We start from the raw sequence: 144,179 nt of genomic DNA, 5'->3' as shown, positions 1-144,179 counted from the left end.
TCCAATCCAGTCCAAATTCGACGTCGAGATGCTTGTATCGTATCAAACTCCTGTAGTATATGATATCCAGATTTAGCTAATTACATATAAATAAATTAGCTAAATCTAATCCTCGAAAAACTAATATAAATCCAGATCCAATTATAAACCCTAATTGGATCATTTAAACTCCTCAATCGACTTTAACTAATCCATATGAATTAGAACTTGCAACAAGCATAATCCATCACAATAATCAATCCAACCATGATCTACATCTAAGATCAAAACCTACATTTAACTATTCAATCACACTAAGCATGTATCAACTAGTGATATACTAACCATCTAGTAATCCATATCATCTTCAATTCCACATACCTAATTCATCAACAATACAAAACCAATTTCCAGAACAACCAGAGCACCTTACCTCTTTCTCCCCACTAGTCGGAGGTGATGAGCGATCGGGCGAAGGAAAACTCCAGCGAACAGTATCGTGGTGGCTGGAATCTTACTCATCTTCTACCTTGGGACACATAACTCCCAAATCAACACCACTCCAACAAGATCAAGTCCAAAATCCACAACTACGTATGGTACTTACCTCCAAAATCGCTGCTAGAGTGAATTTGTGCTCCTCGCCGTCAGCTAGAGAAGAGATCAAAGAATCGCAGACAGTGCTAGGATAGTAGGATCAGTAGAGAGCTCAATACTCCCTCTTCCGGCCAAACTCACTGGCACAAAGGGGCAGCGATCCGAGAGGGCGGCTGAAGGTGATCGGAAGAAGAGGAGCCGACAGGGGTTTGGAACTAGGGCACAGGTAATGGAGCGACATCCCTGACCTGACCCCGTGACCTCTAGCGATGACGATGACATGGAGGTAACGGCGCTAGGGCACCGCTGGAGGGAGAGCCGCAGTGGATAGGCGCTGCTCCGTTCGCCTCATGTGGTGGCGGCGCCTAGATGCGGCTCGAGAAAGAGCAGATGAAGAGGCCGGTGCTAGGTATGAGGAGGGAAATCGACTCGGGAGGAAGAATGGGAAGGGAAAGGGAGATCCTCAGCTGGATCGGGAGAGAATAGGTGAAGGATCGAGAAGAAGGAAGAGAGATCGGCGAGGGAGAAGTAGGGAACCGCACGGTAGGAGAAATGGGGAAAAGGAAATAAAGAAAAATAAAAGGAAAATAAAAAGGAAAATCAACATTTCCTCACATAAATGGGGTAGCCTAAACAGGCTTTCCTAGACCCCATTTTAATCCCCGTAAACTTAGTCCTACGAGCTCCGAAAAATTCCCGAAAAATATCCAAAAATTTCGGAAAAATCCCTTATCATTATTCGCTAATTTTTCAGTATTTTACACGAGTGGATAGGGTTATGACAACTGTGCACTCTGCTATCACTACTCCTGATGAGTGACCTAATAAACAGGATATTGTCGGAGTACACCTATCCTCCTACCCCAAATCATAAGTGGGGGAGCTCAATGCTCTCATCTCCCTGAGCCAGTCCAGAGGAGGGATCCCTGCCGACTACCACGCTGCGTCACACTACCCATGAGCGGACCAACGAAGCCAAACAGAGCAAATCTGTTTGTCGACTACCACACTGCGTCACCACTACCCATGACTGGACCAGCGGAGCCTAACAGAGCATAAATGCCACACACCCTACTTGATATACCACTAACCCATGAGTGGTTGTGTGTGCATATCCATGTAACTGGCGATGTGCTCAACAATAATGGAGCTGCCAATCGCTAACATGCAATCATGCGAGATGATGCATGACACTAAACATGAAGATCCAGACCATATCTACCTCCATAAAACATGTACCAAAATATGTGGATTAAATAATATGATCTAGGTACACAGGTCAAGTATGATATCTAACAGTCTGGTATATCATAAGACATGACATGCCACTACCTCTATAACATAAAGAATAAATAGGGGCATGAATGTTAAACAAGTAACAAACAAAACAGGCTCGGAAACAAATAGTGACATACCGATGTAGATATAAACATAATTATTACTACTTGTTAAACATCTACTAAGCATATCAACATGACATATCAAAAGATATAAGTCAAGATACCCGCCTCAAAAAGTGGTGATCGTATCCGAAATATACCCCACGTCGAGATGTCGTCTCGAATCAAAGTCCTACAATGTATGATATACAGATTTAGCTAATTACATAAATTAATTAGTTAAATCAAATCTCCAACTAAATCTAATTCATCGATCAACTAGGGTTAGCTCCATTACTCTAAACATCCCACCATTTGGACCAAATGATTTGATAAGGGAACCATAGCATTAACCCATTTAATCATCACATTAGGTAAGGTTAAACATAAAAATCATTTCCAAACCTACCCCAAGTCAGAGGCTTCCCTATTGACTCACGGCTGGAACAATCTGCGGTGGGAACAATGACCAGACCCGTTAAAGCCCTGACCTCCAACACAATTCCTCTAAATTAACATCCAAATTAATTAGATCTAATACACAAATCCTCTACTAAGGTTAAACTCATTACCTCTATGGTGGCAATAGAGCTCGGTGTGTAAGAGTAGTGGGTACTGGTGGCCGCTGGAAATGTCGACTACTCCTATGATCCAATGATGTTAGCTACAAACTATCGGCAATGGGATGGTCGGAACCGAAGGAAACCACTGCCTTCCAAAAATAATCTCAAGTCAACACCACACAGAGGGTTAATACCCAAATCAAAAATCTAGGACAGAACACCTACCTACCAGTTCATGTCGGAGCAACTGAATACCCTCCACGACCACAGATCGGGAACTAGGGCACAACGAACAAAGAATTCAGACGCTCAGCTATCTTCGATTTGTGGCGTCGGCGCTGCTCCGTGCGTGAAGAGGGCGACACCTAGGGCTCTCTCTCTCTCTCGGTCGTGGCTGTCATCGTGTGTGTGTGGTGGTCAGCAGCGGTGCACAGAGAGATTGGGAGAGGAAGAAAAGGGGCGGCGAGGATGGCTAGGGCACGACGTCGCTGAAGTAACCCAGTTCGATGGTCGGATGCGACGACAAGAGATAGATCTAGGGCACGGCTCGATGCTGCTTGGCACGAAGAGATGAACGGATCGGAGGGGAAGGAGGCGTCGGAAAGGGATTCGGCTTGAGGATTCCCCTTGGCCGAGGGGAAGATGATCGGGCTCGAGGACGATGAGAGGGCTTCGGCGTCACAGGAGCAAAGGGGAAGAGGAAGAGGAAGGGGAAGGGGATCGGGCTCAAGGAGGAAGAAGGAGAAGAAAAGAAGAGTTGGGCACGGCGTCGGGTGAGGGGAGAAGAAAAAGAAAAAGAAAAGGAAAAGGAAAACTAAAACTTTTCCTCGTTCAATGGGGTGGCCTAAACAGGTTTTTCCGTGGCCTAATAATTGCCTCCGTTAAATTCGTCATACGTGCTCCGAAAAATTACCAGAAATTTTTTTAAAATTTCTGAAAATTTCGTTAAGGTTATTCCTCTATTTAACCTTATTATTTAATTAATATTACCGTATTTTACACTGGGTGGAGGGATGCACCACTCTGTGGATCATTGGTGGTAGACAATGATGAAATTGCAGTGGAGAAAGAAGAGCACCCACCATCATAACAGGCATGACGGTATATTTAGCATGGAAGCCTAGATGATTAAGGAAGATGATACATGATTTAGTTCAGATCTAGGAATTATTGTGCCATGGAATAGAATGACAACAGATTGCCAAGATAGGAAGTAGCTTATGAGGCAGAACATGAAGCCTGTTAAGTGGATGGTAATGGAAGAATGCACTCTAGATTTCTTTTTTGGCGTCAGGGAGTACAAACAACGTTAACGCTTTACAAGGCTCACAGTTTGTTTCCATAAATCAGAAAATTATTTTATCCAGGAATTCAAAAAATACCAGTAGCAACTTGCTTTAAGAAATCTCTGTGCTTCTACTAAGAAGTCCCCTTAAACCATACATGTGCGCTCTTTGTTTATACTGAATCCACAAGTAGCAAAATTCTGGACACATCAAGAATTAACTCTCACTACCAATCCGAAGAAGGATAATATTATCTAGACTAGCGTGCAAGTGGATTCAAAAGTGAAGAAGGCTCTTGAATTTACAAACCATACAATTCAATTCCCTTATGGAGCTTGCCTTGTTATGAAACACAATTTGGCAAACACAATTTTAAGGGCACATCTCTCTCATATTGACATCAATTTTGGGTTTATCAAATCAAGTAAATCATACATGAGACACTCAAGTGACGAGTTTTGTTGAGCATACTCTCTCCTCAAAAACACTGTTGAAAAGTGTCCAACATATTGGTTAATCCCCCAAAGTTGTGGCCAGTGTGTAGCCAATGTCAAGCTTTCTCCCATAGAGGTTCAGTTACGAAACAAGTGAAGAAAAGATGATCTGTTGTCTCATCTGCTTGTTAGTACAATGGACATATCTTGCCGTCTACATACACCAATCTATCCTTGGTGTGTATTTTATCATTTGCAAGGTGCCACATGACAAACTATAGGTTCAACATGACATACTACTTCCATACAACCGTTGTCCACACCTTCCTATTACTTATTGTACGACTGTAAGTGCATGGTTTTATCACAAGTAATAAAAAATATCAATCCCATAGGGGTTGGGTTAAGCACTAGTGACTTACACGATGAATTCTCTAAACGATCGAAATGTTATAAATTTATTCACTAAAAGAGAGAGAGGAGTAGAGAGAAGACAATTAAGAAAGAAGATTGATTTGAGGAAGTTGGTCAAAAGATATGTTTTAGGAATTCAGTTTCATTATGATGCTAATTAATATATTATGGATTGTCCATCTCCCTTCCTTTATCCCTATGCATATGTAGGAAATCTAACTAAATATTGGCACTCCCTTGCGATGGTCGTATTAGAGTGTTAGCTGTAAGTACCACGAGTTAGTTTTGATGTAATTAATCAAGTTAAGTTAGGCTCTACTTTTTTATGCTTTGTATCTAAGTGTACAGGGACATAAGAACACAAGAAGTTAAGTGGAAGATGTAATTAGCGAAAAGGATGACACGTGAAACAAGTCAACGGACTTGGTGTATCCGAGGAATGAGGTACTACGAAAGAGTACACCGGCAGACGAGAAGGACGTGGGTGTCGCTTTAGAGAGATGAGAAGCCAGGGAGGAAGACTACTTGAGGAGAAAGTCGGAGTTGGATTCAGGTAAGCTCAACTCTAGACAGCTGGAAGATCACCTAAGTGACCGGACAAGTCAACTTGAGTTGACTCTATCTAGGCACCTGGACCAAGTCCAGGTGCCCAGATTGCAGCACCCATATTAGGTCCAAATGCTCAGGATGTCTCGACCAAGTCAACAACCTGTTGCAAAGAGGATCAAAGCTGGAATCCACGTTAGCAGACTCCAGCGCCCGGACCAGATCCATGCGCTTGGAAGCCGATAAGTCATTGACGAAGAGTCGTTGAGGAGTGGATTGAGGCGACCACATCTAAGTGCCTGGACCGGGTCCATGCTCCTAGATCAGGTCAAGGCTCTTGGATCACGTCTAGGCACCTGGAAGTTGCCACACAACCAACTGTTGGTGCAGTAAGCATCCGACGATCGAACCTCAGTTTTGATAATGACAAAGGGATTCAAAGTTAAGATTCCTTGTTATCTAACGTGGTTAAATAAGGTTTCAGGGAAGTCCTAACTGCGGTTAGGTAGGGGAAAATCCTAAGGGGAGGTAACCTTAGGTCCTAGGGGGTGGTAATCCTAGGTGAAGGAAAATCCTAAGGGGGGGGGGGGTTAACCTTAGGTCCTAGGGGGCGGTAACCCTAGGTGAAGGAAAATCCTAAGAGGGGGTAACCTTATGTCCTAGGGGGCGGTAACCCTAGGTGGAGGAAAACCCTAAGGGGCGGCAACCTTAGGTCCTAGGGGGCGGTAACCCTAGGTGGAGAAAAACCCTAGGGGGAGGTAACCCTAGGTCCTAGGGGGTGGTAACCCTAGGTGGAAAGTCCAGTCGGTCTGGAGGACAGGACTGACATCAGGTAAATCTCCTGAGTGGAGTAGGTGAGGACGCGTTCCCCGTAGAGGGAACAGTAGGCGTCGGGTCGACCTAGGGTTTCCGGTCGGGAATCTAAAGTCAGACTCGGACAGTCCGGAGACTGTCATTATCACAACTATTATGCTTTATGTGCTAACTTTGTGCTGCAGGGTATATTTGGGATTAATGTATCTTGCAGGGACCAAAGTGCAAAGATTAACCTCGGATGAACAGTGTCCGAGGCGCCTCCATGGAGCTTGGAGGCGCCTCGGGTGCAAAACCTGAGCTGACTGCGAAGCAAGCTTCAAGGCGCCTTGGATAGGTTGAAGGCGCCTTGAACAAGTTGATGAAGGCGCCTTGGAGAGGTTGGAGGCGCCTTGAACAGGATAGAATTCGACCAGGTCAGTTCTGATCCACGCGGGTGATGCGGCCAGCCTGGAGGCTCCTTGGAGGGGTTTAAGGCGCCTTGAACACCCCTTATAAAAGGGGTTCGAGCAGCAGCAAGTGACAACGAAAGAAAAAGCTTCCTCGTGCTGTGTTCTACTCAAGTATTGCTTCTGAAGTGCTGCGACAACCACCCGACGACCCGGAGCTCCGAATCTTCATTTCTTAATTGTCGTCGGTATAATTAATTCTTGTCAATTATTGTACTTTAGTTTGTAATAATTATACGAGCTTATAGTTGTTGCCCACGGAAAGCGATCAAGGATCGCGGGCCTTCGAGTAGGAGTCGATCAAGGACCCTCCAAAATTGTTTTCAAAAAATCCATTTTCATCTTTTTACCATTGATTGGAATTAGTGAAATATCGTGTTTTCAAAAATTTGTAGTAATATTCTTTTTTAATATTTTAATAATATTTTATTATTTTCTCTCGAAATTCCTGAATTACTATTTTTATTTCTTTCCCACACTACTAATCCAAGACCAAGTCTTGGAACAAGTTTTATTGTGTTTATTTTGCGAGATTCCTTCTAATGACCTACGAAGATGGGTACAACTCCACATGCCTACCACTGCTGTTTGACGAGAACTTCAGATACTGGAAAGACTAAGTGGAGCATCAATTAAAGACCGAAGCAGAAATATGGACCATAGTCCATATTGGATTCACTCTCCCCACCAAAGAAGGTGCACCCATCACCTGTGACAAGTGGGATGCACAAACAATAAGGACATTCGAGGCAAATGCAAAAGCAACTTACATTCTCCTATGCGGACTAACAAATTCAGATCTTGATCGAGTTGGAAAGTTCAATAATGCTAAGGAGATTTGGAAGAAAGTGCTCAAGCTTTATGAGATCCCTTCAGAGTTAGAAGATCGAATAGAACCTGAGTCCGAATTTGAAATTGAATCCTCAGAGTCAACCTCCGAACCAGACTCAGAAAAATCAGAGCAAACCGATATCATAGCATTAATGGCCAAAGACGAGATATCTGAATCTGAGTCAGAATTTGAAATGCCAACAGTCAAGGGGGAGGATCCTATCACAGATCTAAAAGGTAAAATTGTAAATTTAAATTGTAAATCTCTCATAATCTGTTTTAAGTGTAGGGAGAGAGGGCACTATAGAAACGAATGCCCCACTTGTAAGACTTGACCGGCACAATTGGAGGAGAAGGAGAAAATGATCAGGAGAGGGAAGAAATACATTAAATGCTCCAAATACAAACTAATGGGTCACTACAAAAGACAATGCCCAGAAAGAAGACCCAAGGATTCAGAGGGAGAAATCAAGGTTAGTACATTTACATTATATGAAAATCCAGTTTTTGCAACACATGATTGCACTAGTTTAACTAATCTTGCTTGCTCTAGTATAGATTTCTCTTCAAAATTAGATATGCATGCTAATAATGTAATGAATAAAATTAATTCAAATAAAAATAAGAAATTAACTCTTAGAAAATTAGAAATACAAAATAATATTTTAAAAGATAAAATTGATAAATTAGAGAAGATTGTTAATAATTTAGTCAAATCACAAAATCTAGACTTGAGTTATAAGTCTAAAGTAAAACTTAAACAGTACAAACCAAGCTATAATCAAGTACCTTTTATTTACCAAACTTAATTTAAATAAAACGTAAATCAATAACATAGGAGGAGGCTCCAGAATAGCTAGCACCTCCGAAATTAATCCACCCGATAAGGGTAAACAAGAGTAGACTACCCGACAGGGTAATTAAGGTTAGAAAAAATAGGCTAGGTTTAACTTGACCCACGGTACTGGTGAAGTTTTTGGATGATAGTACGTTAGGGAAGCTTGGGCATCGCATGTCTAGGAAGATATTGCTTCGACCTGGTGCATTTGGCCAAGTGGAACTGACCGAAGCTACCCTTAAATGGATCCTAACTAGTTAGACCAGGGTTTAGTATTAAGTTCAATGGGTAGGACTATTTGGAAAACCTCGAAGGCATGGTTACTTTAATGAATTCCTTGTGACTCACCATAGCTCAGAAGTTTATCCAAAAAATGCTTACTTGTTGAACCCAAAGCTAAACCTGAATCTAACACAAAGTTAAACCAAACCCTTAAATTGAACCACAATTCATCTCACAAAAATTATAGGATTCCCTGATTAAAAATTTAGATTGGGTGAGATGACTAAGTAATTAAAATCAAACTGATAATTAATTCAAATTCAAATTAATTTCAAAGTTATTTTAAAACTTAATTTCAAAATCTTTTTAAAAAAAACTTAATTTCAAAATCTTTTTTTAAGAAAAAAAACTTTTTCAAAATCTTTTTAAAAATTAATTTCAAAATTATTTAAAAATATTTTCAAAATCAATTTCAAAATTATTTAAAAAATTCTTTAAAAATTATTTAAAAATCTTTTCAAAATCAATTTCAAAATTATTTAAAAAATCTTTTCAAAATTAATTTCAAAATTATTTAAAAAATCTTTTCAAAATTATTTAAAAATCTTTTCAAAATCAATTTCAAAATTATTTAAAAATATTTTCAAAATTAATTTCAAAATTATTTAAAAAATCTTTTCAAAATTAATTTCAAAATTATTTAAAAATCTTTTCAAAATTATTTAAAAAATTCTTTAAAAATCTTTTCAAAATCAATTTCAAAATTATTTAAAAAATCTTTTCAAAATTATTTAAAAATCTTTTCAAAATTTATTTCAAAATTATTTAAAAATCTTTTCAAAATTATTTTCAAAAATCATTTTAAATCTTTTAAAACTTAATTTCAACAATTATTTGAAAAATTATTTTAAATCTTTTGAAAATCAATTTCAAAATAAGTTGAAAAATCATTTGAAAAATCCCTTGAAAAATTAATTTCAAAATTATTTCAAAATTTCTTAAAAAATCATTTGAAAAATTACTTGAAATACCCTTTGAAAAAATTAATTTCAAAACCCTTTTCAGAAGTTATTAAATTCTTTGAAATTCTCAACTCAATTAATGTTAAATCTTCAAAATAATTAAATGGTCACTTATTTGGAATTCGAACTTACATTTTACATCAATTGCAAAGACAACTCCATCTCACGCTCACTCATATGCCAAACATGCTTGTTAATCTAAAATGAGTGAGATGGAAAGTTTGGAAAATAATTTTTTTTCTTCTCATACTTGAACCAAAGAATTAATTAAGGCATTAATTAAGGGGGAGAGATATCGAGTTGGTTTTAAAATTAGTTTTTCTTTAAAATAAAATTTTTGACTTGACCTCAAAATTAAAAACTATTTTTGGCATATCTTCGAAAATTCAAGTTATTTTTAACTCAGCTTTAAAATTAAAATTATTTATGACTTGACTTTTAAATTATAACTCCTCTAGAAGCTAAATGTTTTCAAAGCTAAGTAATTAATTAAGTTTTCTCTAACTAAACTTAGTTAAATTATTTTCTAAACTTAGCTACTTGGCAAGATATTTTCTCAACGCAATCATTTTTTGAAAACATAGCTAAGTATTTTTCAAATTTAGCTAAATATTTTTTTTCTTTTTTCATAAACATTTAGCTAAGTACTTTTTAAAGTGTTTTAATGAAAAAAAAATTTTAGCTAAGTGTCTCTCAAAGCAATTGTTTTCAAATACTAAGTTCTGCTGAAAATGCTAAGTATTTTCTAAAGCATTCTCAAAATTTCATCAAAACAGTTTTTTTTTTAAAACTAAATCTTTTTAAGGTTAAATACTTAACAAAACTATTATCTTCATAAGTTTAGCTAAGTTCTTGATAAAAGTATTTTAAAAAGTAAAAATCTTAGCTAAATTAAGTCTTGATCAATTTTTTTTCTAAACTCCCTCTTTAAAAACTAAGAATTTAAAGTGTTTTGATATCACAAAAATTTGCTAAGTTACTTTTTAAAAAACAAAATAATTTTATCTCAGCTAAAAGTATCTCTCAAACTAAAGGAAGAATTTTGCTTTCAAAATTATGATAACATTTTTATTTCACCTAGCTAAAAGTCTTACAAGAAAAACTAAGTGTTTATCAAAAGTATGCTTAACCCTCTATTTTTCTCTTTGAAAGATGAGATAAAAAATTATCTTTGAAAGTTAAGCTAAGGCCTAGATTTTCTTCACTCTCTTGGGAATTTTGATATATGGCAAAGGGGGAGAGAAGGAAGAAATTCAAAGAAAAGAAATTTTCTTTGTGAATGTGCCTATGTTTTATGCCTGTGCTTATTTATGCTTATCATTATTATATTTTTTTACTTAACTTTGAATTTCGGTTGCCATAATCAAAAAGGGAGAGATTGTTGGTGCAGTAAGCATCCGACGATCAAACCTCAGTTTTGATAATGGCAAAGGGATTCAAAGTTAAGATTCCTTGTTATCTAACGTGGTTAAATAAGGTTTCAGGAAAGTCCTAACTGCGGTTAGGCAGGGAAAAATCCTAAGGGGAGGTAACCTTAGGTCCTAGGGGGTGGTAACCCTAAGTGAAGGAAAATCCTAAGGGGGGATAACCTTAGGTCCTAGGGGGCGGTAACCCTAGGTGAAGGAAAATCCTAAGGGGGGGTAACCTTAGGTCCTAGGGGGTGGTAACCCTAGGTGGAGGAAAACCCTAAGGGGCGGCAACCTTATGTCCTAGGGGGCGGTAACCCTAGGTCCTAGGGGGTGGTAACCCTAGGCGGAAAGTCCAGTCGGTCTGGAGGACCGGACTAGCATCAGGTAAATCTCCTGAGTGGTGTAGGTGAGGACGCGTTCTCCGTAGAGGGAACAGTAGGCGTCGGGTCGACCTAGGGTTTCCGGTCGGAAATCTGAAGTCAGACTCGGACAGTCCGGAGACTGTCATTATCACAACTATTATGCTTTATGTGCTAACTTTGTGCTGCAGGGTATATTTGGGATTAATGTATCTTGCAGGGACCAAAGTGCAAAGATTAACCTCGGATGAACAGTGTCCGAGGCGCCTCCATGGAGCTTGGAGGCGCCTCGGGTGCAAAACCTGAGCTGGCTGCGAAGCAAGCTTCAAGGCACCTTGGATAGGCTGAAGGCACCTTGGAGAGGTTGGAGGCGCCTTGAACAGGATAGAATTCGACCAGGTCAGTTCTGATCCACGCGGGTGATGCGGCCAGCCTGGAGGCGCCTTGGAGGGGTTTAAGGCGCCTTGAACACCCCTTATAAGAGGGGTTCGAGCAGCAGCAAGTGACAACGAAAGAAAAAGCTTCCTCGTGCTGTGTTCTGCTCAAGTATTGCTTCTGAAGTGCTGCGACAACCACCCGATGACCCGGAGCTCCGAATCTTCATTTCTTAATTGTCGTCGGTATAATTAATTCTTGTCAATTATTGTACTTTAGTTTGTAATAATTATACGAGCTTATAGTTGTTGCCAACGGAAAGCGATCAAGGATTGCGGGCCTTCGAGTAGGAGTCGATCAAGGCTCCGAACGAAGTAAATCCTCCTATCTCTGTGTGTTTGTTTTCTTTATTCCGCTGCGTTTTTACTCGAGTGTTTTACGATTCGAAAAATGAATTAGCCGCGAGCGCTATTCACCCCCCCCCCCTCTAGCGCGTCTCGATCCAACACCAACGATATAAAGTGTTCTCAGCACTATAAAAGGAGAGGATGCCCTCTAGCTCAAAGACAACACTTGCATTCGATTTCTAAGTCCGTTACGCTATTTTCTGAGTTGTTAATCACTATACGAGTCTTCTCCGCCTCCAACCTTATCAAAGAAGGAGATTCTTGCTAGTGCTTACTTCTGCCTTAGATTAGTAATCTCCTCGATTGTGAACCAAGGAAATTGGTAGTCTTATATTTCTTTTTATGCATTTGTTTTATTTTAATTTACAATTGTGTGTTAACTAAAACCCAAATATTAAGAAGGTACAACCTTCTATTGTAGGCAATTTACTCTCTCTTGTTGGTTAACGAAGATCAAACAATTGGTATCAGAGTAAGGACACTTTAGAAGGACTAACTTCCACTTGAAGTAAAGAAAATGATGGTCAGAACAAGCATCTATCCGCTAAAATTTGAGAGGGAGTTCACCGTCTTTAAGCAAAAAATGGAGGTATTTTTAAAAATATATTTTGAAATTTTGTTAACTATTAAATATGATTTTAAAGCGCCAAAAAATGAGAATGAAATAGAACTAGAAGAATTCTTATAGAACAAGAAGTAGCAGAATGAGTTCATGGTGAATGAGAAGGTCGAGTTCCATCTCCTGAGTGTATTGCCACCTCAGGAGGTCAACTGGGTAGACACCTATGACTCTATAAAAGAGCTCTGGGAAAAATACCTAGAGTTTCATGAAGGGATCTTCAAAGTCAAGTTCACAAGACAGGACTTGCTCTGGAATCAACTAACGAATCTCCAGATGAAAGGAGAGTCGGTCGCTCTGTTGGACCCCGTGGTAGTTTTGATGTAATCAACCAAGTTGGTTAGGTCCTGCTGTATTTGATCCCTGTGTCTGAGTGTGCAGGAGCTTAGGAACACAGGAAGTCGAGCGGAAGACGCAGCTAGCGAGAAGGACGGCACGGGAAGGGAGCCGACGGGCTCGGTGCGTCCGACGGACGAGAGAGCTACGGAAGAGTACTCCGGTGGGCGTGAAGAGCGTGCGGGTCGTTCGAGGGACGTTAAGCCGGGACGGAAGGCTGCTCGAGGAGAAGGCCGGGAATTGGGTTCGGGTGAGCCCTATTCCGGTTGGCCGCAATCACCAAAAAGAACGGAGCTTCGGAAGCTAAAGCGAAGAAGAAAAGGAGTCAAAAGAGGCCGGAAATTACTGTAGCAGGAAGTTACTGTAGCAAAAATTACTGTAGCAGAAATTACTGTAGCAGGAACCTTGAAGGCGCCTTAAACACATTGAAGGTGCCTTGAATGGATTGTTTAAGGCACCTTGAGCAGGCCAGTTTGACCGTTTGCACTGCGGATAAAGTTTTATCCGCAGATTGAGTTGGAGGCGCCTTGAACCCTGTTGGAGGCGCCTTGGACTCTTGGGATAAGATTTCCAGGGCCTATATAAAGGCCCCTAGAGCTAGGAATTCAACAACAACTCAAGCAATCAACTGTGTAGTGTTTCCTAGCAATAGTTCTGAGCAATTAGAGTGTAAAAGGCTTCTCCGCCTTCAGAGAAGGAGAATTTTTCTACTGTGCTTTTTCTACTGCCCTAGATTAACAACCTTCTTGGTTGTAACCAGGTTAAAATCCTGATCTTCTCTGTATTTCTTTATTTAGTTTTTATTGCTTTATTAATTTATCACTATTGCACTAATTGAGTTGAAAGTACGAGGAGGGTATAGTTTAATTTTTGTTTTCAGCAATTCACCCCCCTCTTACCGGCCTCCGCTGCACCAACACGCTCAACTACACGTCAAATGGAAGGAGTTGATCACCAAACTCAAAAATCTTAGAGAAATGGTAACAAACAGAGACTCCTTAAGGTATGCTCTTAATGCTTTCCCAATGACCCTAGATTGGACATCAATAATCGACTCCTACTATATCTCAAAGGATCTAAAGGTAAGTACATTTAAAAACTTATTTTTTACATTAGAACTGAGGAGATCAGTGGCCGACTAGAAGGGGGTTGAATAGCTAGGTCACCCCCAACTTAGATTCTTCTCTACAAAAGATTAGTGCGTAGCGGAAATACGAAAACTAAAACAATGAAAGTAAACAAGAATACAAACGCTAACACGATTCCTTTACGTGGTTTAGAGATTGCTTGCTCCTACTCCACGGCGTGTCCTTGAGGTAGACGAACCCTTGATCCTTTGATGAATCAGTCCCCGGCAATCTCTGGCTAAATCTTACTCCTTCTCGGTGGAGTACAACCTCTCACAAAGCTCTCTTCCTCTTACAAGATGGAACTTAGGTTTGGAGAGGAAGAGTGGACTTGGAAGCTTTGGGCAATGACAAGGAGTGAATCAAAAAGCATCAGTAACCTCCTTCATGCCCCAAAGCTTTCTATAGATAAGAGGAGAGAGTTGATCAACAAATCAACTCATCTTGACACCAGGCGACTGACACTTCCATCAGTCGACTGGTGTTACCGTTAGAGGTAGCCAACGACTACTTCTCAGTGCCAACAGCTACTTACCAGTCGATTGGTAAAAGTACCAGTTGACTGGTCAGTGCTGGCTAAGCGAACAGAATGCTTCTATTCGCTCCCAGTCGACTGCAACTTTCAGCAGTCGACTGGTCCCGGTTACACACTCACACTCATCCTCTCCGGAGTCACCCTTGAAGCCCTCTTCCTCGACCTTCGTCCCTCATATGCATTTGAGCCTGCGACTCCTCTCTGTGTTATCCTTCACGTTGCCTTGAAGTCCGCTTCCTTTGGCTTCACTCCGTTGCTCCTCGTCCGCGGTCCCTCGGATGCACCATCCTTCACCGATCTGATGGACCCAAGCCATAGGATGAGCTTCCTAAGCTTAGCCGCACCAAGCTCCTTATGTGTGTTTCACCCAGTCTTGCATGACTCAAACACATATCAAAATAATATGAAAGTCTAACTTAAACTCTTTGGCATACATATCAAAACCATGATCGTACCAATCAAACTTGGGTTGATTGCATCAATAATCTCCCCCTTTTTGATCTGTGGCAATATGTTTAAGTTAGACACAAATAATAACTTTGAAAATTACAAGAAATATGTAAACATGAAGCATAAAACCCAAGCTCCCCCTTAACATATGCTCTCAACCTTAATTTTCAAAGTTTTACACACAATTAGGTTTTTAACTTAAACCTTCCCATTTCTCCCCCTTTGACACCATCAAAAATTGTACCAAACAAGTATAGATACCAAGGTATCAATGTGGACTTAAAAATACTCAAAACTACTTCTAAAAGTGCTGGAAAACAACTACTAGTCGATTGATAACTGTTGCAGTCGACTGCACAAACCAATTCAAATTTCAGCATTCTGAAGCCAACTTCAGAAATGCATAAAAAATTCCAGAAAATTAAAAAAATCATGAAATTTTGAAGATATATTTATTATAATGTTATTTAACAAGGAAAAATATATTTTCATGAAAATTCATCATATTTTTGAAGTTTTGATAAAAACTCAAACACCTTGAAAATCACTCAAGTTTGTATCAATTTAAAAACTTGTTTTGAATTCATATATTTCAAAATAGCTATACCACAGTAAGTAAAACATAGAATTATTTTCAAAACATTTAAAATATCTAACTATGATCTATGGGCAAAATGTCCATTAATTAAACATTTGATTTTCTCATAGTTGGCCTATGATCACTAAAGATTGATACATTTCATAACTCATCAAAATACCATAAGCATAAGTGAAATATTTATATCATCCTATCATCTCACATCTATGTTTAGAAAATAATGCAAGTCTTGTGAGATGAAATAAAGGTAACCTCTACTTAGCCCCCCTTTATCATGAATTTCTATCAAGGCTAAGCGCTCCCCCTTAAGGTCTCAAGTCAACCATTTTTCAAAGATTTGAATTATGATTTCTATGGTTGACTAACCCAAAATCTTCTAACCTTTGAGGATTGATTTTTGGTACCCAATAGAGATTCTTCTTAATTGGGTTTACCAAATACTCCTTAGGAATCAATTTCCTATCTATGATCTTTGTCTTGGGTTGCCCCCTAGCAATCAGACAATGATAGACTTTTTCATTATTAGATTCCTTATACCCTAAACCCTTTTTGTTGAAACTTGCCCTTTGGCTCCCAATTATCATGTTTAGCGTTTTGGATCCAATTTTAAATTTTCTAAGGGCATTGGTAAGGTATTCTACATTTTCCCTTAAAGCCTTATTTTCTTCTAATAAACATGAATCATTTGAAATTGTAGAAGAAGCATGCATATCATTGTCCTTAGAAGTCATGAATTCTAATTTTTCTTAAAACATGCAAATATCATGTTTCAAAGACTTATTTTTCCTTTTAGCCTTAAACAAATCCTCATTTGTACTTTTAATAATCTTAATTAAAACATGAGGAGGAAGATTGTATACCTCACTTATCGAGACGTCCGAATCCGATGTTTGACCTCCCCCTTCACTTGAGCTCCATTCTTCATCTTCACTTGAGCTCCTTCCTTCTTCTTGTTCGGATGCGATGGAGACTAGATCGTCAATTCCCATTAGAGCAAAATGGGACACATGGTGCTCTTCTTCCTCCTATGATGATGGATCATCCCATGTTACTTTTAGGTTTTTGACCTTCTTCCCCTTTTCTTTTGACTTCCTCTTCTCTTCCTTCTTCCTTTCTTCTTTCTTCTTCAAGAGAGGGCATTCATCCCTCATGTGACCTTCTTCTTGGCAATTGTAGCAAATAACTCTCCTTGTCCTACTTTTGTTTCTTGAGCTTTTCCTAGCATGAGATTTGCTAGTTGAAAATCTTTTAAATGCCCTTCTGATTTTCCTTACAATATACGTCTCTTGATCGCTATCCATTAAAGCGCTTGATTCTTCGGAGTCAGAGGATGGTGGGGATGAAGATTTCTTCTTCTTACCCTTTCCCTTGTTTGCCACAAGGGCTACTCCTCTTGATCTATGGGCTTCTCCATCTAGCCCTTCAACTCTAGTTTCGTGGAGCTCTATTGTTGAGAAGAATTCATGTCACGCCCTAAGAAAGTCCCTATCCGAAGAAATTTCGGCAGCACCTCCCCTGTACGGCGTACAATCTGAAACTTTCTACATACACAATATACATCAGCCACATGCGGCTGGAATATATACACAACCACACAGTTATATATATATCATCAGCCCACTCAGCTGGAACAAAACCAACAATCACGGAAAATGACAAAAACCAAATACAAACCAAAACACAAAAATTGCTAGCCGGCTAGGCTTACACAACCAACAACCAATACAAAATACCACATAACAACATCAACACTCCAAAAACAAAATCGGAGTACAGAGCTAAACAAACTGATACATAAACAAACAAAAACATAAGTGAAACTGATAAGTCTTCTGATGTGATGTGGGGACCAACAGGCAGGATACTCCAAGCGACTCCATAAACAATCTGGTACCTGAAAAATATAGAGTCCACGGGGGTGAGTTCAACAACTCAGCGAATATCAATAGACATGCCTAGTAAGATATATCTAACAGCAATAAACATGGAATATAGCTTCCTAATCATATATATATAGGAAAGATGCAAAACTGAAAGGTAACTGAGGAAGCTGTACTCACCAGGAACTCCTATCCAGAACAAAAGGGTCATCAAACCGAAAGTGTCCTAAATCCTGTATGCATGTCAAACATATGCATCCAACCAAAATGCAGCAAACAAATACAGCAAACACAATCACAAGAAATAAATGCATCAATGTGTATGATGTCAATGATGCGTCCTGGTCACCCCTGACGCTAGTCAGTTATCTCACATATAAATGGTGAGACCGAGTGGGTAGGGCTGTGACAACCGTGCACTCTGTTGTCACTGCTCCTGATGAGTGACCGAGTGGACGGGATGCTGTCGGAGTACACCTATCCTCCTACCCCAAATCATAAATGGGGGAGCGCAATGCTCTCATCTCCCGGTACACGATGACGGGGAGGAATCTCTGCTGGCTATCACGCTGCGTCACACTACCCATGAGCGAACCAACGGAGCCAAACAAAGTCCCTGCTTCAACACACTCTGCCTGAATCGACCACTAACCCATGAGTGGTGGTGTGTGTAGATCCATGTAACTGGCGATGTGCTCAACAATAATGGAATCGACTATCGCACAGCATGCAATCATGATGCATGACAATATCCTGATCATCATAGAAAAATCTATATATATATATATATATATATAATATGGGTACCACAATATCAGTAAGTCAAATTCATGGATCCAGGGTATACTGGTCCTCTATGGTATAACAACCTAGATCCTAAACATATCCCCCTCCATAACATATGTACCAACAATATGCACAGATCAAAGAAAAAGGGTCTAGGTACACAAATCAGATATGATATACAAATAGAGGTACACAAGTCAGGTATGGTATAAAAACCTAGGTATCAGATAATCTAGATACACATGCCAGAAAATAAAATCCAGAACCTAGTCCTAACCTCGGTAAGGTATGGTATGTCACTTACTCTAGGAACTAAGGTACTCATGGCAATAATCATGAAACATAAACATGGATACATAACAAACGACCAACAGATCATGCTATGGGTATCAAACCGTGACATACCAAGGCAAACATGATCATTGCTTGCAGCTATAAAATACTATGATATCCAATAGACAATATCATAAAGATAAGTCAAGAGGTACCCGCCTCCGATAGTAAGGATCCTATCTAGTCCAAATCTGACGTCAAGATACTCGTCTCGCATCCAATGTCCTGTATCACCAATGTATACATTTTATTTAGCTACATATATATCACATAGCTAAAGGAATTTCTTATTTACCAGAACCCTAATTCGTTCCACCATACAATTTGATTTAGGTCTAAATCTTAATCAACTTAAACTCTTCCAAATACAACCTAATACCAGAGTAAATTTATACACCTTACCTCTACCTCAGACCTAATTCAATATTTAGATCAATAACAACTCAACACGAAACTTACCCAAATTCTGATGCCTCAGTGCTACTCCAATCTTGAGGAATCTACTGCCAAATTTCTGGTCGCAGCATCCTGGAATTACTGATCCCTAAATCAAATACCCAAAATCAACACTGATTGGATCCTATAACCCAAATTTAGATTGAAAGAACACTACAACCAGTGATCAAATACAATCTAAGCAAAATCCCTAAATCCAAACTCTCCAGTTGTTACCTTGTTTAAACCATATGTTCACTGCTGGTGTCGATCTGACCAGATCCAAATTTGTGTTGGCAACCTACCCTTCGTCGGAGACTAAATAGACAATGGCTGAGAGATCGGCAGCAAATCTGTGCCGATGAGGGAACGAACAGAGATCCAATGGAAAAGGAAAGGATGGTCGGTCGATGAATGTCCGATCAGAGAGCTACTAGACTCAGATGATGGTGAGTCGGCGTCGACGCCACGTCAAGAGGTAGGCAGTGGCTAGGGCACCGGCAACAGATCCACTCGGGTGCTTGGCTCCTGTCCCCGACCCGAAGAAGCGAAGACTCGGGTGTGATACTCAGACGCCGGCGGTGATGAAGACGCGAGGAAGGAAGAAGAAGGGTGTGTCGGCTCTGGGAAAGAAGAAGGAACCATTGGCGTCTCAAGAGGGTGAGAGAGCCGCGGGTCGCTAGGGCACAGGCATCGGCACTGACTTCCTGTAGCCGGTGATCGGCGCGCAGCTCGGCAAAGTGGCGGAGTAAGGTGGCACCGTCGGGTGGAGGACGAAGAGCTCGGAAGGATTGAGGAGGAAAATCGACGCCGGAGAGGAAGGAAATAAATAAAAAGAAAAAGGAAAAGAAAAATAACTTTTCCTCACTTAAAAGGGGTAGCCTAAACAGGTTTTTTCCCGACCCCATTTCTATCCCCGTAAACTCGCTCATACGAGCTCCGAAAAATTCCAGAAAAATTTCTAAAAATTCCTGAAAATTACCTTATCATTATTCGCCATTTTTTCGATATTTTACATTCTCCCCCACTAATAAAAATTTGGTCCCCAAATTTCGTTATCTACCATCAGCAAATACTAACAACATATAAGGAGTATAAATGCTGAACCGTAAATTAAATCACATACCTCAAGTGAAAATATGAGGATATCTAGTCGGATCGTATCCTCGAGCTCCCAGGTAGCCTCCTCGTCCGTATGATGATGTCATCCGACTTAAACCAGCCGAATAGTCTTGTTCCGCAACTGACGCTCTTTCCGGTCCAGAATCCGTACCGAAATCTCCTCATAAGTGACGTCAGGCTGAACTGGAACTGAGATATCTGTCAGCACATGCGTCGGGTCATGTACGTATCTCCTCAGCATAGATACGTGGAATACATCGTGAACTCATGTCAGGGACGGTGGTAATGCCAACTAGTAAGCTACTGCTCCAATCCTTTCCAAGATATGGAAAGATCCAATGTATCGCGGAGTCAGCTTACCTCTGAGGCCAAATCTCTTCACCTCTCTCGTGGGTGAGACTCTCAGGAATACATGGTCGCCAATATGGAACCCAAACTCACAATCAGTCATGTGATTATATTCTAAATCAGTTCTAGTTCAGCTTTAGTTTAACTCAGCTATATTTCAGTTCAGTTCTTTCTTATTGATACTCATGATAGTTTATGATTTGCTTTGTATGCCATGTTTAGTGTTCATGTTCAGAGATTTCAGTATGCCATGTTTTAACAAGTTTAACATATGTTTGATAGCATGTTTTTAAAAGCATAAATGCATCGTATGCATGTTTTAGTGAGGTAAATGGTTTCTTACTAAGCGAAAGCTTATAGATACTTTCTTTTCCTTATACTGCAGATAAAGGTAAAGGAAAGATGGACTAGCGGAGGCTGGAGGACAATGCTACGAAGATGTGTGTGGGCTGGAACTTGGAATGAAGATCTTAGGGACTTAACAAATTGTTTTAAGCATTAGAACTTTTCGGTGTTTTAGTATTTTGCACTTTAGTATGTTAATGGTCATGAATTAGTTAACCATGCACTCTATTATGCTTAGAACATTTCCTTTATGACGTTAGAATGTTATTTATCACTGGTAGAGTGTTTCCTAGTCATTTTAGAACTTGTAATGTGATTGAGGCACGAAACAGTGCTGAAATCAGAGCTTAACTGCAAAATCAGAAACCTCAATCGATCGGTGGATCGATTGGGGGTTCCCAATCGATCAGCTGATCGATTGGGCAATCTGTTCCGCAAACAGTAGGCTTCTGGATCGATCAGCCGATCGATCCGGCAATTTCTGTCGCGAACAGAAGGCTCTGGGATCGATCACTGGATCGATTGGCCAATCCGGATCGATCAGCTGATCGATCCAGAATATCGTCCCGAGCACAGTAGCGTGCTGGATCGATCCAACCTATGTCCCGCATACAGTAGCCAGCTGAATCGATCACTGGATCGATCCGACTATTCCAATCGATCGGTGGATCGATTGGGAGGTCTGATAACAGCGGGAAAATGTTTAAGTTCAGTTCCTTGACCATGGGGAAGGTAAAACATGTTATGAATAGTCAGTTTACACCCCTTAGCATATATAGAACTGTTTACACCCCTTAGCATGTATAGAACCAAGAAATGTTAGTAGTTTAGCAAAATTTCAGTTAGTACAGCTTCCGCACCTAGATCTAATGGTGGTCAGGGAATAGTTTAGCACAGCATAATGTGACGATCAGCCTCACAGCCTAGTTAGTAGAAGGTGGGTCGTTACAATCGAGGCTAAAAGATCAAGACGAAAGTGAGTTCGAATCCGAGTCCGAATCCGGAGAGCTATCCTCAGAGCCAAATCTTGGAGAACAAGACCAAATCAACTTCATCGCACTAGTGGCTAAGGAGGAGGCTAATGGATCCGAACTCGAGTCAGAACATGTGTCCAAACCCGAACCTAAGTCCAACCAAATGCTCGAGCCTGAATCCAAAATGACAATGGTCAAGGGGGAGAATCCTAATGAGGATTCAAAAGGTAATCTTGTAAATACAAAGTTTAAAGAACACATAACATGTTTTAATTGTAGTGAAAAGGGACACTACAAAAATAAATGTCCAAAGAATCGATCTGCACAACCGGAGGCAAAGGAGGAATTGATGTTCAAAGTCCGGATAAAGAAAGACCAGATAGAATGCTTAAAATGTAAAAGGATGGGGCACTACAAATCTCAGTGCCTGGAAAGAAGATCCAAGGATTCAGGGGGAGCAATTAAGGTAAAACAATTTATTTTACATGAAAAATTATATGCTTTAAATCCTTCTTGTTTGAATTGTACAATGAATTTAAAAAAGGTTGAAAATCCTACATTACTTAACAAAACTAATTTAATTAATAAAAACTTAATTAATTTAAATGTAACTAAAATTGATCAATTCAACCCAAACATTAATCAAGACCTAGATTTAGTTAATCAAAATTCATTTACTCAAGATAATTTATATTTAAATCAAAATAATAATTATCTAAAATTAACTAACAATAAACATAACTTAACTAAAAATTTAGAAAAAAAAATAAGAAACTAAACTATAAATTAAATACAAAATCAAATTTTAGAAAACTAGAAAAACAAAATAATGATTTGAAAAATAAAATTAATAAATTAGAAAACACTATTAATAATTTTATCAACTTACAAAATCTAGATTTAAGTTATAAATCAAAACCAAATCTAAAACAAAACTTCCATAAACCTAATTATAATCATGTACCCTTTAATTATGAAACTAATCAATATTAATAATAACAAAAAATAATAATAATAATAATAATAATAATAATAAAATACTAAACAATAATAAATAAAAACAATAATAATAATAAAATAATAATAAAATAATAATAATAATAAAAATAAAATAATAATAAAATAATAATAATAATAATAATAATAATAATAATAATAATAATAATAATAATAATAATAATAATAATACAACAACAATAATAATATGACTTGTTTGAATTGATTGACTTTTCATGATCATGCATATTTATCTGTTATATATCATGTCATGCATCTTCTCTTTATGCTGTTAGTTTAGAACGGTTAATTATAGAAGGTTTACCAACCCCTAACAACATAGCATCAGAATGGATTGGGATGATAGTACGTCAAGAAAATTTTGTCGAATGCATGTCTAGGTTGAATCTTGTGTATTCTACCTTGTGCACTAGACTTAGTGGATATGACCAAAGCTACCCTAGTCAAACATGGGCTAGTTAGACGAAAACCTAGTATTAAGTTTTTTAGGCAAGACTATTTTGGAAAGTATTCAGCAAGTGGTCCACCGTTGATACACAAGAATGTCATATGTCTCACCACTGAACTGAAAACTTATCCTTAGGAAACCTGCTTGATTAACCCAAAGCTAAGTTTGAATCTAACATGGGTTTAATAACCTTTTTCAAATTTAACTAAAAACTTAATTAAAATTATTTTGAAACTTTAAATCAAATATTAAACCTAATTATGGAAACCCAATTTAATTTAAATGTAAAATAAAATGTAAAAACATAACTTAAAATCTAAAATTAATTACAACTTTAAATTAATCAAAATTTAATTCAAACTTCATTAAAACTCAAATTAAATTAATAAAATTAAAATAAACTTAATTTAAACTAAACTTAAACTTGAATTAACTAAGTATACTTTACAAAACAAACTAAAACAACTTTAAAATAAAATAAAATAAATTATTAATTGATTAATCCTAATCAATAACTAATTTACCTTAATAGACATAATTAATCTTTAATGACTTTAATCAATAAATAAATTAATTTAACTTTTATTAAATCAATAATTAATAACTTTAACTTAATTAAATTAATCATTAACTTTACAATTTAACTTAATACACTTAATTAATTCTTAATAAATTTCAACTTGAAATCTTTTCGACGCATAGGGTGTATTTAACCCTCCTCGCAGGATTAGGGATTTAGTTGAGCACCTCTAGATGGGCCAGACACGTTTCCTCCTTTCAGTTGGAGATTCTAGACGTTGTCGGGTGCCTAGAGGTGATCTCCCTATTAGAGAGGAGAGTTGAAGCACACTAAGTTCTCGATAAAATGTTTAGCTCAGTAAAAATGCTGCAATTTTTAATAGCTCAGTAGATGCAATAGAAGCATTTAAATAGTTTAGTTAGTCTTGCTACAGCTTATATGGGACTACGGTCCAATGGGTGGGCACCCACAGTCGCCTCTAGGTTCAGATAACCTAGTAAAAGCAAGATAAATTAATTAGCTATGATTCAGTATTTTATTTTCAGTAAGGGCACTGTACAGGATTAGATATCCATTGGGCTGAGCTCCCATAGTCGGTCCCTAGGTTTAGATAACCTAGTAAACCTTACTAAATTCGGGATTTGCAACCCCGGGTCTAGTTAAGGATACACGCATAGCATGTACAGTTGTCGGGCCCATTAGCAGCATGATTATGTATTTTAATCTATTATGATATTAGTTTTCCAAACTCACAATCAGTCATGTGATTATATTCTAAATCAGTTCTAGTTCAGCTTTAGTTTAACTCAGCTATATTTCAGTTCAGTTCTTTCTTATTGATACTCATGATAGTTTATGATTTGCTTTGTATGCCATGTTTAGTGTTCATGTTCATAGATTTCAGTATGCCATGTTTTAACAAGTTTAACATATGTTTGATAGCATGTTTTTAAAAGCATAAATGCATCGTATGCATGTTTTAGTGAGGTAGATGGTTTCTTACTAAGCGAAAGCTTATAGATACTTTCTTTTCCTTATACTGCAGATAAAGGTAAAGGAAAGATGGACTAGCGGAGGCTGGAGGGCAATGCTACGAAGATGTGTGTGGGCTGGAACTTGGAATGAAGATCTTAGGGACTTAACAAATTGTTTTAAGCATTAGAACTTTTCGGTGTTTTAGTATTTTGCACTTTAGTATGTTAATGGTCATGAATTAATTAACCGTGCACTCTATTATGCTTAGAACATTTCCTTTATGACGTTAGAATGTTATTTATCACTGGTAGAGTGTTTCCTAGTCATTTTAGAACTTGTAATGTGATTGAGGCACGAAACAGAGCTGAAATCAAAGCTTAACTACAAAATCAGAAACATCAATCGATCGGTGGATCGATTGGGGGTTCCTAATCGATCAGCTGATCGATTGGGCAATCTGTTCCGCGAACAATAGGCTTCTGGATCGATCAGCCGATCGATCCGGCAATTTCTGTCGCGAACAGAAGGCTCTGGGATCGATCACTGGATCGATTGGCCAATCCGGATCGATTAGCCGATCGATCCAGAATATCATCCCGAGCACAGTAGCGTGCTGGATCGATCACTGGATCGATCCAACCTATGTCCCGCATACAGTAGCCGGCTGAATCGATCACTGGATCGATCCGACTATTCCAATCGATTTGTGGATCGATTGGGAGGTCTGATAACAGCGGGAAAATGTTTAAGTTCAGTTCCTTGACCATAGGGAAGGTAAAACATGTTATGAATAGTCAGTTTACACCCCTTAGCATGTATAGAACTGTTTACACCCCTTAGCATGTATAGAACCAAGAAATGTTAGTAGTTTAGCAAAATTTCAGTTAGTACAGCTTCCGCACCTAGATCTAATGGTGGTCAGGGAATAGTTTAGCACAGCATAATGTGACGATCAGCCTCACAGCCTAGTTAGTAGAAGGCGGGTCGTTACAGAGTGGTATCAGAGTAGTTTCCATACTTCCTACACACACATCAGCATTGAACCTGCAGCTTCCAAGTAAGAAACGTCTCTCACCTTATTATGTTCTTTCTTTCATGTTTATAGATACTGTAGCATGTTGATTGATGATAGTACCTAACATGATAGTGACAGTAGTTATATAAACATGATTGCCTTAGTTATGTATATCCTCTATGTCTTTAGAAATGGCACGAGGACGCCCAACTAGAAGGGCACCAGCTACTGAGCCCCAGCACGAGGCAGGCAGTTCAGTGCCTCCCCCAGACCTTACAGCATTAGTGGCTCAGTTACAGCAGCAGCTAGCTGAACAGCAACAGGAAATAGCCACCTTAAAGGCTAGTCAGCAGAACACTCCCACTGTCACCCCGGAGCCTAACTTAGCGACACCAGTGGTTTTAGAGGTTCCACCAGTCCAGCCTACGACACCAGTAGCCCCAGCAGTAGGAACGCAGAGAGAAGCCTATCTGATCCAGTGGTAGAGAGTCAAGCCAGAGAATTTCTCAGGCGGCAGTGAACCATGGGATGCACAGGCATGGTTCAAAACACTGGAAAGTATGATGGAGCTTCTGGACTGGCCAGAACACGAGAAGGTGAAGTGCGTCTCCTTCTGTCTGACAGGAGATGCACGCTTGTGGTGGGAGAGAATCAGAGTGAAGCGCTTAGTGAACCAGATGACATGGGCTGACTTCAAGAAGGAATTCTTTGAGGAGTTCTTTCACATGCGGGTCACCAACCGCCACTACGACGAGTTCACTGAGTTTCGTCAGGGCAACCTATCAGTTGAGGAAGCCGTGAAGAAATTCAATAGATTGGCTCGTCTATGCCCTGAATTAGTCAGCACATAAAGGGAACGAGTCCGGTTGATGCTCAAGATGCTGAGGCCGGAAATAGCGATGAACGTGGCTGGTGGTGTTCATAGGCCACAAACCACCGAGGAGCTAGTGAGCAGCGCTCTAATCACTGAGCATTACCAGAATAGCATCAAGCAGCAGAAGCAAGTCCTCTCAGAAGCTAAAGGTCAAGGAGGCTCAGGTACTCAGAAACAGCAGGGCCACAACTCTCATGGCTCTAACTGGAAAGGAAACTCCAGCAACAAGCGCAAGCCAGGGAGTTACCCAAAGGGAGGACCAGCTAGTAAATAGCCCAGTTATCTAAAGTGTGCTACTTGTGGGAAATTCCATCCTGGAGTTTGTCGTAAGGGCACACGAAGATGCTTTGAATGCGGACAGGAAGGGCACATGACCAAGCAGTGTCCGAACAAGGCCAGCTTTCCTCCACCACAGCCGATCCAGTATGAAGCCAAGCCAGCATAGTTGCATCAGATGCAGGCCGCTTTAGCAAATGCCTCGACAGTTGTCACAGGTCAGATTAGTATTTTACAGCAAAGTACAACTGTCTTATTCGATACTGGGGCAACCCATTCATATATATCCAGGGCATTTGCGGAGAAGTTAGCAATACCTCCAGAGGTACTCAGTAGTTAGTTTCTGATGACGTTACCTTCAGGAGAAATTATGGCATCCACGCACTGGCTCAGAGCAGTGCCAGTCATTATAGCAGACAGAGAACTCTTTTGTGGCCTGATAGTGCAAAATATGACTGACTACGATGTTATCTTTGGTATGGACTTCCTGATCAGATACGGTGCTTCCATAGAGTGTCGTAAACAGAAAGTCATATTCCAACCTGAAGCAGAAGTGCAGTTTGAGAACCCAAGAGAAAGGCCAAGAAGTTTCTCTCAGCTATGAAGGCACAGAGGTTAATGGATTCAGGATGTACGGGATTTTTAGCACATGTAGTCAGTACCAATCAGGGCAAGGACCAACAGCTAGCAGAGGTCTGAGTCGTATGTGACTACCCAGCAGTCTTCCTTGAGGAGTTACCAGGTCTAGCACCAGACAGGGAGATTGAATTTGAGATAGAACTCATTCCCGGTACAAATCCTATTTCCAAAGCGCCGTACCGCATGGCTCCAGCAGAACTAAAAGAACTTCATGAGCAACTACAGGAGCTGCTTGACAAAGGCTTCATACGCCCTAGTCACTCACCATGGGGAGCGCCTGTATTGTTCGTGAAGAAGAAGGACGGGAGCATGAGCCTGTGTATAGATTATCGGGCACTGAATCAAGTCACGATCAAGAACAGGTATCCTCTTCCCAGAATAGATGACCTGTTTGATCAGCTAAAGGGAGCAGCAGTGTTCTCTAAAATAGACCTCAGATCAGGTTATCATCAGGTGAAAGTCAAGGAAGGGGATATACCCAAGACAGCATTCAGGACTAGATTCGGACATTACGAGTTCGTAGTCATGCCCTTCGGCGTGACAAATGCTCCAGCTACTTTCATGGACCTCATGAACAGGGTATTCAGAGAATACTTAGATAAGTTCGTTATCGTATTCATCGATGACATTCTTATTTATTCAGGAACTCAGGAAGAACACGCAAAGCACCTGAGAATAGTACTGCAGACCCTTCAGCAGAATCAGCTGTACGCCAAGTTCACAAAATGTGAATTTTGGTTAAATCAGGTGTCCTTCCTGGGTCACATCATTTCAAAGGATGGTATCATGGTAGACCCCAGTAAGATAGAAGCTGTGAGCAACTGGAAAAGACCCAAGAACGCTAGTGAGATTAGAAGCTTTCTGGGATTAGCAGGTCATTACAGGAAATTTGCAGAGGACTTCTCCAGGATAGCCTTCCTATTGAGAGCTCTTACCAGAAAGAACAAAAAATTTAAGTGGACAGAGGACTACGAGAACAGTTTCAGCGAGCTGAAAAGAAGATTGACCAGTGCACCTATTCTAGCTCTACCAGAGAACACAGACAGCTTCGACATTTATAGTGATGCCTCTAAGTTGGGACTAGGAGCAGTGCTGATGCAAAATGGCAAGGTGATCGCCTACGCCTCCAGACAACTCAAGGATTATGAGAGGAATTACCCCACTCATGACCTTGAGCTTGCAGCAGTAGTGTTCGCTCTCAAGATTTGGAGACATTACTTGTATGGAGCTCAGTGTAGAGTGTATACAGATCATCAGAGTCTGAAGTACTTCTTCACTCAGAAGGATCTGAATATGCGACAGCGCAGATGGCTAGAGCTAATCAAAGACTACGATATAGACATCCTCTACCACCCAGGAAAAGCAAATAGGGTAGCAGACACCCTTAGCAGAAAGTCCAGTGCTGCCCTATTATCTCTAGCAGCCATGTCACCGCCCCTACAGAAAGAGATCACAGATTTAGGTCTTGAACTCATAGTCGGACAGCTCTCTGCCATGACATTAGAGTCTACATTGCTTGGTGACATCCAGACAGCTCAGGAGCAGGATCTTGAAATTCAGAGAATCAAGCAAGGTTTAGCAGAATCAGAAAGTGGAGAGTTCAGAATATCAGATAGCGGGGTGTTGTATTTTGGTGACAGGCTATGTGTTCCGGATCAGGAGGAACTACAGAGGAAAATCCTAGACGAGGCTCACAAGACTCCCTATGTGATACATCCTGGCTCCACCAAAATGTATCAGGACTTGAAGAAACGTTTTTGGTGGCCTGGGATGAAGAGAGACATCGCTCGATATGTCAGCACCTGCCTAACCTATAAGAGGGTTAAGGCAGAACACCAGAGACCAGCAGGAGTCTTGCAGCCCATCCAGATCCCAGAATGGAAGTGGGAAGACATTTCTATGGATTTTATAGTGGGATTACCCAGAACCACGAACGGTTTTGATACCATCTGGGTAATAGTCGACAGATTGACTAAATCAGCCCACTTCTTAGCTATCAGGATATCCTACTCCATGGAACAGCTAGCACAGTTGTATCTCAAGGAGATCGTTAGATTACATGGAGTCCCACGAACCATTATTTCAAACAGGGACAGTAGGTTCACCTCACACTTCTGGGAGTGTGTACAGTCAGCTTTGGGCACAAAGTTAAAGTTCAGCACAGCCTTCCATCCTCAGACAGATGGACAGACAGAGCGAGTAAATCGGGTACTCGAAGATATGCTTCGAGCATGTGCCCTAGATTTCAAAGGAAGTTGGTGCAAATATCTGAGTCTAGCAGAATTTGCATACAACAACAGCTATCAGGCCACCATCGGTATGGCACCTTATGAGGCTCTCTATGGGCGGAGGTGTAGATCTCCAATCTGCTGGTATGAGAGTGGTGAACAGAAAGAGCTAGAACTTCAGACAGATCTAGTGGCAGATACCACAGCAGCTATACAGCGGATCCGCCAGAGGATAGAGATAGCTCAGAGCCGCCAGTAAAGCTATGCTGATATACGGCGCAGACCTTTAGAGTTTTCAGTTGGGGATTCAGTGTTCCTTAGAGTAGCTCCCATGAAGGGAGTAATGCGTTTTGGAAAGAAGGGCAAGCTAAGTCCCAGATATGTGGGACCATACCTTATCAGCAGAAGAGTGGGCAAGGTAGCATATGAGCTAGAGCTACCCCAGGAAATGTCAGCTGTCCATAATGTATTTCATGTCTCTATGCTGAAGAAGCATATCCCAGATGTCACCCAGGTGATTGAGCCCCAGTCGGTACAGATCCGCGAAGATCTCAGCTATGACAGTCGGCCTATTCAGATAATAGACCGAGCAGTTAAGAAATTGCGGAACAAGGAAGTACCATTAGTCAAGGTTATTTGGCACAGTCACACAGCAGAAGAGGCAACTTGGGAGACAGAAGCTAGCATGAGACGGAAGTACCCAGAATTATTCTAAGTTCGAGGATGAACTTTTTATAAGGTATGGGAGATTGTAACGCCCGAAAATTCTCAAAACTATTTTAGAAATATTCTATGATTTTTCTAGAATTTTAGGATATTTTTACAGAATTTTTAGAGTAGCGGAAGTAGCAAAAACAAATAGAAAACGAAAACGGCCTAAGCGGGAATTGAACCCGAGACCTATGGTTTACGGATAATTCTAGTAACCAGTTGAACCCAGCAGGGCCGTGCTGAAAGGAAAGGGAGACAATTTTATTTAAGTTAGAGTTGGGCCGAAATTACCACTTAATATAAATAGGAAATTATTAAGTGGGGTTTTATTTTGGATCGGGATTCCTTCTCCTCAAACCCTCACCGACGCCACCTCTCCCTCTCCTCCCTCTCTCGGCGCCAACCACTAGCAAGGCTAGGGTTCCGTGCCAAGGGTCCCAAGGGCACATTCCGACGACGACTTCGACACGAGGACGCTCCCCTCCGCGAGAGGAACGTGTAGATGCGAGAAGATCGTCGAAAGAATCATCTCCTCCGGAGATCTAGCGATTAGATTTGTAAGAAATCTAGCACAGGAGGTAAGAAACCCCTCACCTGCAGTATAAGTAGCTTTTCATACGATTCTATGTTTTTAAATTAGTTATATGCAGACTTTTCGACGCATAGGGTGTATTTAACCCTCCTCGCAGGATTAGGCATTTAGTTGAGCACCTCTAGATGGGCCAGACAAGTTTCCTCCTTTCAGTTGGAGATTCTAGACGTTGTTGGGTGCCTAGAGGTGATCTCCCTATTAGAGAGGAGAGTTGAAGCACACTAAGTGCTCGATAAAATGTTTAGCTCAGTAAAAATGCTGCAGTAGATATTTTTAATAGCTCAGTAGATGCAATATAAGCATTTAAATAGTTTAGTTAGTCTTGCTACAGCTTATATGGGACTACGGTCCAAAGGGTGGGCACCCACAGTCGCCTCTACGTTCAGATAACCTAGTAAAAGCAAGATAAATTAATTAGCTATGATTCAGTATTTTATTTTCAGTAGGGGCACTGTACAGGATTAGATATCCATTGGGCTGGGCTCCCATAGTCGGTCCCTAGGTTTAGATAACCTAGTAAACCTTACTAAATTCGGGATTTGCAACCCCGGTCTAGTTAAGGATGCGCGCACAGCATGTACAGTTGCCGGGCCCATTAGCAGCATGATTATGTATTTTAATCTATTATGATATTAGTTTTCCAAACTCACAATCAGTCATGTGATTATATTCTAAATCAGTTCTAGTTCAGCTTTAGTTTAACTCAGCTATATTTCAATTCAGTTCTTTCTTATTGATACTCATGATAGTTTATGATTTGCTTTGTATGTCATGTTTAGTGTTCATGTTCAGAGATTTCAGTATGCCATATTTTAACAAGTTTAACATATGTTTGATAGCATGTTTTTAAAAGCATAAATGCATCGTATGCATGTTTTAGTGAGGTAGATGGTTTCTTACTAAGAGAAAGCTTATAGATACTTTCTTTTCCTTATACTGCAGATAAAGGTAAAGGAAAGATAGACTAGCGGAGGCTGGAGGGCAATGCTACGAAGATGTGTGTGGGCTGGAACTTGGAATGAAGATCTTAGGGACTTAACAAATTGTTTTAAGCATTAGAACTTTTCGGTGTTTTAGTATTTTGCACTTTAGTATGTTAATGGTCATGAATTAGTTAACCATGCACTCTATTATGCTTAGAACATTTCCTTTATGACGTTAGAATGTTATTTATCACTGGTAGAGTGTTTCCTAGTCATTTTAGAACTTGTAATGTGATTGAGGCACGAAACAGTGCTGAAATCAGAGCTTAACTGCAAAATCAGAAACCTCAATCGATCGGTGGATCGATTGGGGGTTCCCAATCGATCAGCTGATCGATTGGGCAATCTGTTCCACGAACAGTAGGCTTCTGGATCGATCAGCCGATCGATCCGGCAATTTCTGTCGCGAACAGAAGGCTCTGGGATCGATCACTGGATCGATTGGCCAATCCGGATCGATCAGCCGATCGATCCAGAATATCGTCCCGAGCACAGTAGCGTGCTGGATCGATCACTGGATCGATCCAACCTATGTCCCGCATACAGTAGCCGGCTGAATCGATCACTGGATCGATCCGACTATTCCAATCGATCGGTGGATCGATTGGGAGGTCTGATAACAGCGGGAAAATGTTTAAGTTCAGTTCCTTGACCATGGGGAAGGTAAAACATGTTATGAATAGTCAGTTTACACCCCTTAGCATATATAGAACTGTTTACACCCCTTAGCATGTATAGAACCAAGAAATGTTAGTAGTTTAGCAAAATTTCAGTTAGTACAGCTTCCGCACCTAGATCTAATGGTGGTCAGGGAATAGTTTAGCACAGCATAATGTGACGATCAGCCTCACAGCCTAGTTAGTAGAAGGTGGGTCGTTACAATCGAGGCTAGAAGATCAAGACGAAAGTGAGTTCGAATCTGAGTCCGAATCCGGAGAGCTATCCTCAGAGCCAAATCTAGGAGAACAAGACCAAATCAACTTCATCGCACTAGTGGCTAAGGAGGAGGCTGATGGATCCGAACTCGAGTCAGAACATGTGTCCAAACCCGAACCTAAGTCCAACCAAATGCTCGAGCCTGAATCCAAAATGACAATGGTCAAGGGGGAGAATCCTAATGAGGATTCAAAAGGTAATCTTGTAAATACAAAGTTTAAAGAACACATAACATGTTTTAATTGTAGTGAAAAGGGACACTACAAAAATAAATGTCCAAAGAATCGATCTGCACAACCGGAGGCAAAGGAGGAATTGATGTTCAAAGTCCGGATAAAGAAAGACCAGATAGAATGCTTAAAATGTAAAAGGATGGGGCACTACAAATCTCAGTGCCTGGAAAGAAGATCCAAGGATTCAGGGGGAGCAATTAAGGTAAAACAATTTATTTTACATGAAAAATTGTATGCTTTAAATCCTTCTTGTTTGAATTGTACTATGAATTTAAAAAAGGTTGAAAATCCTACATTACTTAACAAAACTAATTTAATTAATAAAAACTTAATTAATTTAAATGTAACTAAAATTGATCAATTCAACCCAAACATTAATCAAGACCTAGATTTAGTTAATCAAAATTCATTTACTCAAGATAATTTATATTTAAATCAAAATAATAATTATCTAAAATTAACTAACAATAAACATAACTTAACTAAAAATTTAGAAAAAAAAAATAAGAAACTAAACTATAAATTAAATACAAAATCAAATTTTAGAAAACTAGAAAAACAAAATAATGATTTGAAAAATAAAATTAATAAATTAGAAAACACTATTAATAATTTTATCAACTTACAAAATCTAGATTTAAGTTATAAATCAAAACCAAATCTAAAACAAAACTTCCATAAACCTAATTATAATCATGTACCCTTTAATTATGAAACTAATCAATATTAATAATAACAAAAAATAATAATAATAATAATAAAACAATACTAAACAATAATAAATAAAAACAATAATAATAACAATAATAATAATAAAATAATAATAAAATAATAATAAAAATAAAAATAAAATAAAATAATAATAATAATAATAATAATAATACAACAATAATAATATGACTTGTTTGAATTGATTGACTTTTCATGATCATGCATATTTATCTGTTATATATCATGTCATGCATCTTCTCTTTATGCTGTTAGTTTAGAACGGTTAATTATAGAAGGTTTACCAACCCCTAACAACATAGCATCAGAATGGATTGGGATGATAGTACGTCAAGAAAATTTTGTCGAATGCATGTCTAGGTTGAATCTTGTGTATTTTACCTTATGCACTAGACTTAGTGGATCTGACCAAAGCTACCCTAGTCAAACATGGGCTAGTTAGACGAAAACCTAGTATTAAGTTTTTTAGGCAAGACTATTTTGGAAAGTATTCAGCAAGTGGTCCACCGTTGATACACAAGAATGTCATATGTCTCGCCACTGAACTGAAAACTTATCCTTAGGAAACCTGCTTGATTAACCCAAAGCTAAGTTTGAATCTAACATGAGTTTAATAACCTTTTTCAAATTTAACTAAAAACTTAATTAAAATTATTTTGAAACTTTAAATCAAATATTAAACCTAATTATGGAAACCCAATTTAATTTAAATGTAAAATAAAATGTAAAAACATAACTTAAAATCTAAAATTAATTACAACTTTAAATTAATCAAAATTTAATTCAAACTTCATTAAAACTCAAATTAAATTAATAAAATTAAAATAAACTTAATTTAAACTAAACTTAAACTTGAATTAACTAAGTATACTTTACAAAACAAACTAAAACAACTTTAAAATAAAATAAAATAAATTATTAATTGATTAATCCTAATCAATAACTAATTGACCTTAATAGACATAATTAATCTTTAATGACTTTAATCAATAAATAAATTAATTTAACTTTTATTAAATCAATAATTAATAACTTTAACTTAATTAAATTAATCATTAACTTTACAATTTAACTTAATACACTTAATTAATTCTTAATAAATTTCAACTTGAAATCTTAACTTTAATCAACAAAAAAGTACTTTAATCTTAAAAAAAGTTAAATCTTTAAAATTAATTAAAACTAATTCTAAAATCTTTACCTAATTAATTCCTAAGGAACTAATTAAATTTATAATAATTCATAATCAATTAATCCATAACTATTAATTATGAAACTTATAATCAACCTAATTGAAATAAGAAATAATTAATCTAGCAATTATATATCAAATTTTTAATCCTTAATTAATTAAAAATAAATAATCATACTAAATTAAACTCAATTGAAACTAGATTTTAAATTAAGTTTAAATCAATCATTAATCTAACAATCAACCTATAACCATAACTATTACAAACAATTCTTAACCCAATCAACTTAATTAATCCTTAATTAGCTAATTATCTTTAATGAATAACTTTAAAATTTCTAAACGAAACATTAATTTATAAATTCAAATAATGTTACCATTAATTAATCTTAGTAATTCATTTTAGCCCAAAATTAACTTAACATAATTGAAGTTCAACTAAAATTCAATTTAAATTTCAACAAACTCAAGATCAATAAAGTCATCTCACACAATTATATGATTACCATACTTGAAAATTTAGAATGAGTGAGATGCTAAGAAAAATAAATTTTAAATTTAAAAAAAAATATTTTGAAAAATTATAAATTTATTTTCTTAAGAAATATTTCTTATATTTTGTTTGATGATTGATTGAGTGTATTATATATATAAATTATTGTTATTCATTACCTAAGTCTTTAGATATTTATGTCAACCATGACCCTTAGACACATCTAGGAATATCTTCCTTGTGGGTAACAAGAATATCTAAAAAGAGTGCCTGGTTAAGAGGGAGAGACTATATTGAAGGACATATTTTTTTAATATTTTTAAAAATATATATATCTTCAATAAGGGTTTCAAAAGTTTTGATTCAAAATCTTATTTTTGAAAATATATTTTGAAAAATGATCTGAAAAACTCCTTGAAAAGTATGGATGATATAAATTACTTTGCAAATCTTTTTGAACTTTTAATTATTTTTATAAAATTACTTGAAAATTTATTTTGAAAGCAACTTAGTTTTGCAAAAATATCTTAAGTCTTAAACATTTTTAAAATTAGCTTGAAAATATTTTTGAAAAAATATGCTTACAAAAGTAACTCAAAATATTATCCTTTAAATATAGCTCAAGCATTATCTTTTCAAAATCATATTATTCAAACTTATACTTTTTGAAAACTTTTTAAAAAATCATAGTTTAAGAAACACTTTGAAAATTCCTTTAAAATTTTATGTTTCGTACTTAAACAAACTCTTTGCAAATCTTTTTAAAAATTATGAAACTCTTATTCCTTGACAAATATTTTTGAGAATTTTTGAAAGCATTCATTCTTCTATATCTTGGTTTTGCAAAAATATTTTAATCCTTGGAATACCCTTTTACTTAGTAAAATCCTTGAATATATTCTTGAAATTTGCCTGGAAATATTTTTTTTTTTAAAAAAAAAGTATCTTTATTTTGAAAATGATATTGAAACTCCTTCAAAAGAATTTTTTACACTAAGAACCGATATTTTTCAAAATTTTTACATCTTGTTAGTGTCTTTTTAGAGGGAGTTATTACATCATTGTTGTTGCAAAACTTAGGAAATGCTTTAGAAATCAAATACATTTATGAAAGATTCTTTTTGTTGTATGACAAAAGGGGGAGAAGAAGGGTTTAAGTTAGAAATCTAAATCTTTTGAATTGACATAACTTAAACATATTTGTCAAACATCAAAAAGGGGGAGATTGTTGGTGCAATCGACCTCCAAGGTTTTAATGTCAGTCAAATATGTTTAAGTATGTTTAAGTATGGAACTTGATCTAAGGAAGTCCTAGTTGTAGGCTAGGCAAGGGAAGTCCTAGTTGTAGGCTAGGCAAGAGAAATCTCGGTAGATAGTGGAAGCCAGGTGGATAGGTGTGGAGGATCTGATCCCTAGGTAGCCAAATACTGAGGCAAGGGAAATCTCGGTAGATCGTGGAAGCCAGGTGGATTCGATAGGTCTGGAGGACCTGATCCTTGGGTAGCTGAATACTGAGTCTTGGTGAGTGAAGCCAGGTTGAGAAAACCCTAGGGGGTGGTAACCTTAGGTAACGGGAAGTCTTGGAGGAGGGAACTCCAAGCAAGGTTGATCAGATGGTTTCCGGTTGACCATGCATGGTCAACCGAACCAGTGGATCTTGGTGATTCTAAGTTCAGTTTTACCATAGCATTCTATATTACTATTGCTGCTGGCTAATGTAGTATTGCAGGAAAGACCTTAGTGGATCAAGTGATTAGACACTGAGTAGAGAAAGTCCAAACAAGTCTAGATGACCAATGTTTGATAGGTAGGTTGAGGTAAACAACTGGAGGAGCGATAGTGAGGTCGGGTTTCTGAAGGGAACAACCTAAGGTCGCTGATCCAACTGAAGAAATCGGGAAGAATTCTTAGTTGAGATCAAGACAATTCTACTGTCTTATATTACTTATGCATTGTTATATTACTATGCTAACATATGTTTTGCGGGATTATTATCTAACACTGTTTTGTAGGTTCGGTTGGATCGATCGACCGAATCGGAGGATCGGTCGACCGAACAAGGCAAAATCAAAGTAGTTTTCAGATCATACCATAACAGACCAGAGTCCGGTCAAAACTTGATCGATCGACCGAACAGTAAGATTGGTCGACCAAACCCTTATGACTCAGCACATACCAGTTCAATCAACACTGATTAGAAGCAAAAAGGAAATTGAGCTGATCGGTCGACCGACCCCATGGATCGGTAGACCGAACGATCAATCATTAAAGGCATAGTAAATGCGAATCTCGGCAAATCTCGATGAACAAGGAAGGAGTCTGTTTGATCGACCGGATAGAGGGATCAGTCGATCGAACCTTTAATAATCATTAATTCCCGAAGATTGAATTAGCATCGAATCTCAACCAAGAAGGAAGGAAGCTTGTTCGGTCGACCGAACCCAGAGATCGGTCGATCGACGATTCTTATAAAAAGAAGCTCAAGGTCTGAGGTCGTGCAACGCTTTCTAATTGACTCAAAGTTCTCCTCTGCGCAAGCTACTCATGCTACAAGTCTTCTACAACTCTTCAAGCTACTTCGTCCAGAAGTACCGACCAAGCTTCAACTTCCATATTTGTCGGTATATTATTTTAGCTTGCATTGTATTTATTTATCAGTAAGATAGTAGGTTGTTACTATCTTGCTCATATGCATGCACTGTTTCTTTCTGAGATTTTTTGGAAAGAAGAGTTATAGTGGATTGCCCATCGATGCGGTCAAGGATCGCGGGCCTTGGAGTAGGAGTCGACCTAGACTTCAAACCAAGTAACCGAACGAGTCTCTTTTTACTTTTCGCTGCACGACTTTTCGCTGCACAACAGAGAAGGGTATTGCTTTGATTACAAGTACAAGCAAAATAGGGGAACAAAAAATCAAGCATCGACCGAACCTGAGTTCGAAGATGGATCGGACTAAGAAGACGACGTTGAAATCACCGTCGAAAAATGTACAAGAAAAAGAAGGGCTTTACCAAACGAGAGATCAAGAAAGTGACTCAATCGAATACTAAGGTCGAGTCCAAAGTCACCTACTATGGTTACAACAAGAAGGGACACTACAAGCCGGAATGTCCAAACCAGAGCAATGAAAAAGGAAGGCTTTGAAACCAATATGGTCTGAATCCTCAAAAGACTTTGTCGAAGAACACAAACAAGCGAGCTTCCTTTCTCTATCGGTACAAGCTTAGATTGCCGAAATCGAGTCCGAGTCTAAAACCACAGCTGAATCAAAAACCGAGTCTGAAAGAAGCCATGGATCTGTATCTATTTCTAAAGTGCCAAACAATAATGTAAGTTCTCCTCACGTAGATAAATTATAAAATTTAATTTCATACTTATTAAGAAAGTTAGCCAAATTCAATATCCGGGCCAGGTCACTCCAAAAGGACATAATAGCCCTCAAGGAAGTAACTAACCTAAGTCCTTTGACTGAGTCTGTTTAAGATGAAACTTAAACTCAAGTCCAACAACTTGAGGAAGAAAATTTCAGCCTAAAAAGTCAAGTTAAGGAACTAAAGGACACACTAAAATGGTTCACCATGGGTTCAAAGAATTTTGATCTAATTCTTGGAAAATAAAGAGTCGTATACAACCAATCCGAATTCGGATATAAGGCTAAACAAATATTCAGATCATACTTATCTTTAGTAAAATGATCAAATAGAAACTCAATTCAAGCGTGGGTCCCTAAGTCTAACCTGATAAATCAAGTTGGACTCAATCAATATTAGATCCCCAAGGAGTAAATCCATTACCTTGATAAACCTTATCGAGACTATGATCTAGAGGGAACCAATAAAAAGACTATTTTTGTTATTAAATAGGCATATTTGATGTTTGATTTACTGCTTTTCTTATCATGCTTAGATTAAAGTAAATAAGGACTTAGGCTTGATCAACACTTGTTAAACTTAAGATTTTCAAAAAAAAAAATTTAAATATTCAATTTCTTTAAAAGGTTTTGTCTAGAAGTGGTTGTTGCTCCAATACCCAAGAAGACCTAGTGACTCGCCACAACCTGGAAGTAATTATTGAAATGAATGTTTAATTGACTAACTGTTAAACCTTAGTCTAACTCAAATATAAATTATTCCTTATATTTTAATTAAAATTAAAGATAAATTAACTATCTTACAAAACAAATAAGGTTTCCTGATTGACAATCTAAAAAAAGATTGAGATGAATTAAAGTTTAAAATTAGTTGTTAAAACTTAAACCTAATCAAACTTAATCTTTAAATCAAAGAAAATCTAATTCAAATTAATCAAACTCAAGTTCAAAGTTAAATATTTTTCAAAATTCAAATTTAAATATTCTAAAACTCAAACTTAAATATTTTGAAATTCAAACTTAAATATATTTTTTTAAATTCAATCTTAAATATTCTAAAATTCATTCTTAAATATTTTTTAAATTTAAACTTAAATATTTTAAAATTCAAACTTAAATATTTTTCTTTAAACTTAAATATTTTTCAAATTCAGAAATAATATTCTCAAATTTTAAAATTAAGATTAACTTAATTCATCTCACACAAACTCATAAATTTAATATGTTTGATAATATATAATGAGTAAGATGGAAAATCAAGAAAGTAGATGATATATTATTGAACTTATTTTTCTATGCTTGGATTCTATGATCATAATTATTAATCAAGACATTAATTAAATTATTTAAGTTTACTATTAAACTCATTAATTAAAATTTTTATACTAACAGTAACTCATTTGTGAATCACAATAAAAAAATTTCAATAGAAAATATTAAAAGAAGGTATACAAGCTAATTAATTTTGTAAATAATATTAAAAATTAAAGTAAATTAAAATTAAAGCATTCATAAAAATTAATTTTAACCAAATTCAACATAATTTAGAAACCTAAAATAAATTCCTACCTACTGAATTTATTAAAAATATATATATGAGATATAATTCTTAGGATTTTCATGAAATGGAAATTAGTGGGAGAGGTGATGGGATTGAATTCCTTTAGGGTCGCCATTGAAGTTGGTGTTGTGAATCAAATAAATTAGTTTTTTTTAAACTAATCAAATTGACTAAAATTTTCAATACAAATTAAACAAATAGTTCCTAAAATTCATAATTAATTTTTTTCCATCGTATCAATATTTATTATCAATAGATTCACGATGAATAATTTGTCCTCTCAAGACGATCTAATGGCTAGCACATAAAATATTATCATCATAAAATTAGAGTTCGAATTCAATGGCTAGCACATAAGATGTTATCATCGTAAAATTAGAGTTCGAATTCAATCGAAGTGTTGAATTAATCTATATTTTTATAAAGAAAAATTGAATTTTATTCAATCAAAAGGGTGAATTAATCTATAGTTTTAAAAGGAAAATTTTAATTTTTGATTTAGTCTATTAAAATTTTAAATTCGATTAATTCTTAACCGAATTTTTAAACTTACTATAATATAATTTATTTTTAAAATTTTTTAAATATTTTTCAGTGATTCATGTGTTAGATAAATACATGTATTAAAAAAACGAAATATTTTATTAAAAAAAAATGTATGAGTTAAATATTAATAAAAATCAGTTAAATAATTTAGTAAATTGTCAACCAATATTAGGTCGATTAACCAACCTTATAAGCTATAGCTATACCTTCTCCTCGTCCTAATTTAGGTTTTCGCACCCTAAAAATCCAAAAGGCCAAAACTCTTTCAAAAAAAAGCATCGGCCTTTAAAACTCTCCCTTTTTCCAAACCCGCCTGGCCTCGCCTGGGGTGGCGGCGCTCGTGCACTCTATACGGCCGCCGCCTCTGCCGCCTATGGACCGAACTCCCCTCTCCTCTGCCTCACGTAGCTCCTTCCACTCCTTATCCGAGATCCTCAATAAGCTTCAGAGCGTTGGCTTCTGCTCCGACCTCGACTTCTCCAACCTGGTCTCCACCAGCGGCGACAATCTAGGTTGCCTCTTCGATATGATCCTTTTTTCCTTCTTCAAGAAATCCTGCAAGAGAGGTGAGATGCGGCTGCTTCCGGCCACGCTTGGCGACGGGAGCTCCATCGATTTATTCAAGCTCTACTCCATAGTGCAAAGGGAAGGTGGCTATGATGCGGCTACGAAAGAGCGGAAATGGAAATCAGTGGCAGAGGCGATGGGATTGGATTCCTTTATGGGGCCGTCATTGAAGTTGGTGTTCCTTAAGTACCTGGACGTGCTGGATCAGTGGCTTCAATGGGTTGAGGGCAGAAAGGAAATTCGTGAGCCAAAGAGACACAAGAATGCGGGCGCTCCTTTTGTCAGCTATGGTTCTTGTGGAACTATAAACCACAAGAAGGTTGGCGAGTCCACGCCGCCATTAAATATGTATAAAGATCAATCCTTGGAACTTGGTAACGCTCAAAGGAATGGCAAGGATGTTACAACCTTCGGAGGATTCATTGCTAATGGAGGAAGCAACCATAAGATGACTAAGGAATCGCCTCTGGCTAAAATGCTTAATTGGCTGAGAATGTCGGCAAAGTGTCCTGGACATCCTTCTTTGGCAAACACCTTGACATCAAATAAAAATAAAAACAATTCATCTACAGTTGGGAAGTTCTATGCTCAAGCACTTCTAGCTATACAGGCAAGGTCTTTCAGAAGAAGTAGTCGATCCAGTTCAAATTTATCGCTTCCGCAGGTATACTTCTTCCTTTGGCACCTCATAATTCAACCAGTTGTATTTCACATCTCTAATTTGCCTTGTCAGAAAGTTCTGCATTCCAACAAGATATTTGCTAAATGACCGCTAGAAGTTATATGTATTGCAAGTCCTTTTTTCTTATAAAGACAGGAAAATGGATTAAGAAGATGAATTTGTAGAGCACATATTTTAGCGTATAACTTTGACTTTGCTTTAGACAATATTTGCATTGGTAGCATGCTTTCTCTGTGTATTGGGGTTGTCTATCAAATGCTTATTTAGTTTTATAAACTTACTGAATAAACTATTTCTCTTCTGATTATTCTCAGTTAGCAGACGGATATGCATAGATGAGACTTACATATCTCCACCTGAATGTATAAATATCCCATGTACCCAGGGATCAAATAGGCACAATGATCAGATAACACTTCCAAATAAGAGGATGGTACCATTTTTAGTTCTTAGGAAAATTTCCCAATAGGCCCACCTCAGTTTCTCTCTCTCTCTTGTTTTCCAAATCATACAATCTACTTTGTTTTTACCAAATCACACATCTTTTTACATATAAAAATTATCCTTTATTTAACAAAATTTGCCTTTTTTATTTCTAATTTGTTTGAGGAGGTTAATTTTGTTAAATACAGGATATTTTTGACCAAAATCATAGCAGAGGATTTGGTGAGAGTGAGAGTTATGAAAAAAATTATTTTTAATTTAAAAGAGGTTGAAAAGGGCCATTATAGAGTTTTAGCAAAAACACCTTATGGATATTTTTAACTAAAAGTCTGTTCTTTTTAACTTGAAAAATAGGAAATTCTTCTTGAGACTCCCAAGAAACCTCTAACAATTTATTTTGGGCAAATGACTTGTTTCGAAATATCAAGAAGTTGTTGCAAAAATAATTGACGGACTTTTAACTCTGAAATTGTTTTTTTTCAACTTGAAAATACTTATTCTTCTTGAGACTTCCAGGAAGTATCCAGCAATGGTGGAACTATATATTTCTCTTAGGTAGGCACCAAATAAATATAATAAATTTCAACATAGCATATATAGTCCGCAAGAAAACATATATATTTAGAATACATTAAAAACAACTTAAAATTTATCCATACAAAAATTTATGATGATCTACAAGTGCTCATATTTTGAAAACGTGTGATGATTGTGTTATTATTAATGGCATCAATAATATCTCTGTCAATGTAAGTCATTATTAATGGCTTTTGCAGTTGACCTAGAGATATCTTCCTATCACTGGAAGGAAAGATTATGTGTGATTTAAGGGGAAAAAAAGAGGTTGGTGATTGAGAAAAAGGGAAATTTATATGCGCTTGCCTGGAAACCTGTCTAGTTCTTATGAGTTGTGATAACTTAAAACTTTCAGAAAATTTGAAAGCTTAGTCCATTATACATAATACCTAGCAATAAATATTGTACTTTAATCCTTTTAAGTTTGTCCTTGCAAATATCATGACCAAAATACTTTCTTTTTTCATGCCTTTTCTGCTTCCTTGTCCAAAGATACCTAACTAATCACATTGTTTGTTTGAAGCAATTTTCAAGAGAACTTACACATTACTTGATCATACGATTTCATTGGACAACAAGTTAAATAGTTGCTCCTTGTTTCTACCACAAGTTTGTAGGCTAACTATAGGTTATTGGTATTATATATGATGCAATGATGGTAAGTACAAACTTAGAATTAAAATATGTTGTTTTATGCCAATAACCACCATCTAAATCAGTACTTTGACCATCAAGTGTGAGTTTTGGTTTCTTAGTTGGAAAATTAGAATAAATTGATTCACATGCAAAATAAGTTGTTTTAAGTCAAGAACTACTATAAGAAAGTTGAGTCACCACTTTGATCATCATATAGGATGCTGAAAGTAAATCCATAGTTGGCATATTAGATAGATTTACTTTGTCTAGACAGTTCATGTCATATTGAATTCCATATTTCTAAATTCACCTGCACTCTCTTTACTTTAATTAAGTCATAAGCCTAAGTTCGCCTATTGAGCTCAACAACATGGACCATATTATTTGAATTGACAGGGATTTTGTTTCATGTTATTAGCCTACTAATGTTGGATAGCTGGCAAATAGTGTACCTGCATATCCACTTCACACCGAGGCCAGTAAGGATACAAGTAGATTCTGACTTGATAAATCATCTATTACACTTGCTCAAGTAAATGGCAAAAAACAATAAAGTGAATTCTTCATTTTATTTTGATCTTATATACTAACCATTGCATGAATTGTTTTAGTTATGTTGAAGAATTTGCTTAATATTAAACAGAAATGGAACGAAATACATTATTAAAGAGTCTAAATATTTAATTTGGGTGTATATTGCAAATGAAAAGTGCAATATACTTGAAGATTCGCCTGAGCAACTTCTAGTAATTATTATAAATGCAGCTATTACTTTTACCTTACATAGAACTTCAATTGAGAGGTAAGATTTGTTTAGCCAACCCAAAGAGTTGGGTCTCGTGACAAACACAGCTTGATGATGATGATGATTTGCATGGACGTGTAGATGTGTGTTTAATTGGTGGCAGCCAAAAAGTTCTTAGTGAGATTGATAGTGTTTACCGGTTTACTCCTAAATTTCTGGAGTAGAACTTCCTTAGCATTCTTAAAATTGGAGCATTTGATCAAGTGGGCTATATCTTTTTAATTCTGAATTTTTGGAAGGATGTATCTTAGTTCCACGTTATTTAACTTCATCCTGAAATTCTTAAGATCCAAAAACTATCATGTTAGATTTGTCAAACAGCAGATTATGACAGTCCTGATTTAAAGCATGGTTTTGGTTTCACTAAACAGATTAAAGCAGCGAGAAGCGAAGATAGCCTTGAATCTGACAGGCGGGTTTCTTCAGATCAGCAAAGAGCTAAGATACCTATTGGTGGAAAGTTTCAAGCAACGATCCCAGATTGGACAGGCAGACCTTTGAGATTTTGTAATGATTTTGATACATCGAAATGGTTAGGCACACGGACTTGGCCTTCTGAAGATCAACAAACTAATGAATTGCTAGAGTATGCTGCTATTGGAAGGGGGAGGCGAAACACTTGTCAGTGTGAACAGCCACAGTCTATGGAATGTATTAGATGTCACATTGCAGAAAAAAGGCTGCAGTTAAAATGTGAACTTGGAAGGGCTTTCCATGATTGGGATTTCAAAAGTATGGGTGAGGAAGTTGCATTTTCATGGACCAAGGAAGAAGAAAAAAAGTTTCGGGATGCAGTTTTTCAGAGCCAGCCATCTCTAAATGAGAATTTCTGGGACAAGCTTTACATCAATTGCCCTTCTAAAACAAGGAGAAACTTAGTCAGCTACTATTTCAATGTGTTTCTCCTTGGACGGAGGAGGCACCAGAATTTTGTTACTCCAAAAAATATTGACAGTGATGATGAAGTAACAGAGTTTGACTTCTCAAGTCATTCTGTTCGTCAACTAACTGAAGTTCCTGATCACAAAACCCTTGTTTGCGTTCAAAATCAACAGTGTATGGATATAGATGAGGACGATGATTAACTGTCGCATTAAAGTCGACTAATGTGAGGACTTCTGGGTGATCATTGCTGCAGTGTGAAATATAACTAAGATGAGGATTTTTCTGTAGTTCATTGGTTTGAACTCTCGAGGTTAGCTGTGATTCAAACCTTTCCAAAGGTGCTGGTCTGATGAGAACCGAGGCATAATCTCTCATGCTTTTGGAGATATGCTGCAGCCAGATTCTTCTGCTATCAATATATTGTTTGACGTTCTCTCTTCGTAGCAAAATACCAAATCGAAAAAATGAAGTCCCCAGAATGGAAATTTTCCAAGTTATCTGAGGAGGTAATTGGTCTGGCTTTTCTATTTAGGCTTGCACAGTGGCTTGCACAATGCACAAGAAAACAAAGAATTTGATATTCGTTTGAAGCGTCTTAAAATTTATAACTGACACTTAAATTTTAAGATTCCATTTTTTAAATATATGGGTCAAACTTCATTTTAGCTGTGTTCAATTTCATCTTTCATTGTAAATTTCTTGACTTAGGAGAACTGTGTGATTGATGATCAATATTATAGTTAACTTTTGGTTCAGTTGATTTAATGGAAATGGATCATATGAAAGGATTAGTGTAAATCCTTTCATACAAAACTTATTTAAACATTTTAAAAGATGAAACATCTAATCTTATAATCCCAACACTCAAAGGACAGATTGACTATGTAAAATCTTCTATTATATATATATAACAATAAAAGGATCATATATTTAAAAGACAGAATGAATCCAAAGTGTCAAAAATAAATATCAAAAATATATTGAGAAATATCTGTTAGTAAAAATAGTAAAAAAGAAAGTCATAGTATAAATTTAGAAGGTCTAGAAAAATACAAAGAAACACTTATTGATAAAATTTGACCGATATAAATGTATAACTAAAATTGCTACATTAACCTAAAGTTGTCTAAATTGGAAAAGAAAGTCATAATATGAGTCGATAGAATTTAGGAAACATAAAGGGAAATTTATTTATGAGTAAATTAGTATAGATCCATTTATTAATGGTCCTTAAAAAAATCTAAATTGAAAAAAAAAGACATCAAATAATTTTAAAGGTTCATAGAATACAAAAGAGTATTTATTTATGAAATTAGACTAATATAAGTTTCTATAGCCGTTTTGGTAATTTTTTTTATATTAATTTATACTGGTCAGAAAAGGGAAGCATAAAATAACTTTAAATGGTATCGAAAATACAAAAAAAGTGTTTGTTTATAAAATTTGATGAGTATAGGTCCATATAATAGTTTCAATAAAATTATTATATGAATATTTCTAGAAGATAAAAAAAGAGAGCAAATTCTTGAAAAAAAATTAGTGTATATTAGAGAAAAAAAAAGAAAGACCAAGTGGTTTTTTTTTAAAGGAAAATGAAGCTAGAAGATAGAAAGGTGCATTGGCTCAATGAGATTAAAGGGTTGTAGTAATATTTGGGTGAGACATTATTTAGGTGAGACGCGCTGAAACAGGAACGATCCAATTTTTTTAGACGAGCAAGTGGAGGTACATTAGCTTAAGTGGGTTTAGAGGGGTAAATATAATATGTAATACAATGTGGATATGCCCTTTTCACTAGTTGTAAACAAACTAAACCGAATCAAATTTTGTGTTATTCTAATTCATTTGATTAGTTAATCGAATCAAACTAAGTTGAGTATAAAATGAATCAAACTATTAAAATGAGTGTTCTAGTTTATTTTGATTTTTTGTGAAGTCTGAGTTTCATTCGATTTTATTTGAATTTTTTTTATATTTTAAATCTTATTTAGTTTGTTAATGAGCTTGTTGGTTAGTTTTGAAAAAAAAATTATATCTATAATTTTGATAAGAATTTTAGTAATAAATATGGTACATAAATTTTATTATTGTTTACAAATAATTATAATCTTTATTCATAGCTACTAGTTCATTAAATTATTTATTTAATTAACTAGGTATATATTAAATAAATATAAATAAATTCTTATTAAATTTGCTTATGATAATTTGATTCATTTACAATTTTAATAATAGATTATAAGCGATATTAATTACAGTAAAATTAATTATATTCATTCTAAATAATTATATTCATTCTAAATATCCTCAGTTATGTGAAAAATAAATTAAAAAAAAAATCCACTAGTGCATACGTCTACAATATCCCTTGATAAATTCAACTAGCTTATGAGTAATCAATTTGGTCCCATCGAAGTCTAGCATCCTTTATTAACGGCGAGGAACGCATTTTTGCTTACAATATCCCTTGATAAATTCAACTAGCTTAGGAGTAATCAATTTGGTCCCATCGAAGGCGAGGAACGTATTTTTGCTTACAATATCCCTTGATAAATTCAACTAGCTTAGGAGTAATCAATTTGGTCCCATCGAAGTCTAGCATCCTTTAGTTACCCGTCTACTAATTTCTACAAATATTCTGAATGATAATTTAAATATCTTACCGCTATAGCTCCAGAGCTATAATATCCCTCCATAATTCATATTAAAGATATATAAGATATTATCAAATTGACATAAGGTTGTAATTTGTTTACGGGCCCTTCTACAACTTAAAGTTTATCCTCCAATGCATGTTCTCCAAACTATAACCTTTTTGAGAAACGCAGCCCAGGGAAAGATTCCACGAGGCCGCAATCATACGGTCTGTTCATTTTGTGGATCAACAATATAACAAATAAATATCAGCTTTCATGATTAAAAGGCATGAATATGACTGCCGCCGACTATTGCAAGCTGAAAGGAAAATAGAAGACAACGATAGACCGTCAAAATATGCTTGATGCAAGCAAATAGGGGAACGGAACACCAGGATTGATCTCTCCCCACATAGGCGACATTACAAGATCAGCCAGCACAAGTATCTTGGACGAATATAAAGGTTTTATGCAAAACCGATACAACTGAAATGAGATTGTAAAGATTATTAATAACCACCCTTGAGATCATTAACGACATCATATGGAATGGGTGTGACAGTCTCCAATGTGGCACCTTCCACCATGAAACCAGGCTTGGGGCCTTCAGGCTGCCTCTTAGTACTGATGATCTCACCCCGTGCCTTTGCTTCCACCTTCAATTGGTCATTTTTCTTCACTCTTGCACGAAAATCTTCCTGGCACCTAGAAGGCAGGACATGCTCTACACGAACATGAATCCTCTTCCTGATGATCCGATTACCAACCTGAAGTTCGTAGAGTTGTTAGATCACAGATGAGCATGTACTGAAAGCCAATAATGGAATGCAGTCCATTGATAAGAAAAAAGATCCAGTTCAACTTCAACAAAAAAACATCCAGTTGGACTGAATTTTAGCCAGGTTCATACAGAAAAAAACAAGAACCAACACAGACTACAATCTATAACACCAGTTTAGATTTTAAGATCCAATAGCCAGAATTTGAAAACTTTGAACACAGACCACGATCTAACACCAGTTTGGATTTTAAGATTAATAGACAGAAATAGAAAAATTTGTCCAAAATCATTATTTGAGATTTAGAGACGTGGAATATGAAATATGAATAGGTAAAACTAACCATGACATGACATGGAAAACCCTACATGCTGAGAACCAGAAAATCAACACAAAAAGTGTAATGTTTCTCCAAATTGTGGTTGTCGCTTAGTACAAGTTTACAAATGGCATGAGAAGATTTACCATGATAAGTACCTAAAGATTCATATTGAATCTCAACGGGAATTTCTCTTGATCTCATCTCGTACCCATCGGAGCAAAAAAGAACTTGGATACTTACATTAAATTCTTCACAAAAGTTCTTTTTTTTTTTTAACATTTTGATAGCATCAGTTCCAAAATAATTTAAACATTTATTTGCAGAAAATTAAATCCCTGACAACAAGAAATGTTAACCATATTTATTTTATCAAATGATCTAACTATAAAGTTCCTACAATACACAACAAAAACAATCATCATGTGTAAATCTTGGGACCAATTGGTTTGCAACCTCTTGAAATACACCATCAAAATGTTAACAGATTAATGTATATACTTGCAAACGATGAAAAGTTCTCACTTTATTTGTTGAATAAATTTAGTTTTATCCTCATACACATTCGACCATGGGAAAAAGGAGGTTCTCTCTTGCATGTTGAAGTTGTAGTGATGAATCCTTATAACGGATCAGCATCTGAAGTGTCATAATGACCACGAGCTGAGATTGTTGATGCAACAAAAATCTTTAAAACAGAATGTTGAATCTACAGTTGCAATTCCAACTATGAAAACTTAGCAAAACAACACATTTACATTCAATGTTTAATATCACTTAGCTCTTGGGTCATGGTAGGATGTGTAGATGATGTAATTTCTGTTGAAATATAACTCCTTTACCCGTAAAAAGGAAGTCTTTGTTTTCTGCCAACTACGTAATATACACCCACTGTGACTTGAAGGCCAGCGCAGGCTACTACACATGCGCATTTGAGCAAAATAAACCTTCAAGATTTCACGGCTCCTAACAAAACTGTATAAATCACAAATCATGCAGTTCCTAATAATATTTAAGCAACGTGAAAACAAGGAAACGTGCAATAATCATGCTTTGGGTAAAAGCATGCAGTAGTTACATTTCCATGATTTAAAATTTCCACAATCAAAGATAATATGCAAGCGAAGTATAGGAATTCATAGGAATAATAAATGAAAGGATAAAGGACGCAAACCTGTTTGTTGATCTCGACGCCGATGGCTCGCTTGGTAACATTCCAAACTCTACCAGTGCGTCCGTGGTAGAACTTATGTGGCATACCCTTGTGGACGGCGCCGTTCACCTTGACATCGACGTAGTCACCGATCTTGTAGGTGCGCAGGTAGGTCGTCAGGGGAATGTAGCCCTTCTTCCTGAATGGACGGGAAAAGAGATCCCTTGTCCTCGAGCGCAGTCCATGCCCAGCCGGCATTTTGACAAACGGTTTCCTTCGCTCCGCCGCCTGCTGTTGATACGAGGTAATGAGCGAGGAGAGTGCTAGGGTTTTAATTTCCTCGTATTTATCGTACTCTAAATGGGCCGCCTCGATGGTCTGGGATCCGGCCCGATTAAAATGTAGAACTGTCTAACTTGCTTACCCTAAGAAAATCTTTAAACAATCAAAGTGTGTGTGTTTTTTGAAATCATCCTCTTTCATTTTTTTTTATCAAAAGAATATTTTATTAGTGCTGGAGGTATAATATTTAACTGAAAATTTTAATATATGATTGAGGTTAATATTAGGTTAGTTGTGATCTAATTAGTTGTGTCAAGTGTGTAGGCATAAATTACTTGACAAATGTTAAAATTTAGATGGTTAAATTTGACAAACAAATTCTTAGTTGGAGGCTACGTGAATCAAATCCAAATGGTTAAGACTTGACAGATGAAATTCCTAGTCGAATGCTAGATGAATCAAGTCCAAGTGGTTAAGGCTTAGCAGATAACAAGTATAACTAGGTACTAGGTGAATCAAGTCCAAGTAGAATTAGCTGGAAACTAAAGGCTTGACAAACAAGTCCAAGTAGAAGTAGTTGGGAGTTGTGGCTTGATATCTCAATCTAGATAAGTAGTCGGAGGCTAAACATCTAGACCTAACGTAAGTGAGAGTAACTTTAAATTTTGTATCATACTCATTATATGTAACCACTGCAGGGAAGCATGTTCAATGATTCCAAGCAACGGGATGGAGGAGTCTCAAGTGACTAACTGGTGATAACTTTCGACGAAGGGATTTCGAAGGATCTAAGCAATGATATCAGAGTCAGGGTGATCGTAGGATACGAACGACCGGAGCAGCTTCCAGGTGACTAGGAGATGACTTTATCAGTAATCTGACCCTCTCTAGGCGACCAGAGAGCCTCGTTAACATTATTGAAAGGATTACAATTGCAGCTACGTCAACACTTCTCTAAGAAATTAGGAAGGCTCCAAGCGACTGGAGGGGAACTATAGAAAAAGCTTCAAGGAAGAGTTTATAGACAACTCAATTACTCATTCATACATTCTCTCGTACTCGTGCTCGTGCTCGTGCTCGTGCTCTTGTGCTCTCTCACCTTCTATGTTGCGATACGCTATGACTGTCTCTTCATTTTTGATCGGCAACACTTAGAGTACATTTTCATTTCTATTGTGTTACCTCATTTTGTTATTGTGCTAATTTTTAGATTTTTTTTAAAGATTTTTCCATCTAAAAGAAATTTAGAAATAAAAATCATATTATTATTATTGTCGTGTGTCTACTTCTGATTTGATCGATCAACTACTTGCATGCTTAAATTATTAGCTAAATCTATTGCATGTTCATATTACCTATTTTTATTTATGTTGTGCTACTCTACTTGATTCAATTATTTTATTATCTCCTCATTTAAAAATTAATAATGCTATTTCCCCCCCCCCCCCCATTGAGTTTGATCATACATGTTTACCCCACCAACCCCTTATAAAATGACACATCTACCCTTATATACACTGTTCAATATTATTATCTTTTATCACACGCATTAAATCCTAAATTGATCGACTAGTTGTATAAACAGGACAAGCCATCATTATAGTAATTATGATTTTGTAGTTACTACTATAGTTATAGTACTATTGATATAAAAAACTTACTTTTTGTGTATATGAATGAATAATATTCATTCATTAACTCTAGAATATATTCCTAGAGCATATTCTTATTATTTAGTCATGAAGACTTACTTAAATATCTCTTAAAGAATTTCTTTGTATGTGTCTCTTAATGATTTTTTTTGTATGTATAAATATGCCTTTGTACTTGACATTTTGAGTTAGTCAAGAAGATTAAGAAACAAGTGTTATTGAGTTCTCCATTCTCTTCCTTCTATAAGGATCCTCATCTTTTTTCTCTCCAACAAAGTGATATCAAAGCCAAGTTAGAGTGCTCAATTGATGGCCAACAATGGAGCTTCTTCATTTCAATTTCCTCATCTCATAAAGGAGAATTATGAGATATGGTGTCTAAGGATGAAAGCCTAGTTCTCAAGATGTATAGGAGATTGTAGAGAAAGAATATGAGAAGTCTCAAAATGAAGATAATTTTCCTCAAGTAGAAAAGGATTCTTTGTCAAAGACAAAGAAGAATGATTAATAAGCCTCCATCCATCAATGTTTGGATGATTCCATATTTGAGAAGGTGGTTGATGTTACTACTTTAAAAGAAGCTTAGGAGATATTGGGAAAGCCTCTCATAGGTGTTGACAAAGTAAAGAAGGTAAAATTTCAATCACTAAGGTGTGATTTTGAAGCATTGGAGATGAAAGAATCTGAATCTATTATGGATTATTGTTCCGGGTGAAGACAATTGTTAATCAATTGAAAAGATATAGAGACAAGATATAATATGTACACATAGTGGAAAAGGTGCTTCATTTTTTAATCCCTAAATTTGATTATATTGTGTAAGTCATTGAAGAAATAGAAGATTTAGATTCAATTATTATTGAAGAATTATAGGGCCCATTACAAGCCTATGAAAAAAAATTAAGAGAAGACAAAAGTCATTGAAGCAAGTTCTTAAAGTCAAGGTTACATTAAAAATGATGAAAGAAGATACAATTTGTTGGTTCCGTGCGACCGACAAGAGGATGGTGAATTACTTTGAAAATAAAAAACAAAACCCCTTCTCAACTTTTCAAACTAAATTAAGAAACACTTGTTTAAACAGAAACTAATTTTTTAAAAAAAAGGAACGAAGAGTCCCAAGAATTACTTGATTTGCAATCAGAAGATTGCTAGTCCAAGACATTGAAAAGCTCACTAGAAGATCTTCTTCTGGCGGAGTAACCTCTTACAACAGTTTAAGTACAAAAATATAGAGTAGAATAGAAAATGAATTGGTTTATGAGTGTTGTACTGAACTACTGAGACCAGGGCTCTATTTATACCCTGCTAGTTGGATTTGACTGTTTGCTAACATGGCAGCTCCAAACACCCGGAAGGGATCTAGGTGCTTAGACATGGATAGAACTTTATTCACGTCGACAATGGCTCGCAACGGCTAGTGGATAAAAAGTTATCTTGGTCTGGGTGTCCGGACCGGTCTAGGTGCCCGGACCGGTCTAGGCGCTCGAACGTTGCTGACATGCCCCTACTCAACGGCTCGATGAGGAGGCGTCCCTAGGGTGCCTAGGCGGTCCAAGCATCCAGACAATCAACACCAAGTTGACTGTTTGATTTCTCTTCCGTTCCAGCTCTGTTCGCTTGGATGATTTCGGTCATCCAGAATTGGGCTCACCCGAATCCATCTTCGGACCTTCTCCTCGAGCAATCTTCTGCCTCGGCTTCCTGTCCCTCAGAAACATCGGGCGCTCCCTTCTCTTCCGCCAACGTACTCTTCCACAGCACCTCATCCCTCAGATGCACCGATCTCATCGACTCTTTCCCGTGACATCCTTCTCGCTAGCTTTGTATTTCGCTCGACTTCTTATGCTCATAAGTTCCTACACACTTAGATACAAGATATCAAACACTCATAGGACCTAACTTAACTCAGTTGACCACATCAAAACTAACTCAGGGTACTTACAATCTCCTACTTTTTGATGTGCATCAACCTGAGTTAGAGTTAAGGTAAAAATATAGAATTTACCAATAAAGTCTAGAATTTTTCTTACTGTAAAATTACAAATATAACCTCCCCTAGACTTAAGCTCTCATCTCTCATTCTTTCCCTTTGATCACATCAAAATAAAATTAGTATAAAAACATGAGAAATAGAGCAACATAAATTTGAAAGGTTCTAAGGAGTTAAGGAAGCAGATACCAATGTGAATAAATTTTTCCAAAACGCATTCTTTTAAAAATCTGAATTTCTAAGATTAATAGCCATATTTATCACAATTAATTTAAAAATTATTTTAAGGCTAAAAAAAATTCTAAAAATTTTTCTCAACATTCAACAGAAGGATATGGATTAGAGTAAAATTTTCATAAAAAATATCTAAGTATTTTAATAGAAATAATTTGTTTTGTATAGAGATATAGTTTTTGTAAAATAAATGTAAAAAATAGATTATGATCCAAAAAAAATCGTCCATATTTTTTAAGTATCAAAGATATAATGGATGACAACAAAAAAATTTTAAAAATTTTAAAATTAATTTTCATGAATTTTTATACTTAAAAATTAATATTTAAGTAAATAATCCATATAAATTTTATTAAAGACTAGAAAATTTTAAAAATAATTTTCTAGATAGAGAAACAAATTTACTATTATCAAAAAAAATTGAAAAAGAAATTCTAAAGGAAAACTCACATGAAAAATATTTTAAGCAGATAACATTATATTTGAAAATGAATATTTAAAAATAGTTTTTCCATCCTAAAAATTTGGATAATTTTTTCTAAATGTTAAAAATATAATGGTAGTTATATAAAATATTAGGGTTTTTCAAAATAAATCTCTAAAAATTTTAAACTTTTAAATTATGATTTTCCAATCAAGACTTAAAAAAATTATTTAATCGATGAAAAAATCTAAAAAATTTTATATGAACAAATTATTTATGTTAGTACCCCAAGATAGTTTTGATATGATCAAATAAGTTAAGTTAGGTTCTGTTGTGTTTAACCCTGTGTCTAAGTATACAGGAACTTAAGAGCATAGGAAGTCGAGCGAAAGACGCAGTGTAAAATACCGAAAATAGGTGAATATTAATAAGGAAATTTTCTGGAATTTTTCGGGAATTTTTCGGAGCTCGTATGGACGAGTTAACGGAGATAAAAATGGGGCCCGGAAAAGCCTGTTTAGGCTACCCCATTTAAGCGAGGAAATGTTTATTTTTTTATTTATTAATTCCTTTTTCCTTTTCTTTTCATTTATTTTATTTTCTCCCCGTGCCTAAACTTCCTTCTCACCCAACCCTTCTCACGTCGACGCCTCCCCCTCGTGCTCGACTGTGCCCTAAGCGCCGGCCCCGGCGGTTTCTTCCTCGTCGAAACCTGAAATCCCTCGGCCACTTCTCCTCTCCTCTGCCTCCTGAATTTTTTCTCCCTCTCCACAGCCGAGTGACCCCGAGCCCTAGCCACGTCGCCGCCACTCCGACCTGACGTCGAGCCCTAGGTGCCGACGCCCTCTCCGATCTCCTCACGCGCGCCACCGGTGACGGTCATCTTCCTCTTCTTCTTTCCGAGACACTGCCGAACCACCTCTGCTGGCCACCGGTCCGATCTAGCGCCGACCAAACTCCTCTGCCCTAGTTTGTATTCGGCGCCACTACCGTCTCTCGACCTGAACCAGCGCTGTTGTCGCCTGTGCCCTAGCATCGGCGGCCGAGTTCGTTTGTGCCCTAGAACAGATTTGCCCATCTCCGGCTACTCAGGTCAGTGACTCCACCTGAGTTTTATTTTCAGCAACTTCATGGGCTGTGAGGCTACAAATGAGTGTTCGGGTTTGGTTTCAGACAGGAGCAAGTAGTGCCGAGTTCTTCCTCTGTTCCAGCCTGAAGAAAAGGGTCGATTGGGGGTAAGTGGTTGGTATAGTGGTTATGCATTAGTAACTGGATCTAATGTTTAGCTGTTGATGTATCGATGTTCTTTAGGGTATATTGTTTTGGAAATCCACAGCTCCAACCTCGCTCCAGTCAGGGCTACTGGCAGCAAGTGGTCTCCTGCTGTGGATCACCGGCAGACCATCCGGATTTGGGTGAGTCTTGATGCTATTTCATTTTTATAAAGGATGATCATGTGTAGATATGAATTAGGGTTATGTTTGAATTAAATTTAAAATGGAATATGTGATTCATCTTGTTTTAGATGCATGGGTAATTGGACTTAGGTTTTGGATTTTTAATCAAAGGGTGGATTGAGGATTAGGTAACTAATCCTAATTGATCGTCAAATTTGTTTAGATAGGATGATGATCATATGATTTGGGTTTTTCCCTAATTTAGGGTTAGAGATTTTTATTTAACTATTTATGAGAATTGTAGCTAAATAAAATATATTACATTGGTGGCACAGGACTTTGACGCGAGACGAGTATCTCGGAGTCAGATTTGGACCATTTTATCGGAGGCGGGTACTTTGACTTATGTCTTTTGATATGCATAATAATGTGTTTAACATATAGCATGATTGTGTTTTCCATTTATTTCGGTTGGTCACTACATGATTTATTACATGTTTGCTTGTTTACTCGTTATGCACTGCATATTATTATTTACCTGATCATACCTGCTTTATAGGTAGTGACACAACCATATGATACATTATGTTCAGGACCTAGGGTTTATTTGATACCCTATCTGTTTGTGTACCTTCCATCTGATACATTGACTTGTGGTACACCTTTTATTTATGTATGGATCATGATATGCTATTCGTGATATTGCCATGTTTAGTGTCATGCATCATCTTGCATGATTGCATGTTGTGCGATTGTCTGCTCCATTATTGTTGAGCACATCGCCAGTTACATGTATCTGTACACACCACCACTCATGGGTTAGTGGTATATCAGACAGGTGTGTGGCAGTTCTGTTGTTTGACTCCGTTGGTTTGGTGACTCAGCGTGGTAGCCGGCAAATAGTTCCGCTCCGTTTGGCTCCGTTGGTTTAGTGTAGCAGCGTTGTAGCCGGCAGACAGTTGGACTTTGTTTGGCTCTGTTGGTCTGCTCATGGGTAGTGTGAGTCAGCGTAGTAGCCGGCAAAGATTCCTTCCCGTCATCGTGTACCAGGAGATGAGAGCATTGCGCTCCCCCATTTATTATTTCGGGGTAGGAGTATGTGTGTACTCCGACAGCACCCCGTCCACTCGGTCACTTATCAGGGGCAGTGATGTCAGAGTGCACGGTTGTCACAGCTCTACCCACTCGGACTCACCATTGTGTGTGAGATGGCTGACTGGCGTCAGGGGTGACCATGTCATTGGCATCATATGCATGATGCATTTATTGCTTGTGTTTGCTGTATTTACTTGCTGCATTTATATGGATGCATATGATTGACATGCATACAGGATTATGACACTCTCGGTCTGACGACCCAGTTATCTTTATACCTTGATCCTAGTCAGTACAGTTTCTCCTATTTTTGTTTCAGTTGCATTTATTCTTCTGGTATTCAGGAGACTGTACGCATAATTAGTGTTGTCTGTAATTTACTTTATTATGCATATCAGTTGTACCTGCTGAGTGTTGGACTCACACCCTCCTCCGTTGATATTTTCAGGTTGAGGCTGTCCGGAGCAGTTCCAGTCGCTAGTCCCCATTGCACGTAGTGCTAGTTCTCTGCTGATCACGAGTTGTTATTTTAGTTTTCTCTATCAGACTATGTCTTGGTCTTGTAATGTTTTATTTATGGATCTTGTATGGATTCTTATCGTTGATGGATTTTGGTATGATTTGGATATGTTTTACTCCATGCCTGCTTGGACGGCAGAAGAGGTGAGTTTGTCGGATTTGTGTTTTATGAGTGTAGTGGAGTAGGAAAAATCGGATTTGAGCTTTACGAGTGTAGTTGAGTAGGGTTATTTTCGAGTCATCGTATTACTGTTCTATTTGTTTACTATTAAACTGCGCGGTTGTGTCAGCCAGAGGCTGAAATTGATATTAACTGCATGGTGATTGTTTTATTCGCATGTGGCTGAGGTATATGGTGATTGTAGAAAATTTCATATTGTCCGCCGTACAGGGGAGATGCTGCCGAAATTTCTTCGGACAGGGACTCCTCCGGGGCGTGACAATTTATTTGGTATCAGAGCCAGATTTTACGATCGTTGTTTTCATATTTTGGATATTTGGGATAACCTGATACCAATTTATATGGTATTAGAGCGTCAAAGTTTGGCGATACTTGTTTGGTTTCCGTGTGTTGGATTTTCGAGATTTATCTGATACCAATTTATTGGTATCAGAGCAGGGTGTGATACCTGCTTTTAGTATTCTGGATATATTGTGCTAGCCCAAGTTTGCGAGTCAAACTGGGTAGTTATTTTGGTTGCACGGATTTTCCATTACGTATATGTTTTGGACTTTCGTTTCGGATTAATATGGATTTCTGGTGATTTTCTTGTACGGAATTCCGAGGTCAATTTGGGGACTAGACAGCGACGGAACATCTCCAGATAACAATTAGGTATGATGTTATTTTGGTAATTGGTTATACTGGTTGTAATATCTGTAATATAATTTAACAGATATGAGGCGATCTACGCGTATTGCGAGGCGTGGCGGGCGACCACGTCACGAGGATGGATCTCCGGATATGCAGATGCCTTACATTGATGAGCCCGGTGAGACTCAAGCATCTTTGTGCGCGCGGGCTCTCAGACCCGATGGCTCCCTTAGAGGTACCTACCTCACCTGCACCGACAGTATCCACTCCTATTGTATTTCCAGTACCAGGTACCATTGGCATACCCGACACCGGCCTATGGCGTACTCGGCACCATCGCCACTGGCCTACAGTGCAAACACGGTACTGTGCTCCCAAGTACATCTGGCGTACCCAGACTTTGATTAGGGATACCCCGCATCACGCCTGGTACCATTGCCTACAGTACATCCAGTGCGGCCACTTATGTTCACCCAAGAAGCCGGCTTATGCTCCAGTTATACAAAGACCGGAGCTCCTACTCCGTTTATTCAGTACCACAGCAGCATCAACTCCGATTGGTTCCTGATTAACGGACCATTCCGACACACCTCACTGACTTTGTCGCGGCACGAGCCAGGATTCCAATGTTGGCAGAGTCGATGAAGAGTCGGTTCACACTCTTCCGAGGAGACCGAGATCCGAGTGTGGCCTTGTCTTGGATTGAGACTATGGAGCGGACCTTCTTCTATATGGCTTGCTCCGAGTGGGAGAAAGCAGAGCTGGCTGCTTTTCACTTACGGGACGCGGGCGACACTTGGTGGCTTACCCAGCGTTCCATCATCGGTGAGCAGAACATCACTTGGGCCAGATTCAGAGAGGCTTTTGAAAGCCGTTTCTTTCCACGAGCTTATCAGATGGCTCGCCGATAGGATTTCCTGAGTCTGCGACAGCACAATCGGACAGTGACTGAGTATAATGCAGAGTTTGACAGATTGGCCAGATTTTGTCCAGAGCTTGTTGTTGAGGACAGTTCGCGTATGCAGCAGTTCATTCAGGGGTTGGATGGACATTTGCAAGTAAGACTTGCCGGTCTTGGTACCACTTCCTATCTGGAGACTTTAGACAGAGGACTTTCTTGCAATCTCATTCAAACATGTTAGATCAAAAGACAACCTAACTTTGAACCCTTTGACATAATCAAAACACAAGTTTGATCGTCGGATGCTTCCCGCACCACAGCTTCGAGTCGTCGGGATCTTGTTATAGCTCAACCAGATCATCTCGTTAGCAGTGCGCTGAAGAAACATTGCTTTTTCGATGATCTCCTCAACTGCTGGTCAAGACTGGCTGATATAGGCCGTTGAGGGTGCCTTCAAGGCCCTTTAGGGTGCCTCCATCATCGGCGTATTTGCCGCACGGATAAGCTCCGCTTTGCCCGTTGCTTATCCTCTTGAGGGTGCCTCTGATGCCCTTGAGGGTGCCTCCAAGGCTGTTCGAGGCACCTCTATCTCCTTTGGAGGGCACCTCCAGCTCCACTGCATAGACTCCTCAGCCTTGCACCCGAGGCACCTCCAAGCTCCATGGAGTGCGCCTCGGGTACTGTTTATCTGAGGTAAAACTTGCTCTTTTATCTTTGCAAGATATGTTAGTCCTAAAATACCAAGCATACCCTACAACATAAATTAGCACATAATAATAACATAAACATAAATGTCTGACAGACACCGGACTGTCCAGTTCTAACTTCGAATTTTCGTCCGGAAACCCTAGGTCGAACCGACGCCTACTGTTCTCTCAACGGGGAACGCGTCTTCACCTACTCCACTCAGGAGAGTGTACTTGCTACCAGTTCGATCCTCCAGATTGATTGGGCTTTTGCTCATAGCTTGAGTTTTCAGATCTTTCCGCTGGACGTTCGCTCCACAACCCATCCAGACTTTCCACCCAATCTGTGACACCGAGATTTTCACCTAGAGTTTCCGACTCTTAGGACTTTTGCCTGAAGACTTCGACCCGCCAAGGCTTTCCGCCTAGGGTTACCACCCCCTAAGACCTAGGGTTATCTCCCCCTAGGGTTTTCCCTTTGCCTAACCTCAGCTAGGACTTTTCTTCACCTAGGGTTACCACCCCCTAGGGTTTCCCACCCGCCTAACCGCAGCTAGGACTTTTGCCTAAGTACACTTAGGGCTTTCCTGCAATCTCATTCAAATATGTTAGATCAAAAGACAACCTAACTTTGAACCTTTTGACATAATCAAAACACAAGTTTGATCGTCGGATGTTTCCCGCACCAACAGATTCTAGTATTGACCTTGGGATGTGGATTCCTAAGTACTCAACAACAATCAATATTTTTAAGTATATAGATTTTTCAAAATTTATATATAAGTACACCCAATCAAGCATGAAATTCATTAAAACATTATTATGTTAAATCAATATTTTGAAAATAATTTTTAGAAAAATATCTATGAATTTTGAAAATTTTTTCAAAGTATTTTCAATTTAATAGTCCTTATCATCTCACCCATTTTAAGTGTCTCAGCACAATCAATCAGGGTATCCTTATGAGTTTTGTGAGATGTTTTGTCAGTTTTATTTGATTTAAAATTTAAGTTGGAATCTATGAATTAATTTATACTTGGGTTAGACTAAAGTTTGACGGTTAGTTGGTTATATATCCATTTCAATAATTGACTTCCAGGCTGTGGCAAGGCACAAAGCCTTCTTGGGTATTGGAACAACAACCACTTCTAGACAAAGTCTTTTAAAGAAATTGAATATTTAACTTTGTTCCTTAGAACACTTGGTCTAACTAATCAAGTAATAATCAATCCTAAGTCCTTAATCATTCTAGATTAAGCATGAATAAAATACTAGTATGAATGACATGACATTTATTGATAAATTAACATTTAATAATGCATGTACATGGCAAGTATGCATGTGTCAAACAAGTAAAGCAATTTATAGTTGATTTATAAGGATGCATCAAATTCTCGATTTGATACATTTCGTATGAACCCATGAATGTGTCAACCCACTTTGACACATTTTAATTATTTTAATTATTTTGGATTTATTAATTAGTTTCATAATTAGTTTTGATTTAACTTTTTAATATATACTTACTAAAATTTGTTTTATCTTGTTGAATTATGAAAATTAATTTTAAATTTAATCTTAATTTTATAGCTTTATTATGCTGAGTTAATTTATTTAAATTATAATTAAAATTTGAACTTTTATCTTCTAAATTTATAAGATTTATTTTCAAATTTTTAGTTTTAATTTTGAATTACTATATTAGTAAGATGGGAATTAATCAAATTATATTTAGATTTATTTTAATTAAAATTTTATCTTTATTAGTTAAACTATTAGATTAGTTTTATCTTGATTGTTGAATAATATATATTTTTAATAATTATATCTATATTTTTAAGATTTAATTTCGAATTTATTGTATTTAAGTTAGAGTTTATCATTTGATTTGAATTTATCAAACTTTTATTTATTTTATTATTATTTTTAATTTTAATTTTGCTTTACTTTGTAAAAATTAGTAGATTCTATTTCTTAAATTTTTATATTTAAATTTAAATTTATTATTTATTGTTTCATAATTAAATGATACACTATTTTAATTGATTAGGTTCGAATTTTTTGCAATTAAATTATAATTATTATTAATTGAATTTTTAGCATTATTATTTAAATTTTTAGAATTAATAATTAAATTTTCAGAATTATTGTAAGAATTTTCAGAATTATTATTTAAAAAATTATGATCAAGATCAGAATTCATGTTGTTAAGATTTGAGGTTTTATCTTCTAAAATGTTGATATTTAATTTTAAATTTTTATGATTAGAGTTGATCAAATTATTTTTATGATTATCTTGATTAATTAATTCATTATTTAATTTCAAGTTCTAAAAATTTTTAAGATCAAAATTTGAATTAATTAAAATTTTATCTTGGTTGGTTGAATTATTAATATTTATTAGGTTTGATTTATCTTGATTATTAATTAAGCTATTTGAATTTTTCAAACTAGAATTATCTTCAACATTCTTAGTTGAATTTTTAATTAAATTTGAATTAATTTTATTACTTAGATTTGAATTTTTTAGATTAATTTTTTTTGAATGTTTCTTTAGATTTGTTGAATTAAATATTTTATTAAGTATTTTATCAATTTCATCCATATTGACTTGGTCATTTTCTTTAGTTGAGTTTTTAATCATTTTAATTATTTCTAAATTTTTAATATTTAATCTTGAATTTTTACAATTAAAATTTTTAGAATTCGAATTTAAGTTATTAAGTTTATCTTGATCATTATTTATATTTGAATTAGTCAAATTATTTTTAGAATTATCTTGATTAATTAGATTTGAATTTTTAATATTAATAATTATATTAACTAAATTTAATTTTGAATTATCACAATTATAGGAATTTAAATTTTTCACATGAATATTTTTATTAATTAAATTAAATTTCTAATTATCAGAATTATTCAAAAATTTTAAATATAATTTGTTATGCACAATATTATCTAATTTATTACAAACATTATTGTCTAAATTATCATGCATAGGGTAGTTTCGGAAATAATATCTTCATGCAAATTTATTAACCTATTTTTGAATGTACTACGATTGAAAAAAATCAGATTTGTATGAAATATAAAATTACTAACCTTTTTCGTAATTTTTCTTGTCAGGCAGGGGTTCTTGTAGTGTCCGAACTCCTGACACTTGAAACATTTAATATGATCTTTGCTCTTACGAACTCCAGGCATCGATTCCTCCTTTACTACCTGTGGTGTCATTCGATTTTTACTGACACTTGAAACATTTAATATGATCTTTGCCCCTACGAACTCCGAGCATCGATTCCTCGTTTACTACTGGTGGTGTCGTTTGATTCTTACGAGTAGGATATTTATTTTTATAGTGTCCTCTCTCCTGCACTTGAAGCATATAATATGTAATTTAAAATTTGACATTAAATAAAATTACATTTTTATCCTTCTCTCCCTCAATTCGTGGTCTGCTTGCTTTTTCGGTGATTAGTCCAATCAGAGCCTTCGGCTAATTGTAGGATTGGTGTGGTCGAGGGGGGGGGGGGGGGGGAATCTCGACTTATCGCTTTCTTTTTTATTTCATCCATTCTTTCTATCAAAGTCATTAGTAGCAACGGAATATAAAATAAAGTACGGGAAAAATAATACTTACGGGATTTACTTGGTTCCCAACCCCCCAGGTTCAGTACGTCCAAGGCCTACACACTCAAGCGTGAGTACACTAGTGGTCTCCTTTCCGGAAACTTTCCGGAGGTGGAGAAACTCGTCTTATAGTTTATCAAATACAAGCATAAAAGAATGAAAGTAAATACAGCTTGTAATAAAAGAAATACAAACAAAAACTTTGCTAAGTCGATCCGAAAATCCTAAGCGCAACGCACCCTTCCTAGAGCTTCCCCGGTAGCAAAGCTTCGCATTGTAGCCTTTCTTTTGAGCACACGAAATATGAGTAGTAGCAGAAGCGATGTCTTAAACGTAGAGCCTTCATCTCCTTTTATAGAGTTGGATCAGATCCTTATCTGAATCAACTCTTATCTAGATGAAGTTATATCTAGATGAAGCATATCTGGATAAAGCGATTAAGCCTTATCTCTATCCAAATCATCTAGCTTATCCTTATCCTCACCTAAATCATAAAGATAAACTAGATCTTTTACCACATCATCTTCCATATCAATATTTCACAACTCAACAATTTGGACCAAGTCCAGTCGGTCTACCAAATCGCTGGTTCGGTCTATTGAACTGGTTTGGGTCCGGTTCGACTCAACTCAAGTCTAGTTCATCCATTTATATTTGTATTTTCTCTATTTTCCTTCCAGCTCCATATTCCTGCAAAACAATCATACAAACATAAACTGACAACCTAGCCTATATTTGTAAGTCTACCTAACCCACTAAGCTCACCTTTTGCTTGGAGGTCCCTCCTCCAAGTCTACCACCTAAGGGTAAATCCCTTAGGATCAAGTCGCACTCCTATAAGTCTATCCGACCTACTAGGCTTCATGCTTGGACAACATCCAAGACTTTACCATTACCTAGGTCTACCTCCCCCCAGGATTTCCACTGCCTAGCTTCACTCACTAGGACTTCCACCACCTAAGGTTACCTCTCCCTAGGATTTTCACCACCTAACTTCACTCACTAGGGCTTGACTTCATTAACTAGGACTTCCAACACTTAAGGTTACCTCCCCCTAGGATTTTCACTACCTAGCTTCACTCACTAGGGCCTAGCTTTATTCACTAGGACTTCCACCACCTAAGGTTACCTCCCTCGAGGATTTCCACTGTCTAGTTTCACTCACTAGGACTTACCCTTGCCTGAGTTAGGACTTTTGCTAGTCATCTAGTCCTAACTAGACTTCTCTCTTCCAAACATTAAGTCCTATTTAGATAAACCCTTGGTCAAACTGACCAGACTTAGGTATATTATCAAGCATCAAAATCCTGAAAGCTGATTGCACCAACAATTGGTCCACATACATCGGTATGTACGAGCCCAAGTAACTCATCAACTCGTTCCCCTTTCTAAAAAAGGTAACTTTGTCATCTTGCCTTTTAAACATGAATTGTATGTATCAAATGTATCTAATTCAAATGATTCGAGAACTGTAATATTTTGCAATTCGGGCATGTGTTTCTTGCTTATATGGCCAAGGCGACAATGTCACAAGTAAGAGGTTAATTGATTATCTAATCGGGTGTGTTTATTGCTAGTATCGATATTGAATGCTTCACTAGATGTATCTAACATGTATATGTCATTGTATAAAGTTTCAATGCCATAAAGAATACCATTCAATGTTATATAACAACAATTGTTACTAAAAGTCAAATGGAAACCTTTTCTATTTAAGCAAGAGATAGAACCAATGTTCTTTATTAATGCAGGAACAAAATAATAATTTTCTAGTTCTAAGACAAGTCCACTAAGAAGCTGTAACAAGTATGTTCCAATAGCGACTGTAGCAACCTTAGCTTCATTCCCAACTTGTAACCTTAGCTTCCTTGACGTACTATCATCTAAATCCATTCCGATGCTATGTTGTAGGGTTTGGTAAACCTTTTTCATCTAACCGTTCTAAGCAGAAAGTAAACCTAAACCTAAACATGTAAAATTAGTTAATCAAGTTGGTTGAACCGTTTTTCTATTTGCTCCCCCTGAGTCATAGCTTAAATATGATCTATCTAAGTAGTGAATTTAACTCTTAGGGATCAAATAAAGATTTGGTTTGATTAGTTTGGTTAAACATTTTATTGGAACCCATGCTTGGACTTGACTTCTAATATTTTGACTGATTAAAGACAAGTATGGTTTGTTTGTTTTATTTGGTTTATAGTCGAGTCCCGATTTGTTGTACACGGCTTGTTGCGACCCAAGTATCATATTTAGACGCTTGAATCCCAGTTTGAACTTTTCCAATATTTCCTTGAGTTGCTCGACTTGTCTTTTCAAGTTGGAATTTTCTTCCTCAAGTTTTGTAACTTGAGTCGAAGTTCCAACTTGAACTTGATTAGTCGAGTTACTCAAGTTAACTTGTTCGTTAAGGTGGTCTATTTCCTTAAGTAGCAAATTATTTTGTTTTTCAGATTTTGTTAATTTTTTAAACAAGTATTTAATTACTTTCAACATTTCAGACTTCGAATTAAAAGTTACCTCATTGTGTCCTTTTGAAACTGATGCAAATCCATGGCTTATCTCAGACTCGTCGTCGAGCTCTGACTCATACTCATCTTCAGACTCAGATTCGGACTCTTCAGTCTTTGCCATAAATGCTATATGACTCAAGTGCTTTGGTTCTGGTTTTGTTCGGGGCTTAGCTTCCTTGTTTGGCCCTGCATACAAAGCTAACCCTTTCTTGGCTTGACTCAAGTTAGTCTACTCATGTAATGTTAATTCACAAAATAGTTCGTCTAATTTAATAATGGAAAGATCCTTCGCAACTTTATAGGCATCTATAATAGATGCCCATAAGGAGTTTCGAGGGAATGAGTTAAGTGTATACCTGATGATATCACGATTCTCAAGTTGATGGCCGATGATATGCAGTCCATTGAGGATGCCTTTAATCCTCATGTGTAGTTGGCTTGCCGACTCACCATCTAGCATTTTAATATTTAGTAATGAATTTAATAAAAGATCACGCTTTATTACCTTTGTATCATTTGCCCCTTCATGTAGTTTACTTAACTTATCCCACAAATCTTTTGCATTGTCGAAGGGGTCGACTCGTTTGAATTCTTCTTTTGATAATCCACATTGTAGAGTGTTGAGTGCCCTTGAATTAATTTGTACTTTCTTCTTTATTTCTTCTATCCATTCCTCCGGATTGTTGACTGGTGATGTGTAGCCGCATCGGATAATAAGTCATTGATCAATGTCTGTTTTGAAAAAAACTTCCATCCTCTTTTTCCAGTATGAGAAATAGCTTCCATCGAATAGCGGAGGATGCACGGTCGAATATCCCTCGGATTGTGCCATTTGTTCTTGCACCAAAAATTGAGAAACAAAAAGAATTTCCAAGACTTTTGTCTTGGGATTAGCAGTGCGAGATAAAGAAAGAAAGAAAACTTAAGAATTAAAGAAAACACTTTTAAAGCAAAAGAAAAAGGTTTTAAAGTTGCTCAAAAAACGGATAAGTAATTTCAGAGCTACCAGGCTCTGATACCAATTGATAGATCGAATGAGAGCGATAGAGGGGGGGGGGGGTGAATATCGCGCCTTTTAAAAACTTTTCCTTTAGTCTTTTCAAAACAGAGTTGTGCAGCGGAAAGTAAAGAGACAGGATTGTTTACTTCGTTAGGAGTCTACGTCGACTCCTACTCGAAGGTCCGCGGTCCTTGACCACACCGATGGGCAATTAACTATAATCCTTCTTTCCGAAATCCTCGAAAAGAAGCAGATCGTACAAATGAGTAAGATAGTAACAACCTACTATCTTACTTAAGTGAATTACAATGCAAGCTTATATAAAAATTATACCGACAAATAATGCAGTTGAAGCTTTGGTCGGCACTTCCAGATGGTGTGGCTTGCTGAGCTGATAGAGACTTGTAGCACGTGTTGCTTGCAAAAAAGAACTTGAGTCGATCAGAGAGAGTTATTCAGCCTCAGACTTCGAGTCTCCTTTTATAGGTGTAATGGGCGTTCGGTCGGCCAATCCCTCTGTTCGGTCGACCGAACCCGCTCCCTTCCTATCTGGCTGGAGTCTGACGCTGGCTCGATCTTTCGCATTAATTTCTCATTAAGGGTTTGGTCGACCAATCCCCTTGTTCGGTCGACCGAACAGACTCCTTCCCTGTTCGTCGAGATTTGCCGTGATATGCATTTACTGCGCCTTTAATATTGATCATTCGGTCGACCGAACCTCTTTTTCGGTCGACCGATCATGCTGTGATACCATGTTTGTGACCCTGAACTGTTTTGCCAAATTTGTCTGTTCGGTCGACCGAACCTTTTTTCGGTCGACTGATAAAAAGCCTTTTTCAGTCGACTGAACTTCCTTTTCAGTCGACTGAACCCTTGGTCAAATGAAGCTTTCTGAGTGCTGGTCACGTGGCCACTGACAGAGCCCGATTCTGAGTTCTGAGTCAAAAGTTATGACCCTTTGAAGCTCAAGGGGTTATATGATTCTGCAACACAAAGTTAGTTCGATATAACAATAATATTCATGCAAAACAAAGTTAGCACAGTTATAATACATGTGTAGTAATATGCATGAGTATAACAGTTAGGATTGTCTTAATCTCAACTTGGAAACTTTCTCGGTTTCTTCATTGGATCAGCGACCTTAGGTTGTTCCTTTCAGGAACACAATCTCACTGTCGCTCCATTCCAGTTGCTTACCTCAACCTACCTATCAAACATCGGGTCCTCCAGACCTGCTTGGACTTTACTGTCTGGCCGTGACTAGGGCTTTCCTGATTGAGTAAATAGTCTGCACACTTAGCCAAATCATCATATCATAACAAGACTTAACTTGAATCTTTGACAACATCAAAGCTCAGGTTTGATTCTGGTACACCTTGCATCAACACCCATAACTGCCAAGCTTTGTGTTCGCAAAATATTGTTTAGTACTTTTTTAGAGTAGCCGAACGACTTTTTTTTTTATTACTATTTTTAGTATTTTTTTATTTTTATGGTATTTAAAGTATTTTTAGTATATTAGGTATCTATGATTTAGGGTTTGTCTATATAAACGTCATATTTAGTTGTTTGAGGTATTATCATCTATATTGAATAAAGTTTTTTTTTGTAAAATCTAAAGTACGACGAGGTTCTTTTTATTTTTGATGGTTTCTCTTCTTGCTTTCTTCTTAATTCTCCCTTCTCGTCATCACGTGGGATAATCGGTATCCTGCCTGACATCATAACTACACTCAAATAATAGATAACTTGGTTAGAAATGTTTCACAATATCGATTTCAAGTGTGGAAAGAAACTAAAAGTACAAGTATGTTGCCTGCTTATATACACCAAGATTTTTTTTGGTACTAGGAGCATAACATTAAATCCAAAGTTTTATATATGATTAAGATTAAAGTTAGATTTGTTGAGATTTGATGAGTTTGTGTCAAGTATGTAGGAGCATGTTGATAAATAGTGAAGTCTTGGTTGGAAATTAAATTAGATATTGACTAAGTTCTAATAGAGCTAGACAACTGAAGTCCTAGCTAGTTGGGAACTAGATATTGGCTAAGTCCTGGTGGAGCTAGGTAACTAAAATCCTGATTGAGAATCATGTAGAAGCTAAGTCTAGATTGGAAACTAAGTAAGAAAGTCCTAGTTGGAAATTAGTTGGATCAAGTCCAAGTGGAATCAATTTGAAGCTGAAGGCTTAACAAATAATTTTAAATGGAGTCAACTAAGAGTTGAAGGTTTGACAAATAAATCCAAGTGGAATAAGTTGGGAACTGAAACTTAACAACTCACACTAGATGGGTCAGTTGGAAGCTAAACATTTAGCTAAGTGTGACTAACTTGGAAGTTTCTATTATACTCATTATGCTTAACAATTATAGGAAAGCAAAATTCTATGGTTCTAAGTGATCGGAAGGAGTCTAGGTGACTAAATGATGACAACTCTCAACAAGTAAAATCAAAAGGTCCAGATGACCTTATAGTTAGACATTTAGTCAAGTAAATGAGTAACTTAGTTGTTTCTATCATACTCGTTATATGTAACACTATTAATAAACTATTAATGAAAATTGAGGATCATTTTATGGTCTATCTATGTTTCTTAAATTAATCTAATAGTCGATTGGATAGTTTATACTTGGATCATACAAAGTAGATATTGATTATTAAAAATAATAACAATAATAATAAATCTTCCATCCCAGGAGTAACATACTGTGCTTAAAAGAATAAATATAAAAATTAGAATTTTAAACTCATAAAGATAATATTTTAAAATTTGATTTTTAAACGTGGATAAATTATGTTCGAAATTTATAGTGACTTAAAAAAAACATTTACCTTTAAAACTATTCGAGCGAAATTCAGAAACTTAAATTATTAGTATAAATCTTCTTCTATTTAATTATTATAAAAAATAAGCCTTTGCTCGTTATCTTATTTCACTTCACCCCCTGTATTGATCGATTAGAATTTTCAAATTTATCTCCTTGTAGATTTCAAATTTATATAGATGATCATGGAATGTGGAACCATATAGAACGATTAAAATGTCCCTTGAACAGTATGACAATTGATCATAAGTATTATCATATAAAATCTTAAGGTTAAAATTTGACATGTCTAAAATATTTTTTTTCATACCTTAATTATGTGTACTAATGGTTAATAATTATCTCTATTTTATTTATTTTTTTATTAATTTAGAAATAGATTGACAAGCATATTAAAGATGAACGAATTCATATGTTATATGGGGAACCGTAAAGATGACAAATTTCATTTTTATTATCATATGATGGTCCACTTCTTCTAGATTATTGGAGTAGGGCGAAGGACTGATCCCTAGACAGGGTTCGTTCGATCCTACCCCTACAGGTAATGCCTGAACCTATTAATTAGTTGACATGTGTTTCTTTTTTTTTTCTTTTTAAAACCCTTAATTAAACTCAAACCCAACCATGGTTGAGTTTTTTCGGATGGTAATTACCTGGGAAGTTGGACCGTCGAGCTCTCGGCAGCCATTTTTTACAGTAAGAAAGGGGTTCTCCTTCCAGCTCTTCACCGACGAACGGCCTGTTCTCTCGCCACAGACCTTCCAGCTCTTCACCGACGAACGCAACTCTCCGAAAAACGACTTAGTTCCGCCGCCGCTACCGTTCGAGCTCTCGGCAGCCATTTTTTACGGTAAGAAAGGAGTTCTCATTTGAAAGAGAAACACTTTATTTTTTTATCTGGTCATTTTTGTTGACATTCCATATTTGATCGTTCTCTCGTCACAGAGCTTCAACCCGCTGCTGCCAGATTCTAGTGGTTTTGAGATTTCGAACAATTTTCACATCGAAGATAACATTCACGGGCAAGCCACACGGGGAATCATCATGCCTTCCCACTCGCAAACAACAAGTCGGCATTTGACTGCACGCCAAATTAATCTCTTCCATGCCGGGCCAGTGTGCCCGAATCACAAAAACCACTTTAATTATCCATTACTGAACTTACTTGGACCTTGCATTCTTCTCCGCATCCTCAGAATTGTACATATATAATTTATTGTGATTCTAAATGTACGAATTAAAATAAAATAAAAGGGTAAATAATAAATATTTATAGTGATCGTTCATAGATTTACAATCAGTGACAGAAGAATTTACTGTCGGAAGAATAATCACAGAATCAGAAAACTCTATACAATTTCACGAACCAAATACCGCAGTCTCGGATGTTCTTTTTCCTCTCCTTCTACTTTTCGATGAAAGTCTTGGACGCCTTATATAATGGGAATATCAAGGGGTATATTAGTAAATTCTTCCATAGAAATATGGACAACGTGGGTATCATGAGTAGCCCACATCCCCATGTTCCCATTACTAACATCTCCCACTCGTCCAAGTCAGGCCACAAAGACCAGTTCATCCAGTTAAATCACTAAGATCAATTAATCACAAAGACTAAATAAGTCACATAGACTATATAAGAGTTTAGTCACAAAGACCATATAAGAACATCCAATCCATATTTAGAGAAAATAGTTCGTGCGACAGCAAGCCCACTGAGCGATAGTTGCTAAGAGAACGGTTACACCTTAGATAGTCGCTCTTAGAGTGATCAATGTTAACAAAGTTGTTACACTTAGTCGTTCTTTCAAATGAATTAGAGACATACTCATAACACATAGTCTCTTTATCCTGGTGGCATATAACCTTTATCCAGGAAATGTTTTGCTATTTACCTAAATTAAATAATCTTTATTTATATCAATATGAATATCTCTAATTCCTTATTATGACTATTATGTCAAGAGCATGTTCCATATTCAAATATTCACAGTCATTTCTATACATAACAGAAATAGGTCGATCACTGAATAACATCAAAAGATGTAAATTTATTTAATCTTCTTTTTTAGCTATAATCTATTCATTTTAATCAGTCATTTTCCTAGTTATGCTCCATAGACTGAATCATCCATAGCCATAGGATACATGTTCAAGTAATAAACACTGATTAAAATTTCAAGTAAACAACTAAATAGTCACTAAGAGTAAAATTGAGATTAACTTATAATTTCAAAGGTCTCACATAGTAGAGAAACATATATTCATTTTCCTGCTACCTTTATTGTCGCAATAGCACATGTGGTATAAATCACATGCTACGATTTTATTCTTTTTACTAAAAAGGAGCGCATATTTTCCTCAAATTTAACATTGTACAAATTTTGATCTATACATGAATAATGTCTAACCTTGAATTCAATATATAAATTCTAATACAGCTTTCAACAGGTTTAGTAAATGATGGGTTCATTTATTTCGATCATTATTAACACATAAATGATCTCAACATAACATAATTATCAAAACTACCTTAATTTATGGATCTATCTCTATTCACAGCTACGTAATCTATCCCATAAACAATGGGTTTACCTCTATTTGTACTCAACAAATAAAGATGATTGCCCATGTGAGTGGACCAATCTCAACCTGCCAATATGCTCACTAAGATCTTATATGAATGTAACAAAATCATATACACTAAATAAATTATGACAAATTACACAATCAAATCACAATAAATATCTGATTGTTATTATAATATTGTTACATTCTATGAAGTCCCAAAGACTTTACATGTTCTTTAAATGAGGGTGTATGAGGGTGCCTTCAACAGTTTTCATCAACTTCTTTCACTCTTCTGTTGTTCTAATCACCTGGGTGATTGCGGCCAACCGAAATAAGGCTCACCCGAGCTCAATTTCTGGCCTTCTCCTCGAGCAAGCGTCTACTCTGGCTTCTCATCCTTCGAACGTCGTGTACGTTCTTCTCGTCCACCGGTGTACTCTTTCGTAGCACCTCGTCCCTCAGATGCACCGAACCTGTTGGTTCCCTTCCCGTGTCATCCTTCTCACTAGTACATCTTTCGCTCGACTTCCTGTACTCCTAAGCTCCTACACACTTAGACACAGGGATCAAACCAAAACATGACCTAATTTAACTTGGTTGATCACATCAAAACAATCAAGGGATCTAATAATCTCCCCCTCTTTGATGTACATCAACCCAAGTTCAAGTTAGGGTAATAACTAACAAGTTGCAATAAAAGAAATTGCAGAATAAACATTTTAAACATAAAGTTGTAATAAAAGAAATTGCAACATCAAGTATAATTTAAATTGACTTATCAAAATTTAGACTGATAAAATAGAGTTAGCAAAATTCAAAATTAATTTGATAAAAGGTTAAAAATTCTAACTCCCCCTAAACTTGTACTTATTACTCCCTCTTTGATCACATCAAAAAATAGGGTACAAAAAATTTTAAAAAAAATATTTAGATGAAATTTAAATTTTAAGGACACAAAAAAAAAACTTGATTTAAAAAAAATAAAATAATTTCTAAGTTATGAAGTTTTCAAACAATTGACAAAGATTGAAAGCATTATCTTAATTAATTTTATAAGCTTATTAGTTTGTCAATTAAATATTCAATTCAATAATTGACTTTCAAGCTATGGCGAGACACTAGGCCTTCTTAGTTATTTGATCATCAATTACTTCTAGACAGAATCTCTTCAAGAATTCAAACATTTAACTTTTCTGAAAGCCTTAGATTTAAAAAAAATATTTAATCTAAGTATGATTTTGGAACTCAATATAGGTTCCTTCCTACTGATTTAGCTAAGAATCTAGGAGGTATACATCCTTTGAGAATTCTTCTAAGTTGTCCCTGATGTTTTCTAATATACCAATTTAACCTTCCATAAATTCTAAGTTTTGATTTTTGAAAGTTATTTGGTTTTAAGCATGTACCTTTTTTCAAACTTTCGATTTGTATTTTCAATTTATCATTTTCTAACTTTAAATTGTTAAATAATTATAAGGGACATGTTTTTTCTAAGTTCAATTTTAACTCAACATTTTCCTTTTCTAATTTTACTAAATCTTTAGAAAGAATTTTAATACAATTAAAGGAATGCTTAGGAGATAGAGCACGTAGCTTACTTACCTCAATTTCTGAAACTCCCCCTTCATCATTACTTTCTTTTGATGACCCTCCCCCTTCATCGATGCTCATCTCTGAGCTGGTTTCATCTTCTACTTGATGGTTAACCATTAGGACTAGTCCTGAGAAGGCATCAACCTCGGACTCAGAGGATGATGATTCATCCCATGTGACCTTCAGGTTCTTGTGTTTGGAGGATGTTGGTCTTTTGTACTTTTCCTTTTTCTTCTTCTTTAGTTTAATTTAGAGCATTCATCCTTGATATGCTCTTCTTCGTTGTAGTTGTAACAACGAACCTTCCTTTTGCTTCGATAATCCTTATTCGTCTACGATTTAAATTTATTGGATCGAATAAACTTATTGAACTTTCTTACCATTAGGGCAACTTCGTATTCATCAATAGATTTTTCAGAGTCAGAATCGTTCGTTCTTGCCTTTAGGACAATGTTCTGGCTCAGTCTCTTTTGCCCTGCACACCGAGATTCGTGTAATTCAAAAACGAAAAAGAGATTATCTAGTGTACTTACCTTAAGATCCTTTGAGACATAGTAGGAGTCTACTATAGATGTCCATTCTGATGTTCTTGGGAACACATTTAATGCATAACTTTGTGCATCCCGATTCGTTACCGTTTCTTTGAGATTTGATAATCCGGTGATTAACTCCTTGAGTCTTCCGTGTAGTTGTGCTACTGACTCTCCTTCCATCCGAAGGTTCGTCAATTGATTCTGGAGCACGTCCTGCCTCGCAAGCTTTGTTTCAGAAGTTCTTTCGTGCAGTTTTAGGAACTTCTCTCAAAGTTCCTTTGCTGAGCCATAATCTCCGATTCGATTTACTTCCTGGGGTGGAAATACGCTGAGTAGGTGGAACTCGGCTCGCCCGTTTGCTACGAAGTTTGCTTGCTCCTTCTTGGTCCACTAATATTCTTCTCTTTCTTCTCCTTGGGGGGTTTTAGAGCTACAAAATCATATTTAATTATTAGCAATATTTCAAAATTGGTTTTAAAAAATAACTTCATGCGTTTCATCCATGATGTAAATTCTCCTTCAAATTTTGGTGGATAGATCATTGGGCCGACCATCGTCTTGATCTTGATACTTTAGTCGACGGTTAGTCTTTCTGAGGCGGTTGGGCTCTGATACCACTTGTTGGCGCAGCGGGGCCAGTAAGAGGGGGGGGGGTGAATTGCCTGAAATAGAAAAATAAAACATCTTCCCGATCCTTGGACTTAGACTAGAAACACAATTAAAAATAGAATTAACAACTTAAAGAAATAAGTAAAAGGCCACTATTTACTTGATTACAATCTAGTTGGTTGTTCATCTAAGGCGGTTGAAAAGATCACTAAGAATATCCTTCTCTGAAGGTGGAGAAGCCTTTTACACACATTGAAAGCTTAGAAATAACTAGGAAAGTGATTACAGAAGTTGTTATACTTTTTCCTAACTCCAGGGGCCTTTTTATAGCTCTTGAAAATCTTATCTGTAGCTTGAAGGCGCCTCCAGTGAGGCGCAGTAGATAAAGCTTTATCCACTGCAACAGTCAATTTTCTTGGTCAAAGGCACCTCCCATGATCATAGAGGGCGCCTTCCATGCTTAAGGAGGGTGCCTTCCATGCTTATGGGAGGCACCTTCCGACTGAAAGTGGCAGAGGCGTGCAAGCACCTTAGAGGCACCTTCAACTCCTATTGAGGACACCTTCAGCAGTCTTCATCAGCTTCTTTCGCTCTTTTGCTACTTCGATCGCCTAGGTGATTGCGGCCAACTAAATAGGGCTCACCCGAACCCAATTTTCGGCCTTCTCCTCGAGCAGGCTTTCGCTCTGGCTTCTCGTCCCTCGAACGTCGTGTACGTTCTTATCGTCGATCGATGTAATCTTCCACAGCACCTCATCCCTCGGATGGACCGAGTCCGTCGGCTCCCTTCCCGTGCCATCCTTCTCACTAGTTGTGTCTTCCGCTCAACTTCCTATGCTCCTAAGCTCCTACACACTTAAACACAGGGATCAAACCAAAATAAGACCTAACTTAACTTGGTTGATCACACCAAAACAACCATGGGGTCCAATATTCTCCTCTTGGCCTTCAATAATGAAACCTTCTAGTTGAACCATATATATTTCCTCGTCAAGCTCACCATTAAGGAAAGTAGTTTTTAACTCGTATTGATACAAATTTTACTACAGGAGAAAATGTCTCTTCAATGTCAATGCCCTCTATTTGAGTATATCCTTTTGCAACTAAATGAGCTTTGTATCTGTTAATTGATCCATCAACTTTCCTCTTTATTTTGAGAATTCACTTATTCCCAATAGCCTTTCAGCCTGAAGGAAGATCGACTAAGTCCCAAACATGATTTTGAATCATAAACTCCATTTCTTCAACCATTGCAACTTTCCATTTTTCTCTAACTCTGCATCCCAATACTTCCTCAATGGATTGAGGTTCATCATCGTCAACTGGAAGTGCTATCAATGTCTCATTCTCAATATCATACCGCTTCTTAAGTTTGATTTTACGAACACTTCTTTATAAGTTTGGTTGTTGAGAAGTCAACTCATGACTTGACATATCACTCACACTTGGTTGACTAGACTCAGACATCCCTTTTGACACCTCTCTTATTGATAATATCTCATCCTCCTCAAATAACGGAACATCTTTATCAACATTACCTCTGGTTGGAAACTCTATTTCTAAAAAAGTTGCATCTCTCGAATCTATTTTGGAGTTGGTTTTATCTTGTTGCTCACTTATGAAAACATAACCTTTGGAGCTTTCATGATATCTAATAAAGATACATTTCTTATCCCTAGGTCTCAGTTTTTCATATTTGTGAGAACTATCATGAACATAAGCAGCTAACCCCCAAGGTCTCAGATTAATTCATATGGGGTAGATGGAATTGACTTTGAAAACACTATGTTAAGTATATAAGCCGTAGTTAATAATGCATCTCCCCAATAGGAGATCGAAAAATTAGCTTGTGTCATTATATACCTAACCATTTCAAGAAGAGTCATATTTCTTCTTTTAGCTATCCCATTTTGCTGTGGAGTTCTAGAGATTATCAGCTATCTAATAATCCCTCTATCATTACATGGTGTCTTGAACATATCAGACAAATATTTCCTCCATGGTCAGTGTGTAAGTCTTAACTTGACATTCTGTTTGATTTTCAACTTCATTCATGTAATAAATAAAGTAATCTAATGCTTCAGATTTATGAGAAATCAAATACACATGATCGAAACAAAAGAAATTATCAATAAATGTAATGAAATAGGAAGCTCCATGTCTAGCCTTCACATTCATTGAACCACAAATATCTGAATGAATTAACTGCAATGATGATTCAACTCTAATAGTCTTACCAAATAGTTTCCTAGTTACTTTTCCAGTAAGACAATGCTCACATATAGACAAGTGAATCTTAGCCTGAGTGGCCAGTAGACCCTTTCTAGCCAACCGATTCATAAGTTTTTGTCCTATGTGTCCTAATCTAGCATTTCAAATCTTATCAGTTATACTTGCATCACTAGTTAAAGAAATGTTAGAAAAAATAACCTTCAATTGCATAATTGACATTTGGCTCTACATCAAGAACCATAAAATCATTTATTAAAAAATCATATCCGATTAACACAAAGTCAATCTTAAGTTCAACATATCGACTGTAAAAATTAATACAATACCCTAAATCAAGAAGACACGTAACAAAAATAAGATTCCGTCGAATTTTAGGAGCACACAAGATATCATGTAGAAACAAAACACTACCACTATGAAGGTTGGGTTTGCAAGTGCCGACTCCTTTGACTTTAACTTTTGCATTGTTTCTTACATAGATAATTTGTTGCCAGCTGATGCATGATGATACTCTACAAATGTAACTCGCTCTCGAGCTACATGGTTGGTTGCTCCAAAATCTATAATCGACAAAGGATAAGAATCAGCTAACAACACTAAATTAGCAACAAAATGCTCAGGAAAAGAAGATATATTTGGATTTACCTTTTTCGGCTCAGTACACTCTCGAGCGAAGTGACCCTTCTTGCCATAGTTAAAGCAAGTCAACTTGTTTTTAGGCTTCTTTCCAATCTTCTTTCCTATATTCTTGATTGGGCCCTATCCTACAGTAACAACTTCTTTCTTCTTTCCCTTCCCTTTCTTGAACTATTTTTTTTCATGGATCCAGATGATCCAATAGAATCGATAGCCACATAGGTTAGTCCAGAAATTCTTGTGGATTCAACTCTCTCTGTCTCCAATTCTACATGGCATGAGATGTCAGTGAAAGTCTTGATACTCTCATTGTGAGTTAGGGTCTACTTCATGATCTCCCAAGAATCTGGAAGGGAACGAATAACTGCTTGAACCTGTTATTCATCGGTCAAATCATGAGCAGTAGTTTCAAGCTCCCGAATAATGTTCAACATCTCCCTGAGGTGTTAAACCATTGATACATTCGGATGCTTCTTGTAGTTGTCAAACTTGATCATTAGCTGTCGAAGGTTGCTCAGACTTACTCGACTGTATTTCTCTTTAAAGGTTCCCCAGACTGCATAAGCCGAAAGATATGACTCATACTCAAAAGCTAGGTCATCTATCATTAAACTAATCAATATGACCTTTGCAGTGGAGTCCTTTTTCTTCCATGCCTTATAGGCATCAAGATCTCATATGTGCTGTGTAGTAGGACCATCTGCAGGTTCTACCATAACCTGATTTATAGCCTCCAGAATTTTGTGTTCCTCAAGTACATACTGTATCTTAAGGTGCCAAATCTTATAGTTATCCCCATTAAGTTTTTCACCCTTGTTGAGTTCAGCTATAATATTTTTTGTTGCCATAATCTATCATAAATAAACACATTATTTAGTACTCAATGTAATTTATATGCATGTAATTTATGATTGACTAAATATTAATTTGAGTTGGTTTATAAAATGAAGTGATAACTATGTTTTCACTCATCATTCGTATGATCAATTAAATTAATATTGATTAATTTTATTACACACATCCCAATAAATGAACTAATCATTTATTATATCATGATTTTTTTTAATTAAATGAACTAATCATTTAATAAAATGAACTAATCATTTATCATGCATCATGTAGAGTAAACAACATAAATGAATAAATATATCATTAATATAAAAAGATGTTGCATATCGCTAACACATAACAAACTAACATGAATGAAATAGACTAATATTATTCATACATAATGACAATAACAAGAATATAACACTAATAAACTAGATAGGCTACCACTACTCCCACTAGGATAGACACTAGTGCAGTAGCCAATATTATCCATTTCAGCCTCGACTCATTTGGGGCAATTATAGGTGGGACAACTTTAGGATTCTCTATCGGATCCTCTTCTGGATCTTCCTCAATCATTTCTCGATCCTCTTCGAGCTCTTCAGGATCCTCTTCAGCCATGTAGTGAAGTAGTTCCTCACATAATTCTGAATATGCGACACATCATTCAAAACACCCCCCCCATATATAGTCTGCTATGACCTTAAGATACTCTGGCAATGAACTCATCAAAGCCCAGATTCTATAACTATCCAGGATTGGAAACTCTTCTCGTTCAAGTTTCCAAGATAGGTCATCCATTCGTCCAACGTGTCTGTCGACTCCATAAATAGAATTTTACTCTATCTCCTGAATTTCCTCCCTGAGTTGATTTCGCCGCACTTCGCGATGAGTCAATGTGGTAATCGTCCGTGCCATCTGAAAATTTAAAATTAAATAAGTCAGTATAAAACTAACTAATCAGTACAAAACCGGCTTAATTCAATTTATACATGCATATAACCAAGATAATAAATTAAGGAAAATAAATCTTCTCTATTTTTAGGACTCTAAGTCCACTGACTCATTAGACCGGTCGATCGGGAATCCAGATCCTAAGTTTGATCCATTGTTCTCAATTAGAACGGATTTAATTGGATAAAAATTTTCTGTACCTATATTTTGTTATTGTTTGATCTAAGCTCATTTCAGTCAATTTCAAACTTATTGATCAAACTCAGGTCTATTTGATCAAACTAATGTCCATTAGATTAGATCTAACTCATTAAAATAAATCTAATCCAATTGATCAAATTAGATCCAATAGAATAAATCTAATCATTTGATCATATATGATCTAAGCCCAATTAAATCAGCCCAAATAATTTCCGATTTGGATTAAACTGATTTAATTTAAATCAATTAATGGTTTAATCTAAATAGGATATAATTGGACCAAACTAATAGGTAATTTTGTTCGTTCTATATATATATATATATATATATATATATATATATATATATATATATATATATATATATATATATATATATATATATATATATATTATTTTTTTATTTTCTAAAATCAAACTTTTCCTAAATCACTGTGTTTCGTTATTTCAGTGTAGCATGTCCCTTTTTTTCACCGCTTTCTTCGCCGCACGCCTCATGCCGCATGCCTCTGCCTCCACTCAACCGTGCCCGAGTCGCCGGCCACAAAGGCCACTTCGTAGGCCACTGACGCATCGTCGGCCTCTGACGCATCGCGCCCCGGACACTGATGCATCGTCGACCATAACACATGCTCTAGTACCATTGTTGTGATTCTAAATGTGTGTATTAATATATACCTTTCACGTGATGCTTTCTGGGTACTCCATGTATAGCTCCAGTATCCACTCATGAAGCCACCACCTCCGTTGACTACTTATTAACCCAAAGCTTTCTCTCATTTCATTCCACTATGCAAGCAACGCTACAATAGATAATGGAGATCACAATAGCTGTTATATTCCGCCCTCCTCTATATAATATGGCTTCAGGTTCCGCTCCCTATCTTGCTATGGAGTAAGGAGGAGGACTTAGATAAGCCACAATGGTCCGCAGTTCTGATCTTTCTTCTGTTCTAGTCATCGTCCTGCTCTGCCTCTTTGCAGGTAGCTTCGCCACAGCCGGAAAAAAATCCTCCGCCGAATTCGTGCGCGACTCCTGCAAGGTCACGTCGTACGTGGAGGTGTGCGAACAGAGTCTCTCGTCCTACGCGCCGGTGGCCCACCGGAGCAAACGCCAGCTGGCCCGGCTCGCACTCACCCTCACAGCTGACAGCGCCAGCTCCGCCTCCGCCTACGTCAGCCGGGTTGCAGCGGCCAAAGGAGGCAAGAAGAGCCTCCGGTCGTCGACGCAGGAGGCAGGCGCGATTCGGGACTGCATCCAGATCATGCGCGACGGAGTGAACCGACTGCGGCGGTCGATCCGCGAGATGAACCGGATGGGTCGACTGGGTAGTAGCCGGTTCGAGCAGCACCTGTGCAACGTGAAGGCCTGGGTCAGCGCCGCGCTCACTGACGAGAACATGTGTCTCGACGAGCTATCTCAGTTCGCCGGACCGGCGGTAAGGGAGTCAATCAGGAAGAAGGTGGTGGAGTTAGCCCAACTCACAAGCAATGCCCTGGCCCTCGTCGACCAACTCGACCCGTAGGGAGAGTCTGAAAGATCACTTCATAGAAATCAAGAGTAGAGAGGTCATGGTTTGACTTGTCTGTGCATTGTACGTATAAGTACGTGGGCATGTAGCTACGTTGTTTGCATTTACGACTTCATGAGGGGAGCTGCAAAGTATGGCATGACTGTGATTGATGTGTTTAGTTATGAATCAATTAAGGAAAAAGGTGAGAGCATAATTAGTAGTGTATGAAGTTTTGCTGTGTAATCACGGTATACTAATTCTTAACAATATTACCCTACAGAGAGTACGCTGGTTTTAAAATCTATTTAAAAGTGTTTCATCCAAACAGAGAAAATAAGGCTATATACAAATATTCAAATGAGCATGGGGCAATCACATGTTCATCTCTAACTCTACACCTATGCCTTGAAACCCCCACCAAGGCGATCGAGACCTTCATCAGTCATCACCGCACTCATCCAAGCTGTCCCTTTAACATTGAGAGTCCTATAGTAATCCCACTTGGTTAAGAAGCTTCTAATTTAAGCGAGTTGAAATAGTCCCTCTTGATTTAACCCACTTTAGCCAAACTAGGATCAATTCAAGCATATACAAACTAAATCAAATCTCATCACCAATGGCAGAGCCTGGACCCGGGCTACAAGTGTCCTCCAAAGGGATCTCTAGACTAAAGACCCTCTTTTTTAACTTGGAAATTAAAAATCAATATATACAATCAATAAGTAAAACTAATACTACTTTGACTGACCCCTGGCTACAACCCGGGTAACCTTAAGTCTAATTCTACCATTGCCCACTCTCGTAAGTGGCCATATTCGACTAGATTATTTTGGTGAGTTTAATAAAAATATGTAAATTAAATTTTAGTTGAGTTTCCTATGTATGCAACAACTAAGCAAGGATTTAGCTTAATGCACATGAAGTTCATGTTGAATCTTTATTCATAATTTATTGGAGGAATAGTTATTACTTATCTATCAATATGCTTTGAGCTGATTATTTTAAGTTATCGGCCTGGCTAAGTAGGATAATCATCAACTTTATTTGAGCTCTTTCAGGATGTCGCTAGTGGTTGCACGAGCCGAGTGGGAATTTGTTAAGTCAGGAAACTATTGGTGTAGTTAGCACCGATAGTCAAACTCAGATTTTGATAAATGATAAATGGTTTAAAATCAGATATTGTGTATTCTAATCGAATTACCAAGCGTGCAGGACTAAAAGACTTGATAAGACCTGATACTAGGCTGAAGTCCAGTTAGGTCTGGTGGACCTGATAACTGGCAGGAAGGTCAAATAGGTTGATATTTAATAGGAAATCCAGTTGAGTTTGCGGGACTAGACAATTGGCTGAAGTCAAGATGGATATCTGGCAGGAAAATCTAGTGGGTTAATGAGATTAGAGTCAAGTAAGTCGGAAAATGGCAAGTTAAGTAACTGGAGGAGAGATCTAGTTAAAATGCGTTCCTCGTTGAGGGATCAGTTGGCGTCAATCCGACCTAGGGTTTCAGTGAAATCCAAAGTTGGGACTAGATAATCTCGAGACTATCTAAATATTTTAATACTTATATTTCATATTATGTCTATTCTGCTAACTTTGTAATGTAGGAAATCAAAGTTGGAGTTAGGCCATTCCAAGCGTCCGGAATGGATCGAGGCACCCGGACGTCCGAGCGACCAGATAGGATACAAGTGCCCGGAATGACCCGAATCCAGCTTCACTAGCAAATGAGTTAGTAGACACTGGTTGGCAAGACTACGTAAGCTTCCAAGCACCCAAGGGCGATTCAGGAGCCCGGAAAGTGATAAAGGCGACTTAGATAAGTTTCACCGAGGTGCAGTCACGTGAGCAGTCCAGGCACCCAAAGTTAGATAACTTAGCGTCGAAGTAGGATCGAATAGGCCTTAGTGGAGCCATTGGAGTGATCTAGGTGCATGGAAAGTGATGTCGTACAGGATAACGATTATGTTGCGAGCTGACGAGAAGAGAAAAATCAAGAAGATAAGAAGTGGAACCTCCAAGAAGAAAACTTTTTATTAAAACTAGAGGGTTGATCCCTCAACATCTAAACATGACTCTTATATAAACCACAACCTAAGACTCAAATAAGGAAAGAAATTACAATTAACAAATCTTAATTCTAATATTATAAAAAAAGAAAATAGATTGTTACCCAAAATAGAAAATAATAAACATAACGATCTTAACTCAAATCAAAATGTGGATCAAGACAATTTCTCTCTAAAAGAACTAGAAATATGAAAATTACCTTAAATATCCAAAAAATAAAAATTACCAAAAATAGTAAAAATACCCTAAAAAGGGTTTAAATAATGGAATTTGAGGCTAAAAATTTGACAATTACGGTTTCACCCATAATAAATGTAGGTTTTCAAATTCTGCATGTGTGATAATAGATAGAGCCTGATTCTGAGTTCCGAGTCAAAAGTTATGCCCGTTTGAAGTTCGAAGACTCATATTGGGCTTCAATATGGGTTGGGTCTGCGCATCATTCTCCTCGGTTTGAAATGAACTCGCCCTTGAGTTTAGATTAATTTCATTAGCAACCATCGAATAAAGAGTTACTTCACATTAAAGACATCAAAAGTGTTTAGATGACTAAGAATGTACAACTTGTAGGCATTATCGTTAATCTTCTATAGTATTTCGTATGGTATGATTTTTTTATCCTTTAGGTTAGTATATTTTTCGACAGGGAAATGATCATGAGTCAATACAGTCCAGATAAAATCTTCAATTTGAAAAAGTATCTATCGGCAATGACGATCAACCCGAGCATTATACTTAGTATTGCTTTCCATAATTACCGATTTCACTTGCTCATGAATACCTCAAAGATGCTCTGTCATCTCATCTTCTTTAGGACTAATTCGCCCTACAAGTGGAATAAGGGCTAAGTCTAGAACTCCTGATGGATTCCAGTCATAGACAATCTCAAAAGGACTTAATCCCATGGTCCTATTTTTTGATCTGTTGTAGATAAACTTTGTTTGAGGTAATGTTAAGTCCCACTACTTTGGTTTAATTCCTATAACGCATCTTAGAAGATTGCCTAGACTCTGATTCACTACCTAGATTTGTCTATCTATTTGAGGATGATAAGTACTACTAAAGTTTAACTGTATTTCCAATTTCCCCAATAAGCTCTTCTATAAGTGACTGATGAATTTGGTATCTCGATTTGAAGTCATGGACTGAGGAACGCCATGTAATCGCATGATCGCCTTGAAGTAAAGATGGGCAATCCGAGCAGCATCCATAGTCTTCTACAAGCTACGAAATGCACCATCTTTGAGAATCTTTCAACGACAACAAGGACAGAGTCTGAGCTTGGTTGGGTGTGGAGTGATCCGATCCCAATATGAAATTTATGCTGACATCGAGCCAAGGAGCTTTAGGAATGAATAGGGGAGTGTATAAGTCTGTATTGGTTAGAACCCCCCTTAGACCGCTAACATACAGAACATAGATCAACAAAGTGTTGGACCCCGTGGGTATTTTGATGTGATCAACCAACTTAGTTAGGTCCTACTTTGTTATTTGATCTCTGTGTCTAAGTGTGCAGGAACTTAGGAGCACAGGAAGTCGAGCAGAAGACACAGCTAGCAAGAAGGACGACACGGGAAGGGAGCCGACGGGCTCGGTGCGTCCGAAGGGCGAGAGAGCTGTGGAAAAGTACACCAGTGGGCGAGAACAACGTGCACGACGTTTGAGGGATGTAATGCCAGGACGAAAGCCTGCTCGAGGAGAAAGTCAAAAATTGGGTTTGGATGAGCCCTATTTCGGTTGGCCGAAATCACCCAAACGCATGGAGCTTCGGAAGTCAAAGCAAAGGAGAAAGTGAGTTGGAAGTAAAGCCCAAGGCACCTTCATTGATCAATGGAGGCGCCTTCACCTTGGAGGTGCCCTCATTGCTCAATGGAGGCACCTCAGACAGGTCAAAGGTGACCGTTTGCGCAATGGATAAAGTTTTATCCATCCACTCGTTGGAGGTGCCTTGGACCTCTATTGGAGGTACCTTGGACCTTCGAGATAAGATTTCCAGGAGCTATAAAATGACCCATGGAGCTAGGAAATAGGTATCAATTAAGCAATCAACTCTGTATTCATTTCTAGCAATAGTTCTGAGCTTATAGTGTGTAAAAAGCTTCTTCGCCTTCAGAGAAGGAGATCTTTCAGAGCTTTTTCTACTGCCTTGGATTAACAACTTTCTTGGTTGTAACCAAGTAAATTGTGGAGTCTTTTTCTTTATTTCTGTTAGTTTACTTTATTACTATTGCACTGTTTGAGTTGAAAGAATCAAGGAGGGTATACTTTTATTTTGCAGGCAATTCACCCCCTCTTGCCAGCCTCGCTGAGCCAACAAGTGGTATCAGAGCTTGACCGCCTCAGAAGGACTAACCGCTAACTGAACAAAAAGATCAAGACGATGGCCGGAGCGAACATTCATCCCCCGAAGTTCGACGGAGACTTCGCTACAGGGAAGCGAAAAATGAAGGTATTTTTCAAGATCGAATTCGATATCCTTTTAATAATGAAATATGGATATACAACGCCAAAAGACAAAGAAGAATACAACTGGATGAAGAAGGAGTAGGCCGATTTCGTGGCCAACGGAAAGACAGAATTTCACCTGCTCAGTGTTCTGCCGCCCCAGGAGGTAAGTCGGATCGGAAGCTACGACTCCGCCAAAGACCTCTGGGATAAATTCTTGGAGCTCCACGAAGGCACCTCAGAAGCAAAGCTAGCGAGGCGTGACATCCTCTGGACTCAACTAACGAATCTCCGGATGAACACCGGCGAGAAGGTAATGCAACTCCAAGCGAGAATCAAGGAGCTGATAATGCAATTGACAAATCTCGATGAATCGGTAACAAATCGAGATTCCATCCGGTATGCGCTCAACACCTTCCCAAGAACTCCAGAGTGGGCGTCCTTAGTAGATGCTTACTACATCTCTAAGAACCTTGAGGTAAGTAGTTTAGAAAATTTATTCTCTACATTTGAACTTCACGAGTCTCGAATCGCAGAGCCTAAACAAACGGAGAAGACGAACCTCAATGTTACCCTATAAGTCGAAAAGGACGATCCCGATTCTGAAGCGTTGATCGACGAAACTGAAGCGACTCTTTTAGTAAGAAAATTAAATAAATTTATTAAAACTAGAAAATTTAGATCGCAGTCAAAAAAACATCAACGAAGTAAAAGAACGGTTCGATGCTATAACTACAATGAGGAAGGGCACATCAAGGATGACTACCCCAAATTAAAGAAAAAGGACAAGTCTCAGAGACCAACATCCACTAAACGCAAGAGTCTGAAGGCCACTTGGGATGATTCTTTATCCTCCGAATCAGAAGTCGAAGCCTTCTCGGGTGTAGCACTGATGGCCAATCATCTTTTCGAAGAAATTAGCTCGGAGATGAGCATAGATGAAAGGGGAGGATCATCAGAAGAAAAAGAAAGCTGCGACGAAGTGGGAGCATCACCAAGTGATGTAAGTAAGGTACGTGATCTCACCTCTACTCAGTCTTTTGAATTTATCAAAGTGCTTACAAAAGATCTAGTGAAATTAGAAAAAGAAAATGTTGAATTAAAACTACAATTATCAAAAGCATGTTCACTAGAAATGTATGATATTTTAAAATTAGAAAATGAGAAACTAAAAATTGAAATTGAGAAATTAAAAAATAATCATGCATGCTTAATTAAATTTCCAAAATCAAAACTTAGAGTTTATGAAAAATTAAATTGGTATATTAGAAAGCATCAGGGACAACTTAGAAAAGTTCCTAGAAACTATGTACCTCCTAAGTTCTTAATTAATCCAGTAGGAAGGAACCTTTACTGGGTTCCAAAATCTTTTTTATACTAAATTTTTTCAAATAAAATTTTTTAAGAGCTTACAACGAGAAAATTAAACAATGAGTTTCTTTATGAGACTTTGTCTAAGGAAGTGGTTGTTGCTCCAATAACCAAGAAAGTCTAGTACCTCACCATGACCTGGAAGCTAAAATATTGAAATAAAATATTTAATTAACTTTATGGAAAAACATTAAAATTAGAATTAACTAATGCTTTAGAAAGTTTTTAAAACATTTTTTCTTAATTCATCAAAAATATTTTCTTGCATAAAATCTTTTTCGAAAATTCTCAAATAATATTTCTTATTGCCTAAGTTAAAATTTCTTCTGAAATTAGAACTAAATTAGAAATTTTTTCTCTTACCTAAGTTTTAACTTAGAAAATTCTTAAATTGTTTTTAACTTAGAAATTCTTTCAAAAGTCTCATAAATTTATTTTAAAAGACTTAGAATTTAGTTTGAACATGTTTTCTACCCTGTTTTTGTTGTGATCAAAGGGGGGAGAGATAGACACAAGTTAAGGGGGAGTTAGAAATATTTTCACATTCCGTTTGAATTTTTATTAAATGATATTCTTTTCAAAAATTGGTGTCAGATAGACCTAAATTTGATGTTGCAATTTATTTTAATTGTAAATTTATGCTCAAACTGGTAGTTTAATCATTCTTTAAATTATTAGTTGTTTATTTTACCCTAACTTGAACTTGGGTTGATGCACATCAAAAAGGGGGAGATTGTTAGACCCTGTGGGTATTTTGATATGATCAACTAAGTTAGTTAGGTTCTGCTTTGTTATTTGATCCCTGTGTCTAAGTGTGCAGGAACTTAGGAGCACAGGAAGTCAAGCGGAAGACGCAGCTAGCGAGAAGGACGACATGGGAAGGGAGTCGATGGGCTCGGTGCGTCCGAAGGACGAGAGAGCTGCAGAAGAGTACACTGGTGGGCGAGAAGAATGTGCACGACGTTCGAGGGATGTAAAGTCAGGACGAAAGCCTGCTCGAGGAGAAGGCCGGAAATTGGGTTCGGGTGAGCCCTATTTTAGTTGGTCGGAATCACCCAAACGCATGGAGCTTCGGAAGTCAAAGCAAAGGAGAAAGTGAGTTGGAAGTAAAGCCCGAGGCGCCTTCATTGATCAATGGAGGCGCCTTCACCTTGGAGGTGCCCTCATTGCTCAATGGAGGTGCCTTAGACAGGTCAAAGATGACCATTTGCACAATGGATAAAGTTTTATCCATCTATTCGTTGGAGGCGCCTTGGACCTCTATTGGAGGCGCCTTGGACCTTCAAGATAAGATTTCCAGGAGCTATAAAATGGCCCATGGAGTTAGGAAATAGGTATCAATCAAGCAATCAACTCTGTATTCATTTCTAGCAATAGTTCTGAGCTTCTAGTGTGTAAAAGACTTCTCTGCCTTCAGAGAAGGAGATCTTTCAGAGCTTTTTCTATTGCCTTAGATTAACAACCTTCTTAGTTGTAAGCAAGTAAATTACTGAGTCTTTTTCTTTATTTCTGTTAGTTTACTTTATTACTATTGCACTGTTTGAGTTGAAAGAATCGAGGAGGGTATACTTTTATTTTGCAGGCAATTCACCCCCTCTTGCCGGCCCCGCTGAACCAACACAAAGTGAGCGACATCGCCGGTTAACTTGGGCCAATAGAAATTAGCAAAGATGAGGGCCAACGTCTTATCACATCCAAAGTACCCCTCATTATGAAACTCACTTATAATTTGTTGCCTTAGAGAGCGGTTTGGAATGCACAACTATAACCTATGAAATAGATAACCATTATGCAAAATAAAATCATGTCTGTAACCATCATGTACTTCTAGGAATATCCTTCCGAATGATGGGTCAACTGTATATATATTTAGAAAAATCTTAAAGCCCACAACGCTAGTACTCATGGTGGTGAGCAATGAAGAACTCTGACTCAGGGCATATGTGACACGGTTCAGACTTCTAGCTTGGTGCCTTAGTGTAAGGTGAACTCTTACAAGTAAGCCACCCACTTGGCATGCCTCTTGCTTAGCTTGTGTTGACCATTGATATACTTTAATGCTTCATGATCAGTGAATAGGATGAATTCCTTCTATACTAGATAGTATCGCCAATGTTTCAAGGACTGCGTAATGACATAGAACTCCAAGTCACAAGTAGAATAATTTTTCTTGGACTCGGAGAGCTTCTCACTGAAGAAAGTAATTGGTCATCTAGATTGACTCAGAATACCCTCGATACCTATACTGGATGCATCACAATAGACCTCGAATAATCTATCAAAATCAAGAAGGGCCAAAATTGATGCTTTGGTCATCCTTTCTTTGACCAGTTAAAAGCTAGCCTCTACTTATTCGTACTACTTGAAATTCCTTCCCTTGAGACACTCGGTGATAGGAGCAATCAGAGTACTAAAATTTCTAATGAACCGATGGTAGAAAAAAACTAAGCCATGGAAGCTTCTGACATCGTGAAAGGTTCTCGGTTAAGGCCACCCTAAGACTACATCTATCTTTGTTTGATCTGCATGTACACCTTCAATAGACATAATAAAGCTGAGGAAAGTTACCGATGTAGCAAAGAAAGAGCACTTCTTCTTATTTACAAATAAGCACTCCGTTTTCAGTTTTTTAAAGATAACACGGAGATGATCGAAGTGTGATGCCCATATTGGACTGTAAATGAGGATGTCGTCAAAATATATCACCACAAACTTTCCAATAAAGGGTCGCACGATCTGATGCATAAACCTTATGAAGGTACTGGGTGCATTGGACAGTCTAAAAGGCATGATCATCCACTCATATAGCCCATGCTGCATCTTGAATACCGTCTTCCATTCATCACCAGACCTTATTCTAATATGGTGGTATCCACTTTTAAGGTCAATTTTTGAGAAGACCTTATAACCTGATGGCTTATCCAACATGTTATTCAAGCGGGGAATTGAAAATCTGTACTTCACTGTAATCTTGTTGATGGCTTTGCTATCGACACACATATGCTACGAGCCATCCTTCTTCGATACTGGTAGGGCAGAAATTGCACAGGGGCTCATGCTCTCTCAGATGTGCTCCTTTTCTAGCAACTCTATCACTTGATGCTACAATTCTTCTACTTCCTTAGGGCTAAGACGATAAGCTGGCCGATTAGGCAAACTCAAATATGGAACAAGGTCAATATGATGTTGAAAAATTTACATAAATAGTAGCCCAAAAGGAAGATCCTTCGGCATCAGCTCATCAAAATCCTCTAGCGGCTGTTGTACTTCGGTTGGTAACTCAACGTCCATGGTTGGAGTAATACTTTGCCATGGTAGCAAAGAATACACAACTCATTGCTCCACCTCATCTTGAAAACTGGATATAGAAAATAGATTAGTATTTTAGCTATCAGAATTGGAATAGTTCCTTCCCATCGTGGCGCCAACACAATTTTTTTTCCTTCGACGTTAAGGGTATAGGCATTCTTCCGCCCATCATGAACAACACTACGATTATATTGCCATGGTCGCCTTAACAATATATGACATACATCCATGACCAACACATCACACCAAGCACTATTAAAATATTTACCAATTGAAAAGGAAATGAGGTATCGTCGGTCTACTGTTACCTCACTTTCTTTATTCAGCCAAGATAACTTATAGGGTTTAGGATGACAGTTTATCTTCTGTTGTAATTTTTAGATAGCCTTTGCAGATATTACATTCTCAAAATTGTCGTTGTCAATTATTATCTTGCAGAGTTTATCTGCGATAATACAGGTAGTATGAAAAATATTGATTCTCAACTAATCATCCCTTAAATCGTCCTTGGGAGTCAGCAGACTCTTACAAACAACTAAAGTCTCATGACCATCACCAAAAATCACTTCGTCAAATGCTTCATACATCAGATCGCCAATTATTGTTATATCTTCTATCACTTCTTCCTCAATCAACAAATTTTTGCCCTTTGAATCAATAGAAAAGGGCTTCTTGCATTGGTGCACCATATGTCCTTGTTAACCACATTAATAACATCTGACAAGGGCCTTAGAATAAACCTGTGGTGACCATTGCGATGGTCATTTCGATGGCTGTTGCGGTGGCTGTTGCTATGAAGGACGAGAATTTTAAGACCAAGTTGGCTGATTGTTCTGGTCGCCTCTCTCTGCTGGTTTCCTATTTTGTTGCTTTTTAGTCACTAATGCACGCTGAAAGACCTTTGCCACCGTCGAGCGTGAATGAAGACTGAGGGCATCTTGTAAGGCCAAGCACAGACCCCCTAAGTATCATGCCATCTGCTTCTCTTATGTCTCGGATAGGTCATTGCAAGTCACCAGATGAAAAAACTCTTCTGTATATTCGTCGATTGATCTTGCACCCTGTTTTAATAGTGAAGTCGCTGGAACAGAGTTTGGGTGTAGGCGAAGGGAAGGAAGTGTTCCTTCATGTTTCCTTCATATCTTCCCAAATAGTTATTTGGGATTTACCTTTCTTGTCCCGAGAGTGCCGCATATGTTTACACCAGATTAATGCTAGCCCTTTGAGTCTGATGGCAATTAACTTCACTTTTATCTGATCTGGAACTCGCTTGTTGTCAAAGATCTGCTCTACTTTGTTGATCCAGTCAATGAAGTCCTTTGCTAGCAACAAACCATAGAATTCGAGCAGATCCCGAAATATGAAGTCTCCAGTAGGCTCCTCTCGTCCATGGTGTTCCTGAGGTGAGTCTCGCCGGTGATATGGGTTCTTGAAGGAATATTTAGATACTCGATCTGAAATCTCATGATATTGAGAGATCTCACGCCGCCATACAATAGGTTAAATTTGTAACTTATCTCCGTAAATCCTCAATCATTATTATATTCTGGATGCTATGATTATGGTGCTCAACTTCCTCTGTCGAAGCCTGCCTGTTGTTGTGACTGTGACTACAACTACAACAACCTGCCATTGGATCTGTTGATGACCTTCTCAGGCTTTGATGCCAACTGATGCCGGATAGGATAGCGATTATCCTGTGGACTGATTAGAAGAGGAAATTGAGGAGAAAATAAGAAGAGGAACCTCCAAGAAGGAAACTTTTTATTAAAACTAGAGGGTTGATCTCTCAACATCTAAACATGACTCTTATATAGACAATAACCTAAGACTCAAATAATGAAAGAAATTATAATTATCAAATCTTAATTCCAATCTTGTAAAGAAAGGAAATAGACTTTTACCTAAAAAGAAAAGTAATTAACTTAACGATCTTAACCCAAATATGTAGGATCGTAAAGCGCTAGAAGGGAGGGGGGGGGGGGGGGGGGGTAAAAAGCACTTGTGCCTAATTCGTTCATTTCGAAAAACTCAAAGTAACGCAGCAGAATAATGAAAAGAAACAAACCCTAACACAATTTCTTTTATTTGGTTCGGAGCCTGTGTCGACTCCTACTCCAAGGCTCGCACATGAGTGTGCTTTCGATGGACAATCACTATAAGCTCAAGAATCTTTACAAACAGGTAAATACAAATATTGAACTTAAAAGATTATACCGACAATATAAAGATGATGGAAATAGTCATCGATTGTCAGAACAGCAGGGCGTTGTTGAAGCGTTCGGAGCAGTGCACAGGAGCACAAGTTGTTCTATTTTTGGTTGTCTTCGAAGTGCTGACTGAGGCTCCTTTTATAGCCTCTTCAGATCTGATCCAGATCCTCGAAACTCAGGATCAGGTTTGACTCGAAGCGGATCAGTCGACCGATCCCCATGTTCGATCGATCGATCAGATGATCTCCTCCTCATCTGATTCGATCACCCTGGCTTCGATCAGGTCAACTCTTATCCTCGGTTCGGTTGACCGGTCCCCAGGTTCGATCGATTGATCCCTCGATCGAACCCGGTCTGTAATCTAGAAATATGATCCTGTTGTACTGGGGTTTGACCGACTGATATGGTCGTTCGATCGACCGATCAAGGATAAGTCTGACCCTGCAGAATTATTAGTTTCCTACAAAGAAGAGTTAGACAAATAACAAATAATATCAAACAAATAAGTTGACAGCCTTTGGACAGTCCGATTCTAACTTCGGATTTACTCCAGAAATCCTAGGTTGAACCGACACCTATTGTTCCCTTATCGAGGAACACGTCCTCACCTACTCCTCTCAAGAGAGATTACCTGTTGCCAAATCGATCCTCTAGACCGACTAGACTTTTTGCCTAGGGTTACCACCCCCTAAGACCTAGGATTACCACCCCTAGGGTTTTTCTCAGCCTAGGGTTACCACCCCCTAGGACCTAGGGTTACCACCCCTAGGATTTTTCACCTACCTAACCGCAACTAGGACTTTCCATCACCTAGGTTTACCGTCCCCTAGGACCTAGGGTTACCACCTCCATCTGTTTAGAATCCATTAGGACTTTTGCCTAAGATAACTTAGGACTTTCCTATAAGCTCAATGAATCTTGTTAGATAACAAGACAACTTAACTTTGGACCCTTTGACATAATCAAAACACAAGTTCGATTGTCGGATGCTTCCCACATCAATAATTTTTCCCTTTTTGATTATGGCAACACGATTCAACGTTAAGTAAAACATAAAAAAATAATAAATGAATTTAAGCATGAGCATAACTACAATGCTTTGAAAAAAACTTCCTTATGCTCCCCCTTTCATAAAAATTATGTTTAAATTCTTAACTTTCTTAATTTTGACTTTTCTCTCCCCCTTTGACATAAATAAAAAATAATACTAAGTAGAGAGAAGTTTGTTTTACATAGAAAAAATATTTATTATTTTAACTTTAAGTTCCCCCTGAAGGGTAGCACTTAAAAAACTTAGCACTTAAAAATATATTTAAGCATTTGAAAGTGAGTCATCCTTTTTAAAAAAACTTAGCTAAACTTAGCTTTTGAAAATAAGTGCTTTGAAATAGATTTAACTAATTTAGAAATGCTTTGAAAAAACCTAGTTTTTTTCAAAAAAAAACTTAGTTAATTTTTAGCTTTGAAAATACTTATTTTGTCAAATACTTAACTTTCAAAAGAAGTTGATAAGAATTAGCTTTATAAATGTTTTGAAAAAACCTTAGTTAAAAGTACTCAGCTTAAAAAGAATTTTAATTAAAGCTTAGTTTAAATTTTTTGATAAAAACTAAGTTAAGTACATAGCTTAAAAAGAATTTTGATTAAAACTTAGTTTAAATTTTTTGATAAAAACTAAGTTAAGTACATAGCTTAAAAATAATTTTGCTTGAACACTTAGTTTAAAAATAATTTTGCTTAAACACTTAGCTTAAAAATAATTTTGCTTAAATACTTAGCTTTTTTAAAAATAATTTTGCTTAAACACTTAGTTTTTAAAAATAATTTCGCTTAAACACTTAGCTTTTAAAAATACTTTTGTTTAAATACTTAGCTTTTAAAAATAATTTCTTCTAAAAATACTTAGCTAAGTAAATAATTTTTTTTGAAAAAAATACTTACATATACTTTATTAAATACCTAGTTTCTGTCTTTTTTTAAATAATAATTTATTTTTATTTTCAAAAATAGTAAAAAAAATGAACTTCCTCTTTTTGAATAGTTTAACTTTTGAAAAATAATGCTTTAACAAAATAAAAAATAATGTCTTAAACTTCTTTGCACTCCCCCTTAATTAACGTAAAAAAATATTTTAGAGTCCTAGATTCCAAGCATGAAAAAAAACATAAAAGTTATTATTTACTTTCCTGATTTTCCATCTCACCCATTCTAGGTTATCAAACATGTTCAACTTATGAGTGTGTGTGAGACGGAGTCAAGTTTATTTTAATTTTATCAATATTTTAAAAACATTGAAACTTAGAAAATTATAAGTTTGAATTTTTAATTTAAAATATAAGTTTAATTAGATTTAAACATTTGACAATAATTAAAATTTTGAAGATTTATTTTAAAAATAATTTAAGCTAAATTTGGATTTAAAAATTTATTAAGTTTGAATTTGAGGATTTTAAAAAAATATATTTAAGTTTCAGAATTAGGTTTAAATTTAAAAACATTAGGAGAATTAAATTTTAAACTTTAAAATTTTTTTGACAATATTTAAAAATAATTATGATTTGAATATAATTCTCTTTGATTAAGAATTAATTGAAATTAAATAATTATTAACATTTTGAAATTTGAAGATAATTTAATTATGGTTTGAAACTAATTAACATTTTAAAATTTGATAATAATTTAATTATGATTTGAAAATAATTTAATTATGATTTGAAAGTAATTAACATTTTGAAATTTATTGGAAATTGTAATTAAGATTAATTAAGATTTATAGATTTATTAATTAAGATTTATTAAATGATTAATTAAGATTTTATTGATTTGTTAATTAATTCTAAATTTTACCTAAGTTCATCTCACCCTTTTCTAAATTATCAATCAGGGATCCTTATAGGTTTTTGTAAGATGATTAATTTAATCTTCAATTTAAATTCTAATCTAAGGATTGATTTACAATTAAGTTAACTAAGGTTTTACAGTTAGTCAATTAAATATTTATTTCAATAATTGGCTTCTAGGCTGTGGCGAGGCACTAGGCCTTCTTGGGTATGGGATCATCCACTACTTCTAGACAAAATCTTTCAAAGAAATTGTATATTTAATTTCCTTTCTGAACTCCTTGGTCTAACTAGTCAAGTGTGAATCAAGCCTAGGTCTTTATTTATCCTAGTCTAAGCATGAATAATAAAAAGCAGTAAATTCTATTTTATGATAAAAATGGTCTTTTTATTGGCTCTCCCTAAATCATAGTCTCGATAAGGTCTATCAAGGTAATAAATATGATCCTTAGGGATCCAATATTGACCAAGTCCAACTTGATTAATCAAGTTCGACTTGGGGACCCATGCTTGGACTAAGTTTCTATTTGATCAATTTACTAATGATAAGCAGGACCTAAATCTTTGTTTGGCCTTGTATCGAAGTCCAGTTCGGTTGTATACGACCCTTTGTTTTCCAAGAATTAGGTCAAGGTTCTTGGAACCCAAAGTGAACCATTTTAATGAGTCCTTGAGTTCTTTGACTTGAGTTTTTAAATTGGAATTCTCCTCCTTAACTTGCTTAGTCAAAAAACTCGAGTTAGTCATTTCCTTAAGGGCTATTACCTCCTTTTGGAGTGACTTAACCTATAACAATCCAAATTTCCTCATTGCGAGTCCTAATAGTACTTAAAAATATTTAGAAATGATTTAGAAATATTCTAGAGATTTTTAGAAATTTTTAGAGTATTTTTATGCAATTTTCAGAGTTCGTTTGGTATTTTTACCAAAATGAAGAAGTTGCAAAAAAATAAAGAGGTTCAGCCGAGGTTCGAACCCGCGACCTCCGACCCAGTCCAAGACTTAAGCGAAGCATGATAGCCAAGTACCCAAGCAGGCCATGCTGATAAAATAGATAGCGAAATGTATTTAAGCAATAGTAGATAACAGAGTACTCTGGTTATAAAGGGAGATTAAGAGAGAACTTAGGGATAATTTTGGTCGTGACCTAAACCCTTCCTCTCCTTTGTCTCGTATGCGGTGGCGGTGCTCGGGTGGAAGACGAAGCCGAAGCTAGGGCTTCGTCTCCAGTGGTTGGTGAAGGGCAAATCCCGTGAGCTCTCCACAGAATAGAGACCTTCTCGTCGAGGGAATCCGTAGGCACGAAGGTGTTGGTTGCTACTCGGAAAATCTAGAGGTTCCACTGTACAAAAATTTTGTACAAAGGTCTGAACCTTTTCCTAGCTACCATGTGTTCTTTTAAATTAAATTTTGGATCGCCTGCGGAACTTAACACGTTTGATCCAAAACTTAATCTATTCGTTCTTTTAGGTTTTGACTTGGGTCTCCTGCGGAACTTAACACGTTCGACCCAAATCACCTTAAGTTATTAATTCCATTAAATATTAATTTCCATAATCGGTTCCCAGTACTGACGTGGCGAGGCACATGGCGTTCTTGGATATAGGAGCAACCACCACCGACTAGACAAAACCTTTTATAGAAAGCTAATATTTAATTTCCTAAAATAACTTTAGGTTAACCGAAAAGAACAATCAAATCACAAGGAAAAGAAAAAATAAAAGAACACAATATCGAAAAACATATTCGAAATTCTAGAATCATAAGCCTCTTGTATTTGGTATTTTTCCAAAAATAACTAGTATGATGCGGAAAGAAAAATTACTAGTTATACCTTTTAGAAAGACCTCTTGATCTTCTACCGTATTCCTCTTCTAACCTCGGACGTTGTGTGGGCAACGATCTTCCGAGATGAGAAACCACCAACCACCTTCTTCTCCTCCTAGCTAGGTTCGGCCACAAAGAAGCTTTACCAAGGATGAAGAACAAAACACCAACCAAGCTCCAAGAGATGCAAGCTTTCTCTCCTCCTTCTTCTTCTTCTCCAAGTAGTATCCGGCCTTCACAAGAGCTCCAAGCAATAGAGAGTTTCGGCCACCACAAAGAGGAAGAGGAGAAGAGATGATGGTCGGCCACAACACCAAGGAAAAGAGGGAGAGAAAATAATAGAGGTTGTGTCATGAAGACACCCTCACCCCTTCTTTTATATTCCTTGGCCTAGGCAAATTAGGAAATTTAATTACAATAAAATTTTCTCAATTTCCTTGACATGATTTAATTGAGAAAAATAAAATAAAATTTCCCCAATTGAAATCTTATGGCCGGCCACATCAATGAAAACAAATTGGACAAGTTTCAATCAACAATTAAAACTTCCTAATTTGTTTCCAGAAATTTTAAAAAATAAAATTTCTCTTCAAAATCTCTTCATAGTTGATAAAAAGGAAATTTCTATAATTTTAATTTTACAACATGTGAATAATTTTTAAAGAAAAAATAAAATATCTCACCAATCTACAAATAAGGAAAGAGATCTAATCTCTTTCTTTAATCTTTTGTAGATCTTTTACAAGAGAGATATTTTAATTTTAATTCTCTTTAATAAATTATATCTTCCACATAATAAAAATTAAAATTAAATTTCTTTTTTAATTTAATTTGGCCGGCCCCCACTAGCTTGGGTTCAAGCTAGGGTCGGCCACCCAATCTTATACCTAGGCCGGCCCTAGCTTGGTTCCCAAGCTAGCTTGGCTGACCCTCTATTGGTGGGTATAGAAGGTGGGTATAGGTGGGTATAGTACTCTATAAATAAGAGGCTACGATAGGGACCGAGAGGAGGAATTGGTTTTGGTCTCCCGATAAAATTAAGCATCCCGTGTTCGCCCCGAACGCATAACTTAATTTTATCAATAATAATTCATTCCACTAGAGAACTATTATTGAACTACCGCACCAATCCCAAATTACATTTTTGGGCTCCTTCTTATTATGAGTGTGTTAGTCTCCCTGTGTTTAAGATATCGAATGTCCACTAATTAAGTGAGTTACTGACAACTCATTTAATTAATATCTTAGTCCAAGAGTAGTACCACTCAACTTTATCGTCATGTCGGACTAAGTCCACCTGCAGGGTTTAACATGACAATCCTTATGAGCTCCTCTTGAGGACATTATCAACCTAGTATCTCTAGGACACAGTTTCCTTCTATAATCAACAACACACACTATAAGTGATATCATTTCCCAATTTATCGGGCTTATTGATTCATCGAACTAAATCTCACCCATTGATAAATTAAAGAAATAAATATCAAATATATGTGCTTGTTATTATATTAGGATTAAGAGCACACACTTCCATAATAACCGACGTCTTTGTTTCTTTATAAAGTCAGTATAAAAGAAACGACTTCAAATGGTCCTACTCAATACACTCTGAGTGTACTAGTGTAATTATACAGTCAAGATAAACTGATACCTAATTACACTACGACCTTCTAATGGTTTGTTCCTTTCCATTTTGGTCGCAAGCTACTGTTTATAATTTATAAGGTACTGATAACATTATCTTCTGCATGTGACACCACGTACTATGTTATCTACAATATAAATTAATTGAACAACTACAACTAAATGTAGACAATTTGACCAAATGTGATTCTTTATTCATAATGAATGTTTACAAAGCTTAGGCTTTCAGTATACACTCCAACAGAAGGAAAGGTTGGATTTTCAAGCTTCTTCGAAACCCTAGAAGTCTAATTCGGTTGTAAGCTCAAGATCAAGGGTAAGTGCTCTCACCTGCGGTAAGAGTAGTTCTGAGATTTGATTTCTCCTTTTATCTCCGTTGTAACATGCTTGAAGAATTGTGTTGCTATACAGAAAACTCTAGGATCTGTTGCTATAAGAATTGGGTTTGCTAAGGATTTTGTTCTCTTTCTTTGCTTTCGGAACACTGTGCAGAATTGAGATTTGCTAGAGGATTAAGAGTAGTTCTGAGAATTGATTTCCCTTTTGTATTTTCTGCGGTAGCATGCTCAACGATTTTCTTTACTCTATAAAAGCATAAGCTGTGAACAAGTTTTACATAGATTTTATTTTTTAAAAAAAAACATTCCAGCAAGCATAACTTGGTATTGTGCAATGAAAAGGGTAAAAGCAGCTCCTCTTGAAGTGTTATGTGGAATTCGGTTGTGCTGGGAAAGGGGCACGAGCAGCTCCCTTTGGGGTTTGCTGTGCAATCCGGATATTTTGCTGTTAGGCATTGAACATGAGATAGTACAGATTTTTGTTAAGCTAGTATGCAGATTTTTTTGTTAAGATTGTATGCAGATTTTGTTAAGCTTGTATGCAGATTTTTGTTAAGCTTGTATGCAGATTTTTGTTAAGCTTGTATGCAGATTTTTGTTAAGTTTAGTATACAGATTTTTGTTAAGCTTTGCATGCAGTTTTAGAATCTATTAAAGCATTACAGTTTTGTATGAGGCAGTCTTTTATTAGAAGTATTAACAAGTATAAGTATTTTACTTGAAAAGGCTAGTACCTGACTTCCGAGGTTGTCGTTAAACAAATCCAGGTGACCGTTTCCGAGGTCTCGACCCTGGTAAGACCAAGGTCTTTACCCTCGTAGGACTTGTGGTTTGTTATCCCAATTGCTATTAGGGAGCGCACAATGGTACTAAGTATGGGCCCAAGAGATTATTATTTTGAAGTATAAAAGTATAAATTTTAAATAAGTGAAATAAGCTTCACATAAGTTTAAAATTCAGCAAATTTAGTTTCTTTTATGCTAGCATGTTATTTAGAATTTTCTTGCTGTTACTTGCTATTAGATGAGCAGCTTTACATGTTTAGCATTTCAGTATGTTCACATGCATATTCGAGTTTTGTGAGTTAGATAGCGCTTACTAAGCATTTTGCTTATGGTTGCATTTCCTCTTACTACAAATAAAGGAAAGGAAAAGCTATAGCGAAGGAAGGCGACAAGGAGGTGCGGATGGATGTGTGATGTTTGGACTATGAAAGCCTTGGGACTTAGTTTATAAATTCATTAAGATTTTGTATTCAGAATGTTAGAATTATTCTTTCATGTTGCTGGATTTGCTTATTGAATATTTTGTGTATTAGAACTCTTCCTTTTAATTATTGTGCCATTAGTTCCATTATTTGAGTTGTATTATTGTTGCATGCATGTTCATATTAATATATATATTTTTAGCATGTTCAGATTGATGTATAGTTTTAGTTGTGAACATATGCTTGAGTAGTATGTATAGATGAGTCTTATATGTTTACAGCTGCTAATAATTGTATCTCTTCAATTTTTGAAAGTTTTAAGTACTGATATTTACATGTGAGCAACATTAGTTTAGTAAAGTTAATAGTACAGTAACGTCCCACTCTCACAGACTAGTAGGGAGGAGGGTGGGGGTGTTACAAGTTGGTATCAGAGCAGTTCCCATTCTCCAGCATCACACACACATCAGCATCAGCCTTGCCGTCTTCAAGTAAGAATGTATTTATACTTTCTTTTATGTTTTTCCTTGTTATTTGTAGTATAGAGAAATCCTTAGAAATATTTGCTTATATGTGCTTAAGCTAGATAAAAGTTCTTGTTTGTCTTTCTATGTTTTATATATATGTCTAGAGAGTATAGAGAAGATTTTAGGTTTTCTCTCTCTACATGACTAGATGTCAAGAAGAGGACGCCCCCGTACCGCTCGTACTGAGGACCAAGCACAGGAGAACGAAGAGCCCAGAGTAACTGAACCAAATCTCTCTGAAGTTGCTGCTCAACTCTAGAGACAAGTGGCAGAGCAGCAACAAGTGATCGTCAATCTGATGGCTAATCGACAGCCAGTCCCTCCCACTCCTCCAACTATCAATGTGGAGACCCCAGTGGTGATTGATGTTCCACCAGCCGCCCTGGAAGTCGCCACAGCACCTAGAAGACAAGAAGCATATCTATAAAATACCGGAAATATGCGAATATTAATAAGGGAATTTTTCGGAATTTTTGGAAATTTTTCAGGAATTTTTCAGAGCTCGTACGGACGAGTTGACGGGGACAAAAACGGGGTCAGGAAAAGCCTGATTAGGCTACCCATTTAAGCGAGGAAATGTTAATTTAAATATTTCCTTTTTATTTCTTTTATTTTCTTTTTCTCCGTTTCTTTCTCTCCCGTGTGGCCGCGAGCCCTACCCGACTGTGGTTCCACCATTTCCCCTCACGATTTAACCTTCGGCCAAGTCTCTCCCAACCTTCTTCTTCTCTTCTCTTGCATGCCGCCGCTGCCTTTCTTCTTCCTCCCCGAAGCCTGCCCAAGCACCGGCGAGTGTGAGCCACTGCTGGTCAAGCCGTCGGCTGTGCCCTAGTTTCCTTGTCAACGGCGCCGACGCCCATGGAAGTTTCCTCCCTTCTGCCGACACCGCCGAGCCCTAGATTGGATTCGCCGGCTTCTCCGATCTCCTTTGTGCCAGCCACTGAGATTCCTCGCACTTCTCCCTCATGCTGCGCCACCGCTACTGGATTGTCGCCGTCGATCTCGCCGGTAGCCGCCACCACGGATCTGTGCCCTAACCACCGCCATCTTCTCTACTCTTCTTTCGATTTGGATGCTCGACGCCGAGAACCGCTGCCTGGGCAGTGCACATCTGCAGGAGAGAAGTCTGGGGTAAGGTTGTTGGATTGAGCTTGATTAGATTACAAGGTTAATTGATAGATTGCTAAGTTCAGGCATCACTCCAATCTATGCCATGGTTCAATGGGCTTTGTTCTTAACAGCACACTGGCACCTGCACTTGGTCTTCCATTAAATCCACAAGAAGCAAAGGAAGCTGAGAAAGTTCTTAGTGCATTACTGTCATGTATAGATATCTTGGTTGAGTTAGGGAACATTTGATGTAGAGGGCAGCATCCTTTTACCCTGCTTCAGTCAGCATTGTACGCGGACAATCCATAGCTGCAATCACAGACTTTTCAGCAGCTAGATCTCTGGCAAATTAAGGTAAGTTGGCTTGGATATCAGATTTACATAGCATGAGGTTTCAGAGTTGGATTTAATTTAGGTAGGAATTGGTACATACATAATTGCTTATGTATTTGAATTAGGTGATTGATTATGTTGATGATTAATCATGTGTAAATGGAATTAAGTTGGATTCTTGATCTAGTGGTGGATTGAAGATTTGGTAACTAAATCATTGTATCGTTAAACTTTGTTTAGGTGGGATAATGGTTATGTGATAAGGGTTTTTCCCTAAATTGGTTTGCAGGATTTTATTTGGCTATTTTAAATTTATTTGAAGGTAGCTAAATAAAAATGTATATATTGGTGATACAGGTCTTTGATGCGAGACGAGTATCTCAACGTCGTATTTGGATCAGATTGGACTTTCCTATTGGAGGCGGGTACTTTTGACTTTTTGTCTTTGATATGCTTAGTAATGAAATTAACATGTTGCATTAATTGTGTTTCTTATCTGTTTCGGTTAATCACTACCCAAATCTTGGTTCATGCTTGATTGATTGATTGGTTTGCATCTCATGTATATTTTACCTGTTTATACATGCTTATAGGGGGTAGTGATATACCATGCTTCACCATGTTCAGGACCTAGGTTTTTATACCTTCTGTGTACCTTTGATTCGATATGATTCGTTGACCTAGGGTGCACTTTTCTATATATATGGATTAGGTCAGGATGTTTTTATGGTTATTGCCATGCACCATTTGCATGATTGCATGCTGTGCGATAGTTCGCTCCATTATTGTTGAGCACATCGCCAGTTACATGGATCTGCACACACCACCACTCATGGGTTAGTGGTCGATTCAGGCAGAGTGTGTTGCAGCAGGGACTCTGTTAGGCACCGTTGGTCCGCTCATGGGTAGTGTGACACAACGTGTTATCCGGCAGGGATTCCTCCCCGTCACTGTGTACCGGGAGATGAGAGCATTGCGCTCCCCCATTTATGATTTGGGGTAGGAGGATAGGTGTACTCCGACAGCATCCCGTCCACTCGGTCACTCATCAGGAGTAGTGACGACAGAGTGTACGGTTGTCACAGCCCTACCCACTCGGCCTCACTATTGTGTGAGATGATCGACTGGCGTCAGGGGTGACCAGGACGCATCATTGGCATCATGTGCATGATGCATTTATTGCTTGTGTTTGTGTTTGCTGTATTTATATGCTGCATATTGTTTGGATACCTATGTTTGACATGCATACAGGATTTTCCTATCCCTCGGACTGTTTGACCTTATACTCAGGACCTGGTTAGTACAGTATTCTCCTGTTTACTTCAGATGCATTTTTATCTTTCTTATTAGGAGATTGTACGCATGATTTGTGCTTGGTGATATTTCTTTACTTTGCATATCAATTGTACCTGCTGAGTGTTGGACTCACCCCGCCTCCATTGTTGTTATATTTCAGGATGATGCTGTCAGGAGAGAGTTCTAGTTGCTGGTCCCCTGAAGACCCGAAGACTTACGGATCTACTGGTTTTGTTTGTTTTCTTTTTGACTATGTTATAGACTTGGTTTGTTTGGATACTTGGACTTTGTATGGATTTTGAGATGTTGATGGATTTTTGGTATGATTTGGATTTTATTCTACTACATACCTGCCTGGACGGCAGAAGAGGTGAGTTCGTCGGATTTGAGCTTTACGAGTGTAGTGGAGTAGGGTGGATTTCGAGTCAGGGTATTATCTTTCTGTTTACTTATATAAACTGCGTGGTGATGGTTTATTTTGTTTTTATTATTCCAACCGCATGTGGCTGAGGTATTTAGTGCTTGTAGAAAGTTTCAGATTGTCCACCGTACAGGGGAGATGCTGCCGAAATTTTCTCGGATAGGGACTCCTCTGGGGCGTGACAATTTAGTGGTATCAGAGCGGGTTATGATACCTGCTTTTGGTGTTCTGGAGATTTATCGGATATCTGTTGTTGGTATTCTGGATATTTGGGTTAGCTAGGTTTGCGAGTTAAACTGGGCATTTTCGGATTTTCGATATGGTTATGTTTCAGATTTCCGTTTCAGATTTATTTGGATTTCCGATGATTTTCATGTTCAGAATTTTGAGGTCAGAAGTTGGGGACTAGACAGCGATGGAACATCTCCAGACGACAAATAGGTATGATGTTTATTTTATGATAGTTAGGACATCTATTAGCACTTTTTCTTTATTACCTGTCTGGTTGTTGTAGCCATATTACATGTGATGGGTTAGCCACTGATCTTGGTCGACCCTAATAGAGATCAAGGATTATAGTCTCTGGTAATTTTTCATATTATACCATCAGTAGTTTTAGCTTCTGTTACTACTATTAGGAGATGGAGGCACATATCAGCCTCTGCTATTGTTAGCTGGGTAATGGCTGATACCTATATATTCCTGTGGACTTAGCCAGTAGAGTTTTTATACTCGTATCTTTTGGATAATAGGGTATCCGATACGATGAAAATTGGGCATTGGAGAGTTATCATGTTTGATCATTGTTGAGAATGATTTGAGGTTGAGGGATATTGGAAGATCAGATATTGTGATGTGTTGATTTCTAATGATTTATGAGAGTAAATGTTATGTGGTTGTTTGATGATCTATTAGTGGATAACTATTTTGATGATCTATTATTTGGGTTGTTGTTGATAGTGACATAGTGAGTGTCATGTATGATATTCACAGATTTGATGATTATAATTGGTGATCAGATATAGATCAGGTGCTAGAGAATTTACGGTTGAGTGTACTTATGGATTTTAATAAATCTGGTTAGTTGTGGTTAGTAAACAGGATGATAAAGTTGATATTTGCTTCCTCTGATAGTAGACTATGTGGATAAATAATGATTTGATGTTTTGAATGTTAACTTGCTCTTATGGGGAGTAGAGACTGATTCATCTGATATTATGTGGGCTGATATTTTTGAGGATAAAAATGAAAGTGTCTTGATGTTCTTGAATTCTGACTTTATCTTTTGGGTTGTACACATTTATACATATGATTATTATGGGTTTCTAGTAGATTATGCCCGAGTGGATAGGCATACATGTCTGATTGTTTATTGGAGGTATTTGTCAATTAAAAACTATGTTGTGGAATGTGCACATATGTTTGAGTGTTTTATTGGATGTATCTTATCGATTAAATTTGAGTTGTGATATGTGCATATGTGTTCGGTGTAATATTCGAGGTATTTTATTGATTATATTTGATTTGTGGATGCACTTGTGTCTATTAGGCTTTGTTGGAAGTATTACGTTGATTATACTCTTGGCATAAGGTGTATATATGCCATGTGAGGTTGTTTGAGGTGTATTGTCGATTATACCTATGTTGATATATGCACACGGGTTCGATAGGTATTGTTGGAGGTATCACACTCATTTATACCTGTGCTATGAGTGTGTTTGGTGTGTACAAATTGGAGGATTTTGTCGATCATACATATGTTGTGTGAGCAAGTGTGCCAGGTGTATTGTTGGTAGCAGCATGATGATTCTACCTATGTTGAATGTAGAATGTTGAGTGTCTACATTATGTTATTGGTTGTATAACCCTGTCAACTAATTCTCCTATTAGTGGGTGACCAACCCACTAGGATGATGATAGAGTTGACTATGGATTTGATTTGTTTACTAGGTTGTTATACCCTAGGCTACTCACATTGATCTGTGGTTGAGTGGTCTCGTGCAACCTCTAGTTGGATAGTTAGGTGCCTTGGACATTTATGGATCGTTTGTGGTGGAGCGGAGTTCCCACATATACATATTTCGGATTGCTTGTAGCGGAGCATTGCTCCCATATCTATTGCAGATACATGTTATGGATTATTGTAGTGGAGTGTTATTCCTACATATTGAGGATTTCTTGTGGTAGAGCGTTGCTCCTACATATGTGGTGTTTTCTGTGATGGAGCGTTGCTCTCACACGGGTGGATCTATTCTTGGTGATTTGTATTGTTGGTGATTATATTTCAGACTTATTGTCAGGGATCTTATGGTTAGAAATGTCTGTGATACGGACATTATGGGTCATGATTTTACCACTAGGGTTTGGGAAGCCTTGGATGTTTTCAGAGACTTGATGATTTTGGTATTCCCAGGATGTTTGGATCGGTTTCCATTGTCTTTGTTGATGATGTTGTGATCTATTTCGGAGTTACGGTGAGTCACGCACATCAGCTTTGCATAGTTCCAGAGATGTTTCGGTGGAAACGTCTATATGTGAAGATCAGTAGTGCGTATTTTGGTTGTCTTCTGTGAAATGTTTGAGACATACGGTCGCCAGTAGGAGTATACGTGGTTCCACAGGGGAACGAGGTTGTTACCGTTGGGAGTAGACGAAGTCTATAGAAGAGGCTCGCAACTTCCTTTGTTTGACTCGATATTTCCGGAGATACGTTGAGGGTTTCTCTCGGATAGCTATGTCACTGACACGCCTGACCTGGAAAGGCGTGAAGTTCACTTGGACTAAGGATGACAAGACCAGCTTCTAGGAGCTGAAGCGGAGACTAGTGTCGGCTCCGATTTTGGTTTTACCTTCTGGAGAGGACGCCTGACCTGGGATGCCCAGGCTTGGTTCAAGACACTAGAGAGCACAATGGAGCTTCTTGACTGGCTAGAAGTCGAGAAGGTCAAGTGTGCCTCTTTCTGCCTATCTGGAGATGCTCGTATGTGGTGGGAGAGAGTGAAGAGCAAGAGGGCAATCAACCAGATGAGCTGGGCTGACTTCGAGACAGAGTTTTACGAAGAATTCTTTCGCCAACGGATCACCAATAAACATTATGAGGAATTTATAGAATTCAGACAAGGTGACTTGCCAGTAGAAGAAGCAGTTAAGAGATTCAACAGACTAGCTCGTCTCTGCCCAGAGCTAGTAAGTACAGAGAAAGAACGAGTCAGACTGATGCTCCGAATGCTGAGGCCAGAAATATCACTTAATGTGAGTAGTGGAACTCACCGACCACAGACTGGTGAAGAGCTGGTCAGCATGGCATTAGTCGCTGAGCACTATCTGAATAACATCAAGGCACAACAAACGCAACTCAAGCTAGTCAAGATAGAGGACAAGACAACAGGGAGTCAAAAACCTCAGGCAAGTAAGTAGCACTGGAAGGGCAAAGATAATAAGAGAGTTGTTACCCGCTGAGCGTTGGACTCACCCCCGCCTCCATTATTATTTTCAGATTGATGCTGTCAGGAGAGAGTTCTAGTTGCTAGTCCCCTGCAGACCACGAGGGCTTATTGATCTTTTGGTTTTTTCTTCTTTACTAGACTATGTTTTAAACTTGTTCTGTTTGATGGTATGGACATTGTATGGATTTTGTGATGTTGATGGATTTGGTTTTGGATTTGCTTTTACTACATGCCTGCCTAGATGGTAGAAGAGGTAAGTTGGTTTTATCGTCGGATTTGAGCTTTACGAGTGTAGTGGAGTAGGAATATGTTTTGAGTTTTATGGGTGTAGTTGAGTAGGGTTGTTTTCGAGTCATCGTACTACTGTTCAGTTTGATTATTATTAAACTGCGTGGTTGTGTCAGCCAGAGGCTGAAATTTATATAAACTGCGTGGTTGTCTGTGTTGTTGTTTGCTTATTATTATTGTTATTATTCCAGCCGCATATGGCTGAGGTATATGGTGATTGTAGGAAGTTTCAGATTGTCCGCCGTACAGGAGAGATGCTGCCGAAATTTCTTCGAACAGGGACTCCTCCGGAGCGTGACACTATGAGGTCCCAACAGCTGGGCCTCCCCAACCTCATCCCAGAGGGTGGTTGTCCGACAAGGCCTACCATACAACGCTTTATACGGTGCCATCTGGATATCCGAATGAAAGCTGTTGTTGTAGGCAAACTCTACCAATGAAAAATGGTCCTCCCAACTGCCTCCAAAATCCAATACACACGATCTCAGCAAGTCCTCTAGAGTCTGAATGGTCTGCTCTGACTGTCCATCTGTCTGCGGATGGAAAGCTGTACTGAAACGAAGCTGTGTGCCCAAGGCCTGCTGCAGACTCTGCCAGAAACGAGACGTGAACCGGGGGCCTCTGTCCGAAATGATAGTCAAAGGGACACCATGTAATTTGATGATCTCCCGGCAATATAGATATGCCAATCGATCCAGGGAATCTGTCCTCCGGATCGTTAAAAAGTGCATGGATTTGGTTAATCGATCAACAATTTCCCAAACTGTGTCATGGCCTCGTCGTGTCCTCGGTAAACCCACCACAAAGTCCATAGTAATATGTTCCCATTTCCACTCAGGAATAGGAATCCGCTGAAGTAACCTGGCAGGTCTCTGGTGCTCAGCCTTCACCTGCTGACAGACAAGACATCTAGCTACAAATTCCGCAATGTCTTTCTTCATACCGTTCCACCAGTAAGAACGCCTCAAATCTCGATACATGCGGGTCCCGCCTGGATGGATCGTAAATCGAGAGCGATGAGCTTCCTGAAGTAGCTCCTATAAGACTGGATGAGACTGAGGTACACATAACCTGTCTCGAAAGTATATAATACCCTCCTCGTCTCGTGTGAACTCGGTCTGCTGCCCGCAAGTTATCTGGCTGCCAATGAACTACAAATGTTGATCACCAGCCTGGGCCTCTCGGATCCTCGTCCTGATCGACGACTGAGCAACCATGGTAACAAGAATACCCTGCTCTGTCTGTCCCTACTCCTCAAGGTCTAACTCAGAGAAACCCTAAATCAAGTCTGTAACTGAAACTCGGTGGCAAGCCAAAGTCCCTCTGGACTTCCTGTTGAGTGCATCGACAACCACATTAGCTTTCCCCGGGTGGTAGCTAATGGTACAATCATAATCCTTCAGGAACTCCATCCATCTCCTTTGTCGGAGATTAAGCTCCTTCTGGGTGAAAATATATTTGAGACTCTTATGATCAGTGAGAACCTCAAATGTAATGTCGTACAAATGATGTCGCCAATGCTTCAAAGCAAAGATGATGGCAGCTAACTCCAGATCATGAACTGGGTAGTTCTTCTCACGCTCCTTCAACTGTCGAGAAGCATAGGAGACTACCCTGCCGTGCTGCATCAGAACAACGCTCAAACCCTGAAGAGACGCGTCGGTGTAGAGCACGAATCCTTCCTCTCCAGAAGGTAAAACCAAAACTGGAGCCGACACTAATCTCCGCTTCAGCTCTTGAAAGCTGGTCTCGCAATCCTCGGATCATGTGAACTTCATGCCTTTCCTGGTAAGGCGTGTTAGCGGCATAGCAATACGCGAAAAACCCTCGATGAACCATCTGTAATATCCTGTTAGTCCCAGAAAACTGCGGATCTCCTGTACTGATTTTGGCTGCTCCGAACTGGTGACAGCCTCAATCTTTTGAGGGTCTACTGAAATACCTCTGCTCGAGACCACATGTCCCAGAAAATCGACTGAGGATAACCAGAATGTACACTTGCTGAACTTCGCGTACAGTTGATGTCGTCGAAGAGTCTCCAAAACTGTGCGAAGATGCTGCGCATGTTCCTCTTCGGAACGTGAGTAAACCAATATATCATCGATAAAAACGATAACAAACTAATCAAGATACTCCAGAAAGACGCGGTTCATCAAGTCCATAAACACCGCTGGAGCATTGGTAAGCTCAAATGGCATTACCAAAAACTCATAATGACTGTACCTGGTATGGAAAGTTGTCTTCTGAATATCAGATTCTCTAACTCTCAGCTGATGATACCCAGATCGCAGATCAATCTTAGAATACACTAATGTACCTCTGAGCTGATCAAACAAATCCTCGATCCGTGGTAAGGGGTACTTATTTCTGACGGTCACTGCATTCAACTGTCTATAGTCAATGCATAATCTCATTGTACCATCCTTCTTCTTGACAAATAACACCGGAGAACCCCATGGAGAAACACTAGGGCGAATAAATCCCCTGTCTAAAAGGTCCTAGAGTTGAACCTTCAGGTCGTTCAACTCTTTTGGTGGCATACGATAAGGAGCTTTCGATGCCGGTGCGGTCCCCGGAATCAGCTTAATAGCGAACTCCACTTGCCTTCTGGGAGGCAAACCTGGTAGCTCCTCTGGAAATATATTTGGGTACTCTCGGACTACCGGAACATCGGAGAGCTGCGAACTACCGTTGTTATCAGTACTAATCAAAGATAACAGAAAACCCTGACAACCATGCGACAGCAGCTTCTGAGCCTGAATCGCTGAAATGATTGATATGCCGTCATCTCTGATGCCAGTGAAATCCCACGAGGGTTGGTTCGGAGGCCGGAATGTGACCACCCTCGTCTGGCAATCAACAATGGCATGATATGCTGACAAACAGTCCATGCCAAGTATAATATCAAAATCGACCATTTCCAATACTAAAAGATCTACCGTAAGTATCAGGTTGCCAAAATCTAACGGGCAACCTCTGACCTCCTGAGTGATGTCCAATGAATCACCGGACGGTAGGGAGACGGTCAGTCGCTGTAGTCTGAAAGTGGGTAGTCTACCAATCTCCCGCATAAAAGTATGAGATATAAAAGAATGCGAGCTACCAGTATCTATCAGTATATCTGCAGATAAGGCATAAATAGAAATCGTACCGTGAAAAACGGATCCATCGGCTCGCTGCGCATCCTCTCTGGTGATCGCATAAATACGCCCAGTCTCTGGCGGAAGAAGAGGTGGTAACGCTGCTTGCGACTGCTGCGTCTGGGTAGGAGCCTGCCACTAAGGCGGTGATGGATATTGTACTAGAGAAGTCTGAGAGGGCGGCAACTGATACTGTACCGATGGCTGGGACTGCGTCTGATACTGAGCCTGTGACTGGGGCTACAGCTGATACTGCCTCTAAGTCAGATAATGAGGTCTCGGAACGGAGCTCTGGGGTACTATGGGAGTACTGGGGTACTCCTGTCCGAGCATGCCAAATGCAGCTGCTGCAGGGGGAGCAATCCGCTGCTGGCCATGTGAAGGTTGGGCTCTTCGCCCTCCTCGATAAGTTCCGGACTGACTGAACTGTCCTCCATGACCAGACCCTCCTGAAGTCATATGCTGAGTCTTCTGCGGACAATCTCGGCTCTGGTGCCCAGGCAGTTTGCAATGAAAACAAACTGACTGTCCCAGAGAGCAGGCTGGGGTGATGTGATCTCTGGACCCACATCTGAAACAGCAAATGTCGCTGGCGGGTTGCTTCCGGTTCTGCTGTGGAGACCGGAAACGTTCTGAGGAAGACTGCCCTAACTTTTGAGGCCTACGAAATACCCCAGAAGTACCATGACCTGGCTGACTGCGACCGCTCTGCTTCTGTATAGCCTGTGGCTGCTGGATCTGTCCAGACGTCTAACCAGGCTGCTTCCTTTTTCTGTCCAGAAACGCTCTCTGCTGAGTTGACTCAATCATGAGGGCTCTGTCCAACGTCTCCAAATAAGATGTGCAACCAAGACCGTCAAGCCTTACTTGCAAATGTCCATCCAGCCCCTGAATGAACTGCTGCATACGTGAACTGTCCTCAGCAACTAGCTCTGGACAAAATCTGGCCAATCTGTCAAACTCTGCATTATACTCTGTCACCGACCGGTTGTTCTGTCACAGACTCAAGAAATCCTGTCGGCAAGCCATCTGATAAGCTCTTGGGAAGAAGCGGCTTTCAAAAGCCTCTCTGAACTTGACCCAAGTAATGTTCTGCTCGTCAATGATGGAACGCTGATTAACCCACCAAGTGTCGGCCTCGTCCCGTAAGTGAAAAGCAGCCAGCTCTGCTTTCTCCCACTCGGAGCAAGCCATGTAGAAGAAGGTCCGCTTCATCGTCTCAATCCATGACAGGGCCACACTCGGATCAAGGTCTCCTCGGAAGAGTGTAAATCAACTCTTCATCGACTCTGCTAATGCTGGGATTCGAGCTCGTGCCGCGATAATGCCAATGAGATGTGTCAGAACGGTTGCCTGAACTGGCGGAAACACTGGAACTGATGCTATAGGTGGTACCGCTGGATAGACCAGGAGAGGTACTCCCAGTGCTGCTGCATAAACTGGGGCATATGCCATCGGTGGCACTGTAGGGTCAACATAGGTGGTCGCAGCTGGATGTACGGTAGGTAGTGGTACCGGATGTGGAGCAACCGGTATCGCTGGTGCAGGTACTGCGGGGTATAAAGTAGGTAATGGGGGCACAGGTGCCACTGGTGTCGGGTACACAGTAGGTCCAGGTGGCTGTGGTGCCGGGTACGCCGTAGGCTGGGCCGGAGCAAGTGTGGGGTATGCCGGTAGTACCCCTAGTTGTACCGTAAATACAGTAGGCGTGGATACAGTCCGTACAGCCGAGGTAGGTACGTCTAAAGGAGCCATCGGGATCTGACAGTCCGACGCACCCGCAGTATCCTGAGTATGTCCCTGACTGACAGGCTTAACCCTAGTAGGCATCTCTGGCAAGTCCAAAGATCCCAAGGTCCTCGTACATGGTCGTCCAGCACCGCGTCTCGCAGCAATACGTGTAGATCTCCTCATATCTGTTAAGTTATATAACAGGTATTACTATAAGTATAACAATCATAAAATAAACATCAAACCTATTTGCCGTCTGGAGATGTTCCGTCGTTGTCCAGTCCCCATATTACCTCGGAATTCCGTACAAGAAAACCACCGGAAATTCATATAAATCTGAAACGGAAGTCTGACTCGCAAACTTGGGCTAACCCAAATATCCAGAACACCAAAAGCAGGTATCATAACCCACTCTGATACCAATAAATTGCTATCAGATAAATCTCAAAATTCGTAACATGATAAACAACAAGTATCGCCAACCTGGCTCTGATACCAAATAAATTGTCACGCCCCGGGGGAGTCCCTGTCCGAAGAAATTTCAGCAGCACCTCCCTTGTACGGGTGACAATTTGAAACTTTTCTACAATGCCCTCAGGGCCACATATACATAGGCCAATACGGCCGGAACAATAACAATAATATAATGCAATCACCCACGTAGTTAATAATTAACAAAGTAGAACAGTGATAAGAAGACTCAAAAACAACCATACTCAACTACACTCATAAAGCACAAAACCGATATCCTATTCAACTACACTCATAAAACACAAATCACAAAGAACTTACCTCTTCTGCCATCTAAGCAGGCATATAGCAAAACAAATCCAAATAAAACTCATCGACAATATCCATAAGGTAAATTAATACAAGTCCAGATAGTGCAATAAGAAACATAACAAAAGACTAAATAACTCTGGATCTTGAGGGGACTAGCGACTGAAACTCTCCGGACAGCATCAACCTGAAAATAGCAACGGAAGAGGGTGTGAGTCCAACACTCAGCGGGTACAACTGATATGCATAATAAAGAAAATAACAACCAGCACTAATTATGCGTACAGTCTCCTGATACAAGAAGGATAAATGCAACTGAATAAAGCAGGAGAAAACTGTACTAACCAGACCTATAAACAACAGGGTCGCCAAACCGAGAGTGTCATAAATCCGTATGCATGTCAATCATATGCATATCTATAAAGTAAATGCAGCAAACACAAGCAATAAATGTATCATGCATATGATGTCAATGTCATGGTCACCCCTAACGCCAGTAAGCCATCTCACACACAATGGTGAGACCGAGTGGGTAGGGTTGTGACAACCGTGCACTCTGCCATCACTACTCCTGATGAGTGACCGAGTGGACGGGATGCTGTTGTTAGGACCAAAAGTAGCTAGAGGGGGGGTGAATAGCTCGTCGCGTGCTCGTTGCTCGGTGTTGCTTATTTCTTCAAGAATGCGCAGCGGAAAATACATAAACACACACAAACACGCTAACACTAGGAGTTTACTTGGTATCCATCTCCAACGGAGATGACTAATCCAAGGATCCACACCACGCACGCACCCTCCACTATGAAAACACTCCTTTTCGGTAACTACCGAGGGCGGAGAAGCCCTACAAGACTCTCAGTACAAGAAGAAGTAAGGGTAGTAAAGAATAAGCAAAGCTTACAAGAAACAAGAAAACCCTAGCTTCTTCTTCTTCGCAACTCGCCTCTTGACTTGGATGAGCCTCCAAGAACCTTCAAGAACTGGCGGTGAGGAGCTTAGAGAGTCTGGGGAGGAGCTGTGATGAATCGGTGAAGTTCTAATCGCACGCCAACAGCTATAAACGACGCCAACGGTCGAATCCCAATCGATTGGATTGCTCCCGATCGATCGGGGAGGCTTTGGATCGATCCACGGATCGATCCGGCGCCTGGTTCTGCAACATGCGGATCGATCCACGGATCGATCCGGCGCTTATCGCGCGGCGTCCCAATCGATCGCGATCGATTGGGACCTCGATCGATCCACGGATCGATCCGGAGGGGTTGCGAGGACTCACCGGATCGATCGGCGGATCGATCCAAACTTTCGATCGATCCACCGATCGATCCAGATCTGCTGATCGATCCGGATCGATCGAAACTTTGGATCAATCACGGATCAATCCAAACTGCTGGATCAATCCACGGATCAATTCAAACCTTGGTTTTTGCCCAAAACCAAGTCCAAAGCCCCCTAAACCAACATCTAGTCAACCATGACTTGTTGGTACATAAGACCTAGCATCCGGTCACCCTTGACCAACTAGGACTCTCTCACCAAGTGTCTGGTCAATCCCTTTGACCCACTTGGACTTTTCTCTTCTTGCCAAGTATCCGGTCAGTCCCTCTGACCTACTTGGACTTTTCTTTCTCGTGCCAAGTATCCGGTCAATCCCTTTGACCTACTTGGACTCTCACCAGATGTCTGATCAACCTTGACCCATCTGGATTTCTCTTGCCTGGCTTCACTCACCAGGACTTTTCCAATTGCCTAGCTTCACTCACTAGGTCTTTCACCTGGCTTCACTCACTAGGACTTCCCAATTGCCTAGCTTCACTCACTAGGTCTTTCACCTGGCTTCACTCACCAGGATTTTCCTCCTGCCTAGCTTCACTCACTAGGACTTCCCAGTCAAGTATCCGGTCATCCTTGACCTACTTGACTCTTCTTCAATCAACCTTGCATTGTCAAACATCGAAACCCAAACCAAGACTCAAGCTTGGTCAACCAGGTCAACCTTGACCTGAGGGATGTTGCACCAACAATCTCCCCCTTTTTGATGTTTGACAATACCAACACTATCACTTACAATACCACATGTAAGTTAGGCTAATCCCATAGCCTAAACCTTCTTCATGCCACTAGGTAATGAATACATAAGTTAAGCCCTTCATTCTCCCCCTAAGAGGGCAAACTCCCTCTAGGTAATGAAAGCCTAACTTACTCCCTTTCATTCTCCCCCTATTGGCACACATCAAACCATGCCCCATTTTGGGCACACATCAACCCATGCCCCATTTTGGGCACACATCAACCCATCGTAACTCCCCCCTGAAGTGCCACTCCATTTGTTGAAGACTCTCCCCGAAGAGTTGCTCATCGTTGTTCACAACATCACTCGTTGTGATCAACACGATAATGAAGGTCCCATACCCTTCATTTATCCTTAACTTCTCCCTCAATGTTGACAAATACCCAACCTTGAGCATTTTCAACCACTTGAGTGTCCACTTGAAATAATGAGGATATCCACTCCCCATTTTTCCCATTTCAAGTTTAAATGCTCAACATTGAGCAAGTTCACAACAGAAGGTTAACCACCTTCCAAGGTTCATGAAAAATAATTTTCATGTCTTTAAAGAGTCCCTCCCCCTAAAGACATGGTGGTAACTTCTGTCATTGCACCAACAATGACTTGGAATCCCTAAACCTTTAGGAAACCCAAATTTAGAAGTTTTGAGGTTCAAATATTCAAAATTTGAAACAACCTCAACCGAAACTTCTACTTAGTCTTCGTTAACCAATCCATCCTTGTTTTCAACATGAAAATACCCTTTGTATGTATACAAATGTATTTAAGGGGTTTGGAATGGTTACCTAGACTCAAAGAGGTTCAAAGATGCTGAAATCAGGCCTTCCCAGCCAAAATCAGCAACTTGGATCGATTGGAGTTGGGTTCCAATCGATTGAACCTTTCTGAATCGATCCACCGGATCGATTCGGTCCCTGATCGATCGGCTGATCGATCCAGCGAGCTTCTGCTCGCGGGAATTGCCGTTTGAATCGATCCATGGATCGATTCATGGAACTCCAATCGATCCATGGATCGATCGGAGCTCTGATAGTTGCTGAAATTCCATTTCAGTCAACTTCAGAAACCCCTAGAAAATTCTACAAAAATTTAAAAATTATGAAATTTCGTGTAGACATTATTTAGGGCATACTTAATCATGGAAAAATAGCTTTCTATGAAAATACATCATATTTTCAAAGATTGACACAAACTTGAAAGCTTGCAAAAACTTTAGTGTTTTTCTTCAAGTTTGTGTCTAACTATTCAATGGTGATTACTATCAAAAGATAGCCTTCACCAAGGTTTTCCAAAAACATTTTAAAAATATTTTCAAAACCAATATCCCATCATGTTCCTTGGGCATAATGCACATGGCTTGTACATTAGCTTTCCCAATGATGGGAAAACACATAACTATGTGTTTTGATGAACTTAAAACTCAAAAGAATGCACTAAATCAACATCTTGAGTTTTGTTCATCATCCTAACATCTCACTTGTATATAATATGCACTAAAACACATATAAGTCACCTTATAGGTCTTTGTGAGATGTAAGATTTTGGTTTTGCCCTATTCTAGGGATCATGCATATCTATCTAGGCATTTTAAGAGGTAGACATCCACAAAGGATGTTACTTGTTGATTTACTTGTTAAACAAATGTCACTTGTTTATTCCACCTGTTTTAAACAAATGGCACTTGTTTAACTAATGCCATATGTCCTTAATTTTTTTTTTTTTTTTTAAAGAAATAAACATAATGCATGATAATGTTATGTCATACATCAAAATAAAATAGCTTTCAAAAGAAAGATTCCTATAACTACATGATGTATGTATGACATGACATGGTATTTTTGTATTTTTCATGATAAGTCATGAATGCAAAATACAAATAAGATTAAATATGATGTCATGGCATATTATGAGCAAACAATCATGGCAAAGTTTAGCATAAATAAAATATACCTAGATTACCTATCTAAGTATCGTTAATCTTAGCTAATCCTAAGACTTAAACCCTAGCTTGCCCAAAGTGCTTCAAGAAAATGCCAAAGCCTAAGTTTGCATTTCTTATTCCCTTGATTAATTTATGCCAATTAAAATGAACATGTCCTCAAATGTTGGCATATTCCATTTTTCCTCAAGAGCAGCACTTTTAAATTTAAGGCCCGGATTGCCTTAAATTGCCTAAGAGTATACCAAAAACCCAACTTGATAGTTCTTATTAATTTTCCAATATGTGCCATTTAAGATTAAAATCAAATCTTCCACCATTAGGCACATTTTACTCTTTCACGGAGTAAATAATAGGTCCATTTCATTTTCAAATGTTAACTAAACCTTGAAAATGCTCCTTGAGTGTCAATTTCCTCAAAGTTGGGTTAACTACCCTTCTAATCGGAGTTGACACTCTCTAACCCATCTATGGGGTAGAGAAGATGCTCCTAGGAACCCAACACCTATTGGTGCTCCTTGGATGCTCTAGGTACTCACTAGGGATAACTTCCCTAGATACCTTCCTAGTGACCTTGTTGGGCTTCTTAGAAGCCTTGGTCACATTTTCTAGGTCAACTCTAGGGATAACCTCCCTTGTGACCTTGTTTGTGACTTTCTTAGACTTCTTAGAAGTCTTAGTCACATTTATTGCAAAAATACTCTTAGGGATGACTTCCCTAGTATTTTGGCTTGACCACTAGACCTAGGGTTTGTTCCATAGCTATATGGAACTCTATGGTAAGTAGGCACATCCTTCTTAGCCTTTGGTTTGTATCCCAAACCTCTATGGCCATTAGATGACCTTTGTGCTCCTAGACCTAGGTTATGCTCATTTTGCCCTAATAGGATATTTTCCATCCTTTTTAGGGTCTTTTCCATTTTATCAAGTCTTGACCTCAAGACTTGATTTTCTCTCACTAAGTCCTTAGTATTTGACCCATGAGCATTTTTGTTTCTAGGCTTGTATCTAAAATCCTTAGAGTTTACGCCTAGATTTTTACCTACAATCCTAGCCTTAGGTGTAGTAGTTTTAGCATGAAAAGCTATATGTTTTTCTTTAACACTATCATGCTTTCTATTTTCATGGTAAATAGCATTAAAATGATATAAATTTGAACTATCATGCTTTTTACCATAATGTAGAGGAGTAGGCTCAATAAATGTTACCTTCTTCTTTACCTTAGAGGCTCCCCCTTGACTAATGCCTCCTTGAGCCTTGACCATCTTCTTCCCCTTGAGGCATTGACTCCGGTAATGCCCCTTTTGATTGCAAGAGAAGCATATGATATGCTCCTTGCTCTTCTTTGTCCCGGGGGTGGTCTCCTTGGGCTTCTCCTTGCCCTTTTTCGTCACTTGACCCTTCTTCTTGGCCAAGTTGGGACACTTGCTCTTGTAGTGCCCACTTTCCCTACACTCAAAACATATTATATGATTTTTATTTTTAATTGAAACATTTATACCTTCTTGTGTAGGGATGGCACTTGCTCCTCCATTTGCTATTTCTTGAATTTCGGAGGTGGCACCATCTTCTTCTTCTTCACTTGACCCGGATGTAGAAGCTTCTCCTTCTTCTTGATCCGGCGTCACCAAGGATTGCTCCCCCTCAATCCTAGAGGTGGAGGCTTCATCATCTTGAATGTGAAACAAGGAGTATGCTCCCTCCTTGTTCCCTTCGGTGCATTCCCTTGAGGATGAAGCTTCTTGGATTTCCTCTTCTTCGGAGATTGAGTATCTCTCAACCTCGGGGTCCTCCTCTTGGTCTTGCTCCAAAGAGTCACCCTCTTTGGATTCTTCATGATCTTGTACAGTGGAGGGGATCTCTTCATGAAGCTTGGCCAATTTGCTCCAAAGCTCCTTGGCATCTTCGAATTCTCCAACTCGAGCCAAGATGTGGCTAGGCAATAAGTTGACCAGAAGCTTGGTCACTTTGTCATTTGCCTCGCCCCTTTGAATTTGCTCTGAGCTCCATCTGCTTTTCTTTATAAGCTTGCCCTTGGAGTTTGTTGGAGCTTTGAAGCCTTCCATTAGAGCAAACCATTGCTCTATCTCCATCATAAGAAAATTTTCGATTCTTGATTTCCAAGAATCAAAACTCGTAGAAGTGTATGGTGGAGCCACCCTTGTATCAAATCCAAGTCCATCTTGGAATTGCATCTTGAAGTTGAGCTTCTTGAATTCTTTGACTTTGATGAATTTGCTCCAACTTCTTCACCCTCTAGCTTTTGTTGTTATGCTTGACACTTCCGGCGATGATTCCGGTGAAGAGCAACCTCGCTCTGATACCACTTGTTAGGACCAAAAGTAGCTGGGGGGGGGTGAATAGCTCGTCGCGTGCTCGTTGCTCGGTGTTGCTTATTTCTTCAAGAATGCGCAGCGGAAAATACATAAACACACACAAACACGCTAACACTAGGAGTTTACTTGGTATCCATCTCCAACGGAGATGACTAATCCAAGGATCCACACCACGCACGCACCCTCCACTATGAAAACACTCCTTTTCGGTAACTACCGAGGGCGGAGAAGCCCTACAAGACTCTCAGTACAAGAAGAAGTAAGGGTAGTAAAGAATAAGCAAAAGCTTACAAGAAATGCAATAAAAACCCTAGCTTCTTCTTCTTCTCGTTGCAACTCGCCTCTTGACTTGGATGAGCCTCCAAGAACCTTCAAGAACTGGCGGTGAGGAGCTTAGAGAGTGCTGGGGAGGAGCTGTGTTGAATCTGGAATGAATTGGTGAAGTTCTGCCGAAGGAATCGCACGCCAACAGCTATAAACGACGCCAACGGTCGAATCCCAATCGATTGGATTGCTCCCAATCGATCGGGGAGGCTTTGGATCGATCCACGGATCGATCCAGAGCGCCTCTGTGCTCTGGAAACATGCCTGGATCGATCCACGGATCGATCCAGCGCTTATCGCGCGAAGCAGCAGCGTCCCAATCGATCCACTGATCGATTGGGACCTCTGGATCGATCCACGGATCGATCCAGAGGGGTTCTGTTCGCGGGGACTCACCGGATCGATCGGCGGATCGATCCAAATCTTCTGGATCGATCCACTGATCGATCCAGATCTGCTGGATCGATCCACGGATCGATCCAAATCGATCCACGGATCAATCCAAACCTCTGGATCAATCCACGGATCGATTCAAACCTTGGTTTTTGCCCAAAACCAAGTCCAAAGCCCCCTAAACCAACATCTAGTCAATCATGACTTGTTGGTACATAAGACCTAGCATCCGGTCACCCGACCAACTAGGACTCTCTCACCAAGTGTCCGGTCAATCCTTTGACCCACTTGGACTTTTCTCTTCTTGCTAAGTATCCCGGTCCTCGACCTACTTGGACTTTTCTTTCTCTTGCAAGTATCCCAATCCCTTTGACCTGCGGACTCTCACCGATGTCCGATCAACCTCGACCCATCCGGATTTCTCTTGCCCGGCTTCACTCACCGGGACTTTTCCAATTGCCTAGCTTCACTCACTAGGTCTTTCACCGGCTTCACTCACCGGATTTTCCTCCCGCCTAGCTTCACTCACTAGGACTTCCCAATTGCCTAGCTTCACTCACTAGGTCTTTCACCGCTTCACTCACCAGGATTTTCCTCCCGCCTAGCTTCACTCACTAGGACTTCCCCAAGTATCCGGTCATCCTTGACCTAGACTCTTCTTCAATCAACCTTGCATTGTCAAACATCGAAACCCAAACCAAGACTCAAGCTTGGTCAACCAGTCAACCTTGACCCGAGGGATGTTGCACCAACAAAGCCGGAGTACACCTATCCTCCTACCCCAAATCATAAACGGGGAGCTCAATGCTCTTATCTCCGTTATCGATGGCGGGGAGGAATTTCGGCCTACCACGTTGCGTCACACACACTACCCATGAGTGGACCAACGGCCAACAGAGTCCAACCGCACGGCCACCACTGCTACACTAAACCAAATAAGCCAAACAGAGAACCATCGGCTACTACGAGTCACTGCACAACGGAGCCAAACAGCAGAACTGCCACACACTTATCTGATATACCACTAACCCATGAGTGGTGGTGTGTACAGATACATGTAACTGGCGCTGTGCTCGACAATAATGGAGCAGACTATCGCACAGTATGCAATCATGCGAGATGATGCATGACACTAAACATGGCAATATCCTGAACAACATAGCAATATCCATATATAAATATAAAATGTGTACCATAGGACAATGAATCAAATCAAAGGTACACAGATCAGATAAGGTACCAAAACCCCTAGGTCCTGAACATAATTTATAACATGAATGTGTCACTACCCCTATAAGCATATATAATCAGATAAGTACTAACATGATGTGCATAACAAATAAACAAACAAGCATGTAACAGATCGGGTAGTGATCAACCGAAGCAGATAAGAAAATACAATCGTTGCTATTTATTAAACATATTACTATGCATGTCAAATGATATAAAGTCAAAGTACCCGCCTCCAATAGAAAAGTCTGAACCGGTAATCGAGATACTCGTCTCACGTCAAAATCCTGTGATATCAAAATCTCCAAACCTATTTAATAATCTTATCCTTCCTTAAAATGGAATTGATCCCATGAAACAAAACAAAGCAATGGATTAAATTCAATACTAATCCAATTAGTTTCTACGCAACTACTACACAAGCTTCTACGCGTCCGATTAGTTTTTCGACTGCTCTGGCTTCCTGTTACTGCCCTACTAAAACTCTATTATGCCTGACTGCCGTCGAGAAGCTGATCAAACATTGAACTCGAGCCAATTGCCTATGAAACATGTTTGGTAACAAAGTATTAATTCCTATACTTAATTACTACAGACGGAAAGTGTAGCTTGTTACACTTTTCGATACTTTTTATACTTGATCCCCTCTTCCGGCGGTTTTGGAAGAGGTATTTTAGTGGATTACCAATCGATAGGTCAATGGGACCCGAGTCTTGGAGTAGGAGTCACCGAAGGCTCCGAACCAAGTAAAGTCAAATCGCATCTTTTGCTTTTCTATTTTTATTTGTATTTCTGCTGCACATACTTTGATTTCAAAACTAAAAAGATAGGATTTTTGAAAACCACGTGATTTATCCCCCCTCCTTTTCACGTGCGTCTCAATCCAACAATCTTGACCATTCAAAATTTGTAGAACAATTCTTTTTTGGTCATCTAATCGATTGGTGAACCATACCAACTGATTCGGCAGCTTCTAATTGATTGCCCCAATCGATTCAGAAGTTTTCTATTTTCACAAGAAACTCTTAATTGGCTTCCCAATAGATTCCAACACCTATTGTACTTTGATGAAAAAGCTCCAATCGATTGCCTTAATCAATTGGCCTTAGAGTAATTGATTTACCAATCGATTCCAAACTCTACTGTTCTTTGTGAAAAATAGCTCCTAATAGATTAGGCAATCAATCTTATCAATTAGAGCACGCCTCAATCAATTAGTCTAATTGATTGACACTGCCTTAATCGATTGAGCTAATTTATCAGGAAGCTTTCTATGTTGTCACGAAAACATGGCTAATTGATTATCATAATCGATTGGTGAAAGCTTAAATTGATTCTCTAATCAATTCCAAGCCCTTCTGGTCTCACAAAAATATCTCTCAATTGATTATCCTAATCGATTGCTTAGGTCAATTGATTACTCTAATCGATTATCCAACCCTAACTCCAATAACCTGAGTTTAGGGTTTCTTTGTCCAACCTCTGGTCAACCTTGACCTGCTAGGACTTCTTCACCAAATGTCTACTTAACTTTTGACTCACTTAGACTTTTCATCTCCTGCCAACTTCTCATTGGACTTTCAATCACCAAGTGTCCGGTCAACCTTTGACCCACTTGAATTTTTCCTTGCCTAGCTCCGTTAGGACTTCCATTGCTTAGTTCCCAATTAGGTTCACTTCCTAACCCCACTAGGACTTCAATTACCTAGTTCCTAATTAGGTCTTCATTGTCTAGCTTCGCTAGGACTTCCACTGTCTATATTCACTCATTAGGATTTTTCTATTGCCTAATTCCCAACTAGGTCTTTACTGCTTAACTTCACAAGGACTTTTATTGCCTAGCTTCACTAACTAAGATTTTTTCAGTGCCTAGTTCCCAACTAGATCTTCATTACTTAGCCTCACTAGGACTGCCACTGCCTAACATTCACTCATTAGGATTTTTTCATTATTTAATCTCCAGTTAGGACTTTCCATTTCCTAACTTTCAGTTAGAATTTTTTATCACCTAACCTCCAGTTAAGACTTTTCCAGATAAGTATCTGGTTCTCCCTTGATCTACTTAACTTTTATCTTATATATTATCAAACATTGAAATTCAAATTTGAACCAACTTAAGCTTAATCAAATTGATCGACCTTGACTTAAATATGATTGCACAACACTTACTAAATTGTATGATATATAGATGCTAGTGGATTATATTTCTATGTGATATATATATGCTAGTTAAATTATATTATAAATGCTACTAAATTTATCATAATTTTAAAAAATTATATATCACTGACGTTAGAATAAATAAAATTTTAAAATTTATACATCAATCTAATTTTGATTTATAGTTAATATGATTAGGAATACAATCAAAGCCCTACATTAGAAATAAATAGAAAAGATTATGGATTTATAAGATGAAGATATCTCCATTGGTATGAGTACTTTTGGATAGAGCCCAAAAATAAATTCATGAGAATTTAGCCCCAAAGTGGACAATATCATATTATTGTGGAGATATCTGAAATCTTTTAGTACTAACAATTAGTATCAGAGTGAGGTCACTCTTTACCAGACTAACTGTCGAAAGAAGCATGAGTCAGAGTCATGATCCAGATCGAACCATGTGGGTGGAACCTTGAATGATGTAGAGGAAGCCTGAGTAGGTCAGTGACCTAATACTTGAGGGGGGGCTCTGCGCAGATCAAGAGTGGCATGATACTTGAGAGGAAGTCCTGAGCTGATCATAAATAACCTAATACTCAAGGGGAGGCCCTGAGTAGGTCAAGAGTGACCCGATACTTGAAGGGAGGCTCAACCATGAGAATAATAGTGGTCCTTTATTTGAGAGGAGGATTGTTTGGAATATAATTAAAGTCTCACATTGGAAACACATGGAAAAGATTATAGATTTATAAGATGAAGATATTTCCATTGGTTAGAGATATTTTTGGTAAAGCTCAAAAATAAATTCAAAAGGGTTTAGGTTCAAAGTGGAGATATTAAACTCTTTAATTAACTTGTCTTAAATTATGGTAACATGGTAAAGAATTTAAAAATTCATATCTCTACAAGAAACGACTAAAATTCAATTTGGCATATCGATTTGTAGTCTCGCTATATCAATTTTACTAGAAATCAATACTTTCTAGTAGCAACAGGTTGATCTCGCCAACCCCGCTCTGCTTTGGGTCGGTCGTGGTCTTGATGTTGTAAATAGAAATAGGTCTGCTTGCTTGTGACGATAGGGCATGGGTTTCTTCTCATGTTCGTTCATTTTTTTTTTCTTTTTCTTTTTCTTTTTGAGGGATTTAATTAGATGTTGAGATTTGTACCAACTTATTATGTTCGTGTTCTCGACTTCATCGTTGTTTCTATATATTTAGAGACAGGTAAGAGCATAGATGATTTTGTGAAATCCTCACGTGAACCTCATCATTCAAATATTTTACTCTTTAAATTTTATAATAAAATATTTTATCAATTAAATATTTATGAATCTCATCTATTAAATTATTATTTTCTAAATATTTTAAATTACATAATTAAATATCTCTATATATATAAAATAAATTTTATTAAATATAAAATAATAAAAAAATAAATATCTTAAATATCTTAAAAAATTAATTAGATGTTGAGATCAACCTGTTGCCACAGGCGGCGGGGGCGGCGGCGGGGGCGAGGCGAATGGGAGGCTTCGGAGGATGTGGAAGCGGACACGACGGGGAAAGGGGGCTCCTTGAACCAACTGCTCCAGCACCCGCGCCACCAGCGCCGTGTACTCCTCGAGCAGCTCCGCTACGACCGCCACCAGTATCATGATCCCTCCTCTTCTTCTTCTTCACCTTCACCTTAGAAGGAGTCGATCCTCCAAACAGATCCCTAATCCGTTGCTAACCTGGAAGTTTTGATGCCGAAATCGAGAAGACCGCCCCGATTTTATATGGCATCGGATTCCGCAGGATGAGACGAGAATCAAATTAACGGATAGGAGAAAACCAGTGGGACGGTTCGAATCGCGGCTTTCCCTATCCCATCTACTTTGATCTTATCCGATTCCGAAATCGGACCAAAATAAGTGGCTCCGTTCGGGTGAACTCAGATCCAGGGTCCCAGCTGCTCTCCAATTAGGATGGAATCAGGAGGATGTAGACGTAGGTGCGCACGAAGAGGAGTCTAGCTTATTCATGATCGCTGTCGGTAGCGCTGCGGTTTTGCCACTGGTTTTTCGATCTCGATTTGATCTTGTTTAAGTGTCTGTGAACTCTAGATGCGGATTCAGCGACGAAAGAAATTAAAGTAGAGGAAAATAAACATAAATTTATCGATTCATTATTTTATAATAAGTAAATTAATAAGGGAAAAAATGAATAATCATGAAATAAAATAAAAAAAATCCGTATGAATTTTTTTTCTTAAACAGTGGAGAAGTGAAATTTGAAAAAGGAAAAAAAATAACTTAATTGATCAATTGGATTAGGGCCTTGAGTTATAAACTAGAAATCTGTGCAGCCTCACAACGATCGACTGTCATTGGCCTGATTATTCAGCTAGTCAATTGTCACTTTAATCATGAGTGATCTAGTCACAATTTCAAAACTAGAAGGTCGCCATCAGACTAACTGTGATTTAATCCGGAGTGATTGTGATTTCACGGCCTAAAGCTGTGGCTAGTCATGCGGCTATCGATCGTGTCCATCGTCAATTGCAATCGGTCACTGTAATTCGACATCGATCGCTGCTGCTGATTTTTTTTATTATTTTATATTTTTAATGGAAATTATATTTTAAGAGAGAAGTATACTCTGATAAATAAACTTTTAAAAAAAGTTGAATATTAAATGCGCTTTTTTGATAAATTATTAGAAAAAAATTAAGCCAAAATTGTTCAGAAGTTATATAGCCTGTGAATAAAGTTAAAAGCAAATGACGGGGAGAATTGCCTATTTGCCTTCCCATCATTTATTGATCGCATTCGATCAAATTCTATATTCTTCCTCTTTAAATTCATCAGATATCATATATATTCAATTTTTATATCTATACTTATTAAAGAATTAAAAATCTTCTATAATAATATTTTTTTCTTTCTATTGCCTATATATATATATATATAAATATATATATATATATATATATATAACATCCAACAAATAATTAGTGAGTTTTTTAAAAAAAAATCTTTAATATATAATATCATTTAATTGACCATTCGGGTAGGATATTGAATATTGATGATATCTCTTCCATTTGGATTGCAAATCCACCATCAGATTTGAAAAAAAAAATAATTATAATCCCTAGATTGCAGGGCGAATGGCTTTTTTTACCATATAAAAAAGAGAAATAATTGGACTTCTTCGTATTAAAGCCCATGTTACTAGATCCAATTGAAAGCTTATTATTATTATTAATCGGGTAAATCAATTAATTCAGGAGGGAATCCGTTCGTACCGTAGAAAATTCTCACCGAAAATGAGTTATGCACTTGACATCAAACGTTCACTATCCATAATTCTAATGTAGGCAAATGCCTTCGGAGTTGGATTTGAACCGTGATACTTATGCTTGTCATTGAAGTACTTTACTGCTGTACCATGCCCCGGGGAATTATTATTACAACAAGCATTAGTATTTTAATTTATTTTTATTCGTCTGATCCACGTATATTCAGCCTATTCATTAAAATTCGTGTCTTCGGGTTATGATATCGCAAAAAGATATCCAGATTTTCATCGAAGTACTCATAGTTCGATCTCCAATTATGATATATATATAAAAAAAATTCTTCCAAATGAAAGTCATAATCAAAGAAAGTTGGGCTCTTAGATTACCTATTGTGCATGCTTTTTGATATATCCTGATAGTCTATATAAAACTTCTATAGAAAATTGATTATGGAATTAATTGAGATTATCATTTGTTTTTTCTGTTCATTAAAATTCGTGATCGAGTTAGAAAATGTGGGCATATCATCATGCAAATAGAAGAACACTAAATGCATGGGTTACTGAGAAATTGGAGTTCCTCAGTTGAAAGAAAATCTTCAACTCTTAATCCTTCAAAACTACTTACATCTAAAGGATGATGCACTGACTTGTCCAAGTTTGAAACCATTAAATTCTTCTGTTAAAGTCTTCAATAATTTTTATTTCATATGTTTTAGGAGTAATTTCTTCTTTTTTTTTATTTTAAATGAATAAGTACTTCAATTTTTAAATAAGACTATTTAATTTTATTAGAAAATTTTATTATGAATAATCTACTAATATATAAAAGACGATAGGATCTCATATGTTAATTAAGAATTAAGAGTTAATTAATTTAATTTTAATTTTTAACGTGATTTAGTCATCTTTCTAAATTCTTGTCACCACTATCATGTCGCCCCTGGCTCCACATAGTCCGATGTAGTGATAAGAGTGATTACTTGGGCATTTCTTGGAAAAATATGACTCGGTCAGTTTTATTTTATTCAGAGTTTTCGATGACTTTTATCTCAAGACTCAAGTTTCACGGGCCTATCGACAAGTTATTTACTAAATATTTCTTTTAGAATCGTCAGAAGATAAGATCGTACCAAAGGAATATGAACAAATGTAACACGCTATATTTTTCCTTTTACAAAAAGTAAGTATAGAATTTAACTTTATTACCCAACACTTTCGAAGATGATCGGATTGCTTGGTGTTCGATGATTATTTAGTAGTAGTAGTGCACAGCAGCGTCGTAGTAGAGCAGCAGGAGGAATCCGGAACAGTTGGAATGTCAATCGGACGCGTAGAAGCTTGTATGAGAGATGCCTTCAATGACTTGGTCAAGATGCTCTTTTAGAGAGTGTGGAACGCGCCTTCCATATCCATGAAGGCGTCTTCCATAGGCAAAGTTTTATCCCATAAAAAGCTGCACTTTATCGTCGACGAAGTCTAATTTTATCTAACTAAAGGCATCTTCCAAGCTCCCGAAGGCACCTTCCATGAACAGTACTGAAGATGCCTTCCAAGCTCCTGAAAGCATCTCGGGCACTGTTCAATCGAGACCTTTTGTGCTCCCTCTTCCCTGCAAAATGCGTTAGTCTAACATAGAAATATTTACCCTACAAAATAAGGTTAGCACAATGATAATAGATTAATTTATGACTTAAACTTTGTCCTCCAGACCATGATCTAGTTAGGGTCTTAATTTAGATTTTTGAAATGAACCTAAATTAGACCGACGCCTACTGTCCCTTCAACCGAAACGTGTTCTCACTGCATCACTCTTCTCTAATGACTTACCTTCACTTACCAATTGTAGAGTTACCTCCTCGACGTCTAATCTGACCCACCAGGTCTTCCTGTCAAAATCACACATCCGGGCTTTCTCTAGTCGAAAATCGAACATCTCGACCTCCTACCATAATCTCACATTTGGACTTCGACCTATCGAAAATCGCACATCCCGACCTCCTACTAGAATATCACATCTGGACTTCCTGCTTGATATCAGGTCCTCTTAATCCGTCAAATTAGTCAACCCTACACACTTAATAATAAGCTTAGATCAACAATACATCTAACTTTAATTCATTTATCATTCATGAAAACTCAGGTTTGATCATTGGTGACAAATACACTAAGAATCTCCTCTTTTTGATGCAATGACAAACCTGGATTAAAGTTAGAAATAAAATATGCAAAAATATATATATAAGAAATGATTTTAAGAGAGAAAAATTAAACTATTTAGTTTAATCTCTTTATCATTTTAGGGTTATGTTTTTCAGATTTCTTTAGTTTTCTTATTTAAATCCTAACCCTCCTCCTTTGGCATTCATCAAATTAAACAGATTTATTAGAGTAATAATCTGTTCAAAGTAAATAAAAAAAACTTGCAGATTTATTAGAGGAAAGAGTTAATAAAATTTTCAAAAGTATTTTAATAAAAATTTTCTAACTTTTCAAAAAGTTTTCAATATTTAGAAAATTGAGTTTGCAAAACAAACATTCTGTAAAAATAAATTTTACAAGAATGATACAAACTATTCTTCAAAATAGATTTCAAAATACTTATTTTAAAAAGATAATTTGTTGCAAAGTACTTCTTAGAGTTATAATTGTTCAAATCTTTTTTTGAAAAAATTTGCAAAGAATTTATTCAAGTAAAATCTTCAAACACAAGTTATTCTTCAAAGTAAAAAAATAACCTTGGAAGAATATAATTTTTTTTAAACTGTTGTAGAAGCTATCTTTCAAAATATTTAATGTATTTTAAATAAATTTTAAAAGACTTGCATTTTAATTTTTCAAAACACGTGTTTAAAAAATATATATATAATTTTTAAAAGCAAGTATTGGAAAGATATTTTTGAAAGTATTTTATAATATATTTTTCATACAAATTGAGTAAAGTAATTTTAGAGTTTATTTTTTAGTGCAACTTTTAAAAGTAGATTTTTCAAAGTAAATTTTAAAATATTTAGCCAAAAATATTGAGTAAGTTTCAAAATATTCTATAGTTTACAAAAGAGTAGTTGGAAAGGAAATAAATCATTTTTGAAAGTCATTTTCAAATTTTCTCCCCCTAAACCTAATATAATACAATGTCAATGTCGATGTCAAGTCGCTAGAATAGTGCATAAAGGAAGAAAGAGTCGGAGGGTCATATCATCGCAACATCGCAAGATGTGATCGGTAAAATGCATGTGGTCAGAGCTCTATACAGAACATAATCCTGAACCCTAAGAGAGAGAGCTAAAGTCAGTTACAGTGAGTACTTTCTCCTCTCCCAAAAAATACATATAGATAGTATCCAATGTAGTATCAGAGTAGGATTCACCAAATGACAAATCCCTACTAGGATAACACAAAAAATAGCATGCTGACCTCCTAAATTCTAAACTATCATACAATAGAGTCCGTGAGAACATAAAGTCCTTACCACCTACTCTGGTGGAGTATGTCAAGTCATTAACCTAACTAAGTTGTTTTAAAATTTGACACATAAGTCTAAATTTACTGAATGACTACAGTAAACTAACCTATCTAACTGGTAATAGTCTATGACTTCTATAATAGGGGCACAATATTGAGTAAAAAATAACCGACTTAGAAACCTAGATTTTAATGCAATGTATGACTGCTCTAGAAAATCTAGCCTAAGTAGCTCAGTAGGAAATCTAGTATCGATAGAGGAGATACTGCTAGAACTAGACTGGGATGGAATAACATTTTATCGTTTCTTAAAGTAGTTTAGACATGCAAATATTCAAGAAAAAAGTATACAAATAAAGAAAATAACTAGATAGGTTGAGTTAGAAGGTACCTATGAGGCATAGTTTGGGTTTGGAAGGAAAAAAATAATGAGATGTAAATCGCTACTGCACCTTCCCATAAGATGAATGTGAACAGAGTAAAGGCTTTGTTCACTACAAAAATTAGGGTTAAGGGCGCTTTCAGCCTGATGGAATGCACTTTTCATGTGTTATGGAGGACGCCTTTAACCGAATGAAGGCGGATTCAGTCGGTTGGGTGGGAATTTTCCTAGCCTTCAGAGGGCGCCTCCGATTGTATTGAAGGCGCCTTCAATGCCAGGCTTTTTTTTTTTTAAAAAAAAATAATAATTTAAATCAATTCTTGGTTAAGTTAAGTTTAAATTTTAAATTTAATTTTAAGTTGTAAATTAAGTTTAAATTTTGATTTTAATTTTAAGTTTAAATTTAAGTTAAGTTTGAATTTGATTATAATTTAATTAATTTAAATTTATTTTAATTAATTTGAATTTAATTTAATTTTAATTAATTTGAATTAGATTTTATTTTAACTAATTTGTTTTTAATAGTATAATTAAATGTTACCCCAGTTGATTCATTTGATTCGGATGTGGATCCATTGCTTGACTCATATTCGGACTCGTCTTTTTGATCTGATTCACCTCCGATTGCCATAAGTGCAAGGTAACTCACTTGCTTTGGTTCGTCTGCTCCCGATCCGTCCGAGAAAGACTCGTCCCAAGTTACCTTGAATGTTTTCTTTTGCTTTATCTTTTTTATCTTGTCTTCGTTCGAGCATTCATGTTTGAAGTGCCCTTTCTTATTGCAGCCATAACACATGATGTTTGCCTTTGAGTTGTTGGATGCGGACATGGACATCTTCTTCATGTTATGTTTGGTGAAATTTTTATTATGTCTAGTGAACATCTTCCTTACCATGTTCACTAGCTTCTCTTCTTCATCGGATTCCAAGTCAGACTCAGTTTCCACCTCAAGTTTTGTCCCCTTTGAAGTACCTGTAAGAAAAGCGATCCATTTTTCAACCTTTGTGGCATTAGTTTGTTCATACAATTTTAATTCACAAAATAACTCGTCTAATTTCAACTTTGAAAGGTTCCTCAAAACCTTATAGACATCTATAATCGATGCCCATAGTGAGGTTCGAGGAAACAAGTTCAGAGCGTACCTTATGATCTCGTGGTTCTCTACTTGATGTTCGATCATGTGCAACCAGTTGAGGATATCCTTAATCCTCGCGTGTAGTTGACTTGTGGTTTCTCCGTCTTGCATTTTAATATTAAATAAGAAATTTAGAAGGAGGTCTCGTTTAGTTACCTTGGCATTGTTGGTTCCTTTGTGTAATTCGATGAGCTTGTCCCACAACTCCTTTACATTCTTGTGAAGGTCAACTTAGTGGAGTTCTTCTTACGTGAGTCCACACTAGATCATGTTCAATGCCTTCGAGTCAATCTGGGCTTCTTCTTATCTTCTGGATTTCATCTTTCTGGATTGAGGGGTACTTTAGTTGCTTCATCTATAGGTGTTCGATACCCTCATCAGATGGTGAACCACTGCTTGATATTTGTCTTCAAGTAGACCTCCATTCTCTTCTTCCAATAAGAAAAGTCATTTTCGTTGAAGAGAGGAGGACGAATGGTGTTGTATCCCTCAAATTGGGCCATTTGAATTATCCTGCAAAAAGAAATGAAGAGATATATCCCAAGACTAGGTCTTGGATTACTAGAGTTTTATGAAAAAGAAATATTGATAACTTGAGTGGTGTTACACCAACTTCGAGTAGAAACTGAACGATAAAGAGTTATTTGAAGAGGTAAATTTTACCAAGTCAAATAAATTACAAAAAACTGAAATATGAAAATAAAATAGTTTCCTCGGGCTTCATTAATGGTTACACTAATTCAGAGTAGAATTTAGCTCTGATATCACTTATGTTTTTTTTTTGGGGGGGGGGGAGGGTAAATTACTTGGTTTTAAAACTTATATTATTGGTTTTGAAATCAAAGTATACACAACGGAAATCTTAAACACAAAAATAGAAAACAAGAAAACATGACTAGGTCGATTTTACTTGGTTCGGAACCTTCGATGACTCATACTTCAAAACCCAGGTCTCGTGGATCTATCGAAAGGTAATCCACTAAATACCTCTTCTGGAACTGTCAGAAGAACGGATCAAGTACAAAAGGAATAGGAACAAGTGTAACATGCTACACTTTTCCTTTTACAAAAATTAAGTACAGAATTTAACTTTGTTACCCAACACATTCGAAGATGATCGGATTGCTTGGTGTTGGATGACTCCTCAGCAGTTGTAAGGGCAGCAGTGTCATAGCAAAGCAGCAGCAAGAAGTCAACAGTCAAAATACCAATTGAATGCGTAGAAGCTTGTATGAGAGATGTCTTCAATGACTTGGTCGAGATGCTCTTTAATGGAGTGTGGAAGGCGCCTTCCATAATCCTGAAGGCGTCTTCTATAGGCAGAGTTTTATCCCCTAAAAAGCTACACTTTATCGTCGATGAAGTCTGATTTTATCCGACTAAAGGCACCTTCCAAGCTCCCGAAGGTGCCTTCCATGAACAATACTGAAGGTGCTTTCCAAGCTCCCGAAGGTCACCTAAGGCCTTTTGTGCTCCCTTTGATATGCAAAATGTGTTAATCCAACATAGAAATATTTACCCTACAAAACAAGATTAGTAGAATGATATTATGATTAATTTATGACTTAGACCCTGTCCTCCAGACCATGACCTAGTCAGGGTCTCAATTTAGGTTTATGAAATAGACCTAAATTGAACCAACTTCTATTGTCCCTTCAATTGAGACGTCCTCACTGCGTCACTCTCCTCCTGTGAGTTACCTTCACTTACCAAGTGTTAAGTTATCTTCTCGACGTCCAATCTGACCCACCAAGTCTTCCTACCAGAATTGCACATCCGGACTTCCTCTAGTCTGGAATCGAACATCCCAATCTTCTGCCATAATCTCACATCTGGACTTCGACCTATCAGGAATTGCAGATCCCAATCTCCTGCTAGAATCCCACATCTGGACTTCCTGCTTGGTGTCAGGTCCTCTTGACCTGTCAAGTTAGTCAACCCTGCACACTCATGTAAGAAGGTTAAATTAACAGCACATCTAACTTTAATTCATTTGTCATTCATCAAAACTCATGTTTGATCATTGATGCTAAATGTACCAACACTATCTGCATTTCTCAAATTTATCTGGTGGACGATATATAGGATCAAGTCATCCGCCTCCTAGACTAGTTGATGGAGTACTCATTTTAAAAAAATATTTAATGATAATGATGAGATGCATGTTTATTCTTTATATTAGAAAGTCTTCTCAGTCAAACAAGTACTAAATCCTTTTTCATATATTATGTGCAACTAACAAAAAGAAATCTTTGTTACAACCATAAAAAGTCACGCATCTCCATAAAAATTAGGGTCTCTCTTCAAGTATCTGGTTACTCTTTACCTGCTCCAATCAATCAAGGTCACTACTCTCCTCTAAGATTTTTTCACTTTATGACTGTCAAACAATGCTTTTATAAAGTGTTGAGGGTGCCTCCAACCTCATCCGAGGCACCTCCAAATGTAACTTTATCTCATGCATTTCGGACTCGATAACTTCCATAGACTAATGTTTCTATCCGTGTGAGGGTGCCTTCTAAGCACTCCAAGGCACCTCTAATGCGCTCCAGGGCACCTTCCCAAAGCAAAGACTTTAGCCTCAAAGTTTTTATGTGCGAGGACGCCTCCACCATATCCAAGATGCCTTCACATAGCTCCAAGGCCCCTCCTAACGGCTCTGAGGTGCCTCGAGCACTGTTCACCCATAACTAACTTGTGTATTTTAGCTTCTACAAAACATGTTAGTTTAAATACCAAATATACTCTACAAAACAGAGTTAGCACAATATAAAATAGTATTTATTAATTAATTTGACAATATTGGGACTGCCTAGTTCTGACTTTTGAATTTTTCATGAAATCCTAGGTCAAATCGACGTCTACTATTCCCTCAACGGGGAACGTGTCCTCACCTACTCCTCTTAGGAGAGTTTACTTAATGTCAAGCTGGTCCTCTATATAGTTTGGACTTTTTCTCAGCATCCGAGACTTCAGGACTTTCTATTGGGTGTCCGATCTCTGACTCGTCTAGTCTTCTGCTTAGTGTCCGTGACTTCCAGGAATTTCACCTACTGTCCTCAACCTATAGGATTTTTCACTCGATGTTCTTGACCTGCTAAACTTTTACCCAATCCCTCGAACTAAGACTCCCTTGCCTAGCCAAAAATAGGGTGTTCCACCTGCCTAGTATTAACTAGGACTTTTACCTTGCCTAAACTCACTTAGGATTTTCCTGCACACTCAGTCAGACTTATTAGAACCACAATAATCCTTAACTTTAAACCCTTTGTCATTATCAAAACTTAGGTTCAATCATTTAGTACTTCATGCACCAATAATCATCCCCATTTTTATTATGATAATATAATTCAAAGTTAACTAAAGCATAACTAGTTAAGAATAACTTAAGACCTATACAAGTAAGAATTTTCAATTGCCTTTTTTCAAAGTTAAAATTTCTAAGCATAAAAATAGAACTTAAAAAAGATTCATGCTTTCAAAGTTAAAATTTTTAAGTTAAAATTTTTTTTTTAAAAAAAAACTTTAAGCTCCCCTGAAAAGTAGTAGTTATATATTTCTTTTCTTTTTGAAATATTTTAGCTTTTGAAAACAAGTAACTTAAATTTTAATCTTTTTCTCCCCTTCTAACATATATTAAAAAAATTTGTAAAAGAAATGTAAAGAACTCCTCCTCAATAATTACTTAGTCGAAAAGAGATTTGAAAAATTAAAAATTTTACAAGTACAAGTGCTTAAATAAATGCTTAAAAAGTTACAAAAATAAAAAATTAGGTAAAGTTAATAGCATGAGTATAACTCTAGATTCCCAGTATAAATGTAATTTGAAAAAATTAATTAAGTTTTGAAATTTTAATTTGGTTAAGAATTAATTAATTTAAAATTTGAAATTTTAATTTAAGTTTTAAAAATTAATTTATGTTTTGAAAATCTAATTAAAGTTTTTAAAATTAATTAAAAATTTTAAAATTAATAAAGTTTTGAAAATTAATTTAAGTTTAGAAAATTTAATTAAAGCTTTTGACAATTTACATAAGGTTTTGAAAATTAATTAAAGTTTTAACAATTTAATTAAGGTTTTAAAAATTAATTAATTTTAAAAAATTAATTAGATTTAAATTTAAAAAAAATAATGGAATTTTAATTTTGTTAAATTTTTAAATTTAAATTTTAAAAAATATTTATGTTTGGATTAGATCAATTGAATTAATTAGGTTTTAGGTTAGATTGAATAAATTTATTAATTAAATAGATTAATCCTAATATCTCACTCATTTCTAGATTTTCAATCAAGGAGCCTTATAGGTTTTTGTGAGATGTTTGATATACATATATTTTTCTTTAATTTAATTTAAAATCTAAGGATTGATTTATAGTTTAGTTAGACTTAAGTTTAACAGTTAATCGGTTAAATATTTATTTCGATAATTAGCTTCTAGGTTGTGGCGATGCATAGGAGTCTTCTTAGGTATCGGAGTAACGACCACTTCTAGACAAAGCCGTTTAAGAAAATTGAATATTTAACTCTCTTTCTAAAAATCCTTAGTCTAACTAGTCAAGTGTCGATCAAGCCTAAGTCCTTATCTAACCATCCTAAACTAGGTAGTAATAAGGAAAGCTGTAAATCAGACAATCAATCAAATCTATCTAATAATAAAGATGATCTTTCTATTGGTTCCTCCTGGATCATAACCTCAATAAGGTCTAGCAAGGTAATAGATTTGATTCTTGAGAATTCAATATTGATTAAGTCCAACTTGATTAATCGAATTAGACTTAGAGACTCATGCTTGCACTATATTTCTATTGGTTCGATTTACTAAAGCAAGTAAGATCTGAATCGATGTTTACGTAGGTACCCCAAGGTAGTTTTAATGTGGTCAACCGAGTTAAGTTAGGTCCCTTTATGGTGCATGTGGCTAGTAAGAGGGGGTGAATTGCCCTGAAAATATAATAAACCTTTCTCAAACTTTTGAATTAAGTTAGACAAACACTTGTGTAAAAAGAAATAATAAGCTAATTGATTAAAGAAAGAGACACAAAATTTATTTGGTTTACAATCAGAGGATTGCTAATCCAAGACTATGAAAAGCTCACTAGAATTATCCTTTGGGCAGAGTAGCCTCTTACAACATTGACAACTCATAATCAAAATAGTAGAATAGAAGAGAAAATGAATTCGTGTACAAGTGATGATCTCTACTACTGAGACCAGAGCTCTATTTATAGTTTACTGGACAGATGTAACGACCCCACCCTCCTCTCTACTAGTATGTGAGGGTGGGACGTTACTAGACTATTAACTATACTTAACTAATCTTGACCACATGTTGAAAGTTATACTTATAACTCTTTACAAACTCGAAACATATAATAAGTAACAGCTGAAAACATAAATAACTCATCTATACATTCTACTCAAGCATTTGTTCTCAACTAAAACTATATATCAATCTGAACATGCATGCATCAATAATACAACTCAAACAATGGAACTAATGTGTATAGCAATTTAAGTGAAAAAATTCTAAATACATAAAAGCATTCTATGAATAAACCATCGACATGAAAGAATAGTTCTAACAATGGAAAAAGGACATAATCCACCTAAATTTCACTAACAATCTAAATACAAAATTTTAATAAATTCTTTAAGAAAATCCCAAGGCTTCCATAGTCCAGACATCACACATCCATCCACACCTCCTTGTCGCCTTCCTTCACTATAGCTTTCCTTTTCCTTTATCTGTAGTAAGAGGAAATGCAACTATAAGCAGATGCTTAGTAAGTGCTATCTAACTCACAAAACTTGGATATGCATGTGAACAGGAATAAATCTAAAACTGAATGCTTTAAAAGAAACACTACTCATGCTCATCTAATAGCAAAGGAATCAAAACAGACTGAAATGCTAAACATGTAAAGCTGCTCATCTAATATCAAATAACAGTAAGGAAACCAAACAACATGCTAAAATAAAGAAAAACTAAATTTGCTGATTTTCAAACCCATGTAAAACTTATTCCATTTGTTCCCAAAACTTATACTCTTATACTTCAAAATAATAATCTCTTGGGCCCAGGCTTAGTACCATTGCGCGCTCCCTAATAGAAACTGAGGTAGCGAGCCACCAGTCCTACGAGGGTAAAGACCTTGGTCTTACCAGGGCCGAGACCTCGGAATCGATCACCTGGATTTGTTTAACGACAACCTCGGATGTTGGGTACTAGCCTCTTCAAGTAAAATACTTGTTACTTGTTAATACTTCTAATAAAAGAATGCCTCGGCAATTAAACAGCAAGCTTTAAAAAAAAAACTGTTTATGTTCATAGCATATACATAGAAAACTAAAACTAAATACTTGATCACATGTTGTTCGTGTTCATTGGAAAGCAAAAAGGGTCTATACGACACAAAACCACCCTGCTACATACCCATTTAAAGGGTTATACCTACACACGGCAGCAAGGAAAACTCCAATACTGGAATGTTACACACATATAGGCCTTTACTGTTAATAGCAGTAACCACGAAATCAACACCACATGCTTAGAATCTAATTCATCTTATACTCATTGTCTGCCAACAACAAAGAAAAACTGAATTACACAACAAACCCCAAAGGGAGCTACTCGTGCCCCTTTCACAACACAAAATCGAGCTGCACGGGAAATTCCAAAGGAAATCAAAACCCTGCAATGCCAAACAATAAGGCCCTTCTCACTCAAACAACACTAGCCAAGAGAACAACAACAAGATTTAAAGCTGATATGAAATTCATAGTTGTTCTTGTTCGGATTTAATAGAAAATCTACGGTAGGAATGCTATACTATATACAGTGGATCCAAAACTGCATGTATAAGAAAGTTAATAACAAAGGATCTATAACGAAAACTAAACAAACTGGGATGCCAAACCACATGTCCAATCTAAATAATTCCCTTTTCGTTTCCTTTATGAGACTCACGGCAGCAACTTCAAAACAATAATCTTTACCGCATGATTCAAAATCAAGAAGAAATAAGGCCCGAAAACTACTCCTACTGCAGGTGAAAAGCACTTACCTTTGTTCTTGGACTTACAACCGAACAAAAAGGCTTCTAGGGTTTCGGAGATCTGCAAGTTTCGGCCTTTTCTTTGTGCCTACGATTTCTCCTCGACGAGAGGATCGTGAGGATGTGAAGAACCCTCGGATTGACCCTTGGCCGGCTGCCGGAGACGAACCTAGCTTCTTCTTCATTTCCGCCCAAGCAGGGACGTCGCTCGAAATCGGGAGAAGGGGGAGGTTTAGGTCACGAGAGAAAATAAAACCCTCTTTTAACTTATTCCTTTTAATATCTAGGGTATTTCTGTTACTTATTACCGCTTAAGTTTATTTCACTATCTATTTGATCAGCACGGCCCTGTTGGGTTCCTGGTCATCCGAAACAACTTAAGACTTTACTTAACTAGAGGTCTCCGGTTTGATCCTCGGCCCGACCTCTTTTTGCCTCAAATTCATTTCTTTTGGTAAAAATACCAAACGAACTCCGAAAATTACATAAAAATACTCTAAAAATTTCTAAAAATCTCTAGAATATTTATAAAACATTTCTAAATATTTTTACATACTATTAGGACTCGAAATGAGGAAATTGGGTTGTTACAATTCCCCATACCTTATAAAAAGTTCGTCCTCGAACTTAGAATAATTCTGAATATCTCTGTCTCATACTGTCCTCACACTCCCAAGTAGTTTCCTCGCGCTTCTGATTTTGCCAAATGACCTTCACCAGTGGTACTTCTTTGTTCCTTAGTCTCTTAACTTCTCTGCCCACTATCCGTATAGGTCTGCTCTCATAACTAAGATCCTCCTGAATCTGCACTGACTGAGGCTAAATCACTTGGCTAGAGTCGTGGAGGCACTTCTTTAGCATAGAGACATGAAATACATTGTGTATTGCTGACATGTCTTGAGGTAAGTCCAGCTTGTAAGCTACTTTCCCAATCCTCTCTGTGATCAGATAGGGTCCTATGTAGCGAGGACTTAACTTGCTCTTTTTGCCAAATCTCATCACTCTCTTCATAGGAGCAACTTTGAGGAAGACTGAATCCCCTACTTAGAACTCAAGTGGCCTACGGCGTGTGTCAGCATAACTTTTCTGTCTACTCTAGGCAGTCTCAATTCTCTGTCTGATCTTCTGGATAGCCTGAGTGGTCTCATCTATCATCTCTGTCTGAATGCCCAGCTCCACTTCCATTTCTTTCCTTTCACCTGCTTCTAGCCAGCAAATGGGCGATCTACACTTTCGACCATACAGTGCTTCGTAAGGTGTCATCTTGATAGTGGTCTGGTAGCTATTGTTATAGGCGAATTCAGTTAAATACAGATACTTGCACCAACCGCCCTTAAAATCTAATGCACAAGCCCTGAGCATGTCTTCTAAAATCTAATTTACTCGTTCTGTCTGTCCATCGGTCTGGGGATGGAAAGCTGTGTTGAACTTGAGTTTGGTGCCTAATGCATTCTGCACACACTCCCAAAAATGAGAGGTGAAGCACCCATCCCTATCGGAAACAATCAACTTCGGGACTCCATGAAGTCTGATCACTTCCTTAACATATAGCTGCACCAACTGCTCTATTGAGTGAGACACCTTGATAGCTAGAAAATGAGCAGACTTGGTCAACCTGTCCACTATCACCCATATCGCATTGTACCCATTGGTGGCTCTCGGAAGACCTGTTATAAAGTCCATGGATATTTCTTTCCACTTCCACTCTGGTATTGAAAGGGGTTGTAGGACTCCTCCTGGTCTCTGGTACTCTACTTTAACTCTCTGGCATGTCAGGCAGATACTGACATATTTTGCAACATCTCTCTTGAGTCCAGACCACCAGAATCTCTGTTTCAAATCTTGATACATCTTGGTGGAACCAGGATGCATGGAGTACGGTGTACTATGAGCTTCATCCAGAATCTTCTTTCTCAATTCCTCATCATTGGGGACACAAAGGTGGTTCCCCTGATAGAGAATTCCACTATCTGATACTCGAAACTCTGAATTTTCTTCTTTTTGTATCCTTTGCTTGATCTTCTGGATATCTGGATCTTCACTTTGCTTTCTTTGTATATCCTCAAGTAGGGTTGACTCTAAGGTCAATGCAGAGAGTTGCCCATCAATAATTTCAACTCTAAAATCTGACAATTCCTTCTGCAGTGGCAGTGCTAATGATGCCAAGTGCATCAGGGTTGCACTGAATTTTCGACATAGTGTATCCGCCACTTTGTTAGCTTTACTTGGGTGGTAGAGGATTTCACAGTCATAATCTTTAACCAACTCTAGCCACATGCGCTGTCTCATGTTTAAGTCTTTCTGGGTAAAGAAATACTTCAAGCTCTGATGGTTGGTGAAGATTCTGCACTGAACTCCATACAAATAATGTCGCCAGAGTTTTAGTGCAAAGACCACTGCTGCCAGCTCAAGATCATGAGTGGGGTAGTTCTTCTCATAGTCTTTGAGTTGTTTGGAAGCATAAGGTATAACCTTCCCCTTTTGCATGAGAACAGCTCCAAGGCCCATCTTGGAAGCATCACTGTATATGTCAAAACTCTTGTCACTCTATGAAACAGTCAGAATGGGAGCACTGGTCAGTCTTTTCTTCAATGCTTGGAAACTTTGCTCACATTTGTCTAACCATTCAAACTTCTTGTTCTTCCTAGTTAGGGTTGTTAGTGGAGAGGTTATCTTGGAAAAGTCTTCCACGAATTTCCTGTAATACCCAGTTAAACCAAGGAAGCTTCTAATTTCCCTGGCGTTCTTGGGCCTCTACCAGTTGTTGACCGCCTCTATTTTGGCAGGATCTACCTGGATACCTTCTTTAGAAATGATGTGACCTAGAAACGCCACCTGCTCTAACCAGAACTCACACTTTGAGAATTTGGCATAAAGCTGCTTTTGCTAAAGGGTCTGCAGTACTATTCTCAAATGCGTGTCATGCTCCTCTGGAGTTCTTGAATAGATCAGAATGTCGTCAATGAATACAATGACAAATTTGTCAAGATATTCTCTGAACACTCTGTTCATTAAGTCCATGAAGACCGCAGGTGCATTGGTCACTCCAAAAGGCATGACTACAAACTCGTAGTATCCATATCTGGTCCTGAAACCTGTTTTAGGTATATCACTTTCTCTCACTTTCAACTGATGGTATCCAGAGCGTAGGTCTATCTTAGAGAACACTGTTGCCCCCTTTAACTGATCAAATAGATCATCTATTCTAGGAAGAGGGTACTTGTTCTTAATTCTCACTTTGTTCAGCGCTCTATAATCTATGCACATCCGCATAGATCCATCTTTCTTCTTAACGAACAACACTAGAACTCCCCATGGTGAATGACTAGGGCGGATGAAACCTTTGTCAAGCTGCTCCTGGAATTGTTCTTGTAGTTCTTTCAGCTCTACTGGGGACGTCCGGTATGGAGCTTTTGAAATTAGACCGGTACCAGGAACCAACTCAATTTCAAACTCCACTTCTCTGTTGGGAGGTAGTCCAGGTAGCTCTTCTGGAAATACATCTGGATACTCACAGACTACCCGAACATCTTCCTGCTTGGGTCCTTCTTGTTCTTCTGCATTCACAATGTACGCCAGAAAACCAGTACACCTTTTAGCTAACATTTGGTGAGCTGTTGGGGAAGAGAGGAATTTCTGAGTCTTCCTCTTCGGCACTCCCGTAAACTCAAAGGATGGTTCACCTTCTGGGTTGAAAATCACTTTCCTTCTGCGGCAGTCCACCGAAGCGCTGTACTTACTGAGAAAATCTATACCCAGAATAACGTCAAAATCCTGCATCGCTAGGACTACTAA

The 144,179-nt window shown here is 37.7% G+C and overlaps 5 protein-coding genes and 1 long non-coding RNA gene across 6 annotated transcripts; 3 read left to right on the top strand and 3 right to left on the bottom strand.

The window, feature by feature from the left end:
• The first annotated feature begins 41,375 nt into the window (after positions 1 to 41,375).
• On the top strand, positions 41,376 to 46,542 carry LOC121998298 (AT-rich interactive domain-containing protein 2-like). The gene is made up of 2 exons (XM_042553153.1): positions 41,376 to 42,380; positions 45,231 to 46,542. The coding sequence occupies exons 1-2, from the start codon at positions 41,523 to 41,525 to the stop codon at positions 45,942 to 45,944; spliced, it is 1,572 nt and encodes a 523-aa protein (XP_042409087.1). The 5' UTR covers positions 41,376 to 41,522; the 3' UTR covers positions 45,945 to 46,542.
• Positions 46,543 to 48,726: 2,184 nt separating this feature from the next.
• On the bottom strand, positions 48,727 to 50,952 carry LOC121998297 (60S ribosomal protein L21-1-like). Its single transcript, XM_042553152.1, has 2 exons — positions 50,653 to 50,952; positions 48,727 to 49,147 (listed from the first exon to the last, which is right to left on the bottom strand). The coding sequence occupies exons 1-2, from the start codon at positions 50,887 to 50,889 to the stop codon at positions 48,890 to 48,892; spliced, it is 495 nt and encodes a 164-aa protein (XP_042409086.1). The 5' UTR covers positions 50,890 to 50,952; the 3' UTR covers positions 48,727 to 48,889.
• A 5,436-nt stretch (positions 50,953 to 56,388) lies between these two features.
• Positions 56,389 to 58,220, top strand: LOC121994470. The gene is made up of 3 exons (XR_006115734.1): positions 56,389 to 56,451; positions 56,528 to 56,631; positions 58,157 to 58,220. It is a non-coding gene; the product is annotated as an uncharacterized LOC121994470 (long non-coding RNA).
• Positions 58,221 to 81,237: 23,017 nt separating this feature from the next.
• Positions 81,238 to 83,031, top strand: LOC121994469 (pectinesterase inhibitor 9-like). Its single transcript, XM_042548488.1, has one exon. It carries the CDS (start codon positions 81,682 to 81,684, stop codon positions 82,282 to 82,284), a length of 603 nt encoding a protein of 200 aa, XP_042404422.1. The 5' UTR covers positions 81,238 to 81,681; the 3' UTR covers positions 82,285 to 83,031.
• Positions 83,032 to 113,367: 30,336 nt separating this feature from the next.
• On the bottom strand, positions 113,368 to 113,850 carry LOC121995387 (homeobox protein ESX1-like). The gene has a single exon (XM_042549138.1). The coding sequence runs from the start codon at positions 113,848 to 113,850 to the stop codon at positions 113,368 to 113,370; it is 483 nt and encodes a 160-aa protein (XP_042405072.1).
• Positions 113,851 to 114,470: 620 nt separating this feature from the next.
• LOC121998296 lies at positions 114,471 to 126,937 on the bottom strand. Its single transcript, XM_042553151.1, has 2 exons — positions 126,545 to 126,937; positions 114,471 to 114,793 (listed from the first exon to the last, which is right to left on the bottom strand). Exons 1-2 carry the CDS (start codon positions 126,717 to 126,719, stop codon positions 114,789 to 114,791), a joined length of 180 nt encoding a protein of 59 aa, XP_042409085.1. The 5' UTR covers positions 126,720 to 126,937; the 3' UTR covers positions 114,471 to 114,788.
• Positions 126,938 to 144,179: the final 17,242 nt, after the last annotated feature.

The sequence above is a fragment of the Zingiber officinale genome, chromosome 6A (genome assembly GCF_018446385.1).
Source record: "Zingiber officinale cultivar Zhangliang chromosome 6A, Zo_v1.1, whole genome shotgun sequence".
Taxonomy (NCBI): Eukaryota; Viridiplantae; Streptophyta; class Magnoliopsida; order Zingiberales; family Zingiberaceae; genus Zingiber; species Zingiber officinale.
This window is presented reverse-complemented; position numbering and strand designations above follow the sequence as displayed.

Excerpts from the sequence above, each read along its gene's own strand:
- LOC121998298 (XM_042553153.1), top strand. The coding sequence starts at position 41,523 with ATGGACCGAACTCCCCTCTCCTCTGCCTCACGTAGCTCCTTCCACTCC. Across the intron at positions 42,381-45,230 it reads CAAATTTATCGCTTCCGCAG|ATTAAAGCAGCGAGAAGCGA; the intron begins GTATACTTCTTC and ends TTCACTAAACAG.
- LOC121995387 (XM_042549138.1), bottom strand. The coding sequence starts at position 113,850 with ATGGCTCCTTTAGACGTACCTACCTCGGCTGTACGGACTGTATCCACG.
- LOC121998297 (XM_042553152.1), bottom strand. The coding sequence starts at position 50,889 with ATGCCGGCTGGGCATGGACTGCGCTCGAGGACAAGGGATCTCTTTTCC. Across the intron at positions 49,148-50,652 it reads GCGTCGAGATCAACAAACAG|GTTGGTAATCGGATCATCAG; the intron begins GTTTGCGTCCTT and ends TACGAACTTCAG.
- LOC121994469 (XM_042548488.1), top strand. The coding sequence starts at position 81,682 with ATGGTCCGCAGTTCTGATCTTTCTTCTGTTCTAGTCATCGTCCTGCTC.
- LOC121998296 (XM_042553151.1), bottom strand. The coding sequence starts at position 126,719 with ATGATACTGGTGGCGGTCGTAGCGGAGCTGCTCGAGGAGTACACGGCG.